Source organism: Corvus hawaiiensis, chromosome 2 (genome assembly GCF_020740725.1).
Source record: "Corvus hawaiiensis isolate bCorHaw1 chromosome 2, bCorHaw1.pri.cur, whole genome shotgun sequence".
NCBI classification, from domain to species: Eukaryota; Metazoa; Chordata; class Aves; order Passeriformes; family Corvidae; genus Corvus; species Corvus hawaiiensis.
Window position 1 is genome coordinate 61052615 of NC_063214.1, and position 144179 is coordinate 61196793.

The window sequence follows — 144179 nt, forward strand, 5'->3', positions numbered from 1 at the left end:
TCAGAATCTCATAAAAGGTTTCATTTGGAAGTGGAATTTATGCAAGTGTGTATTAATGATTTGGCATCTTAAAGGAGCTATTTTGAGTGCTATCTTTAACTTCATTACCATTAAATTATTACTGAAATTATTCCAAAGAGATTGTGGCCTAATGCTTTGAACCAATTTAAAAATTCATTTGGAGAGTTTGTGATAGTCCACAGTCAAGAGTACATTTAAACAGTGGAAATCAGTTAAGCAGCTTTTGGGAGATCAAGAGATGTTTACCTCAGCTGCTCAATGTTGACACTTTTTTATATTTTTTCTGCATAGAGTGATTTTGCAATCAAAACTTGAACAGGTGGAAAGCCATCACAAATACCGAAATCATTTGGTAAAACACAATCCCCACAGCCCTTACTTTGCAAGTAATTATTGACACATGCATGCAGTAAAGCTGAAAATCTTCCGGAAATCAAGTTCCATTTGAACAGTCAATCCCAGATGGTTTCCACTCCTAAAGAAGAACATAATAGAAAACAGCATCTTGAGAGAAACATTCATCTCCAATAATTTGGCTGTGCCCTGTAAGGTCAGCATGCAGACAGCCCAAATTTCAGGATTGTAATCCATTTCCCTTATAGATGTAATACAAAAGGACAAAATCAAGGAATAACAGGCTATCTTAATCCTTTATGTGATCCTAGGACTGGCCATAGGAACTACTGGTGCTAGGAGTTTTTAAGCATGGAAAGTGTGAGGAATGTAGCCATTCCATATAAACTGTTCTGATGAATGTTGTTTATCCTTAGCCAATGATGCACTGAATCACTTCAAGGGAAAAGGAAATACAGACAGCTGAATGTACGCTTCGATTCATCCTTAGGTTAATGTGGTCAGAGCAAACTCTTTTAGCTACTGACAAAGAGATCAATGACTTATTATGATCAATGGCCACTGAGAATATATCTGAAATGTCTTTTCAAGGTGAAATCCTTGCCTCATGAGGTGTTTTCTTAATTAGAAGAAATGTTGGCTGTGTGAACATGACTTTTGGGGGTTAAGGGAAAATGTAAGGGACAATTCTGTTACTTACATGAACAATTTATTTACCTGTCATGCATTTCCACACCTCCTGAGGTTTTGCTAAGTACTTTAAAGTTACTGTGGGATAGGGGACAATTGGTATTACCACTATAAAATCTTCCCCTCAGTCCACCACAGCATGAATCAGAAGTATAAATTGCTGTGCCTAAGTGGGTGAAGTAAGAAATAGACTGTTCCCACTGGAAAGATAAGTGACTGGAAATGAGCCCAAAAATTTGTGCTTAGGAGTCTCAAAGCTGGAATACTGCTAGAGTGGATTACCAGGGAAACCAGCAATGAGTAGGAACCAGAGCCTAAACATCTGATTCTGTTTTCCTGGCATACATTTTGGAGAGATGCAATGTGCATAAAGAACTTGGATATACAGTGCCTATCTCAATAAAGAGACATCTTTTACTAAATTGCTGTAGAAAATAATTTCTCACTGGTTTAACCTTTGATTTCTTAGTGTTCTCCTCTCTACACCAAATGACTCTGGATTACAGCAAACAGCTGTAATTCTTTTTGCCTACCTAAAGGCACTGGTATGGTGAAAGAAGAGGGATGAATCTGTGCAAGTTAACTCCTACTGCTTATTGTCAGTGGCGCAGGACCCTACATGTTCTCCTTTGCCCAGAGATGGAGGTGGAATGCCCACCCACCCTACATTTCCTCTTTTGATCAACACTGCCAGCATCTTTCCAGGAGACAATTATAGCAACAGTCCCCCCTTGCCATGTTCCCATCTCCATCTTTCCACTTTCTGAAAAAAGAAAGCGTCTTGTTGCTTTTATGTATTTTCCAAATCACTGGTATATCTTCTAAGTTTTGCATTTTTAGCTGGCCTTCAATCCCACCTTCAAGGTTTTTTTCCCTACACTTGGAAGAACTGGAAATATATTCCAGAAAAGTGTCTTAAAAAACACTAATGATGCTGAGATGACCAAGGTCAAACCTGTATATATGTATAAACATGCACACATACACCTTCTCTGCAAGGTCTACTATGAATGCAGAATTTGCCCTAATTCTGAGAAACTCACTTCTAACCCTCCTCCACATTCACACATAGTCTAATGCACTCCTTCTTGTACAAATCCACTCTCTCCCACACTGACATATATTCTCTCTCTCTCCTTCACCACTCTCTTTGCCTCTGAGCTAAATTACTCTACTGTGGAAATTGCTATCAGCAATTTTCACCCCTTGCTGCTCTTTCAAGGAGTTTATGCAGTGGTGCAGTCATGATGCTCAGTTAGTTACTTGATATCTTTTGAGATATTTCCCAACTATTTGCATGCATGTGTTACAGAACAGCAACGTTTCTCTTATCATCTCCATACACTTAGGGCATGGGCTGAGCTGGATGAGGTTGAATCTTTGTGTTGATGTCTTAATCAGAAACAAATGGGTGTTTTTGGGATAACGTTGCTCACATTACAAGATCTCTGGCCAGCTACAATGCACCTGCATATTAACTGTATTTTATGGGAAGGAGGTTAGTTCAGAAGGCTGAGGCAGTGTCCTAGGAATTGGAGTTAGCTGTCAGACCCTGGTGCTATCACTAAAGGGATTGATGTCCTGGTCTTTTTGCTCAAGTGTGTAGCACCACCCAGCTGCTTGTTCCCATCCTCGCAGCTTGTGGTGAAGACTGTGATGAACAGACTGAACATTCTGAGGCTGTTTCAGTGTACAGTCAGACAGGTTGTCTTAGATCCAGATGTACCCCATGAGGACACTGCTTTATTCCCAGATCAGGGATGTGAGAACAGCTCTGAACCATTTTTCTTACATGCAAGCTTGAAAGGAAGTGAGAAGGTCCCAGCTGAATTCATGGCTTGAGCTCTTGACCCCTTTTGACTTTCCCAGGTGGCCATGAGAAGAGTCTTCTAACTTTTCTGCACTTCAGTTTCTCAGTTATAACAAAACAGCACTTTCTACCTCATGGGGAGGTTTTGAGGACAAAACCATAAAAGACTGGGCACTATCATGCTAGAGTAACAAAGGATACAAGTGCCCAAGAAAATTTTTGCTTTTCATATGTGAGAACAAAAAAAGCAAATAAACCAGGTTAAAATGCTTACATTTAGGATGGATGGGGGAGTGTTATAAGGCTTGCTTATTACTCGTCTACAGAGCTCTACGATGCTGTAGAACCAGTTGGTGTTAGCATTATACCATCATCTACAGTTTGATGAGCTGAACAAACCATGGCAGATGATTTTTTTTTCAGCCAGTCCTTTAGATTTATCCTTTGTGAATCACAAAATATAATCAAATGCATGTATATGAGTGGCTTAAGGGAGAGTAAGTGGAAGGACAAAGTAGATTAATCTTTATCTCGCATTAAAAAGGTGAGCCCTTAATATTGATTATTCCCAGGCAATAACCTTGGTGGTTATATCTAAAAAGCTGGGCTGAAGCACTCAGTTGCTGAAGGAAGAATAGTAGAAACTCATTTGTCACCCAAGGGCTTGTCAAAGAAGTGGGAATTACAGGAAACTACAGCTTCTTGAAAATCTAGATTAATATCTAGTGATCTCCTTGGAAAATTTTTCACTGACAGTACCTGTTTCTCCCTGCCTCCGTGAAAATCTCATGCTTCCAAGAATAGCTTTTTGTTCAAGAGAAATGCTGATTTTGTGGGAAGTGAACGGAACCTTTGCTCAGCTATTCTGATCTTTTAAGTAAATATTTATTTATTTTCTGCATGAAGTTATAAAGTTTCTTGGGAATACAGATAATATAGCAGGAGGAAAAGTAATTACTGTAATTTTGCCTGTGCTTTCAGAAAATAATCCATCTGATAAGCACCCCATTTACATTTTGTGAATTGCACAGTTCAGCACAGAGGCATCTCAACTAGATGCATGCAGTCCATGTTTATCAAATACTATGATGCTCCTGCTAACAGAAGTACTTGTCTTGGCCTTTTTGCTTTTTGAAGACCAGATGATTAAGATGTCATTGACATTAAGCGTGCCTTGCATCCATTTCTCGAGGAATGATGTGGTCAGAGGTGGTCCCTGAGGGTTAGAAATCCTTTGAAACGAGAGAGGAGAACAACAGCTCATGAGGATAGTCAGCACCAAATGGCTGCCCCTTCTTTTCACAGACCCAAAGTAGGTCCAAGCCCCCTCTGCATGTCTGGGAAAGGGATGCTACAAACATCCAACCAGCTCCTTTCTGTCATCTTCCTGGAGGTTTACTTTCGAGCAGAGAAAAACATCTGTCCCTCTGATTTTCTGTGGATAAATGAGAAGCGTCTGAAAGAAAACCTCATTAATTCCCTGTGCTGCAGATGACATCAAATAAGACATTCTTTAGGAAGTGAAGTGACAGGCTGAGGGGGAGAGGGGAATGAGAACTGACCTAGCAGCCATGCCTGCCAGGTAGCGTGAGGACAGTTGGTTCCTATCAATGTGAATGAGGACTGAAGGCACTCAGCACCTTGCATGATTAAGCCCAAACCGAAAGCAGCCTTTCTCATCAAAATTGCACTGCCTTCCTCCTTCCCAAAAGGCATGCTAATTTTTAAGAATTTTCTATCCTTGGCAGTTGTTTCCAACTGAGCTCTTTTGACCTCCCTTCCCATCATTCAAAGAGAGAGTGAGATGTGTTCACAACAGCTGAGAGATTCAGGGCACTTCAAAGGCAGCCCAGGTCTGCTTCCATTGGCCACACCACACTTTCTTTCCTATCATCTCGCCTCATTTCAACCTCAGCTGCATCTCCTTTTTCCAATCAAAGCCTGGGAAAGGGACAGGCAGGTGCATGTCCATCACCACTTGCTGCATCATTCAAGTGTGGGCTCAGGGTTTGCAGAGATACCTGTGGGACACCCATGTCACACGCTGTCCAAGCATGCGAATGAGAAAGGCAGGATGCCACCTGCTTGGAAGAGTCTGAGGGTTCCTCTCTTTCTCCCCTTCTCCTGACCCTTTTTTATCAAGCCTCAACCCAAGTGGAAGCTGAGCTGTGTCTTCTTATGTAGGTTGCCAGCAGGAGAGGTGTTTATTACGTTTTATTATTTTTTGTGCAGGAATTTGTAGCTCTCAAACACCGTTCATGTGACATACAGTAATACATTTTTTCCACAGAATACCTTCCCCTGTGTTTTTACACTTTCTATCCTCTGCAGAGGAACACACAAAATATTTCTAAGGCATCGGGCTTGTTACACAGATTTTTCCTCACTGCCTATGTGCCAAAGCATTTCACAGTAAAACTTATGAGGCTGCGTACAGTGAAATGCAAGGAAAGCTGTTGCAGAATGACGCCACACAGTGTGAGTGGGAGAGGGAAGGAGGAGTCAGTCATGAGACCAACAGCTGAAGGAGAGATAAATTAAGAGTCATAAAACAAACTGCCATTCAAAACTCCCTTTCCACAGCAAGGCCATTGCTGAGGTTTCTGTTGGCTTCACAAAATGAGAATAATTGGGGAATGGTCCTGAATATACATTTCAGTTCTTGTCCTGTGTGCCACAGTCACCGTCTTTCATTGTCTAGCTGCAAAAATAGAGGAAAATACACTCAGCTCAGCAGGTCTACCTTTTAACGTCTACCTCCTTCAAAGTGCATGGAGAAACAGTGGTCAGAAAAATGGTATCATGTTAACATCTGTCCAGGGCTTTCCTCCCAGAGAGCTCCCCCCTTCCTACTACCTGAAATACAGCACAATATAACCATGCAAAAAACACTTTGTGTGATTTTGTGTTTTTGTCTTGATTGCACTTGCCTGTAAAGAAACACACAACCCAAGTAGTGATTGCTTTGCGTGAAGAAAGGGTCGGTGCAAAATATAAAACAGAAAAAACCTGTCACTGGACATATTTGCCATTAAGTCATTTCCAAACAAAAGGAGCTTGCATTTGTTTAGTGGTCTTTAACCTTAGTCTTAGAAGAGTTCTTGAGAAACTGAGCAAACAAAATCAAGATCACTTCTTCTGCTAGATTTCACAATGAATCTCTGCTCTGCTATGCTCAGCAAAAAGAAAAACACCAAAAGAAAAACACTGTAACAAAGGATAGATAATCTTCTTCCTCCTTTAGGAAAAGTGTCTTCTCTCTAGCTTCACCCTGCTTACTTTTAACACACGCACCCACACACCCCTCCTTGCTTCCCATGCATCCTCCCGACCTGTGTCTGGTTTTGTGGATTCACCATCCTCTTTGGCTTATGAACAGCAACATGCTCTGGTCCAAAAGCACTGTAGATGCCAGCAGTGCTGTGAAAACAATACCCTGTTTAATGCCTTATCAGTACCTACACCAGATACAACCTGAGTTCAAAAATTATGTGGATATTGGAGGTGAATATACAAACTGCACATTGTCAAGATGAGGGAGGAAAACCTAGATCACTGAATCCAGTGCTACTTTTGAATATATTATCTGTCCCTCTGTCTGTGCCACATAGCAGAAATGTTTTAGGAATGTCTTTCCATCTCCATATGTCCATAACTGTAAGATATTCCTCAGTATTCAAGATCCTTATGCATCGTCTGACAGAGTACCCAGACTTTTATCCATTTCTTTGATACATTAAAATATAAAACCACTTGGATCTTGAAGTAGATAAGACACAAAATCAGATGCTGTATCCAACCAGCTTTCATGCCACTGCTGAAGCTGTCAGAAAGACGGTAATTTACTTGATTTTGAGTGTGCAAAATGTTAAAAGCTGTTTGTGCTTGCATTGGTGTCAAAGCAGACGGGGCCTCCTGCTTCCTATGAATTTTATTTAGCCCACCTCATTGCATACACACCAATGTATTGCATGGACTACGAGGTCCTTCCTATCCATCTGACTTATCTGGGAGGGAAGAGCTCTCCTCTTGAGTGCGATATAACCTGACCTTTCCCAACAACTATTGATTATGTTTTTCTCCTCCTTCAAACATTTGTATGTCTACTGATGCCTGTGTTCTGTCAATTAAGTAACAACAGGCTGTGTTGTTAGTTTGGTGATCTGAGAATACTAAAATACTTATTGGCAATGAGAAAATTGCAATATTTTGCCACCAAGAGTTTTATGATACATATTTCCAGAGAGTAACTAGATCTCCCACAGTCTTTACCAACACCTGTTTTTTATATGCATAAAGCTGTCTTAACATGTACTCACAGCTTCACTATCTTTGCAAGATAGTGTATCTAGAAGTCATGCCACACAAGGTAATTAGAAGTTTACAACAGGAATTTCAGCTTGTTTCTAATCCAAGACTGTCTATAGTACTACAGTCTCTAAGCAGAAAACATCCTTTTTTACCTTCGTCTTTAGCTTGTTAAGTAGAGCAAACATTTGAATTCAGAAAGCCTCTGCCTTTCCCCCTCACATCCTGCTTCTCTGGATTCCTAAACCTCGCAAATAAAAAGCTACAGTTTTCTTCTTCGTCTGAACAGTTCCATAGAAAAGGATAAGGATGTTAAAATTCACAAGATAACCATTTCATATTTGAGGCCTTGAAAAAAATGTAACATGGGTTCTGGAGAGCAGGGAAAAGAAGGCCCTGGAGAATGATATTTCCTAAAGATTCATCTTAGCAGTTGCAATTAACTTCCTCAATACCTTTTGGATAAAAGTTATCAGATAAGAGATCAAGAGAGAGAACATGATTTAGCTCTAGCAAGTCTCGATTTACAATCTGTCTTCCCTGATCTGAGCTCATTTTGTGCAACTCCTGTGTCACACTCCTCTCTTGCAGAGATGGAAGAAAGAGTTTAAGTCAAAATAGATAAGTGTAGAGCCCCCAGAAGCAAAAATGAAATGTCTCTTAATGGCATTTTTATGGCACTTCCAGGATATCACTGTATCTTACAGGGCTATTACAAGGGGAATTTCATCTCCTTTACTCGAGAAAGCTTTGGTGACATTCTGAAAAAATGCATAATTCAGCAATTTAAAATAGCTAAAATATTTGGTTCAAATTTCCTGGATTTCAACCCTGCCTGAGGAAAAAGTGTGCAGGAAGGGAGGTGCAGAAGGGAAAGGAGAGAAATAGAAATAACCCTCTCTCCCTCTCTCCCTCCCTGCTTTTGCTGTCTTCTCCCACCTCTCCCTGGCTGATTCGAAATCAACCTGCGGATCGAGGGGGAGGATGCTGTTGCTGAAGAGTGTTCTCTGCCAGGCTTCTTTTTGGAGAGGTCTGACTTTCATGAGCATGAACAGGAGACCTCTACCTGATCATGTTTCCAGGACTGGATTATTAATGGTTGAATTTCCATCCCTTTATTTGCTTCCTCTTCCGGTGATGTCTTTTTTAGTCTTACTGCAGCTAATACACACCTGGTACATATTAAGTAATGAAAATGCACAGTCAAGGCACACATGCCTTGCAACTGCTGTTTATACTCAAGGATTTAAAACTAGTAACAAGGGAGGTTAATGTTATTCTTGGGAGATAACACTCGTTGCTATGGTGAAGATGTCTTCTGTCACTCACTGTTGGGAAGATGGCACCTGAGCTATGAATGTTTGATGGCATTTTTGCTTTTGAGGTGAGCACTATTAATTACTCCAAAGCAGATACTAACCCCTCTGATTCTGTGCAGACATCTTATGTAGGTGCTTTGTGTTTGAACAGGCTCCTCTCTGCCTTCTTGGTGGGCTCAGCGTGTTGGCATTGATTGGGTTTTTCAACACCTGAAGAAACAATTGAAATAGCAAGAGCTGGTGTCAGAACATAAAAATAGTCTCACAAAAAAAATCCCAAAACTACCAGGAGACTTATTTTTTTGTTGTTTAATGGGTGTTACAGTTTGCGTCATATTCTGAGGATCCTTCAGCTTTTTAAAATATATAAAATTTCATTAGGCTTGATCTGCTGATCACAACTTCATGATCTGCACTTCCTACTAAAATTTATTCAGGCAATAATCCACAAGAAATTGGTTGTTTTCAACAGTTTATGACTTGTTATTTAACATTTAACAGAATGGCAATTTATTTTGGTAACAACCAATACTGAGAGGTTTATTGCCATTGTAAACCATAATCAACTGTTTGTAACATTACTAGTTTTTCAAGATATAAAAATGGCCAGCTGCATTGGAAAATTGCTTAGCAGCTATAAAAATTTGCACTGAAGATTATGTATGGGGTTATTTCACCTTAAAGGTCAAAAGTCTTTAGAGAAACCACTCACTTCAGTGGACATTTTCGGCAGATTGGTAAAACCCAACCCCAGAAGGACAATACTGAAGCAATTCCCAGTAAGTTTTTTCAATTATGAATATGAAAAAGGAGTGTGTAGGAGATGGACAATACAGAAGATTGCACTTTCTTTATCACAGCATCAGGCCAGAAACTAAATCTTACTGTTTTTATAGATGTTGCAACTGTTTTGCTGAACTGTATTGTACTCATAAAATAGTTTAATCATCAACGCTTCCCACTGATCTCTTAGTATCAGGCAACTGGACACAGATTTCAGAAGTGACACACTTAGAAAAATCCAAAATACTTGCATTTTGATTGAAATAAGTTACAAATGAGAGTATACATTTTACAATGGTGTATCAGTTCTTCTTAAACCATTATAGTGGGCCAAATCTCAGTGAGTAATTCACAGTGAATAATTCAAGTGCACAAATTACTTTCTATTTCCGCTCTCAAAAGTATATTTACAAACAGTCTGCAATTTCCTTTTTTTTTCTCCCTACTTATTTCACTAATATTTCTTTTTACTCCATAGCTGCTGTAGGAGTTACTGCAGAATATTTGAGCTGAGTTTAATCACAAGACCTCTTCTATTTCCACTGTGTCAGTGGCTATGCACATTTGCACAGTTCATGCAAAATGTTCACTTTGGAATAAAACCAATTCTTTCCTCTTAACACTTGAGCCTAGCTCAAAAGTTCATTCTTCTAATCTATTTGTGCTACTAAAACTTTCACTAAGCAAAGCCACTCACAGAGAATAAAAATGGATGAAAAACATCCATTTAAACCTTTGAGCAGGTAAGAGCAGGTTTGGTTTGGGTTTTTTTTAAATTTATGTTTATTAGTATTCATTCAACTCTTCAATGCTGATTGGAATTTCTGGTAGAAAGCTTTAACTCATTTTTTCATCCAGTTTTCAAACATCATGAAGCAAGTTAATCCCTACTATAACTCCAGGGAATTTGAGGACATTATGGCAGAGATTACTTTGGCTGGCACTGCATTTCTTGTTTAAAGTGCTTACCTACTCATACACACTTTTTAAACATCAAGAGTGATGGCTGCTGGATTTCATTATTCACATTCAAATGATGTGAAATATAGGAAATGCCATGGCTTTAATGCTCTGATAATTTTTTGGGTTCCACTTTTTGTAACTTGGAGTGGGTTATTAGGATTGGCAGACACATGCAGCTGTTGCTACTCCACTTTACTGGAAACAGAAGTTTTCTGAATGTCCACAAAGGTGTCCAACAGGCTGCTAAAGAAAAGAAAACTGAACAGGTATCCTCCTTGGAAGCACAGTCCTCCATGTCAATCACCTAAGAAGAAAGAAGATAATTCCTCTTTAAAAGAAAAATCAAAATAACAACAAACACTTATTTTGTACTTATTCACAAACCTAGAAATAATAAACGACATGAAAGAAACTGAAACAAAATCCTCAGGAAGAAAACCCCCAAACTCATATCCACTGCCTTGTCATATTCAGCCTGTCTTTCATGCTGTTAAAAATTCTCTTCAGCCCTGGGCAGTGGTAGCACAACTGCAGCAATGAGGATCAGGCAATCTTGCCTGCCAGTCAGAGGCATTAGCAATTTGCTGGTTGCAGAAAAACTAAAAATAAAAGGGGAGTATTTCATAAAGCAACAAAAGCAAGGCAGCCTCATTTCTACCAGGCTGCCTTGGTATAGCTATAGGCTACCAAGTATCAGATATGAAGAGCATTTAGACCTGTTCCATGCTTTTCCACAAGCGCAAGCAGGGATACAAAAGCAGGCACAAAGGTCGCTGGAAAAAAAACCCTGCATTCTTCAGTTTACCTTTACTGACTGAAATAACTTGCTATCAGAATCATTAGCAACTTCTGCTGGATGGACACAGCAGAGGAAAATGTGAATCAGAGGGTGGCTTTTCCAGGCATGGATGAGTTATTTAATTAAACAGTGCCTTTGTCTTTTATGAAATCATTTTCCCCTCCAAATTTTAATGAAACACTGAGTCATTCATAAATTTGAAAGCATTTATGTTCATTCTTTTTGCTGCATTTTGGAAAATGGTATCATGTCCCCTAACCCCTCACCTCCAGCCCTCTGTAAGGTGTAAGCCATCACTTGCTATGGCTTTTCTTCTTTGGTCTGGAATAACACAGTGTAGCCATTGGTATAATATTAATAGCTTTAGAGTTGTCATGTTTTCAGTTTTTAAATTGGGTTGTAAAAGACTATGCTTGCATACTCATTAAAGGCTGTTGGTAGCATAAGCTTGTAGGAATTGACTCACTTTCAGGGCTGTAATGTCATCTGCTTATGAGTTCAGCATCTGTACCCAGGGACATCCCAAACCACAAGCTCACCAGCCAGCAAGGACATGTCAGCACTCTGCTTTTTCTTGTCATCCATGGACAGGCTTTTGAAAGAGGACTTTTCAGAATACAGAACCAACTTATAAGTGCTCCCCACATCCACTCTCCACAATCCAACAAAACCTGGGTGCTTTTTCAACTAAGCTTCAAGCCAACCTGAGTAAACAGGTCAACTTTCCCATGCACTAGTTGCTCAGCAGCTAATGCTGAAGCAGCACAAGTTGATTTATATTCTGTAGGGTCACTTAAACTCTCAAGTGTTAAGCTGAAGTGTCAGACAGGTGGCCATGGGGCGAATCTCTGCTGCTCTTGGAGCACTGTTTCTTAGGAGGAGAGTTTCATCCCTCATTAGAATTCATTTTATATTATGGATTTCTTCCTTCCTTCCTCACAGAATTGGAAGGACTAATTAGAAATAGTTATCACTGCGGATATTCAAAGCATTATTAGAATGGCAACCCACTGAAAAAAAAGAAAATTCATTCTATTGTAGGAGATCCTGATAATTCAGGTGTTTTTAGACTCCAATAGGGTCACTTTCAAAGCTTTCCTCAGCTTCAGGTCCAGCAACCTGGCTTTCACAGTAAATCAGTGAGACTGGAGTACAACTGATGCCTTCTGAACCTCTGGGTTGGTTGCTTTTTGAGTTTGTTTTGGGTTTTTTGGGGGGGAGGGGAAGGAGGAGGGGGAAGCTGTTTAAATGAGTAGAAAAAGCCCAGGCAAGCTTCAGAACCTAAGCCCTCACCTGCTGCTGCATTAACGTCTGCAAAAGATTTTCATTTGCTTTGGTCATATGGATTGTGTAACGTGCTATCTCTAGTTTTGTCACAGAATTTCAGCTGAACATCTATAGGCATAAATAAATCCATTCCTCTGGTGAGGAGAGGAGACAAGGGGAGAAGTGTTGGACTCATTGATCCTTGTGGGTCCCTCCCAACTCAGGATAGTCTATGGTTCCCTTCTATGATTCTGTAGGCCAGCCAAACCTGAAGTACATGGAGGATGCTTGTGTGTGCCTGGCATAAACAGATCTAAGATGTGTCACTGCCAAAGGCAGCTCCTCTCCAGCCCCTCTGTGCACCTATACATTCACATCAGGGCAAGGCAGAGACTGCGCAGTACAGCAGATATCACTTCAATTCATTGAAGTTACAGCCCCATCACAAGCACTACTGCAAGAGGGAATCACGTGCAAGCCACAGGGCCTTCCGTAGCTACATGCTGTTAAGTTGGTATAAGCAGGTCACACTGCTGCTGCCTACACCCACAAAAAATCTGATAGAGACTCACAGTCATTTAGGAAGATGTGTGACATTTTCATTCTGTCTTGAGACTTTGATAGAGCCAAAATAGTCTAGCTTCACACTTTTTAAACCATATCCCTTTGGGGCGTGGGAGGATATATGTTGCTGAGGGGAAGAAGAAAACCCTTTCATATGTATTTAATTCTCAGCAGCTGGTAATCTATTCAGCTTGCTAAACAACTTTACATATGTAACTTCAGTGCTTAGCAAAAGAGAGAATTACAAGTTTGAGGAAGGGGAAAAAGCCCCCAACCCTAAGTCACATTTAGAGATTCCAGGCAGATTCCAGTATCAAAACGGAAACAAGAATAAAGTGTCCAGATGTTTAGGAGAGAAAAAAATTCCTCTGCATGTCGCTGAAAAAGATTTGTAATGTCTACAGAAGTCTTCACTGCAGTGTAATCCTTCCTTCCATCCCCCCAGTTTTCAGTTATCTTCTCTGTTCATGATTGCCTTTATATTGTCATTGACATTGTGTTGCATTAAGACAGTCTCTAATATTAGATGCAATTATGATACGTGACATTGAAATCACGCTTAAAGTAAGATTCCACTTGAAGGAGTCATCTTAGATCTATGTCTTTGTAAGGCTGTTTATTGCTTTTGTGATTATGCTATCAAGTATTCTTTGTATACAAGTACCAAGGTGCTAACAGCGAGATCCAAAACAGATAAAAGGAGCCAAACATTTGAGTAACTTGAATTACGATGTCTGCAGTCAGACTTGTCATCTAGAAACACCTCCCCAGCTGTTTCTTCACCTCAGTTTTGGAAAGTATTGCAGTTATATTTTTTCTTGATTTGACCTCTGGGTCCCCAGGACTATGTCGTGCCCCTGCACAGTGCTAGAATTAAGTCTATTAGTGCTAATAGCCCCTATGCCCAGACATGGAGAAACTGGGAAATTAGATGACCCATGGATGCTGTTGGAGCCAAAGTGACTCTTGATCCCCCACTGGACATACTGACACACTGTCGGGCCTAGTGGAAATTAGGAGTTTAAAACATTTTGTGGATTTACCTCCTATTCTCAGTTACAATTTTTTTACCCCAGACTTAGAAAACTGGACCACAACCTGATCTTTTTATCTCAAACATCATATTCCAAAAGTTTCTGTGTCATATTGTGCCATGGGTCACACTGACCTGTGCCTTCTGTCTTGTAAGAATGCCTGTAACAGCGGCTCATCAGTGGCACACGTAAGTGTAACTCACAGGCAATTAACTCCACTAGGAGTAGGATCCAGCTACTTCATGGTTAAAATCATGACAGCAAGAGTTAACAGCAGAAAACAAATTTAGAAGGAGAAGAAAAAAAATCAACAAAAATAAGATGTGACAAGTGCTTATTTACATAGTCATTTTTCAGGAGCTGAGCTGCACTTTAATACATAAATGCATTGTACCTTTAGTAAAACCTTCCTCCTGAATAGCTAATAAGTTATATTTAAGTGCTTTCACCAATGAACTGACTTACTTTAGTTACTGTGAAATCATTTTTATTATCCTTCTCTTCAAAAAAGTTGGAGGTAGCTAAAATCATTTTGGTGCACCTCCTGCAAGGTCATGAATTATTGAAGACTAAAGCTAGAGTGGTTGCACGAAGAAAAAGATAGTGAGGGCATTTTCACAGTTACTGAGATGATGGCTGGAAGGGAAGGCAGGAGCCCTGGAAACATCTGCAGGATTGTATCTTAATGATGGGAGTGGTGGAAAAGAACGAAGCTGACTCGCCAAACATTAAAATATTTAATTGTGTAACAACAATGTATGGAGACTCGAAGTGAGCATGTAAGGAAGTTGTAGATGCTGCTTTGTGGCACATCCCAGATTGCTCTGCCAGGTATATAGGGCCCCTGCTGAAAAGGTACCTATGTGCTGTTGAGAGTGATGTGGACTGGTGGTTAAATAATACATTAGGATCAGAAGAAACATAACAAATCAGAGCTTGCAAAGGACTTTTTTTTATCTTGAATGGGAATCACACTACTTCTTCCCCAGCTGCAAGTAAAATAAACCTAACTGGGAATCTGGCAGTCCTCAATTCAAGAAACCTGATCTGCTATCAGTAACCTCAGCACTCAGATCTTTAAGCCTCTCTTAGCTGATCTGCTTGTCTTCTGCAGCAGTTCCTTCCACAGAAATTCCCACTGATGCCAGTGCAGGAAGCACTAAACAATTACGGGCTGGCCCACTGTTGAACACGGTAACTGGGCGCTCATGATTTGGGGAGGTATTTCTGTCTGTTCAGGCCACTGGCAGTTTTACAAGGCAGAATGTCCTTGTTCTTGGCCCAGGTGAGACTAGAAGGCTTCCCACCACACAGCATTAAGAACAAAGGACTGACTGGACCAGCAGCACCAAGACTGGACCCAGAGTCCCTTGAAGCGTTGGCTCCAGGACACCAACACAGAGTGGTATAAAAATACTGATATTTTGTGTTGTGCAGCTCTCAATACTATTTTAAATATGATTCTAAGTTCAGCTGTACTTCAGACTTTATAAAAAGCAAGCAAACAAAAGCCAAGCACAGAACTATTGCAGGATACTTCCCTGATGTGACTCCTTTGTTATTACACCTTGGCCATCTGTCCTCCCCACTGGGTCTCATTGCATAGGACTATTCAGGTTGGGAGGGACTTCAGGAGGTCCTTGGTCTTACCTGCTGCTCACAGCAAGGCCACATGCAGGGTCAGGCAGTGGATCTTGAAAAACTCCCAAGGAAGGAGAATGCACAACCTCTGGGCAATCTGTGTCACTGCTGGATTGTGGGATGAAACAGTATTATTTATGTCCAACCTGCACCTCCCTTTCAACTTGTGCTCCTTTGTTCTCAACCACCCACCACGCATGACGTGGAGAGCCTGGACCCATGTTCTTTATGACCTTATGATGCTGAGGGGCTGCTGTGACAACCTCCAGCAGCCCTCTCTTCTTCAGAGTGAACGAGGTCTACCCCTACAGATCCTCCTCACAGGGCAAAGTGCTCCAGCCCCCAAACACTGGGGTGGCCTTTACTGGATCTGCTGTGGTTGCCCAACGTCTTTGCTGTTCAGAGGTCCCCAGACTGGATTCTGCAGCTCGGTGTGGTTGGCTGAGAAGAGCAGAGCTGTTTCTGTCGATCTGGTGACCATGCTCCTGCTCACACAGCTGGGAGGCTGCTGTCCCTCTCTGCTGCCGGCTCTTATTCTTGCTGTGGCCCAGGCCCCTTTCAGCAGAACCACTCCCCAGCCTGGCATTCCCCAGCCCCTGGGACTTCAAGGGGCACTTCCTTCCCAGGCACCAGGCTCTGCACCCATCCTTGTGGAATTTCACGAAGGGTTCCCGTCACCCCATTTCTGCAGCCTCTCCAGGTCCCCCTGAATGTCAGCTCTTCCCTCCACTGTAAAGAGTGGTTCACATCATTTAGCATCATTGGTAAACTTGATGAGGGCTCAGTCTCCTTCTCCAGGTCACTGACGAGTTTGTCGAACAGGAAAAGACCCAGGACACACCAGCTTTCTAGAAAGTAAGCCCCTTAACCACTTCCATCTGCTCCCAGTCATGCCAACAACATCTATTGAGCTCTTCACTAGAATTTTGTTTACACTTCTTTCATTATATTATAGAATCACAGAATGGTTTGCGTTGGAAGGGACATTAAAGATCCTCTAGTCCAACCCCTGTGCCATGGGCAAGGACACCTTCTACTGGACAAGGTTGCTCAGGGCCCCATCCAACCTGGCCTGGAACACTGCCACGGATGGGGCATCCACAGCTTCTCTCAACCTGTACTAGTGTCTCACTACCCCATAGTGAAGAACTTCTTCCTAACATTGTATTAGTCAAATTGTACTCACTGGAGCGTTTAGGACCTCTATTACTCTTTGCAGCACAAACTGTTCACTCACCTGCCAGATGTAAGGAACACCCAAGTTGCCCAGATCAAATCCAACAGTCAGGAGAAATTACTGCATACAGAACCATGTTTGATGCTACATTTACATCATACAATAATTTTGGAGAACTTTGCCACTATTTAAAACTAAAGTTTATTAGATACAATATTTGCTATTAAAAAAAAAATCCACCTTATTAACCTCTCCTTGTATAAGCCAGTATATAAATCAGGAAATTGCAATAGCACAGTAGACGTGTTTTAATACATGAAGCTGTAGAGCAATTACTCTGTGTTCCATAACTACCTCTTGAAAAATCTTAAGAATATTAATCTGATGATGTTACCATTGTCAAAATGATATTTCTTATTCTAGGTATAGTTCTGTGATTTCCTAATAATAAAGGAAGTAGGTGTATTGCTAACTAGGCTGACAATTCAAGTATTCATGAGTATCCATGGTTCATTGACCATTAACAATCAGTAAGACATCAAATAATGATTTAGAAATCCCTCCCTCCTACTCAATGCCTCCAGAGTAAAATACAAAAGCGTATTTTAAATGTAGCTTAAATTTTAATCATTCGCAAAAAGAATATTTTTTTGGGCAACATCCCACAAAGCTGTTATTTTTTATTTTTGCCTCCTTTAAAAAAAAGTTGGGTACATGGATCTTCTACAAACACAGTATGATGATGACAGAAGAACACTCTTTCCTTAGAAGACTCATAATTACATTGTATGTATCCATATCAGAGAAAAACTGAGAATAAACTCAATAAAAAGCAAAAATTGGAGACACTTGGGCGGTGTGTGTTGTTTGATTTTTAATAGGCTTCCTATTTATGCACATAATTAAATTAACACATCTAATTTACTTTGGCATTATTTTTGCTGTCTTGATCTGATTTGGAAAACTTAGTTTATAAAAAAAATCAAGAAAAGTTTTATTTTTTGGAAGTGTGCCCCAGTACAGATGCAAAATTCCACACAGGATCCTGAAAAGCTCTGTGTATGTGTATAAACACGGGCATGCTTATACATACATGTACATACAACCTGTTGCTTGAGAGTAATCGCTGAAATGACAAAGTTCAAAAGTCCCAAGATTGTGCTGGTGATGATCCAAATTCACTAACATGGCTTTGCAACCTACACACAAAACCCTGCTGGTTATGACCCAAGGAAAACATTCGTATTGTCACAATTCAACTAAAAAGTTCTGGAAAGTTTAGCCGGCCATTTAGTGCCAGTCTATCATGCTGCTTGCCAAAGTCAGACTAGCATAGAGAAGCTCAGAGAAGAGTCTGAGTTAAAGACCAACACCTAAAGACCAACCTGTGGGAAGTGAGGCTCCTAAGGAAGTCAGTAATACCTCAGCTGGTGAATTTCCTTAAGTTGTTTAGACATGGTTTCACAGTTTGAAGCTGACCTGAGCTCAGTACTCAGGCCCAGGAATCTTGCAGGCTTTATGAGTCTTACACTCTGCAGCAGGGCACAAGCTGCAGCAGGAAGCAGAGCAAGTGCTGTCACCTCCTCAGCCCAGCTTCATCACCAGTCTCACCTGAGCAGCAGGTCAGATACTGTGATTTGCACAGCCAGGCTGATGAGGCACCCCACAACCACAGATACCAGATCAGGCTTTTCAGGGAACTGAAGACACCAGGCACACAATTTGTTGATTTAAGGATGAGAAAAGTGTAGAACTGAGCAAAGACCTCGTAAGAAGAAAGTCGTTTTACACCTATACAGAAGCAAAAATCCAAGCACACAGGAGAGCAAATTTTGACCTTTAAAACTACCTAGAAGATCAGGCAATGGTTTTGTGAACTGTGCCCTTGTTTTTTTATGTCTCGATTCTATCCCTGTCCCATCCTAAGCCAGCAAAAGTTTTCCAAGTTGCACTCATGCATAGGCAGATAAGCAGATTCCACTGGGTCTTTTTGTAGATCTAGTATGTAAGTTTGCCTAACTCTGCTGTATCAAGGGTAAAGAAGGAAATATCAGGTAAAACTCCCAAGGACTAAGAGTGAAAACCAGGCAGATGAGCAAGCTCTGCTTCATTAAATAAACTGGGAATCACCCACAGCAATGCCATATAAATGCACTCAGTCCTGCCTGACCTCTAAAGCTATAGAGGATATCTGGGACTGGTTGTCATCCAAGTAGAAAAATACCTGGGAATTCTCAAGCGAAGAAGTTACAAATGAGTATTTTCTGAACATTAAAGCAACACATGAAAAATGAGCCTGCTTGTACTACAGATGGACAGAAATTGCACCAGAATAAATCAACTTCTACACACTTTTCCTACACAAAAAACATTTATGCATTTGACAAGCAAAGAAAATAGTCTCAGGAGGCTGAATATTTTTAAGATTAAATTACCAGGCTATGCTTTTAAAAATAGTAGCATCCTGTTCTTCCTAGCCCAGTTGAGCATCAATCCAGTTCTGCAAGGCAGTCTCCAAAGACACTCCTCAGCCTGCCATGGTGACTATCAGCAACAACAAACTGAGCAGCATTTCCATTATTTGCCTTTCCCTGTCCTATATTCATCCTTCTAAACATCATTTAGTAGGTAAAGCAAGGTGTGCAAGTAAACAGACAAGAAAAAATATGCTTTTGTATAAGTGATGCTTTTACAACTGCTCCTCATTAGCTTCATTTATTTTCCAGCATTTTCCAGCGATAGGATGAGCCAGTTAATCTCTCTAATTTTTTAATTTGTTAATTTATCAGATTTGTTAACTGGTCAGTAGTCGGCTTTGAAAAAAAAAATGGAGAAACCAGAACTGGAACTTGGTTTTATTTCTTTTTGTTAAGAAGGACAATCTCTCTCATAACTTAAAGGCAGAAAAAAGTGTTTTGTCCGAAATAATCAGATATAAATAATTAGATCAGGGAGGAAATTATGAGCGACAGAATCTCACAAAAAAAAACCCCCAAACCCTGTACTTCTTACAAAGACATGGGAAGTTCATTTTTAAGAACAGAGCCAAGTAGCCATCTTTAATGCATTTGTTTTAACTGATACTTTAGAACAGCTCTCTGCAACTCATTTTACTCAGGGAAAAAAAGGTAGCTATATGAAAACAACAGCTAGTCAGTTCAAAATCATTAAGCAGAATGTTTCTGCTACCTACAATTCACATCAATTTTGGTTTTGCACAAAGATTCAGAGCCTTACAGATTCCACTTCAGAAACTTAGGAACGCCACCATTTCACTTCTCCCAAAATGAGAACTGTCATGATTCTGTTTTTTGCCAATACAGACTGATATACCAGTGAAAGGAATGACTAATCCTAAATGAGCATTAATTGATGGCTATTCCTTTAACAAGAACCAATTAAAGCTACTGCATAGGAATAAACTGTTCTCATTAAAGTCTCTTGTATAAGAGCATTAGTTATATGACGCAACTATAGTACTTGTATAGCGGATGCTATTCCCAGGCAGGTTTCTCCCAGCAGTCTTTTTTGCTTTATCCAGTGAAATTGTGCCGTATGTCTTGCCACTCTAATTGCAATGAAGTCTCTAAAGTACTTAGAATTACTATTTTCTTTCAGGGTCAACTTAAAATTTTTCATCTCCCTTTAATGAAAGAAAGGGAATTGTAACAAAGTGTGAGGAACCTGATAAAAAAAAATTCATATTTTTTCTTCCTTTCAAGGAAAAATCCACATAATCTGAACATCCACCACTGGATGAATTACAAATGCATGTTCTGGTGAATAAATAATTAAAGCATCCAACCTCATATTAACTGCTCTTAGCCATCTTACCTCTGGCTAAATAACCTAAAAAATGGAGTGTCTAAACTTTATATTTGTAGCACTTCAGCAAGCTGTTTATTGTAACTCTAATGATAGAGTTTAAATGGACACTCCAAGTTTTTTGGTCTTGCACTGAATGCACTAGACTGTCTATGCTTAGGAGATTTAATTCATCTGCAGACAACTTACTGGTAGAAATCTGCAAAAGTCAAGTGCTCTAAATAGCATCTACTCTCTCACCTGTCAATTAAAACTTTTTCTCTTCAAAGTCTGAGATCCATGACTTCAGGATTCCCCAAAGCCAGCACTAGGTTGCTAGGATGCTACGTAAGGAGGGAGGTATATATGGTCTGGGATATGAAGCATAATGCAGAAATATGAGCATTCCTGGAGAACTAGCCCGGGAAACGCTCCTGGAGCCATGGGCAAAGCAGGTACGCTCCTGTTTGCTCCCTGCTGTACCAGTCCTACACCAGGCTCATGTGACCGGGCTGACTCAGACAACAGCAGTCTGGAATACCCATCTAAACCATGCCACATAGACCTACTTTCTTCAATCCCACTGCCATGAAAACCCTTGCAGAAAACCCCATGTTCACCCCAACTGCTAGAGATTAAACATACGCTGTGTCTTGAAGTAAAAGCATGTCTAAATAATTACTTGACTATTTCAGAGATCCTTTAATATGCAAAAGAAGTAACCAAACCCAAGAATCCTCCTTCATAGCTCCAAGCCCCATATACACACCTAGTGGAAGCTGCAGTCTGTAGTTCCATCACTCATTTTGTCCTGAGTTGCAGCTCTCAAACTGCACCCATGAACAAACCCTACTACTTCACAAATGAACAGATTCAAGTGTAGGGTGGTGCTGAAAACTTGCCAAATGGGGTCTGCTGTATTTCCTGTGACTCAATACTCTGTCACAGATTTTAGGGTGACCCTAAAAGATAGGGTTGTTTCTTTACTAATGAAGAAACAAGCCTATATTTAAGACTGTTTTTAGAATTTTAATTCAGAAGATCCAAAATTTAATGAAAGAAACAAGTACTTCCAAAAAAAGCACAGACAGTTAAGAGAACTTTGTCAAAGCTTGTAAGGGATCATAATTTTGTAAAAATACACAAAAAATGAGACAGAATCATAGAACATCTCAAGTTAGAAGGATCATTCCAACTCCTTGCTCCTTGCAGGGAAATAACTGTACATAACTTTACGTAACTGTAAAATATTTGTTTGCTTTTAAATAATCTTAACATTTTAATTATGACAATAGGTATGAACAATCAATGTTAAGAAACTGTGCAGAGCAAGCAGACATGAAGTTATTGCACAATGTATCTGCTGAATCTCCTATGATCCAAGGCTTCGGATTTCAGTTTTTGGCACTGGATTCCAACAAGTCTTTTGCTTCATTTATTTTTGTTGCTAAGTAAGGTGATCCACCTGAGAAGTGAAAGGGGAAAGTAATACTGTTTACACATTAGTATTAGTACCAAAATATCTCACTTGCAGCATCTCTTTATTACTCACTTTTATTAGCTCTTTCCTACACAGATCCTTTTGATACAAATGACATTGATAAGAAGTGAACTAATTGATAAGGAAACATGAGAAATGTAATCAAAACTGAAATCACTGTAGAATAATGCGGAACAATTTGTCTCAGAGAGAAGACTGAAATCTGAAATCACTTTACATCCTGTGATTTAGATCTGCAGTGGGATGCTACCGCAAATGTATGCAAGGTCAGCTGTCCTGAACATTCACTCAAACCTAACAGCCATTACTTCCACTCATCCTAAAAACTGAGAGGTAAATTTTAAAATAATTTTGACAAAGAATTATTGTGCAAGCAACTTGTATGCGAGATGCCCAGAGTTACCAGCCAGAAACCATCACAATAAAGATATTTAAACATGGTACACCTTCTAACTTCTAGTGCTGAACACTGTCACTGCTCTATGCTCCATCTAACAATCTGATTACAGTTCAGCAGTCTTTTTGTGTTTGGGTTTTTTTCACTCTCCCCTTGAGTGCCAACCATCTGGCCACAGTCACCAAAAACAACACTAAAAGGTCTATAGCAGTAACTTACCACTCACTGTAATACACCTATATTTTAATGTGAAAATGTGATTCCAGCAGTACTGTGTACTGCATAGCCTTTTCCAAGGCATTTGTTCAGCCATTTTTTTCATTCACCATTTCATTCATTCTATTAACCAGAAAACACAATGATAGAAGAAACATGCAGAGCTAGTTGCAGACATATACAAATAAAAACAAAAAGGTGAGGCTTGCTTAAAGATTTCTTTAGGACATTGCTGCAGGAATCCAAACCAGTATAAAGTCATTTCATGGTGTAGTAAAACAACTCGGAAAAAAGAATGAAGTTCTTTCCCATGGTTTGGTCTTGTTTGAGTGTGGTTCTAATAGGTAAGCCACACTGGAAGAAAGTGAGGCAGGGCAAGGGATGGGTAATGAAACAGCTATTGAAAAAGTAATTTTTTTTTTCTTTTTTTAAATCGAGTAGCTTTGTAGCAAGGAATAGGATTTACCACACTGACTATTGCTTCTTTCACACAGTAGATAAGAGGATCAAACAAATAGTAAAGACTAAAACCTGCAATAAACAATGTATTCCAAGTAATTTTTAAATGTGCATTGATTTTCTACATGTCTGGAATACAGGATCTTAAAGTAAATTAAAATCTGTTGGAAGTGTTTTCACTACATTTACATCCTTAAGTGCCATATTAATTTTGTAGCCCTCCAATGAGAGGAAATTCAATCTCATGATTGCCTAAGTGTTTGTTTGTAATTAAGGCAAGTCCAAAAGGTTTCTCTCTTCCTTTTTTTCTGTGAGGCAATGTTCTTTCATAGAATTGGTAACTGATAAATTAACACACAATATATCAATATAGAAACTCTTTAAAACTGAACGGTAAAGGTTAATAAGCAACCATTTCAGTAGCACTCTCTGCGGATGTTATTATGCAGATTTCTATATATTGCTTATTTATTTCTAATAATTCTCTCTCCAACAGTTTGGACCTCAGAACATATGTAACTTAAAATCTGAAATTACTGCCGTTTCTTCTAACAACTCCAGGTGGCAAAATATTATTTTAAAATTACACTATACCATTGAATATTATTTTTAAAAGAACATCTGTGCTACCCACAGCCAGAAGTGATCTATACACAAGCAAACAAGCCTCTCTGTCATGTCACGTGTTCAAGATTACTCCAGGCCCTCACTCTGCAGCTGAAGATATTACACAAGGTTTTTTCTACAGCCATGCTGGAAGAGTTTCAGGGGCACCAGAGAGGCACAAATCCCTTCAACTGGTGTTCCTACTGAGAAAATACTGCTGAGAAATCCTACTCTGTGTCTCACTGTCACGCAGGAGGGCTCACTACTTCCATCCAAACCTACACTGTGCCCAGCTGCAGGGGCATTAAAACTCTAAGAGTGCGGCATTAAAATCTTTGTTAGGGTCGTTGGGATCTTCCTAACAGGAACCACCTCTTCAGATCTCCTCAATATCCATCCACATGGAGATTCACAGTTCTCTCTGGTTCACGTCTCCATGTACTGCTACAACAAACTTAGAAGTTTGTTCTTAAAAAAATCTTGACCTAATAGGTGCTCTGGTGGTGAAGAGACTTTTGACCACTATAATATATTAGAAATGAAGAAGAGAATTTCTTATCTATGTCTGTGCAGCTTATCCATTATAGACAGAACAAAAAATGAAAGTTTGAAATCAAACAAGTAGGACAACTTTGAAACTGAACTGAGGGGTGAAGAGAGAAAAGAAAAGCATCAACTAAGCACTTCCTAGGGCCAGTGGTCACACTTACTTTTTCATTTTCTTAAAATGGGGTGCTGGTAGGGAGCTTGTAATTCTGTCAAAAAGATATAAAAACCCTCTGATTTCCCCTTTTGACTTCTGAAGTACAGTGCAACTCTTCACCATCTGTTATTTTAAAGTAGAAACAGCAATGAACATATGGGCTTTCTTTCTCAACCAGCTGTAGTGTAGTTAAAGTTATAATAATAGCCTTTCTCTAAGATAAATTTACATTAAAAACCCGGCCAGTAAAGCAACAGTGCCCAGCTTTACATTCTTTCCAACTGAATCCTATAAAGTCTGAAATTCATCAATGATTAACTTATTAACTGCAAAACATTTCCTCACAGAAAGTTACTTTTGTGCATGCAATTGGTCCATCACAGTTCAAAACCAGGAATTTTAGTTTAACGTAAAATTTTTATAGCTTACTTTTCCTTATTTTTTAAGAAGTTTTTGCAAAGAGTGGAAAACCACACTTCAACCTGAGCTCACAGTTCTAACTGAAGCAGCACAAGTACAGGAAAAAACTTTAAAGAAAAATGAGTAAAACAGGTTCATAAAGCTCAGTTTATCTGAGAGAAGCTCAAGTCAATAAATAAACAACAAATGTTTGCACTCAATGTGGTTATTTACACAGTCAGAAAACTTTAAGGATCTCATTTAAGCCTCTTCCTTTCCAGCCCTGCTTAGGAAAAATAATAATCATTTACCTTTATCAGGATGATTCAAAATCATGATTTTCCTATGCGCTGTTCTGATTTTGTCCTTGCCAGCAGATGGACTGCAAAAACAAATTGAAGTGCTTATGAGAAATGCCAGAGCACGCAGGCTAAAAATTAACAGTTTATACTGGCTTCAAAAATAATTAAAACTTGAGATTTTCACCATCTTGTGGACAAAACATAAAACTGCATCTCTGAGGAAGCAACAACAACAAAGGCATGTAAGACACAGAGAATGACATTTTTCAAAAGCCTGTGTATTTTACACATACAAATATCTTTCAGGTTTTTGTAAAATGCAATACATCCACTCATTAAAAAAAAAAAAAATTGATGGGGAAAGAAATAGGAAAGCCCCAGCAGTTCTAGGATATATCTGGTTGGTTATTCTAGCACTAAAGCAGAAAACACAATTTTTCCTCCAAGAAAAAAAATATTTTTATGACCAGTGACAAAACAACAAGCATTTAATATTATCCCATTTTGTTCTACTGTAAATATTTTTATAGCAGCTATAAATACTTCTTCTTTCTGCTGGGGCCTGAAAAAAATCCCTGTATGCGTTATTTTTGCAAAGCTGTTCAACGTGTTACATTCAGGGACACGCTGATTTACAGGTGCTACCTACATAATGCTGTTTACTTCAATGAAAAACATAGAATATGTATTTGGCCTAAAATAAACACAAAATATGTACCTTACCAGACAAATAACCACTTATGGATGCAGTATGCCAATACAGTAGGGCTGTATGCAAAAGGACAGTTTGAATGGTTCAGTTTTTTATGATATGTTAGCATGCAGAAATGAATCAGTGTTTTCCACTTCAGGTGACTTCTTAATCAGTGATGATTCAATTAATTAATCTTTCTGTAGATACAGCTTGAATGCAAGGTATCAGCCCAACTAAATTCCCTAGGTAAACAACCTCTCTAATTATTATTCTGTCACAGTGAAATTAGGGTATGTTGCAAAAATAGTTCACAGAACTGCATAAGAAAAGAATACTTCAATTAAAAAGAAAGTAACCTAGAAAGTAAGAATCAAACAGAGGGTCAAAGGTCTTGGATTATATAAATACAAAACCAAAATGATTTATCACACAATTATAAATAACAATCATCTATATTTTGATTTGTAAAGCTGTTTTTAATACTAAAAAGGAAAGCTGTTATATCACATTTAGAACCTCGGATGGCCAAAAGCATAACTGGGAAAAGTGGCAATTGCATGTTACAGAAGCTCATGCGGGTCTGCTCAAAGAAGCAACTGTGAAAACAGGGGTTTACTTCGAATTTGCTTAGTTCATGAGATACTGCTTATCTCACAATGGGCTCTAAAGATTCTTAATCACTATGAAACAAATATGTAATGTCAAAATCACATTTTCCTTGACTCACAATCTGAGTCACACCAATGTCATGCTGCCTTCTAACATTACCAACTGGCCAAGAAGTCTATCACTCTGGAGGAAACAGCGGATATGCTGGAGGGCAGGGCTGATGTTCAGGGGCACCTCGAGAGGCTGCAGGAATGGGGTGATGGGAACCCTTTGTGAAATTCCACAAGGATCGGCGCAGAGCCTGGTACTTGGGATGCAAGTGTCCCTTGCAATGCTAGAGGCTGGGAAATGCATGGCTGGGGAGTGGCTCTGTTGAAAAGGAGATGGGGCACAGCAAAAACAATTCTCCACTGCAGTATGTTACCATGCCTTCAATCCAAACAAAAGTCACATGTTTTATGAGCATTTTATTGTTTGCCTCTTAGTTTAAGCAGAATATTAGTGTAATTTATAAGCCATTAGAAGTCTTTTACAAAAAAAGTTATGGCTTTGGCCAGAGTATTGCACATTCTTGCAACATGCATCTGCTTCATTCAATACTTGCTAAACTAAAACATATTGATGCAACACACCTACCTTACACCTAAAATAAGACTTGCTTCTCGCCTACTCATTTTCTGTTCAAATCCTCCTTTATAGTATGATGAAAGACTCTAAAAAGAAGAAAGGAAAAAAAAGCAATAATTAGTTCATGCACAAGGTGCCAGGAACTAAACTGTATTTATATGACCTCATTCAGAGCATTACATTCATCTCTAATTTATTTCAAAGGCATGGAATGACTGCAAACCAGATAATATGAAAGGACTTCTGAGTGATAACACATGCAAAAACCAACTTAAAAATAACTATCTGTGTTTTCACAATCTTCTACTGCTAATAAGAGATATTAATAGCTACAACCATTAAAATCCTGACTATGGGCAAAAAAGTCCAGAATCAAAGTGCATACTAGCATAGGGTGGTATAGTGCCTGTGTTGGGGAGGGCATGGGAGGGAAAGCAGGATAATTGTTAAGAACAGCATTGATACCATCACAATGGAAAATGTCTGAAGTGGCAATACTTCGGCATTCACAGCTATTATGGACAATCACTCCAGATATTTCTACAAAGAAAGTAGGTAAAATACTCCAATAGAGATAAGAACAGATTTCCATGTGAAGGAATGTTACTTCAAAAAAGTGTATCATAAGTTCTTTGAAGGAACCCTGAAAATAAACAAAAAGACACAAGAAAAAAAAAACAAAAAGGCTTAGCATAAAGCCACAACCTCTATTTCAGGAAATCACTGAGCTGGAGAACACTGGAAAATAGTGAAGTATATGGGGAAATCCTAAGCCTTTACATCCTTCGTTTAGAACCAATGACTGACAACTATTAGATATAGGATCTGGAGTTAATTTTTTTTAAACTCACTGTCATGGGAAACTTTATCCACTGTTTTAAGAAGGGAAGAAAAAACAGTGGGAAAAGAACATTAAAAAGGAGATGGAGATGAGAGTAAATCATTACAATTAATCGTCATAGAGAACGGGTTGAAAGTATATTTGTCAACCATAAATATATTTTAAATTATGAAGAAAAACCCATACTGAACCACCACTGATGGTTAGCAGTGATCTCAATGCGAATGTTTCTGTAAGTCCCAGAGGTAGCAGATGTAGCTCCAAGCCTTGGGGAACTGGCACACAGAAACCACTCAACAAGACTGAAGTTTTTTCCTCAGTGTGAAACCTATCAACTGGAGGAAAATAAGCTTCTTTTGTTGCTATCAAAGGGAAGTCTGGCCCAAGAGCTGAGACTATTTTTAAGTATTCCCTTTACCCTCAAGTAAGATGTGCCTGGCCCGTAATAAAACACTCTTCTCACTAAATATAGCCATTCATATTCAATGAGAATTTTGCCTTATGCCTACACAAACTCTCTTATATAATTTCAAGCATTATAGCATTTAAAGGGCTCTGTCTATGATATCTAAGCAAAGCCTTTAACTAAGCTTAGGAGTGATACTCACCCAAATGCATGGTTCAGAAATACTTCACCTATTGCTACCATAAAGTCACATGCAACCACAGAAGAGATTTTTTAGTGCGCTGTTATGATCCAAAACTTATTTTATCTTCCTTCTTCCCACCCCAAACCATGAATGAAATAACCACTACTGTAACACTACAGGTATCAAAGCTGAAGCACCTGTGGACATGCCATGCCTACAAGGAGAATCTGCGGAGGAGCCATGTCTATAACTACAGGATAACACAAGAAGCCAAGTCTGTAATAGTGCACATGCACATGACAGGTTAGAGTGTGCAACACTAAGGGAACACGCAGGCTTCTCTGGTTCTCCAAAGGGAAATGATGTCAATAATTTAGTGGTCAACGGGTAACACCCTTGAAGAGCAGAACTGCACAGAAATTTGCAACAATGCCCAACAATTACTGCAAGCAAAAGAGAAAAGCACACTTTAATATTCTCGGAAAGGTTTTCCAGAAACATTTGCTCCCAAAGCAGTCTAGGTGCAGATGGTTTCCCGAATCCTTCTCTCTCCTTCAACGCTGACATACAATTCTAACTCAGGTTTGCTATTCATGTAGAGAAAAGCAATATTTGAATTTTCTTTAACACAGCTTGTCTCTGTTCTTGGTAGATTTCATCTAAAATACTATTTAAAATGAGAGACTAGGGAGGAATGGCTGTAGGCTTACATTCAGAAATATTTTTTCATGTTTTTAAAGCCTGCTTCCTTGACACTGTTCTAACCTTAGGAAGCCTTTGTTTACCTCCAAGAGGAATGAAAAAAGAAATTCTTTCGCCTGTGTCCTTTCACACACAAACAAAAACTGTTGAACTGGTCTTCAAGAAAAAAAATATTTTCTTCTCATAAGTGGAGGATGTAGCAACAATAATCAATTCTTCAATTAAGATGTCCATCCTTAGCAGAATTTAAAGTACAAGGAAATTACACATAAAAGTATTTTTTTTCTGTTGGCTAGAAAAAAAGAGGAAGAAACACTGAGAATTCATTTTAGGGAACACCTTGGCAAATTTCTAGTTCCCTAATGAAAGCCCTTTTGCACGCTACTCAAACTAAAACATTTTTTCCCTAGTTGTAAATTCTAAGTAATGGCTAGAAAGATATTTTTCTGTTATGAGAACTCCTTGATGAGCAGGCAATTCTAGACACTTGATTATTTATTAGCTCCAGCAATTGCAAAGAAAATTTTGTACTGCAAAAATCATTGAAATGAGCTCTTCATTTCTTTGTACTATTTGGGGGAAGGGGAGGAGGTATAATTTAATTTACTTAATTTCCTTGCACATTATTACTGCTCAGCAATTTATGTAAGTAAGTCCTCCTTTCTGAAAAAATGCTATTAATAGGTTTGGGGCATAGGGAGGGACAGAAAATGGCTGCACTTGCTTTGCAAATGTCTGCTCAGTCCTGCAAATTTTCGAAAAAGCAACCAGACAAGAAAATCCAGTGCACAGGGACCCTGACATCTTCAAGATACTTCTTCTTTCATAGCACAGGGAAAGCATAATCACCGTTTGTTTCCATGCCAGTTAAGACACTGAAAGCACCAAAACTGAGATCATGCATTACATTACATGGAGTAGTGAATTTTTCTGAAAACTCTACACGTTGCTGTTCCAGCACCAATACAGTCCCCTCCACCAAAAAGGTATCGAACACTAGAGGAAACAAAAACAAAAACAAAAACCAAACTACAACCACAAAATATTTAGAAGATGTGATATAATATAATGCACAATTTTGCTAATATCAACTTTAACTTCCTTAACTTTAGTAAGAAAAGAAACCTTATAAAATGGACTGCATTGTTCTCTGGAAACTTTATTTTCAATTAAGGACAAGAGAGATGGTTGCTATCCTTATCTCTCAATTCAGAACTCTCTGAGTCTGAGCAGAATCAGATCCAATAAGGGAAATACAGTGTGAAAGCCTAATGCTGTGCTACAGAAGACATCCTTTTCTTATGGAACACAGAATTTCATGACTGTTGGATTTGAGTATTTTGACAGTTCATTTGGCCTACAATTGCTGTTTCTGTCTTCAGTATCTTCTATGTATGTCTGTCTGTCTGTATATATGTATATAGGTATCTATTTTTCAACCCTCAGTATCACTGATTCCACAAAAAAGGTAATGAATGCTACTGAAATACTTGCTCTTTTATTTCACACTTTAAGGCAATATTAACATTCTAATTAATGGCATTAATTCTGAGGAAGGAAAGCCAAATGACTACTTAGAGCTATGCACCTTCTACTGCCAACAGACTCTTTTTACAACACAGAGAAACAAAAAAGTGTCACTGGCATTTGTGACACCAGCGACAAAACTAGGCTCAAACTAAAAAACATTTCTGTGGGAGCAAGCATTATGACTTGTCACAGAGTGGAAATGACAATGTTTCCCCTAGTGTCTTTCTGCACTGACAGAAAGATGGTAGAAAACTTCAAGACTAAATTACAGCAGCATCTACAAATATACATTCTTAAATATGAAGTAACTGTCTTAAAGTTAAATGAGAGGTAAAAATTCAGAATAAAGCATAACACTTTTACTTGCTTCTACTTAGTATTTTTGACTAAAAGATGAGCGCAGTTGTTGACTGTACACGTTATTTATTTACGTAAGTAAATAGGAAGTGTAAAATCCTCAAGATACAGCAAGCAGCATTTTAAATGATCATTTCATAATTGCTCAACTTGACCTTTCCCAAGTCATTTATTAGTGAGCAGGCAGAAAGAATAAACAGCACCTGTATTACCATGTGTGACTGGGAGCGACCAACATCAACTGTGACTTCTACTACAAACAGAGGAGGGGACTAATTGTAAATGGGGAGGAAGAGTGGGGGCTTACAGAGGAAGGCAGCTAGCTTTTGAATAGGCAGCTGTTTCACAGACTCTCAAGAAAAAGGAGACCATGAGGACAAGATTTGATTCTAGAAAGCGAGAATAAGCACGGACAATTATAGTGACCAAGTCAGGTGCCTTCAAACACCACAGAAATCCAGCAAAGTAACACTAAGCCCAGACACTAAAGGTCACGAGACGCCTTTTCCAGTAAGTACGGACAGAAGTACCAACTGCTTGATATTGTTTGTCAGTACAGTGTAAAGGGCAATAAGCTGTCAAGAAACATGATGAAAGTGCTAATTCACAGATATACTCAGCAGCTTCAAATTCCACAAAGTCATGTAAAACTACTAAAATAAGAAGTTTGGAGAATAACCACTTACACAGGACCTTTGCATTTAATGTTTTCTCTATTGTTTCAAAGAAAATAATTTCTTGTTAAGGGGAGAAGAAAAAAAATATTAAAAAATACAAACCAAGAAAGTAGTAGCTGTAGAGTAGTAAAAGTCAAATAATCTTGGCTAAGAATTATAAAAGGATCTTCAATTTGGACTATGGTTGTAGAAGAAAAATATTATCACTATCCTCATAAATATAAAGCCAATAAATATATACAGTAAATGGCAAACAGGAATAGAGTTTTTACTGTCTCCACTAGATCTCATCTTACACTGAAAACCTGTATTTTCAAGTTCAGAAATAGAATAGCAGAAAAGACACCCTACTGGAAATTAGCACACAATTCTGGGCAGAAAGGCAGGATGTGAAGGCAGACAGAGGATACTGCTCCAGGGACTAGGAACACTTAGAATGCAGAAGCTCCTGGTTTGCTCTTTATGGTTGTTCATGAATTCTGCAGGACTCAAAGTCACTGTGGTAAAAATGAGATAGGTCTGCAATGAACTTGGCTCAGTCAGTATTGAGGGGTACAGTTTCCAAGGAACAGACACCTCTCAGTGCAGTAGCATGCCACATTTCAGTGTGTTATAAAGAGTCACTGCCTGCTCTCTTATGTGAACATATCTGAATTTAGATTCTCTAGCCTATATCTACAAATGGCTAGAAAAAGAATTGCTGGAGTAAAACTGCTAGGGAGGGAAGGAGGAAGGGTGAAGACTGAAGCACTCCATACTCTGAAGCCACATGTACTGCTTGCTACATCTAGCAAGCCTGCAAGTCAGCCTGTATCATGTGAAAGCAATTTATTTCACAGTACCTCAAGTCCCCTCTGATGTTTTGGCAGGCAACATGGGAATCTCTCAAAAATTACTCTGAAATAGGAAAAAAAACCTGACATTGGTCTCACAACAGCAATGCAATAAGAGGGACAAAGAGCAAAAAAAGTGATCAAGGAGCACCGTTTCTGGCTGAAACACATGGCAAGTAAAAACCAATGTGGACCAGCCCCAGGAGGACAGTTGAACCTTCTACTCCCCAGGAAGCTTGCCTTGATCAAGCTTGCACCTTCAGGACATGAACACCAAGCACAGATGCGAATTGAATTTGGACCACAGTGTCTGTCTAGACAGGCTCAGTGTTGCAACTGGCCTTACCTTTAGCATATTTTGCAGGAAATAATAATCTGTAACAACTACTCCCTGAACACGCTCACCCATCAGCATCAAGAAGGGAATAGCATTCTTTTGCTGTGGATAAGTGTATGCAGACTATGAACTCTGAAGGAACACACTGCCACAAGCAGACATCTACCTCACTGGGAATTACTTCAATCAAACAGGAATGGAACATATGTATTTATTTACCAGAGGAAAGCATAGCCACTGAACCAGTAAGTAAATGCTCTCAAATATTCCCTGCATATGCCCCCCTCACAATGCTCTACTTCTTGATTTTTTACCTCCTCATTGTATTTTTTAACAAGGAGGGCAAACCGAAAGAACAAAAAGCTGGTTAAAAGTTCAAATCAGCCGGGGAAGAAGAAAAAGACAACTCGTATGTTAACCAGAACACAAGCTCTCCCATCTCCATGGCAACCCTTCCTAGAAGTTCATCAATTTGTCTCCTTGATATTTAACACTATATCTAAAAGACCAAATTCTTTCACTTTTAGCTGCTTGAAATGAAACTGCATGTCATCACTTTGCAATCTTTAGGAATTAGTGACTTTCTCATAGCACACTTGAACAATTTATCATTACACTTACTGGTAAAGGGTTCCGAAACAAGGAACATCAACAGAAAAAACTACAACTGTTTATCAATTTTGATACAGCTTTATCCATAGGGATTTAAAATATAGAAAACATCATGCCAGAACTTACACAGTAGGGAGCAGCCCCACCCTGGGAAAGGAATTATCTATGTGACACTTAACTGTATTTAACACAAAATATCTCCTTTCTGAATACTTGAAATACAAAATCATAAATTTATCATAAAGTAATATCTAAACTTACGGAAGTTGAAATCCTCTTTGCTGCCTCTGTAATTGCCTGCTCCAATGGTTTCCAAAGGTGGAAAGCATAACGACCTGAAAAAGATGGAGCTTAAATGAAATATTCAGTAAAATGTAAAAATACTCCACAAACAAGCTCCAACTTATGCTTGTCAGCTTACAGCAGAAAGAATTTTGGTTTAAAAACCCCAAACTATTGGGAGAGGGAGAAGAATTTTAGTATACTGCATCTAAAAACCTAGTCATGGACTGTAAAGATCCATTGTGTTTACTCACTATTAACTCACTAAATGAACAGATTTAAATACATTTCAATATGATAAATGAAGGTATCTGCCTCGTGAACTTTAAGAAAAAGGGCAGTTTGAAACATTAGCTTTGGATATACATTATTTATTAAATACTGTTCAAAGGTTATGTCTTCAAAAAAAGAAATCCATGCACTACTACACATTTCTTGCTGTGGTGCTGTATGCTTAATCACACACCTTGTAAATACTGCATTTTTAATTTTGTTACAAAGAGACGATCTTCTGGGATTCAGAGCCATTCAACTCCCCACTAGTACTGAATGTCTATAGCTAGGAAAGACTAGAGAGATCCCTGTAAGACTGTGTTCTCAGAAGTACAAAGCAGGTCCATCAACTTCAGAATCAAGATTTATGCCATGTTACTGGAGGATTTTCCATGTAAATCCTCTCTCTCCAGTTGTTTTAACTATTCATTAGCAATGTAACTTACTATTACACACAGTGGAAAAACTATTTATAAAATGTGGCTCTGCTTCATTCAAATAGCATCTTGCATTAACTCTTAAAACACATAACGTGTCCGTGTTCTAGTGATCTAAGCCTGTGCCTATGTTAACACAGAAGTTAAAACCACATTTAGAGTATCTCTGCTGAAATGCTGTGAAATCATTACCTCACTTAATGCTTTCTGTTAACCATTATTTCACTAGTTGACATTAATTCTTCAGCTCAACCAGCAGAAGAAATTCTAGGAGCATTCCTCTCCTGCTTCTATACAAACACATAGATAAGCCAACTGCTTAATGGGTGTATATCACCAAAGATTGTCTTTCCTTCCCCTAATCACAAAAACAACACAACTGTACCCACCAAACACCTGCTGACAGACTGTGCAAGTTGTTCATCTATTAAATCTACTCTTGGTGCATGCACTTGTACATAGCTGACCATGGTTGGTTTTGTATACCGAAAATAACAGAAATCGATTTGTGTATTTCAAAACAAGAACAGACCACAGTTATCTAGACCAAGTAACCCAGGGTATAAATCATGTTAAACTCATGCCCTGTGTTCAAACTAGAACCTATTTTTCAGAGTAACAAACAGTCCAGATGCAAAGGGTTCAGGTAATAAACAATGCAGTATGGAAACAGTATGATAAATCACTAGTCACTAAAACCTTTTATTTTCCTCTATTTGAATTCGTCGAGCATCACCTTCACATCACAGGATCTTGTTGCACTCTTCTGTACTAAAAAACCTCCACATTGCAATATGTTATTAAGTAAATAAGCTTTTCACCTTTCATTTTGCAGACAAAAAGCAGATGGATCCTTTTAGCTGCTGTCCATAAAATTACATTCTCCAGCTTTCTCCACCTTTTTCAAAAAGAATTTTGGAATTTATGACTTTGAAGGGACAGGAACTATAGGTGGACACAATTTTCCATAGTACTCTCAAGCAACCTTTCCACTATTTATATTCATAAAAATTTCATTAACCCTTTTGGAAACTGCAGCTCACAAGTAAGAGTTCCACTGATAATTTACCTTACCTGCAAATGCAACAGTTGCAACACCAAGTCCAAGTCCTATCATAGTCCTGGCCTAAAGCAGAGAAACAGGAATCAGAATAACATGCAAATTCTAACTTGATATATATACAACTTTAACAATGTGTATTTCTGACGTCTGATGTGGACATTTCACATATAACTTACGAGAATGATGAAAGTAAGTTCTGTATTCCACAGACTACATTAGATTTTATAGTTCAGTCCCATTAACCCATGCCAACGCATCAGGTTTAACTTGAACTACCCACTAGCAAATCAGAGAACACACACTGAAATCAGCTAACAGTATGCATTGATAAAAACACAAGGCACACAACCATACAGGATTACTTGAAATTACCTGCACAGACTAGTTCAACACAGCACATAACAGAAAGTATTCATTTATTACAAAAACATGAAGAACTAACTCAAAACTCCCATATCAGGTGTATGTATTTTCCTACACAGTGCTTGAAAAAAAATCAGGCACTTCAGGAAGGATAATAAGAAGTATCCCCGTGTTGATCAAGAAGCTGATAAAAGGTGTCAGGTAAACCTTGAAGAAAGGACTGACTTCTCACATGTTTGCAGAACTCAGGAAGGGTAACAAGCTCTTCACTTCTGAAAAGCCTCCATGTAATCTTTGAAACAAAGGAAATAGTCATCTGTGGCATTACCTGTCTTATCATATGACAGTTCAATAATGCCTTGAATTTTCCCCATGGAAACCTGAGAAATCAGATTAGGCTTGTTTATCTCTAATTCAAAACATAATGACAGTGAAAATGCTTTTATCACCAGACTGTCTCTTCTATATATGACTTACTTCCTCAATTATCCCATAACTGGTTTATACATTTTGTACAAGCAACTCTGACAGAAGGACTTAAAGCTCCAACTTCAATGTGAATGCCCTATTAACTGGATCTGGAGCCAAATGCCTTTGCCACTAAGATTTCTGGGGCTAAAATACTCTTTGATTGTACCCAATCTCATTTCCAGACAGTGGGAGTACAGTAAGAGTTCAGAAATACTGTTTTCAAAGCCTTCCTAGAGCTGGCTTAGTAGGGCCTAGATCATGGGTTGGCAACTTGCCCAGCAAACAGGTAGCTGTACAAGATGTAGGGCTGCGATCATGCCTAGTGGCTACTACAGCTTTGGCTTTGAAGGCAAGTGGCTGTGACTGCTGCCTGTAGGCACTGAGCTCAGGACAGAAGTAGTCACAGCCTCCTCTGAGGTCACCGAGAAGCAGCTCTGGATCTAGCTTCTGGATCCTGCAGATTTTAACCAAGTACCTACCTCCCACCTACCAGAGGGGGAATTTTTGCCTTAGAAATCTGCCTGTATATCCCATTTTAGTTATCTAACTCTTCCATTTCAGTGTAGTCTTCAGTCTCAATATTAGCATTCACTTCTGAATGCAAAAATAATGTAGTAGTTTTACGTCTGTTGTTCCTTTCAGTTCCACAAAATTTCCCCTCATCTTTTCCCCATGAAAAAGTTTAAACATGTTATCTTAAATGGTAGATGATGTGAAATTGCAAAGCATACAGTTCATCTCCTCACTAAACTAAAACTCTTTCCATTTCTTCTCACAAATCAGTTTTCCCAGGCTCTCAATATTCAAACATTCAAAAAAATTCCACCAATTTCTCCATTTAGACACAAACCACAAACAGCCACACTTCTGAAAATATCATAACCTTATAGCAATTCTGTATTATTCAGTCCCGTGGTTTGTAACCATGGAATAATATTCAAGAGTTTCCTGGACTTATTCAGACTGACAGCAAGGATCTTTTACTAAGTGGTTACAGTCAATTAAGAACTCAACAATGTGTGAAATAGATCACACTGGCAAAAAAAAAAAAAAAAAGTTATTAGCCTGTGATTGTCCAAATTAAGTTATACTTGCTTTGCCACCAAAAAGGTGGTGTAAGCAGTTTACAAGTCATGCAGGTTCCAACAAGGCATTAGCAGCAGACACCTCATCACAGGCAAGACCAAGCACAGAGACCAGACTAATAAATAATACCAGGATTCTGTTAGTTCAGTGCAGAAGGAGCTTAAGTGTTTTTGCTCAGTAATCTGGGAGCACAATGCAGAGACCCCTGAGGGCCTTTGACAGTCAGCCATGTCCGCTGGAATGCATTAGTCCAATCAGTGGAAAGCACTAGCAGGAAAGCTACTGCTGCCACGAATACACCAGGTAAAAAACACGGCAGTAGCTCTTGAATAGAAGCAGGATGCAGGATCAAGGGGAAAATGAAGACAAGACACAAAACTTGGTAAAAGTGGTACAAAGCTCAAGACAGGGAGGCAGAAAAGACTGTCCACACATTTAAGTGAGGTACTGGCATCAGAAAATCTGAGAAATACTGGTTTATGGTAACTCACCTCATTTGCATTATGAGCACATTAGAGAAGAGTCACTCGCTGCATATTAGCAAAGAAGTGACAACTTGACATATCAAAGCATCGTGAATGTCTGTTATGGCGTGAATGTATCCTAACTATACAAATGCCATAAAAATGGAATTTTAATCAGTGTGAGATTGCAGGTTTGGCTTTTAGTTGACATGGACTCATAAAAACAGGGGCAACTTCAAGTACTAACCAGTAAGTCCTTTTAGTCCAACTTGACTCAGTTTCCTTTTCCATGCTCACTCAACTCAGTTGAATATTTAAAAGAATCAGTCAAGGTTAGCCTGGTGCTTTGAAATGTAAAGTCCAGAGCTTTAATTAAATGCACTCCTTTCACGTCAGTATTAAATGAAAGCAACTCACTCTCTCTGTGGAAGGCAGCAGTTCATTTACAGCATGCTAATACAACTACCACCACGATCATTTTTGTCTCCTATTGCTTGAAATTGCATTTCATAAGGGATAAATAAATAAATACATACAGACTGACTTTCAATTATGACAGAATTGACCTTCCCCCCCTCCAAAAATGCTGTTAATAAACTTCCAAGATGTGGATTTTAAATGAAATCATTATGTTAAGATCCAAGAGGGAAAAATAAAGAAATAAAAGATTAAAAACTAACATCTGTCCCTTTCTTTATTTAATGAATCAGCTCCCAAAGGTTAGTCATCAACCCCATGCTATTCTGCTGATCTCAGGATTTTAATTTTACTATGTAGTTCAGTTTTCAGTAACAAAACTTGTTAAAGAAAACTAATGAAAAAGTTGTGCTAAATCTGCAAAACTTGAATTTTTTAAAATCTTTTCAGAAATGTGTTTAAGAAAACACAAGCATTAGAAAGGTAACTGCAAGACCTGATTTACCTAAGCATTTGGCAAAGAAAAGAGCACAAAGTGTATTAATTAACACACAGTATGTGGAGAGGTATACATCATATACTGTTAGAAAACAGAGACTTTCTGCTAATTCCCTTAATATTTAATTCTCCAGTAGCCTTAATTTTTTAGCAGAAGAAACAGGAAAGGAGGAGATATTATTTTAGCAAATTCCCAATCCATGGTTCTCTGCTAACTTAAATATACTCAAAAAATACAATGATATCTGTAGTTCTTAGCATTAGAGCTTTTTCTTCTATGAAGTAGAAAAAACTTAAATTTACAAACAAAAGGAGAATTTCAAATGCATCATTTTAAAACTTCAGCACAACACTCTTACATAAGACAATGGGCTGCAAGAGCCACCTTCCCAAATGTTAAAACCCATCTGCCTGCATAAGATTCGGATTTTATACTGGTTCTTCTACCACAACCAGTGGAACACCCTTCTCAGTCAAATGAAAAATATTTTGCTCCCCTCACAACTAAGTTTGTCACACACAGCAAGAGCCCTACAGTCTTTTGCCTCAGAAACCTACAGTGAGCAGAACAGAATAAAAAGCACGGAGAAAATAATAATATGTTCTCATGGGCTGAATGACATTTTGCAATTAATCCGTGCTTAATCACGGACCAGCAAAATAGGAAATACGTAGCTATATTCAAATAAATACACAAGTGTAAATTGCTTAACTAAACATTTTTAAGGTTTGTTTGTTTGCTGTGGGGTTTCCTTAGTTCTGTATGCTGCTAAGAAGTAGGATACACAAGTATATGAACTTAGTGTACAAAAATATTTCTGAAAATAGATTTCCCCTTAAATAAAAATTCTTGACGTGAAATATGAATAATTGTTTGGTTTGGAAGATAGTATAAGGCTTCTTTCTATTCCTCAGAAGAGTGGCTACAGTTTATTGGAATACTGCTCCAGAGCAAACCTTACTAACACTATATGGAGCCAGAACCATTTTGAAGTGGGATTATATTATAAACTATATGCAACCAATTTGATTTCATAAACTAGTGCTTTCCCTCCAGTCTTACCTTCCTATGAAATTTAATTTATTTTCCAACAATGAATTAAAAGTAATTTCAGCTAGATGCTGTTCTCCATACTGACACAATTCTCACGTTATTTTGTGTTCTTTAATTTACAGTAACCTCTTTGGTTTGTATACAAAGCTACAACTACAGTTCTGGATAGTTTTTCATAGGAAATTGAACCAGAAAAAGATTCACTAATAGAACAATTACCATAAAGTATTCAAATCAATCTTCTTTAGTATGTATTAATTAACAAAGGCTCTTGTGGGTGATCTTTGAGAACAGACTCCTCATGCTTCCACTGCTGCTCCTCCATTGCTCCAAATGCTTTTGTAAAACAACTACGAGTGTAAACGTAACCATGATCAAGTGACTTTCAGCTAATACCCTTGACCAAAGAACAAATTTCAATAGAAAACTGTAGACATCCAGATTTTAGTTCTCTAAAGACCTACCTCCATCTCCAGACCTCAGCAAAAACATGACAATACTCACAATAACAAAGCAAGCCATGCTAACCCCAAATGCAACTTTTATCCCAGATGGGTAAGAAGGCCCAAAGACTCAACAAAATTCACTAGGAATTCTCTGCTAGCATTCTCCAGGGAGAATGGCCGTGACAATAATGGGTTTCAGAGCCAGCTTCTTAAGGTTACACACTTCCTGTTAAATACACAGGAAGACTCTTCTGTGGGGAGAAAAAAAAAAGTCCTAGACTGTAGTAACAATGAATAAATAATGTAGAGAAGTGTGATTTTTAAAACCGTGTTTTAAAAAAAGTAGAAATATTGTAGAGACAACTTCACAGACACAATTAGGTTAGGCAAGTAAGACTTCTAAGCCATTTAAAAAATGTGGAAACTTCACCATCTGGGGCTTTAAGCCATGTGTTTTTCCCAATTGTCTCTTCCAATGGGAACTCACTGTTCCCTGAACACGCTTAAGAGACAGGAATGAAGAAGTGGGATAAAGTCCCAGCACCCTTCCTCTAGAGCACGATACAGCATAGGAAACTTTGGAGACACTCTGTCTCCACCCAGCCTGTCCCACATTACAAAGTACCAGATGAGAATTACTTTTCTGAAACAGAGCTCTACAAAACCTTCAACATTCAAACCTCCCAGTGGTAATACCATTTGCCCAGTGGGTGAAAATACATCAAGTATCACCTCTTCATGGAGGAACAACATTTTCAGCCTTGTTTGCAAATGCTGGGGCCAAAGTGTTCCCATGTACCCTGCTGTGGAATCCCCGAAGAGAAGGGGCTAATGTGTATGTTCCAAACACCCACTGGCTGTGGAGCCAACCAAGGACTCTTGGTAGTGGCAGACAAGAACTGCTGGTAATAACCGAGGATTGTTGGTATTAACACGCCATGGGAAAGATCAAGATGTAGCTGGAGAAGGGGGCCATGGGGAGGTAGGGCAGCAGTTTTCCTCATTCTAGTTCCTGAAGGTAAACACAACAGAGTACAGTGCAAGGATGAAGTCAAGAAGTGGGCATGGACTGGCGGGGGGGGGGGCTTGGGGGGGGGAACCAGACCACCAAAGCCCTCCAGCCCATTTCCAGATTTGCATAGAAAGCGAGAAACCTATCTTCTGGGCGGGAAAAACCGATCCATAAAAAAGTATTCCCAGGCGCCCCCAGAACATTTTATCAGCTGGACTGAGACTGGAGGCAGGACTGGTGATCTCGTTGACTCTCTCTTTTTCTCTCACTTTTCCTCTCTTTCTTTTTCTTTCTCTATTCCTCTTTAATTCATACATTCCTCTCTCTCTTCCTTTTCACCCTATCCCTTTATCCAAAACCCACTGCCGTGTGCTTACATAGTAGGTCAGGGGCCAACATTTCCACGCCAACCGTGTAATGCACTAATAAAACTTCCTCATTGATTGCGGACCCTCTCACTCCCGCTGTTCCTTTGGACCACGAGCATTTACGAACTTTGGGTGTGCCCTTCCCCTCACGGGTGGGGCGCCACGCCCGCTGCCCGCGCTGCAGCTCCACCCGCGGCACCGGGGCAAGGACCCTCCGCCCCCAAGCGCCCTGCCCAGCCCGGAGGGGAGCGGAGAATGCCTGTCCCCGCAGCCCCGGCCCGCGCCCCGCTGACACAAGTCACCCTTCACGCGTGTGAAGGCCCGGGGTGAGAAGGCGGCAGTAGCCGCCTTACGGCCCCGGGGGCGGGGGTCCCGCCATGCGCTCACCAGCCCCCGGTCCAGCTCGGCTTGGCCCTTGCCGGCGCCCGTAGGGGCCCGGGTGTACTCGGCGTAGCGCAGGCCCTCGGCAGAGGCCGCGGCACCCTCCATGACGGCGCGAGGAGGAGCGAACACTACGGGTCGGCCGGAGGGACAAACGGGGCGGCAGGACGGACCGCGAAGCGCCCTTCCCCCGCGGGGCCGAAGCAGGCGCGCCGCAACCCGGGAGTGAAGCGGGAAGGGGGAAATGGAGGGATAAGGGATAACTGGTGAGTGCATCGACAAGTAGGGTCAGGAGGGGGAAGAACACTTAGGCCACACGGAAATTATTCGTGCCTATCTCCAGAATACAGGATTTTAGAAAGGTAGGGAGGGACATACGTAAAGGAAAGAATAAAGCCTAATTAATCTGGGGAAAAAACCTACTAAAATGCATTTTAAAATTTCCATGCTTGCACCAGTTGATGTCTGTATATATTTTACTGTATTTACACTTTGATTCCTTGCAAATGCTGACACTTTGGATCACAGTTCACCCTTCTGGAAGTGCTCCTCAGCTGATGCCTCCCTGTGCAGAAGTTTTCCATCGCCTTTCGTCCAGTACCACAATCAGTAAAATTCTCCTTGCGTACAGCAGTGAAGTAGCTCTTCCCTAGTGCTGGTTTTCCTTCCCTCCTAGCTGGTAGTGCTGGCGATGGAATTGGATCATCTGCAGGTTGCTAAGCGGTGTGACTGGGCAAAAAGAATTAATCTTCTTACCTCCTATTTCAAATGACGATTGCTCTTCTGAGCATCTCTTAAGTATCTTTTTAAAGTACCATAGAGGTGAGCTGACCACATACAGCATTTCATTGACCTTACAGAGACATATAAATTTAACTTTATACTGCACAGAAGTAATTGGAAGTTGTATGATGATCCATTTTTCAAGAAATGCATTCAGTTTTACTTCTTCATTGGACATATAACATATGATCATGTGTGATTAATTTTCTTAAACCTTCAGTGGAATTGGATTTCTTAGAAACTTCAAACTTATTTTCGAATCAATAAAAATGTCCCCAACTAATACTTTTTTTATTCACTTATTTGCATAGAAGTGATGAAAAATAGCATGTCACTTAGTAGTTTCTTGATTAGTAAACCCAGCTTAAAAGATAATAAATTGATAGTTTTGGAATTTAGGGTCTATTCCTTAGTTTTCCAAGCTGATCTCTGAGACCCCTTAACAGGTCAGATTCTGTTCTCATTAATCCAAAACAGTTTTTCTGCTATTTTGCCCTAATACTACTGTCTCATGGTCACAGCAGCCAAGTTCTTCCTCATTTGTAAGTATCAGATCCAGAAGAGCATCTGCCCTTGACAGGTGCTTGATCACCTTTGGAAGGAAATTATAATCTATGAACTCAGGAAACATTTTATATCATTGTAAAGGTAGCAAAATTAGGCCCTTAAAGACACTGGGTCCTACTATGGTCCATACAAATACGTCCAGGCACGCTCGGAGATCGAGAACTGTGCTCGAAACGTCTTTTTCATATCACCAGCCACTTTCCACTGCTGCTTTCTGGACAGAGAGCCACAGGAAGCATAACGATTACACAGAGGAAAACAGATAATCAACACAAGGAAAATGTGTCTTCTGCCAGGAGTGAAACACTGTAGTTTGTTTCCCTTGGAAGCAAGGAGGGGAGGAATTAAAACAGCTGGGTCTTTGGTTATGGTTCTCTCCTGAAGCTCCTCTCAGTGTGACACAGCTGTGTGCTACGTTATGCACAGGATGGTGCTGGTAGAGACAATCTGTCCATTACTATTTAATTCAATCCTAAACACTGGTATATTCCAGGATATTGTCACTATTAATGTGTAGCAATGTTGTCCAGATTTGTTATGCCATTGAAGTTAATTGTCTGCATACTTTTCCTATAAATTATTTTCCTAAACAGCCTGTGCTACAGTATTCCATGTTGCAGTCAGGATCAATGCTGGCAAGAGTCTCTGTCAGGAGTGAAGGAGAATCTAGAAACAGATACCAAGTAAAATCTTGTGAAATTGATAACAAGGAGTGTGTGTGTTTGTGTGGGTGTGCGGGTGTGGGATTTTTACCACTGAGAATTTCCAAAGTACTTGTAAATGTAGCACCTGATCAGTGAAATTAGAATGGCAGGGACCAAAGTTTCATCCTAAAGATTAAAGTTTCTGAGGTCAGGCAGAGAAGAGAGTATAACTGAAAGTTATCAAGGAAATCATGAGGCATATCATATAAAACTGGTAAAGTCAGTACTTGAGCCTTGCTGAATTGTCATGTGCATACAAATGAGTGAAGAATAAATCTTCCCAGCCAAGATTAGAAGTTGGAAGAGTTAATTCTCCTACAAGTATTTATATACTCAGTTACTACAGTATACTGTATAAATTATATAATTACCACTATATATATGTGTGTGTGTGTATATATATATGTGTATATATATATATATATATATATATATATGTGTAAAAAGAGGCACGAGCTGTGGACTTCTACTAATTTCTTTAGGTAATGTATTTGGAAACATAACACAATAAAGAATGTAATGTTCTTTCTAGATACTGTAATTGTCTGTATGACACCTTTGGTTGACTAGGTACCACAAGGTGTATTATATGAAATCCTAAGCTGGAACTAATCATGGCCTTTAGGAATTCAAAGAGTATAATTATTCCTTGAAGAAGATGGTATATATGCCAAAAAGCTCACGTGTCTTTTGTGAATAAGTAAATCTGTACTTTAAAAATTGTTAAGAAAAAGATCTATTCAGGAATATTGCAAATACTATTTTAATACTGCCGGACTTCTCAAGGACTTTTTCCTTCTGGACACACAGCTGGAGCAAGGGCTGTTAGAGATCTTTGTTTCTGGTAGCATTTGTGCACTTTACCAGTTAATTTTGCCTTTTCCAATAGTTTTGTTGCAGGCATTTTTAGTGGTATAAAACATGCATTTGTAGTCCTGATTGTTTTTATAACATCAGACCTTTAAAATAGCCCTACTTTATTATTTAGTGTTTATTTATGTAGCAATATAGGTATGGATAGCACTCTCCAGGCAGAAGAATACTCCTAAAATGTAGCAAAAATCTTCAGGCACTGCTTGTGGACCCCAATACAGCAAATTCTGGACATCAGGTTAATTATATTTTCAATCTCCACTTCCGTTTGCTGAAGCAGTATTAGCTAAAGGAGAGGTGGACCTGCTGTAATGCTGAAGGATACTGTAGAGAAAGCAAGAGTCAATTTTCTTTTAGAGGGTGGAAGATGATAGGTTTTGACAGGTACTGTCCATTTCAGCTTTTTGCAATAAAATGGGAAGTGTGTGCAGCATTTTACATCTCCTAAATAGATTACCCAGCACATCCACACACACGCACTTGTCAAAGCTAATGGCGTTCTTTCTGCTGAACCTGACAAATTCCAGTTCTAAATCTAAACAAGTATAAATCTTAGCCAAATCTTGACATTTTACCCTCCTTCTGGAGCTTGTCTCCAGGAAGCAGAGAAATTTCTCTTCTCCAGCATCCTCAGCTGTAACAAGTAGTGCTATCAACCCTGCAGAAAGCTATCAACCTAATTGTACAGCAAGGTAGAGTACTCATCCAGAAAAACATTGGTAAAGTAAAAATTCTCTAAAAATTCAAATTTTTTTATGCCATCATGGTATAAAAACTCTATAAGCATTGCTAATTATAGGCCTGTAGGGATATTTGCCATCCTTTGTCATTGCCCTAAAATACAAGGATATGTTCCCAATGATCAATTGCTCTATAGTATATTCAGCTGTGTGTCTTACCTACTTAGCCAAAATATCCAGGGAAAAAATTTTGTATGTGAACCCTTCAGCATCCTATCCAGCTATTGGACCAAGTGTTTTACTGCTGATGACAAAGGAAAAATCATTTCTCCAGCAATCATACCATTTCCTGGCTTCTGGGAAAAATAGAGAGTCAGCTGTATGAAAGCTTGCCTGTCCTGACTATCCATTTAAGAGTCTCCTGCAGTTTGATGCTTTTCTTCAGGCTTTAGGCTTTTAGTATCCTTGAATCAAATAAAAATCTTAGCTTTTAATGAAACGCGTCTGTGGCTGTGGAAAAAGAACCCTTAAAAATGCAAAACCTTAAAATGCCATAAACCAACAGTGAAATAATGAAGAACAGTTGTCTTCAGGGAAGGAAAGATAGGGAACATTACATTGGTTTAATTTTATCAGGGTTTTAATACTATTTCTTTCATAGAAGAGAGTTTTATCCTATCTAACATTCCCAAAGAAATGATGACATGGCTGACCCAGATCCTTTATAGTGAGAAAAGGTCTCCAATACTCTCATTTTTGGTGTAGTTCATGGTGCTGCAGAGTTGGAAATAAAGGTTCAGTACAAAACGTTCCTCCACAGAAGTTATTTTGGTTTATTATTGCAATTTCATGAGAAACAGAGGTGAGGGAGGGAATATGATGATTCTTAATATTTCACATGTCCACTGAAGAATTTTCTCAGAGCAAAAGAAAGATCATTTTCTATCTTTCTGTGTCCCACAAAATAAAAGAAAAAAAATGGCTGTTAATAGCTGGAGGCAACAGAGCTTTACAGACAAAAAAGCTTTATTTTGACAATTGATTTTTCTCATGCCTTTTCCTGTTTTCTCCCCTGTCCTGCTGGTGGGGAGGGAGGGAGCCACCAGCTGTGTGAGTGCTCACTTGATAGCAAGGGCCAGTGCATCGCAACCTCAGATCCAGTTAGGGATGTGAGACAACTATAATTATAGCCCCTCAGATAGAATTGGCAGCCTGTGTTTGGTGGGTCTACAAATACATAAGTACTGAATTAAAATCCTAATGGAGGACTTGGGCAGGGTTGAGATTTGGTGGTGTTTGCATGTTTCGGGAGACTGAATACATTGGCATTCTGACATTTTAGCATCTATCTAACATCTATAACACTAAATTAAGCAGGGCTGGAGGCTGATCCTTTTTCCTAAGTACAGCTAGTACAGACTGACATATATACTGCCCAAGACTAGCCTCCATTAGGCTAGAAGTAGCTAAGTGGCTGGGTTGATCCTAGTGGAGGCAATATGCATGTCCTTACTAAACTCCAAGTGTCCTGAGAGCCTTAGGTGGTACTGCCATGATGCTAGAACTTGATTATTATTTTGGGGCTATTTCAGCTCAGTGCATCTGAAGCAATGTGAGGGATGGGTTGCAGCCTGTGAAATGTGTTTAATAGCATGAAGCTGAAGGGCTGATGAATGATACACTGGAGTATCACACAGAGGCTGTGGGATGAGTTTCAGATGCAGAGATGCTGGGATAGTGATGAAGAAATGTTTAGGGTGGACAAAGTAAATCTGGTACACTTGTTAATCCTGACTTTTTAGGGGTCATGTCTGGCATGAGCCATCCATAGAGCCAGACCTGCGTGTAGTCCTGGACAGAGTTATTTCAGATTGTCCACAACAGAGCTATGAAATAAATGAGCATGGAAGCAATAAAAGGGATCGAGATTCTGGTGCTTGGGTTCATTTCACATCCCTCTTTTTTGAGCAATGCAGATGTAAATATTTAGATTCTACTGTTACTGTTTTCAGCCAAAAGTTTCTAAATTTCAACAGGAAAACAACACTACATCTGAATTTTACATAACATTGTAGGATTGAAGATACAGCAGCAGTGGCCGCATTAATTATAATCAATTTATGTAATTAAATATGGGTTATTAAGACATCAATCTGCATGGATAAGAACACTCCAGATGTCAAAGCTGGATTTTTACCAGATAGGGTGTCTGTAGACACAGCTGTTATTCCACAAATCTTTGCAGTCCTCAGACATGACTTTGCTATCATTTCTGTGCTGCTTCTAGTGCTTCTGCATCTCCTGTATTGACCCTGCAGTCCTATGGAAGGGAGTAAGCTTGATGCTTGCTTTCATTTACCAGCACCTTGTACATTAAAAATATATATATATTTGTGAAGAGAAGTGATGCAAGGGACTATGCACCAGTTCACCCCTTACAACACACTTGCACTCCAGAGTCTCTGCAGAGTGATTTGTGTACCAATGAAGATCATCTCTGCTGCAGAATATGTTAGGAGGGACAGTGGGAGGGAGAGACCATTGGTACTGCCTTCTTGGGGGAGCCCTAGGAGATGTGTCCTGGTGGATATGGAAGCTCTGGGAGGTGAGCTGCTGGTGATGGGGTCCCAAGGAGCATTACAAGCACCAGGCAGCCTGTGGCTTTCCATGTGGCATTTTACTTTGCTCCTTCCCCTGCATGTGTGGAGAGAGCTGTAAGACATAGATTGTCTAGGCAGTCAGGAAACCTCGCCAGCAGTGTGCTTTTAGTGTAGCTTGATCAGCTGAAGACAAAGAGTGACAAGATGTGTGTGTGTGGAGCTGGATTTCCCTAGCTCTGCTGCATTAACCTGGAGTAGCATTACTAGTTCTTTTTCACTTGGGTTAGAAGTTGCCAAACATCTTTTTTGTACTAATGATACTAAGAAGGTTGCTGGTTATCCCCATCCCTGCAGATCGCATAGATACACTACCACTGGTTAGAAGTGATCACTCAAGGGATCTCCATTTTCAGTAAGTGGATCGTGTATTTGTCATCTATTCAGGTAGAATTAGGAAAGTCAAAGTAAAGAAGTTTTCTGATTGAGCAGAATTTAAAGGCCAGATATGGAATTTTTCAGGACTATTGCCTTAAGATTTATCTGAAGGTTAGTTTTTAGTTCCACTTTCATCTTTCTTTGCACACTCATGCAAAATAGAAACCGGTAAACCCCTTGTGAGAAACTGGACTATGACTCAAAACAACTGCCCATTTTTGGGAGCACCAGTGGGCTTTGCTGAGACCAGGTTTGCAGCCACAGAGAAAGAGATGAGTTTTTGGGTGTGTAATGGCAAACCTCTGGTCTGTGTAAGACAGAGGGGGTGAACTTGTAACTGCCAGAGTCTACAAGCTGGGCTTTGAAGCTGATAAGAGGCAAACATTGTAGAGACAGGATGGTGCTTTTTCCCATGCCAAATTGCCCTCTCTTATACACACACCCCCAATGATGGATCAGGACTTTCAGTCACCACTTTGACCAACAGCAACACTCAAGTCTCATCGTAAATCCAGGGGTGGTAGTTACGTATCTTCCTACTCTTACCCTTTCTTTCTCTTTCTTCCTTTCTTTTTCCTTAACATTTTAAGTGATATCTTTATGCTTTCATATTGCCATATGTTGTGGTTTAGCATAGCTTGGTTTTTAGTTAAGGAGCTAGATACTATACTATTACTATAGATAATAATAACCAAAATGACTATATATCTGTTTTCCATTGCAAAAAAGTTGTTCTAAAATTATATATATATATATATATATATATATATATATAAATAAAATTTGCAAACAACAATCATTCAGTGTTGTTTCACTCTGATCTGCCCCAAGGGATCTATTAACAAGAACCTGGGTTACCCTCACCTTCAGGGGTGGGTCATAACACCCCCAAGAGTTACTCTCTCTGTCCTAGGTAAATGTGAAGTGCTGGGTTAAAAATAGTCAGAAATATATCAGAAATAGATCAGAAATATATGTCAGAAATATATGTCAGAAATATATGTCAGAAATATATGTCAGAAATATGTCAGAAATATATCAGAAAAATGTCAGACCTCTCCATGCTTCTGCACAAACAGTTGTCATCCAGTTTATTAGTACAGATGAGCTTTGCTGTCACCCTGTGACTCCTGCCTGCCTGGGTGCTGTGACTGAGATGATCAAACTTGAGCTTCATCCAGAGGATGCCTCAGAAACCAGTACATGTATTGGCATGCCTACCAGTCAAAAGTTCAGGAAGGGGTGGAGCTTACCAGGAATTGAAACTGATATGTGGTAACTCCAAGGTTACCACGTCTTTCCCTAGCTGTAGAAGCAATACTGGTTTCTGTCAAGGCAAGGTACTTGCAAAACCATGTCTGGGGTTGGAGGATGGAAGGAAGGCAGCAGGTACAGGACAGCAACTGCCTCCAGTACTCCCTTTTCCTCTCAGGGTAACCCCTGGGGTGGCAACAATGAAACAGAGAAGGGTAAAAACACCCAGAAGCTGACAACATCTGAAGAGAAACAAAGAGACCAAGCATCAGCCCACCAGCAAGAGCAGTGGTAAGTAACAAGGAGCCGGACTAAGATGATTTACCTGTATTGGGTGCCCGTTCTCCAGCTTACTCAAGCTGCACACCTTTAAAGGTGCACATACTTTATAGAGAGCCTGTGGATATGGCTGAGCACGCAAGCAGCATGTTGTCATCTTCTTGAGGCTTCCTACGTGGGACCCAAGTTGTTCTGGCAGGCTTCTTGATAGCATGGCTCACACCCTGTGCCATAGCAGTGACCCGTTCTGTACTGTGGATACTGGCATATGTGGTGTCTGTTTCTTGGCATCCCTTTTCAAAGTGAAATTTCAAATCTGGTTCTAGCTCCCCGTTTTCTGTGTCTCCTAATATTTCATCTTGGAAAGTCTAAAAATACTTACTTTGGCTTAAGAGGTGGATATAGGCTGCATTCCAGCACTGCTCTGAATGCAGTCAAGGACACAGAACAGCTTCCAGGAGCTCATGCTGACAAAACTAAAACCAAAGCTTCAGCTCTCAATTTCATTTTGTGCTTTATTGGAATCTATGCTTAGTCTGTCTCTGGCTTTCCAGTGACAATCCTGAGATAGCTTGCATGAGCCGTATCTTGCAGATACAATACAGAATAGAAACTGAAATCTCTGTGTGTGTGTATTTTATGCACACGTGTTTAATATAAATATGCTTAGATGACCATAGCTAATTGTTTAGTCTTTTTCCCCAAATGTGTTTTTTCTGAGTTCTCAGTAACAGTGCATATAATGCTAAGATTATTATTATTGTTATGTGCTGATTTTGCTTCGCTTGCTTTTTTTTCTCCCGGCTTCCAAAGGGCAGCTGGCGAAACTGCAAACTGTTTCAGTTTCTTTTCCCTTCTTTCTGGTTGAAGAAGGTGGAGCCATGTGGGGAGGAGGTGTTAGGCAGCTGATGCTGAGCAGAGATCAGCAGCTTTCCATTGAAACCCATGAATGCTTGCCTATTAGGTAGTAGTAATGATACAGGGACTATTAAGAGCTGAGTCCCTTTAAAATCCATCAGCGCTTTAATGACTGACTTTCAGGAGAGCAAACAACAATTCCTCAGTTACAGTCTGTTTATTTTCTGACACTTCCAAATATGAAAAACTCTCTGTCTTGCCAGCTCTCACAGTGCCATATATCCACAGTAGAACGAGGACAGCCCCAGTCCGTTTATGTAGCTGTGCTGTATGCATACTGTTGCTGTTTGGGTTTTTTGGGGGGGGAGGAGGCGGCATCAGGGATAGTGGGAGTTTTCCCATTGCCATGACTGTCTTTGCCCAGTTTTTGTCTGGGATACAAACCCCCTGGTATAGGTTAGGTGAATAATTAATTAATTGGTTTGCCAGAGCTCCCTGCAGAATTTAAGGCCAGGGCACATATAATCACACAAATCCCTGTTCCCTCTTTGATCTTACATGATTCTTGCAGACATAAATCTGTTGTGCATCCACTGAAAAGACTGAGTAGTATTTTTTGCTATGTGAAAAGATTCTCTCTGCATCTTCATGAAGTTCTAACAAAGAATTAGTTCCTAAATCCTGGATGTACAAATTAAAGCCTTCATTAGTATGCAGTTAGTGAAAAGAAGGGATGAGGAAAAGGCAGGTTGAAACAGAAACCATGTAATATAAGCGGGAAACAAATAGTCGAAAAAGGAAGTGGACAAGACTGGTGTTTTCATCCTTCCCTTGAGAAGGGGGATGCTACCTGGCAGTTTGAATGGGATGAAGCCACTTAAATGGCAATGTCCTTAACTAACCCAGATTAATTGGAAGATAGTATCTGAAATACTGAAACAGAACAGAGGAGATATTTATTTTTAATAAAAACCCAATTGTTCCATTCATTATTACTTTGTTCTGTTTTCTCAAGTTAATTTCAAGAAAGATTTCAGATTAAAATATAATTTTAGCCGTGATAAAGCTGATTCAGCTTTTTAGCCACCAACCTATTTTAGTATGATCTTTAAAACTAAAATACTGGGACACCCTCAGAACGGTCCAGGTTTTTGGGCTCTGGAATAACCAGAGCAGTTGGAGAGCTGAAGTCACAGGGTGACAGAAGAAGAAAAAAAGCACAGACTAGCATTACTAAAGGCTTTCTGGAATATGCATAGCAGAGGGAACATGAGGGGCCCAAGTAGGATACCTCTGTGCCAAGTAGTGTCTCTATTCCAGCTTCTGCTTGCTATTTTTTGGAAACAGACAGGGATATGGTTTTGCTGCCAGCAAAGCAGGAGTTGGAGTCTCTTTTGAAGGCTCTGTGTGAATTGTTTCCATGCAAACTCTCAGTCTCAGGCTGCGAGAGAAGTTGGGAATGGGAAAACATCTCAGTAGCATCTTAGGGTAGGATCAGGAGACCTTTTGTTTAGACTGGACACATGAAATATGTGTGGGATGTAGCATGTTGCAGTCTCGTTCAGTACTCAATATTCAAACTGGACTTTAAAAAAGGACAAGGTGGGCAGATGATATTAGAGGATAGTTTTGCTTTGGAAAAGCCCTTATATGATATGTCAAGGGTGAGAAGTGACAATAAAGTGGTCCTAATTAGGAAAAATACTTGTTCAAATGCAAAATTGAAGTCACACTTTGTACATCCACATCCAGTTATACATAGAATGTGGTCTCAGGCCATGGAGAAAAAAGTCACCAGGATGACAAGAGCTTGAAACTGCTTATAATAATAAGCTTGCATTTAAGTGGCTTCACTTTGTCTGCTAAGTGCCATGAAATTAACTTGTAGAAAGCGGATTCCCAAATTGCCCCTGTTCATACCTATTCAGAAACAAAAGTCTGTACAGAAGAAAAGGTGTAGGAAAGTGGGGAAATTAGACGGTGAACTATAGCTAGTGCCTGAAAAAGAAACTGCTGCCCCCATTCAGCAGTCTGTCTTTAGCGCCTTTAAAGCTGCCAAAAATCATATTGGTTCTGGTAAAATCCATTAAAAAATGAAATTCGAAATAATAAAACCTGAAGATATATTGCTGCACAGCTGGTAACAGTCCCTCATCATTTTGTGTGAAAGGAGAGCGAAGTTGCTAGAATGTTTGATTCGAGAAACTGTATTCTTTGACTGCTGGAGCCAAATCCATCAGAGCTTTCTTGCCTTCCTTTTCCAATCTTAATCCTGAACTAAAAAAAAAAAAAATGGTGTTATAAGACACCCCATCCTTTTGCTGATAGACTATACTTAGCAGTTCTGATTTTTTTTTCATGAGCTGAAGTTTCTTTAAAATAAAAAAAAAGTTAGTCTACGAAACTGTAGGCAGGTTTTTAGCCAAATGCTTGTTTTGCCCACTGCCCAGCCACTGGTGGGAGTGCTAGAAAGGTAATTTGAATTATGCACTGTCTGTTCAGGGTTTAGCTCTCCACTTGCTGCACAGGAGAATTCTCCCAACTCGCTGTCTTTCAGGCTGATGTACTAATATTTACAGCCCAGTGGAGTGACTCAGAGATGCCCAGCTTCACTGTGGTCAGTAGCCAGCCTGTCCTCCAGCCACCTGATTGGTGGCAGGGTCTATGTAAGACAATACCTGTACTGTTAGTCTGGTCTGTGGGGGTTGCTGTTCCATATAATGCATGGAGGAGGGGAAGAAGTCCTTCCAAATTCTGTATTAGAAGGCTTTTTTGGAAGAGCTTGTTTTTCACAAGCCCTGACATGTTCCCATGATGCACAGCTCGGTGAGGAGCTGTGGTGAGGTGATGAATAGGGAATGTATGGGAGGACGCTGTGTTTGGGCAGGGGCAATGAAAGGACAAATTCTCTGATGCAGACACAGCAGAGGAGGAAATACATTGTTGAAAAGAAAAGAAGGGGGGGAGCAGAGATGAACATGCCAATAGCTTAAATCTCAATGTTCATGTGATATGGCATCTGACCTGCTGAGCTCTCCAGGCATGCTGGCAAGCCTGACATGCAACACATGCATGCCTCTGCAGGGGATAGCTCGGCTCAGCACTTGGTGTTGCCAAGCCCAGCACCTGGCCTGCCCACGTATGGATGCTCCATGCTCCTCACGGCTAGTGATTACCAGGTGCTCCAGCTGGCTCTGGCATGCTCCCTAAATCCCTGACACTGTGCTGCACTGAGGGAACTGAGCTGCTCTAGGACGTGGGGACAGCATGAGCTGGGTCTGATGCTGATCCACAACACTGCCACAGTGAACTCTGCCCCTATGGTGTAGTAGTCTGACCACAAGTGCAGGCTGACTAATGGCACGTTAGTGTTTTCAGAGGAGAGAAAGTTGTGCTGTGAGCCAAGTTTGGGCGGAGAGCTACCCCTTGGCTCCCTGATTTGATCCTTCAGTGTGGCAATTTCCTTGGAGCTTTAGAAGTTGGTTGAGATTGTTTAAAACAGAGTAGTAGCTGAAGCATGTGACCTTCTTTCTGATGTGCTAGGACCACAACAAGCTGCTGAGTCTGAGCCTCATCTAAACTGTTGGAAATTCAATTCCAAGTTTCAGTTTTAGTCTTTGGACCAAATTTTAACTCAGGAATTTCTCTACAAGCATGTGAGTAACAGCAGAACCTCAGGTCTGTTTCTTTCCTGCACTCTTCTGACTCTTGCTTTCTCCTGGGCTCCTCTCTGCTGCTCTCTCGCTTCTCACTCTTCCCCCTTGCAAGTTCACTTCTTCAGGATTTAACTCTTTGCTTTAACCCAAAGCCTCACAATGGCAAAAAAGTTGTCTGTTCCTAATGGAAGTTTTAGTTAACCAAAGGGACCAGATACAGAAGTGAGTTCCCCTGGTGTAATAATCTTCCAGCCATCATTTGAACTGTGGTAATGAAGTACATTCCTGGCCTGTGGCAAACACAGGACAAAATCCATGGAGGTAGGTATTTGGTGATAAACATTTCCGGCTAATGTAGTTCATTTTCTGCCTCCCGTGTTAAGAGCACACATGCAGTGAGGATGAATCAGACAGTGTAATGCTAAGCCTCAGTAAATCACTTTTGTCTCTGAGCTGCAAACTGGTGAGATGATGCCGCTGATAAAGATGGAAAGCCAGAGCCCCAAGCCTGCATGCAAGGTTTGTACACCCTCCTAGAGCTCCACTTATGGCTCTGCTGGGACACAGAGCATATTGCTCAGCTGAGGTCTAGAACTGTGGCTGTCGATTATCATTAGCATCTGGCTGTGTGTGCATTGCAAAATAGGGATACCTACAGGACAGTAGTCTGCTTGCTGGGATTTGGCATCTTGTAGCCCGTTAATTTGGCAGCTTCTGCACTGCTCAGCAGCATATGGCTGTTCCATCAGGCATGGGAGCCTTGGTGAAAACAATACTTTGTGGTGGTGTGGACTTGACAGCTCTTAAAACAATTCCTGATAAATGAATGCAAAGTTCAGCTCAGTGTTATCTTTGAAGGAAATTCAAGAGTTGACTTTGGCAATTTGGTCTCTGTTCTCTTTTTAGTTCAGTCTTAACATAGTATCTAATGCAGTATCTCACCCACATCTTTCCCTAGGTTCCTCCTCAGACTGAATCTGCCCTGGTCTTCTTCCCAAGCTTTAGTCATTTGTGTTGCTCTCCAACAGTGTTCTCCTTAATTTTTGTCATACAGAGCACTTTGCCCAGCAGAGCAAGATATTTGGCTTTCAGCTCTGTGATGTTCATGTACCAATGCACCCACAGTATAAAATACTGTGGGACTGGAAATAGTTTATAACAGCCATTCCTTTTGTAACTCTTTAAACTATTTCACACTTCATTTGAAAATCTCTCCTGTGGTAGATGGCTGGAGTGGACTTGAGAAAAAACTGAAGAGCAAAGCTCTGCAAAAAATGTTACTGGTGAACAGCAGTCCTCAAGTGGTTTTTCCATTTCAGAAATAAACTATTTTATACAAACCTGAAAGAAAGTAGAACAAAAGTTGCTATGGTCAATGCTTTGAAAGCACTGAAAAAGTGTCCTTGAGCTAGTTAGAAGAGTAGACTTACATATATGGTTCAGAATTTAAATTTTCAGACCTGGTGTTCCTTATGTAACTGATCATTCAAAGTGTAAAATATCATTGCAGATTATCTATGACTGTATTGTATGTTTCTCCGGACTGAAATGTTTTATATATCTCTCTGTATGTACCAGTTTTGGCTGGATAGAACTTATTTTCTTCATAGTAGCTGCTGTGGGGCTATGGTTTGGATTTGTGATCAAAACAGTGTTGATAACTCAGGGATGTGTTTGTTACAGCTGAGCAGTGCTGACACTGAGGCAGGACCTTTTCTGCCTCCCACCCCAGCAGAGAGTGGGCTGGGGGTGCACAGGAAGTTGTGAGAGGGCACAGCGGAGACAGCTGACCCCAGCTGACCAAAGGAGTATCCTAGACCATATGGCATCATGCTCAGCTTATATAGCTGGGGGAAGGAGAGAGGGAGGGACATTTGGACTGATGGTGTTTGTCTACCCAAGTCACCATCACACATGATAGAGCCCTGCTTTCCTGGGGATGGCTGAACACCTGCCTGACCATGGGAAGTGGCGAATGCATTCCATGTCCTGCTTCTCTTGTGTGTGCAGCTTTTGCTTTACCTGTTAAACTGTCTTTATCTCTACCCATGAGTTTTCTCACTTTAAACCTTCTAATTCTCCCTCCCATCTCACGAGGGGCAGAGTGAGTGAGCAGCCATGTGGTACCTAGTTACTGGCTGGGGCTAAACCACAATGATATATTGGTATATAGGAATTTATAATCCCATGACTGCAGTATATTATGTGTATCTGCTTGAAAAATCATAGGAGGTTCCTTTTTTTTTAATTTTAATATAGATACATTCTCTTATTGGGTTATAACTTTCCTACTCTCATTAATATCTGTTCAGTCTGTGTAATGAGTCAATACATTCCCATTTTCTACGGAGAAAATAAAACAAAAAATACTCATCAAGAATAATATGATCCATAAAGGCAGAAGATGATTTTTCTTTTTGAAGAGCTATAACTGGGGTAAGATGTTCTTTCTCCCCTTTCCAGTGACTTCTGTATTTGTATTTATAAAACAACCCTACCTCAAAGATAGGCTTAATTCTTATAACAATTAGAATCATTATTAGTGAAACTATAAAGTTACATTCTTTATAATCTTTTCTGTCTGTGGATTTTGAAGCACTTCATATATTGATATAAAGCACAAAATTCTGCACACCACTGATAGCTTCAAATCTTCACTTTTCCTTAATTGCTCCCCAGGTAAGAAGGATAATTTGCTCCAGACTTATGGCTACTGTGGCAACCCAGAAACTGACTGGAATATTAAATTGACAGGCTGTAGCAGGTTTTATAGGCTTAACTGGATCAGAGGTTTTGCCTGAACAAAGAAATGACATACAATATCCTGCAAACTGGATAAAAACACGAAGTGAAAGCTGGTGGTGGGTTTTTGCATTAACTTTCTCTCCTTAGAAAAAAGAATCTCAAGAAAATGACAGATATTAGGTGTGGATTTTAGAACTGGTAGGGCAGGTGGAGTTTCTCAGGCAACAGCTCATCTGGCTCCTCTCCTGTAGGGTAAAAAGGCAAGGAACCAGTTTGTACCCTGACTTTTACCCCTCCCACAAGAAGTTTACCATGTACTTACTCTTCCTTCCCCCTGATCAGAGAATCATAGAATGGTTCTTTAAGAGACCTTAAAGGTCATCTAGTTCCAACCCCCCTGCCATGGGCAGGAATTCTTCCACTAGACCAAATTCAGAGCCCCATCCAACCTGGTCTTAAACACCTCCAGGGATGGGGAATCCACAGTATCTGTGGGCAACTTGTGCCAGTGCCTTACCACCCTCACAGTAAAGAACTTCTTCCTAGTATGTAATGCAAACCTGCCCTCCTTCAGCTTAAGGCCATTTTTGATCCCAGCACCCAAATCTACATTCTAAAATATCTTTCTAGAGACCAAGATGAGTACTATAAAGTTAGATAAACTCAATAAACTCAACTGCCCCCCCCCCTTTTTTTTTGTCTTTTAATTTCTAATAATAACTAAAACAAAGCATTAGATAAAAGACAGACAAAAGTTGGTGTCCTGTTCTCCCATTCCCTCCCACACTGGAGACTTGGCATCCTCATTTTCTTCGGCTTTATTTCAATAAAATGGAAACCAATTTGAGTTTTAAATAAGCACTGTTTTGAACACAATGACTCTTAATCTGCTCTTTGGAAAACAGCTGGTAAATGTACTGTCACCTCTATGTCTTTCGTAAACTCATTGATCTTTGCTATATTTCATGTACAGTCCTGAATTTCTGAAGATGAGGCTATGGTCAGGTATCTGAAGAGTGGGCCCCACCTGGCCTCCTGGGGTCTAAGCCTTCCAGCCAAAAAGCAGAAGCAGATAAAGGAAATGATTCGTGGCAAAAGGGATGCATCTGATACCGTGATTTCTCATACATGTTCAGACAAGAAGAGGTCCCTTCTTTTTTGAAAAATTTGATTATAACTTAAAAGAAATCAACCAGACAAACACTGTTTGAAGTCATCAAAGTACATGGTATAAAAGCTCTTCTGCCCTCTAGTGCTGTGAAGCAGCGTGGTATCTTAGATGCACTGATTGATTTTTTGGTGGGGGGAAAGATATGTAGCATTGCAACCCACAATTTCAGCCACTTTTATCACTGCCAAAGAGAAGGGAGGGGAGTTTAAAAGGTACTCAATAATTTTTGTTTATGAACTTGGGAGAAATATGATCTTAATATCTGAAACAACAACAAAAAATCTTGAAACAGATAAATTGTGCAGCAGCTTGTTAAAGGCACTTTGGGATAAATTGGAAATGCTACTACTCAATCAAATAGAGAAAAATCTGGAACAACTTTACTGATGGGGAGTGTTATGCCATAAGCGAGATGTGTTGTCAAAGCTTCTTTTAAGTAATGTTTGCAGTTGTGTGGTGAATGCCAGTGGGGTATTGCTGCTCTCTTCACTCCTGCCTTTAAGGGTCTGGGATTCGGTGGAGACGTGCAGAACAGTCTCACCGTCTCAGGGGCACCAGAGTGTGCTGGCAGAAAGGGAAAGGATCGTATTAAATGGCACCATTAAAGCTCACGGCTCTATCTTTACTAGTTTAATCTCATAAATTAATCCACATCCTCCTAGAATAAGTCTTCAAAGAGAAAGAGGTAATTGGATATAAATACTCTTACCAAACCCTGAATTACAGTGATACGGCAGCAGGCAGCTTTGGGCACTTTGATCTCTTTGCATGATTTTCATTCCCCTTTTAAGCCTAAGTATTGGGCCTTATTGTTTCATTACTTTTCCACTGCCAGCCGCTCTCTCTGCTTACTAGCTTGTCCTCTAGCCACTCCATATGACCCTTCCTTAAGAGGCTCAGCCTTCACCCCTAATTATTCTTTGCTGGCTGTTCTTCTCCTCGTGTTTTCACACGTGTGAAATTTTTGTGCCCACATGTGCATATAAAACCCTGCCAAGACTCTGATGTGTGGGGGCAACTTCTCCTTAGTGCATTTCTGGTAAACCTGCACTGCCGTGGCACGGCCTCTGCTGAGCAGGAGCCGTGTAAACTCCTACCCACACTATACACCATGAAGATAAAACCCTTTGTCTTCTCCAAGTGGAACTGATGTGTTTTCATCACTCTTTTGATCACCTCAAGTCTGTTAATACACTCTGAACCCAGTCTTGCCTCTTTGCTGTCACGTTAGATTGATAGCTCCTTGAGACAGCAACTGCATTTTGAATTAAGTCTGGCAAAACAGGGCCCTTGTCCTGATTCAGTGAGTTGCACCTTCTGCATGACAGCAAGATGAATATGAATATGCCCAAGGAGCTCCTGGTGCCTGAAAATGAAAGACTGACAAGGAAACTGAGGCTCAGTCTGAGACTAAGTCTCCTGAGTCCATCACAAACAGTGTGACTTTGCACACTCCTTGAACAACTTTTGAGCAGGCTGCTTGAGTTCACAAAGTGCTTGGTGCCTACAAGGTAAGGGGTGGGACTGCGAGCACCAGTGCTCTTCCCAGTAGATAGTGGTCTTCCACATGGACCACTTTGATTCAAGGAAGTGATTTGATTTGGAAAGCATAAGATTTGAGGTCAGGAGTCTAGAGCAAAACTTGAATAAGAACAGCAAAGGCTATGCTAAAAGTTTCTGAAAATATTATGCTTGCTATCTGCTGCCAATTCCAAATATAACAAGTATTTCTAGAGTACTTACCAAAAATTTCTGAGGAGCTGAATCAGAATAAATACTAGTTTTTATATGAAGCTGTTTGCTACAACAGCAGAAAACTGACTTTGCAGATGAAGGAACTCATTGTAGTCCTGATTTTGTGTAAACAGGAAAAATAAGAGTGTATTCTTTCATTTTAGTGTTGGCCCATATGTCCTGGTAACTCCAAATGAAACCAGAAGAAAACAGTTGCAGCAAAGTAAGTCGAATTGTCTAATATAATAATACATTATTTCTACTTGAATAACTTTAGGGCTTCATGCATTTTATTGCTCTTGCAACTTTTATCCTCATTTTTACAATGCTTTTATATGTACAGCTATGACAGTGAAGCCAGTGCTGTGAGCATTCTCCATCCTCATGTAGCTTTTCTGAAGATTGACTCATCATCTGACTTCACTTCATGCAGAATAAATCTTGTTCAGAAGGGTTTTGGTAATTTCAGTGCTGGAGCTGTTCAAGATGGCTTCTACAAGACTTTGCTGGAATTAGCTCTATCCAACTTTTACAGGATTGAATTAATATCAGAGAACTTTGAACAGTCTCTGGGTTAGGAGGAGGAAGAACAAAAATATAAATAAGAAATATTTTTGAAAATACTCCCATGTGGAAACAAAAGCAACTGCAGCTGCTGTTGGTTCTTGAATATGCATTTAAGGATTGTAGGTGGGTCTTTTCTCAAGCTGGTAAAAGTCATTTTAGATTGAAAGTATTCACTTTTGCTTGGCTTTGAGTCTTGCTGGTGAAAGTAGCTAAGCAGGAACACCCTGAACCTCTACCAGAAAGACCAGGCATATGTTGAAATCTTTTATTGGCAAAGTTACAGCAAGAGTCAGTTGTGAAATAAATTCTGTATACAGAGGTGACTGAGCACAGCAGTCCTACACTCCTGGGCATTGATTTATGCAAGATATGAAAGCTGAAGGAGTGTGAGTCAGCACTTCTCATGTCTTGAGTCCTTGAGGAAACAGTGCAATTAAATCCTTTCTTCTCAAACAGTGTGAGTTTGGCTGAAATGCTTCACCAGGAGGCTGGTATGGGTTGGGTTTCCTTGGGTTGCAAGAAAAAAAATGGACTTATCATGAACCAAACTAAAATCTTATGGAGGGATGAATAGCAGCAGATCATCTTAGACCTGACTGTGATGTTAACAACAAAGGTGCTGCTGCTGTAATAAATGTCTGTTTTCACTTTGTGGCACCAGTGTGAAAGGTCTGAAGCATGTCAAGTATTTCTGTCTTGGATGCTGGCAGAAATAGGACCTCACTGAATGGAGTCTCTACTTAAATGCTTGTTTAAAAGGTGAAATAAAAAGCTGTGTCTTTTGGGTCTGTTTAGAAGCTTACACAAATACTGGCTTTATGCTGTTAGAGGAGGGCTGGTGTCGGCCTCCGATAGCTATAGCCAGCCATTAGGAAATACAGTTAGTAGGAGTGCAATGAGCTCCTAGAGCAAGCAAAGTGCTAGTGTAAAACACAGCTCCTCTTTCCATAGGCTTTGTTGGCCTTGCTATTGAAAGGAATTGTTGTGGTTTTTTCCTCTGTCAGTCAATAAAGAGAGAAGTTAAATCAGCCAGCCATCCTAGAGCATATGGCTGCACCCCGGCTGTATTGACTTCCACTGACTACACTGGGAGCTTGCTGCCCATCTCACATGTGGGTGCCTATGCTGAAGTGCCTTAATTTGAAGCTGATTCATGCATTCCTCCTGTTTCTATTTAGGGAGCATGTGGCTGGGAGGGAAAATTACTTTTCATTTCCCTGCTGGGGAGCATTACACCACAAGGATTTCCCTCTATGCAGCAATAACATCTTAATTGTAACTTCTGCTTTACCTGCAGGAATAAATACTGGGGCACTTACCTACGGATTCCCAGGGGTCAAAAAGCAGTCTATTAGCAGTCTCTTAGCTGGTTTTGGCTTTACTTTTGGAGTTGAGTTCTAGGGTTGCTCACCATTACAGTCTCGAATTAGGGAAACTGCCTTTTTAGCTGATCATTGCAGTGACTGAGTAACCTCTTGTGGGGGTGTCTGCATCCCTTGAGAACAAGTTTGTTCCTGGATGGTCTTCAGGATTACATGCAATTAGCAATAATGGCTGCTTTTTAGTATTCCCTCTAACTTCCATATATTTATTTCTTTTTATGCCTGCTCAGTTGCTAAGAAAGAGCTCAATGACCTGGAGCAATGGAAGAAAGAACACAGGCCAGGGCCAATTACGTTGAGTCCACAGAGACTGGGTAAGACATGTAAATCAGCAAATGTGAATTGCAAAATTTTATTTTGCAGGACATGAGATATTTTTCACTTTTTCTTGCATGCTGCTTATTAAAGAGACTCAGTGTCAATAAGGGCTGACATGAGCCTATTGTATGTGCTCTGTGCTTCCTGATGATCATGGCAAGGAAGATGTTTCTGAAACAAAACAGCACAGATTGTCACTCAAGAAATCTGTCAAGATCACAGTAGAAAATCTGTACTAACATTTGGGGAAAACAGATGGATTAACCCTCCTGCTGTTTACACTCTCTGTGGTTGATGTCTCTGAGGGAGCACACACTTGTCAGTAGTGTTCAGATGGACAGCATGTTGGAGACCCTCCAGTTACCCATAAGAAAACTCCTCTGTCTTACTATGTGTGTTTCGTGGCTGCTGGCTGGCCAAAGTGATCCCTGCAGCTTCAGCATGTGCAGACTAAATGTGTGTGAAGCTCTGTGTTACCAATTTTATAAAGATAAAAACAGACAAGTAAATGAAAAACAGGGTAAAAAGCTGCAAGAACGTAAGACGCCCTGAACATAACTGATGTGTTTGCTAAGATAACCAAGATGTTTTCTAGATGAGTGAGAGAAAGTATAGGAGATATCTTGAATTGCAACCACTATAAAGTATTGAATTTAGTGATATTTCAGAATTAGTTTAAAAAAGTTTTAGAAAAGAAGAGCTGCCCTTCCTTACCTTGGCTGTCATAGGAGAATTTGGGGTGCGCAGTGCAGGATGTTGCCTGCCTTCACCTGCAAATTAAGTTCTTTCTCTGCCAGACTATGCAAGATTAGTTTGCAGTGGTGTACAGTGTATAAAAATAGTCAGTAGGTGGGAGACAAAGGAATTTGAACTGACTCCAACCCAGAGCTGGTTTTTAGCTCAAGGTGATCCTGGTCCCACATGTTCTGCCCTGCAGCTGAGTCGCAGTTGTTTGCAGTGGTGGCAATGCCCTGTATTCCCACAATCACATGCAGTCATGTGGCCAGACAGTCTTTGTGAGTTCATGTGTAACATCTCCTTCTTGCTTGTGAGTAGTCCCTAGAAGACAACATACTCCTGTCATAAGAAGACCATAGAGCTTTTTGCTGAAGAAAGTGAAATCTGGAAACAGAAATTTGGTGTGTGATGTCTGTGCAGAATGTGTGCGGGCTGGCTGCATGACTGAGGGTGTGCTGTCAAAGCTGCAGTGACTGAGTGTCAGGAGTCTTAACTTCCTCTGGCCCTACTGCATTTAAAAACTTCCTTGGGAAAGAAGCAACCAAAGAGGAAAAAAAAAAAAAAAGAAAGAAAGAAAATATGATGTCTTCAGTCACTGTCTAGCTTCCACTTAGACTCCTGGAGACTGAGACACAGGCACTGTGTTCAGTGCCTCTGAAAAGAGCTAAGGTGCGAAGATTATTAGAACATATCATTTCCACTGGAACAAATTTAGAACTGAAGTGGCATCTCTAATGTCACCACTGTAGGTACTCATTAAGAGAAAAAAGTATAATGTGTTATTTTCTCAGAGTGATTTTAAGGGACTACACATGTAGTCCAAATCACTAAACAAAATCTCTAAATAAAGTTGAAGTTTCTTAAAGTTGAAGTTTTTTTAACACTTGTGCTTTCCATAGGGAAATAAGTATTCTGGCTTTAAACTGTAATATTTGACTGGCAAACTTTCAGGCATCACGGAGAGATGAGAGCAATGAAGGATGCAAGTTCCACTCTCCTCTATAAGCAATGAGTGGAGCAACAAATCATGCCTGATAAATGCAACGGTCTCTTTTCTGGTATTATTATATATGATCACAACACACTCTGACTTCAGTGAAGCATCTGACATGTTACAGCCAAGCCAACCTGAATGAATTAAACCTTTCTGAAAGGCTTTAGGCAATTTCTAGTAATGATCAGAAAAATATTTGTTCCAAGACGATGTCCATCAGTACATGCAAAAAAATACAGTGCACACAAGAAATTTTGGCAGTAAAAGGCTAAAAAAAGAGAAAGATTAAGCATCCAAGAGGTTTCAAAACTGGTTTAAGCAGAAGTTTGATTTTCTAGACCTGGGGAAGAGACATTCTACAATGCCAGCTGTATGCTTATTGCTACTCTAAGGTTATTACTTGTATACTGTATGGCCAGTCTCTCTTGAGAACTTATCTTAGGGATTTATTTTTGTCCATAGAAATGTTGCCACACTTAAGGAATTGATCTCCCATTCACTAAATGTCACAAAAGCACCTAAAATTAGTTATCTTCCATTAGTAAATGGAGAAAGCTACCTTTAGACAAGAGTGATTCCTCCTGAAAGGTCTAGTATAGTTGTCTTACATTTCTTAGAATGATTTGGGTCTGAAGAAAACTTAAATATTATTTCATTTTAACTGCCCTGCCATGGGCAGAGACACCTTCCACTAGACCAGGTTGCTCAAAGCCCCATCCAGCCTGGCCTTGAACACTTCCGGGGTGGGGCATCCACAACTTCTCTGGGCAATTTGTGCCAGTGCCTCAGCACCTCATAGTGAAAAATTTCTTTATTATATTCAATCTAAATCTCTCCTCTTTCAGTTTAAAGCCATTCCCCCTTGTCCTATCACTATATGCCCTTGCAAAAATTCCCTCTCCAGCTCTTTTGTAGTCACCTTTAGGTACTGAAAGGCTGCTAGGAGGTCTCCCTGGAGCCTTCTCCTCTCCAGGGTGAACAAACCCAACTCTCTCAGCCTGTCTTCACAGGAGAGGTGCTCCAGCCCTCTGATCATCTTTGAGGCCCTCCTATGGAGTCAATCCAGCAGGTCCATGTCCTTCTTATACTGGGAGACCCAGAGCTGTGTGCAGCACTCCAGGGGGGTCTCACCAGAGGAGAATCCTCTCCCCTGACTGGCTGCCCATGCTGCTTTTGATACAGCCCAGGATATCAGGCACCTTAAGTAGTACAGAGTGGTTTAGCTGCTTCTATTGAATTAGGAGTCACACAGAGGGGAACTTCCCATGAAAATACAGGCAAAATACAGCCCCCATCCTCAGAATGGAGTGAGGGCTGCTGTTAGTTTTTGCAACAACTGAGGGAATAAATTATATCCTTTCCTAAAGCAAGAAAATACTTTGGAAAATAGAGCAGAGTAATAGAATCAAAGTCACTCCCTCCATCCCTAGTATCGCTTTCTTTGTGTGGGTGGTTTATTTGTTTGTGGCGTTTTTGTTTCTTTTTATTGAAGGCTGAACATTATGGCCAGAGCTTTAGATGTTCACAAAAGCAAGTCCGTGCCTTTGGAAAAGGACAGCTTCTACTGCCTCGATATGAGTGTGAGGTCTGTGGGAAAAGGCTTTTACTTCCATTTCAGAAAGGGGATTCTTCCTCAAGCCCCAAGACATTAGTTAGAAAATATTAAAATGATAGCATCCCATTAGTGCTGGCAGAGTCCAAGATCCTAAATTTGATAAAAGAGAAACTTTTTAGCAATAGAATTTCTGACTGTATGTGTGTGACAAACTGAGCAAAGGTAGGGGTAGTTGGATCAGAAAATGAAAACTCACCTGCAAAGCATGACTGATTTTCTGAAAATGGAATAGTTCCTCAGTAAACTGATCATATATTGTAGGGACATATTTGTTGGTAGAGTGGATGATACAGTGGGTGCTCTGTAAATAATAGGCAAGTGCTTTTGATGGATGAATAAAATGATCGAAAAGGTCTCCTATCTATTCTCTTTAATGTCAGACAGCTACTGTAATTATGAAAAATTTCCTGTATATGCATACATCCAAGCTGTTATATTGCTGTATTCTGAAATGACTGGCATTTGCAGTTAAAATGCTTATACAAAATGCCATTTATATTTTTGGGTTTTTTTAAGGTGGAAACGAATCAGAAGCTAAAGTAAGACAAAACCAGCAAATGATTCTCATGCAATCTAAATACCAGAAAAAGGTCAGTAAGAAAAAAATGTTTCTTTTTAGGAAGAAAGCTTTTCATGAAGTGTTTCATATGACTATAAAATGAACTCACAGCTGCTTGACAGGAGAAAGTCATGAAACCTGAAGGAAACAGCAGAAAATCAGAAACTAATGTTCTGAACCAAAGAAAATGAGAAATCTGTCCATAAATATGTACCAATCTGTATCACAGACGGTATCTCAAATAACAACCAGTACAGTTGTAAAGCCACTTAAATGCCGTGCTGTCTCTTCCGGCATGCTGCTCATGCTTGGACTAATTGATCAATGTACCCCTCTATCCCGTGCTTATGTGGAAATGTTGTGCCTGTTGCTAGAGGTATAAATGCTTGTAAGTTATCAATCAGCTGTGTGAGTCCTTGCATGGAGGCCCATTTATCAGTCCTAGATTTCCCAGCCTTCTTAAAGCCAATATTGGAGTAGCTGTTGCATAGCTTGCATTACTCAGTGTCTCATTTTAAGGGAAAAAATTACAGAAAGTTTCCCCAAACACACTTTAGATTTGAAAGATGTGCACCATAGGAGTCAAGTTGCCTTATGTACTCCTTGTATACATAAATATGTAAAATAACTTCCTATGTTTATGTCATGCAGCACAAGAGAGAAGAATATGTAAAAGCAAAAAAGGCAGCTGAAGAAGCTGAAATCCTGAAAAAGAAAGCAATTCAGAGAGAAAAGGTAAATCTAGTTACTGCAGACTTGAAGCCATATAACAGTTCATGTCTTGATGATTGATTTTGCTGAACCACATGGAACTGGCTAATTAAATTAAGTGGTAACCGTGCATGGTATCGAGGAATTAGGAAATGCAGTCCTCCTCCTTTGTAGATGACTGAGGGATGCCTGACCTGGTGTTTTTGGGGGCTTGGGTGCTCCTTTGGCTCACCAGAAACTCCAACCTTTCAGTTGCATCCACCTGGACGAGTTAGCAGAAGGGGAGAACATGAAGGTCAGGAGTAACATTGTGTGTGCAGGTTATATGGTTCACTTTGGCATGAGCTCCCTCTATAAGATTGGATTGTAGCAGGTGGCGCAAAGACCTTATAGAAATCCATAATTGCCTGTGCACATGGGAAGAATACTAGAAAATCCAGCCTTTCATGATGGAAAAGATATCAAAATCATGAAAAGGTCAGTGTAGTCTGCCTGCATTGTGCTGAGAGCACCCTGAAATTCGACTGCCTCTCCAGCCCTTCTGCAGCTTGCCCACTCAAGTGTCCTGCTAATCAAGTCAGATCGCTCTTCCTTCTAATATACTCCACATATTGACACCAATGATAGCTCACTTTCAAATTTTCTTTCACTATTTTGAATTTGTTTGCTTTCTCTAGTTATTCTCACAAAGCATCTTCTCATCCTTTGTGCTGCGCAACCCTTTGTAAAAGTTCATTTCTGTCTCCTTGGTGGCAACCAAGTAGTTCTTGCTTGAGAATGCAGTGTGGAATTTAAATGAAAAAAGAAAGGAGAGGGAGCATGGTACTTATGTGTGCATTAACAAGGAGAGAAAGGGAGATTTCAGGTTTGCAAGTTTTGTCTCCACAACAGTAAAAATGATTTTCTGTGCAGAAACTGAATGTTGAGAGTTAATTAAAAAGTCATCGATACGGGTTGGCGTACAAGGGCATGCATAAACAAAAATAACTGTAATTGCCTCTAGGTAAGGATTAATCTGTTCCCAGTCTTTCAGTGGTTAGCATTATACTTTGGGCATAAGCCCATACATGATAGCTCACAGGAACAATAAATATTATCACCTGAAAATATCATTAGCTGTTACCATCTCATATATAGCTCCACAAGCAGTGATGATAGCAGTGAAAGAGAGTGGATTAATTATTTAATATATGTTGTTTGCCCATGGGCATTGGACAAGAAAAATGTTACAACACTGCTGTAATTTCTAGTTACACCTGGAAAATATATTGATGTATCAGGTTCGTTTTCATGCTCTTTAATTTCCTTACCTTCACTCCCACAGATTATAAAATCTTTATAGATGTTGTAGATAGTAAAACTGTAAGTATCCATTTTTTCTGAAGGAGTATGCAACATTGCAGCAAACATCTTTGCCAAACACACTGTCTAATTTGACTAAATAAACATGTGCCCACAAAACAATCAAACAAAACAGAGGTGCTTCAAAGGGAACTCCTAATTTGAATTTGTTTATTCAGATTGTCTTCCACAATAGTGATTGAGCCGATGAAGATTTCTTCTTGGACGATGATTAGGTATTAAAAATTCAACCCTGTGTTTAAGAAGAGCATGCTGAAAAGCAGCTAGAAGGTGTCAATTTGGCTATCTCACCCTGCCTAAAGATGAAAGGTTCCCAAGACCTGAGAATGACAGGGATCCTACTGGTGCTATACAACCATCGTTGGGCTCTGTTTACCAAAGGAAAGGAGCTTTTTATTTGAAGTGATAGATTTGTATTCAACTGCACCTGTAGGGCACTGGCTGGGAGCATGTCTTTCTGCAAGTTCACAGGCCGTCTTTTCTTGCTGGCCAGCCCTTCTTTTGCTCAAGGTTGTTATTCATTCAATAAAAACCAAATTGTGTGGCAGTCTGAGAGGAGATAATAGCTAGCCAGCTTTATCAGCAGGAGCCCTGGAACTTTCACAGCTGGAAAGCTTCTTTGCCAGCAAACATGAATCGTGAAGCCCTACAGACTAATGTGCAATGACTAGAACGGGTGCTGGTACTCAGCTCAGTTCTTCCTTGATTGTAAGGATGATGTACTGTGAGCCAGTGCTGCTTGTGAACTTAGGATCTGTTTATGTTACTGTTTCAATGCTGGTTTTACAGAGAAAAGCAGCATCCACTTACCCATTATCTTTGTGAACAAGAGAAAACTGTGCGTCTGCCAAAACAGTACCCAAATATGGAAGGTCTGCCTTACCATCTGTACGAGTCCACCTGCCTGTCTCTGTCATTCTTTAATTAACCATGGGGTTATTAGGTGCTGGAATACCAGTGCTCTTGGCATCTACCTTGTCTCTCTCCAGCTCCCAGAGAAAGGAAAGATTTTTCATTCTGTTCTCAAGTGTCCCATGCACTTCATGACAGGCAGCTTGTCTTGGGACTTCTGTGGTTTGTTCATGGCATAACCGTGGGCTGCATGAGTTTGGGTATTCGAAGCTGATCATCTCTGAGTGCTCACAAGCAGCTGATACGTGGCTTCTTGTTTTTTAAACTTTTTTCATTTGTGCCGTAGGTAAAATTGGATGACTTCACTGCACTGGATATTTCTGTTTCCTGTCACTGAATTTCTATTGCTGTTACCCTGCCTTTAGCCTTGCCTTGTATAGTTTAGGTCTTGACTGAATATTAGAAGATTCAAACAATTTGAAGTGAAAAGGCTCAGAGTAATTCTACTGCATGCAACTTTTTTTTCTCTTACATTATATAGTAAACAGTCCTGCCATCTTCAGAAACCGTCTTATTGAGGATAAGCTGTAATTTCATTTTATTCTTTATCAGATCATGTGCTCTTTAATTTGACTGTGTTAATCAGCATGAATGGCCTTTTTTTCAGGAATTTATTAAAAGCGGGCACTTTGCAGACCTTCTGCTAACATTTTTCAATGTGTTTACCTTCAATATCACAGCTGTTCCTCTCCTGGCTTTTTGAACATGGTGCCAAATGTGGAGTGCTTGGCAATGTCTATTGAAAGACTGTCATTAGTTAGAGAATGTCCCCATCTTTTCACCTGTCACTTGTATGCATCCAAGGGTAAACTTCAGAGTGAAAACTAGTTACACCAGCCACAAGTGAGTCATTTCAAGATGCTGGAGTTTTCTTCAGGTACCATTCTAGTGGTAGAATAGCTGTAGGATATTCCCTTATTTTTTCGGGTAGTGGGAGACAGGGTTGCTACTGAGGATTTGTATTTATCAAAGTTAATATCACTGTTCCCTAGCTAGGAGCTAGACAACAAGTCCTGTGAGCTTTGGATTTTTTGGGAACTTTTTGAATTTTTTTTTTTTTTTTTAACTTTTGGGAGCCTTGCAATGTGATGGTGGATCCCACATCCACTGCTTTTTCAGAGGTGAAGGCATCAGCTTGCGGTATTGGACAGTGTTGGGGAAAAACCTAGGCGCTATGGCTGGTGTCTTGAGGGTATCAGCATCACCTTTGACAATAACAGAAGCCATAAGATTTCATTTCCTTTGCCTCTTTCCTTTCTTTCCTTGTAAATTGTAAAGCTGCACAAATGAATGGGAGTTTTTTTAGCCTAAAACATCATCTGTGTCTAGGTTAGGAGCAAATGGTATATCCCCTGAACACTCTAAATTCACCCATACTGTGTAGGGGTGCTCCTTACTACAGTTTGGTTAAATTTTTAAATTGCATCAGTATGTCATACATACATACATACATTCTGTCACTGTCTCTGCATGTCAAATGACTGAACAACAGGACATCTTATTCAGAGATTCGCCTTCTTCCTTTTGTTTACTTCCCACTGCCTTTTTCCAAATAACAGCTTCTAAGTCTTTTGCCTTCCAGCAGTTTATATCATCACACAACATAGTGACTCTTTTCCTATCTGCAGACATCTGAAAGGATTTTTTTCTTAATCCAGTGCATGTGAAGGAGGGATTTGCACTTGTTTTGCAAATCTCTTTCAGACAGTCATTCTTTATCCAATTAAAAAATACGCATCCTGAAATAGCTAAAAGCAAAGTAATTGAGTAACTGCCAGTGGAATTGTAATTTTTCTGAAATGTTTTTGATAGCAGGACAGGAAGAAGATTATGAAGCTGGGGTTTCAGCCCTCTTCTTGACACCCCTTACCCCCTTACACATTTCCCCCTCCTCGTTCTCCCTGTCCTCTGATCAGTTCTCTCCCTGATTTGGGGCTCTGGCCAAAGGGGCCATTTTCACCTACACTTCCTTTCTCATCTCTGCAAGGTTTTGTCTGAAATTTCCAGGGCACTTCGTTCAGAGCAATGTCTGGTTGCTGGGTTACCGAGCAATTACCTTTTTTCATTTTGAGGATGGGCAATGAGCAGAGTGACAGTCCGAGGCTGTATTGTGCTCCGCATGCGACTTGTTGTGATCACTGCCTGGGAGCTCTTACTGGAGCATCCCCCCACCACCTGCAGTGTGGGAGCTCAAAATATAGTAGGCTGAAATCTCAGGTTGGAACTTCTAATTTGTGCTTTTCATACACTGAACTGCCTTTTAACTGCTCTTCCCACTGGACCTAACTGCAACCTGTGAGCCAAAAAAAAAATCTGGCTGGCCTCGTTTTCACTGGAATTTAGCTTGAACTGCATATTGCTGTTGCAGCAATTTGTCTAGTTTTTGCTTTATTTCAATGTTTTATTCTATTTGAATTTAGGGTTTGGTCAGGTTAGATGATACTTCCATTGGAAATTATGTGCAATTTTATATTAAAGGACTTAATCATTTGTGCGGTATCCAGATTTACAGAGGAATTTTATGTGTCAAGGGTTTGGTTGACTCTTGCACCAGATATGGTGTCTGAGGCAGAAAAATGCTGGTTAAATAGAAATGTCTCCCACTTTTCATCCTCCTTAGAATGTATTCAACTGACCAGTACCTAATGCTCCTGCAGGTCAGATCTGTGAGCTACGTGTACTCACATCACTGCACTGTCAGTGCCACAGGACTATCATCTGCTTTGGTGCAGTGGCTTGGGTCTTCTACCTTCTTGCAAGGACCAAGGTTGCATCAGTTGCACCCCAAGATGCAGGACTGTGACATGACAGCTGTGAAGACTCACAAGGCCTTTTGGGTAGATGGGTACTAGGACCACTATGCCATTTTCTATTTTGAACAGGTCTCTTGACTAGGAGATGTTTGTTCATGAGTGAATACCTTTAAATTTGAGATTGGGTCACTTCTGTACCCAACTGCTATAGATCTTTTAAAAATCAAAATATTGAAATATTGGAATTGAAATAGTTGATGTTTGTTTCTGGTTTATTGGAAACCTCAAGTATGTTTTCCTGTTTTTAATGCTGTAGGCAGAGAGACTTGAAGCTAAAAAAAGACAAGAAGAAATGCGAAGAAGAAAAATGTTTCTTGAAGATCAAAAGTAGTAAGTAAAATTTGAAACTTACTACCTAAAATTCCATATCTACTTGTCCTTCTGTTTTGTTTGTTTGGGTTTTTAATTGTTATTTAATATAATTTATTTGTTTGCATTTTTTTCCCTGGTTTGGGGCTCAGGAAGGATTTGGCTTCTGTTGCTATTTTTTTCAATTTTTTGACTTGAAACTTTTGACTTCAGGACAATGGGCAAAACTGAACCACAGGAGATTCCTACTGAACATCAAGAAACACTTTTTTACTCTGAGAGTGGCTGAACATGAGTACAGGTTACCCAGGCAGGTTGTGGATTCTCCATCCTTGGAGATATTCAAAAGTTCTGGGCAGCTGTCTTAAGGTCACCCTGCTTGAGCAGAGGGTAAGACAAGATGACATCCAGATTTCATGGATGATTTTATGATTCTGTGAAATATTCAAGCCTCTTCCACACCTTATTCTGTGAGAAATTTTGTTCTGTAGACCCCTCTTAGCCTACTAAAACATACACTTTGAAATGAAAGTTGTGAATTATAAAATGACTTTGTGCTTTCGTTCTCTAACTGAATCAATATGTAATCATTCAGTCCAAGACTAATTATCAAAACAGAATCTAAATTACACCTCCACCCATTTATTTTGTTGATTAGTAAAGAAGTCTAACCCACAAATAAATGATGAGGACTTTCTCTATTTAGCATAGTCCTACTTAAATGTGAAGATCTGTTGTAAAGACCTATTTCCCAAGAATACCTCCTTAATATCAGATTTAGATACGGCCTAAGTCCTGATATAATTAATTTCATTGGCAGTGAAGTTCCTGCCTTGCCCATTCACTCTACCCTATTTATTTTTTTTTTAACTGATCCAAACTGATTCTATCACATAATTAACACACAATGCTACTTAGTCACCTTTACCTTTTTTATCTTTGGCTTCTGAAATTACTCACCTGTATTCTTAGCCTGATTGATTGCTTTTTCCTCCTCTGTGACCTTTAAAGGAGTCACTTTTGTCCCATGCTAGTGGCTCCAGTTCCTTCATCATGTGCCCAGACTCTGTTCTCTAATGTACAGACATTTTAGAGCTTTCTCACTGATTTCAGCTTTTCTTGTATTTTTCCTTTTGTTTCTTTCCATTTGGCTTTAGGCACAGCTCTTTCCCTTAATATGTTGCCAGTATTTGTCTCTAGATATTGGTGTTTGGCTTGCTGTTTATCCTGGTGTGGATGTCTATACACACACACATATCTTGATTCCTTGGGAATTCTGAAAACTGCACAACTTTAGATCTCTGCCTGTTTCTGACAGACTAGACACTTTGATTCTCTTTGAGTCCAAATCAACAAGAGACACATCAGATCTTTGCAGTGCAAGGTCCTCAGTTATGGGCCTTGCTTTTCCTCGGGGGATTGTCAGGGTTCTTGTCTTCCCATTTAATCTGATTTTTATCTTAAGGCATATTCAGTTATGAACAGACACATACCTCTTCCTTTCTGTCACCTTCCCTGTCTGTACCTTTTTTTTGATTAGGGTGAAATGAATTCTGCTGTCAGTGCTCTTTTCCATTAAAAGTAAGTTTGGTTTTGTCAAAAGCAGGCCCAAACCCTCTGAAACACAGGAAAAGAGGAAATGGCCACAAGTGAAAAATTTCTTCACCCAAAGGGTGTCCAAGCATCAGAACAGGCAGCCCAGGGAAGTAAGTGGTTGAGTCACCATCCCTGGTGGTATTTAAAAACATGTAGATAGGATGCTTAAGGAAATGGTTTAGTGCTGGACTTGGCAGTGCTGGGTTAATGGTTGGGCTTGATGATCACAGAGGTCCTTTCCAACACAATTGATTCTATGTGGGCAGCCAGGTAGTCCCCAGGTGGTGCAGAAGCTCTGGCTGCCTGGGCACTGGCTGACAGCTGTTCTGTTCACAGGTTAAAAAAAGCCTTGTGAGCATTCAGCTGGTGTCATCTCTGATGCAACTGAAAGTGAAGATGAGGTGATCACTGGAGTAGCTCAAGGTCCATTGCTTGAGTTTATGTTTAACTACCAGAACATTATTTGTATGTACTATGTACTGAACATACACCAGGGAGGCCCTGTAGATACTACACTACACCTGGAGGAAGTGAGCCGGAAACCTACCTCCAGTGAATGCAATTTTGGTTAAGCAAAGCCCTGGCATGCTGCAGTGTTAAGGAAACTTGACCATCCAGGAGCCACTCTGTCAGTCACTCTCACACCACCTGAGCTGGGGCTGAGGCCCCTTCACAGTCACACCCACCACACTCATGCAGTCACACCAGGTTCAACCCCAGGTTTCCCACTGAAGAGTCTCAGATGTCCAGATACTTAAAATAGTTTAATCATGGTGCAATAACTAAATAACAAAATAGCAGCTTGAGCTGGTGCTTCCAAGGAGGGACCCTGAACAAAGGAACCCCTGGGATTCTATCCTCTCACAGTCTAAGCAGAGGGAAGTCTGGGGGTCATTGGCTCCTGTCGTGTCTCCCAATGTCCATTCCCCTGGCCAGGTCACAGGTCCCCGGGCCCTTTGTTATGCAAAAATGGTCTGCAGTTCATGGTCCTTTGCCTGGGGCTCAAGCTCCAGCCCCCCAGCGCTCAACCTGCAGCTGGACACCGAGCTACCTGTGCAGAATGTATTCCTCAACAGACACAGTGACACTACTGCCTTCCCTGCTCTGATGGAATTCTCTGGTGGGCACAGGAAGAGGAGGGTGTACCACTGGATGTTGTTGAGGATGCATTGCTAAGACACGTTGGCATTAAGGAGCACAGCATCCAAGAGTAACAAAAAGCTTCTGAGTGACATTTCAGATTTTGTGAAGTAACTCCACTGAACTACTGCTGGTTATTAGCAGCACGTTCACATAGAAGTGCTTGGTATTTAAAGATGTGCTTTTGCCTACCATGCAAAAATGAGTGACTCATTACTTCCCTTCTCTAAGACCCTTCGTCTAGAGGCAAAGAGAACAAATATGAGGTTGTGCCCCTTTCCTCACTCTCTCTGCTGGAGTATTTTGATCTCCTCTGCTTGCTGGGAACGGGGGAAAGAAAGGTCATGAGCTGCATATAAAGCAGTGACCTCTGCAAAGTCATGGCCTATAGAGCCATTTCAAAAGATAAGCTCCCTTGTTAGTCTGTCCTCTGTAAGATCTGTAGCTGCACCATCACAATTTTCCTGAGGAGATCAATGCCTACCAGCAGTCTCATTAACTGGGAAACCTTTTAAAATTGATCACCACCTCCAGCTGTATCAGCCTCCAAGGGGTACAGCCCAATGAGTATGTCTCCTTCATGAAGTGCCGCTTCTATTTGATAAGGAAAAGCACTTAAGATTCTCATGTCATTAACATGCTCTGACAATAAAGTATGATGCTGCCCAGAATTTCGTTTTTCTGATTAAATTCCTGTCACTATTAAAAACAAGAACTTCTCACTCAAATCCCTTGTCAAAGGGTCTAACATGAAGTGAGTGCTAAAAAGAAAGATTGCCTGTAACCTTTTGTGCTGTCTACAGAATATAGTTACTTCCTATCTCTTGAAAGCCTTGTTAGCTTCTTTGTGTACAACAGGTCCTTGAAAGTCAGCTATATCTGTTGCCACAGTTGCTTGAATATGTGTTTGTGTCATGTGAGAATGTAGTCTAGACAGGCATGCAGAGTGCAATGAAAAAGTCTGCAAACCTCACAATTTTGGCATCAGCCCCTCCTCTGACCCCAGTGGATTCAGGCTTTGTTCAGTGACTAAAATAGAAAAAACTCACAGGGTGTCTCCTGAAGTAGCTGTGTATTAAAAGTCTTAAGAACACACAGGAGCAGATTTTGGGGTGGAGAAGTTACTGCTTAGCAGGAATTGCTATAGTTTGTGGTAACAGAGGAGGAGCGCATGAGGCATTTGTTGGTGACAGAGTTGATGTGGTTCTGTCCCTGCTGATGCCAGATTTAGAAAATGGGGAGTATGTGTTGACTTTTTACAAGAAACTACTTACACATGAAATGGAGTCCTTCCTTCTGAGTCATGGTATCCTGGATGCATTTTGCATAATTGCCCTGGTTGTGTTTCTGTCAGAGTGCATTAAAAGGTATTGGAGGCTCGTGTAGTCCGTATTTTGCAATTGCTAATCCATGTGAAGGAAGAACTGAGAGCCCATCTTTCCAAAAGGAAACAAAGAACAGGACTTTTCAGGACATCCCTCTTTATTTAGTACACCACGGTTGTCATTTAAACAGTAAGGAGGATGGCTATATCATGACTGGCTGTTTTCAGTGGCTTGCTGTACAGGCTGTGTGAATCTGTGTCTGAGCTGTAGGGTGTCTTACCATACAGTTTTAGCCCAGATCTCTAGTTAGACGCTTTTACTAAATTTGGATTTGTAAACTGTAATGTTGGATGTGGTCCACTGTTTTTCTAATAGCCATCTACCTGTTTATGTAATGGAAAAAGCAGACTAAAAAACCAGGTTACTTTCTAATAGTACATGATGACTGTTGTATCACTTCATCCTTCCCTTTGCTACATATTCATGCCTCTGTTTTTGTGAAGGTTGTATTCCTGTAAAAATTCCTGGCACTGCTGTACTCGGGTACATGTGCACATTCAATATATTCTGCTCAGAATTTGGAGCTGGAAACAGAATTTGCCAGAGTGTCTCTGAGTGCATATTCCAAACACAATGCAGGAGGTTCACCAAACCAAGCTGATATACACTTGCCTGCCAAGGCAGTTTTCTCAAAAGTCATAAAATGCAGGAGAATAAAACCTGAATCAAAACAGAATTTTTATTTATTTATCAATTTTTACAGGATAAATGCTAGTGTCCTTGCCAGTTTTCAGTCCCTTATGATGTGTGGTTCAAACAGCAGGCTGGCAACAAATTTTCCCCACAGAAGTGCAAATGTAAACCTGACCAGACTTTTAATACAGGTTGCTGAAGAGAATGAAAGAGGGCTCGCACAAAAAGCATTTGCAGCCTTGAGAATCCTTTGTTTGCTTCTTTTCACCACAACTGTCTTCGTTTTGTTCATTTGCTCCTGATTATTTTAAGCGTTGTCAATTATTTAGCTAACAGGCAGAAAACTAGGCTTTTATAGACATCCAAAGGGACTCTCTTGAGTGTAATAATGAAGGCATTTTATTGAACGCCTGTGAGGTTGCTTTCTAATTGTGCGCATTAATCTGCCCATGCAAGCTGGCTGAAAATATAGAAGCAGATTGCCCATGCAGATGGAGCACACAGAATGGAATGCAATAGACTTATACAAAACTGCGTTTTCCTTAAAACTGGATTTATGCTTATTACTTCAGACAATAAATGAAACTTACATCTAAAATAGCATCCAGGAATACTGGATGACTTGGTGGGAGGAACGAATAGCCTGGCTGTGTTATTTCATCCAGTCAGGGAAACGAAAAAAGCAGGTGGGTTGACAGGATAGATTAGTTTTGGGTGTGGGTAGCAAATGATGAAAATAATTCTGCTGAGAAAGTTGGGTTTTTTTTTTAAGCAACCTATTTTATAATTTCTTGAAGCCTAATACCTAAGATGAAATAGTGCCTCATTTTTTGCTCTTATCCCCAAATTCAGGAACAGATGCTCAAGAAATTGCAAACAAGAAATCCTACTAGCCAAAGATAGCAGTGTTTGATAACTATCATTAGGTTTGTCCAAGTCATCTGTACTATGATCTTGCATTACTGCCAGTGAAGTCTGTGAATACTGTATTAAGCTTGGTATGTGGCTACTGGGAGGATTTCTGTTGGAAAGCAGTGGACTAAATATCCAGAGGATGGCCTTTCTTCCTAGTAAAGGGCAGAGGAGCCATCAACATAATACATGAATTTGATGTGTTAATAATTTCATGTAATTTTTTACCATATAGCTTCCAACGAAAGATGACTCACCCACCTACACACACCCCAGAAATGAACATTAGTTCACTCTGGCAGTTTTGCACAGGGCTGATGTTTATTATTTATTCTTACCCGAAAAGTGGACTCTGTCCTGCAGCTCAGGGTAAGAATTGAGGTACAAGAGAACCGGGATCCATGTGGAGTTGAAAGCGTGTTTGTTGCTAGCAGAGATGTTTTCACTACCTTGTTCCTTGTCATGGTCCAGCTGTGGGAAACAGGGCAGTTGCTTGTAGCCTTCTGATCTTATTTATACCATGTAAACTTCTGGCTGTGGTACATCTCTGCAAAGAGGAAGGGATGTGAGAGGAAATGTGTAACTGTGAACTAGCAAAAGCTGTGGATCTTTGGTGGGATTATTTTCACAAATGGTATCATTGGACCCCCAGCTTCATTCTCACTTTTATTAGTTATTTTCAGTAGTGAAAGTCCCAACTACACCTCCCTTTGGAGTCTCTTTCTCCATCTTCCAACAAAGAAAGTGTTGGAAACCTTCTTCTATTTTAACATTTGGATTTGTTAGGCCATATGTCGGAGGAGCAGCAGTGGTCCCAGTACCAGCCAGCCTATCTTGTGGGTCACAGCAAATGTCTGACCAAGATGCACATGGCAATGCACAAGGCAGAGCCCTCACTGAGGAAGGAACAAGGCATCAGTGAGAACACACCCACCATGGACTTTACTGAGATGAAGGGCAGCATTTTTTCGGGGTAGGCTTTGGTAGTGTTATGCAACTGATCTTAATTTCTGCAAAAATTGAGGAAGTTGTTATGCTTAGCCAGTTGAATATGTAGAAGTGGGAAGAAATTGTAGACATGCTTGCTGGTGCTGCAAAAAGATGTCTTTTTGAATGAAATTCGGGGTTGGGTTTTTTGTTGTTGGATTGTTTTTCTTTTTTGAGAGGGCGAGTCCTACTATTTTTAAAAAATATCATGAATCTTCTGGGTAGATGTGTGAAACTAACATTAGATATGCATTATGCATGGTTCTCAGTTTTTCAGCTGAATTGGAAGAAAATGGTGAAATGTCACTTTAGCATTGCTTACAGGCAATTAATTTGGAAGCTGATGTGTCCATGTCATTCAGCACCAAAAGCTTCTTCTGTGGTCTTAGTGATCATTCAAGTTGTCTCCTCTTTGCAATAACTGTAATGATTTACCTGCCTTGAAGTTCTTTATTTTGATTTTTTTATTCCTGTTTTTGAATGACTCTTAGCATAGTTGTGGATGTTCATTAGAGCAGAATTGTAATGGTGGAGATCCTGCAGCTTGAGAAAACAAGAAGTTCAGGAGCTGTGTTGTTTTTAGTAGTAGTAAGAATTGGCCATTATATTTTACAAATTGTCATGAGAAATAAATAGATTTATGATATATACAAAAGTATTGTGCTACCTTTTTTTTTTTCCCCCCAAATGTACTGGTATAAAAGCCAGTATATTTTCAGTATACTGGCATTTCAATATCCATCAATTAAAGCAAAAGAATTAACTGCCACTGGTTCCATTGGGAAGAACTAATGAAGATTACAAGAAGCCCTTTTAATTAATGCATTTTTAATGTTAAGTCTGTAAAACAGACTTAAAGCCAAGAACTTCATGTGTAGGCAGAAAAATTATTTTCTCTATGTCTTCATTCTGAAAGGAATCCAGTCACAAATGAAAAGCGTAGCAAGTGGTGCTGTGTGACTCCTGGACGGAGGAAGATGCTGGGTCCTGAGTCCATATCCTCCTTCAAGTCCCTAAGGATGAATCCTTTTAAGGACTTTTTTTTCCGTGTAGATGTGACAGTAGTTAAAACCAAATGACACACAATATTGAAGAGCTTACTCTGCAGAGGATTTTAGAGCTTGGATCTTGCAATGAGAATGTTGTAGGTCTTCAGATCTTTAGCAGCTGCATTCTGGAGTCAACTGTGGAGCTTCTGCTCTCAGCTGTCAGGGCTGGAGATCCTGTTGGAGCATGTGAACTCCTACACAGGCCAGAGGAACCTAGGTTCACTCTGGCTTTTATAACCATCCCCTTGTCTCACTCTGGTGGGAATGTGGGCAGCATTTAGTCCCAAACAGTAAGAAATGCTTGTGGGTTTACAAGTAGCTTGTGAGTGCAGGGTGCCCAAATGACACCATTCTCAATGGAACAGCTAGCAAATTCATGTTCCTGCACTTTAGATATACTTGTTGAGCTTCAAATAAATGGTTTTGCATGGCAGCTTTTAATAAAGGGCTCTGCCTGAAGAGTAGTTGTGGCATGTAAAGCCGTATATCCAAGGACCCACAGAAAACACCTGCAACATGGACTGATTTCCACTGTCATGCACCACCCCTCCTAGCACATTACTCAATGATCCTGGCAGCAGAGCTAGTATTTTCCTATGACAGCTCTTAAGAGTTATTCAGAGCCCAAATCCAGTATTGTGCTTCAGTCCCCCGCCTCTGCATCTGTACTGATAAATTAAACACTGTCAGTCACTGTCACTTCTGAGGCCAACAGGCCTAAGAGTGCCCGCTTCCATTGCTAGAAAGCTTTTTAACCTCCCAGAATGGGGTGGTAGCATCTAAAATGCCTGTTGGGAGTTGTGGCTGATATTCATTCCTGGACAGAAGCCAGGAGTTATTTGGGAAAGTGCTGTTTGGGAGAAGTCAAAACTGTTCCAGGAGTAGTAACTGCACTGATGGCTGAGTTCCCATGCTTAGAGTAGTGCTTGGTGCTATTAAACATACCAGTATGGGAGAAGGCTGTTTTTAATTAGCAGAGCAAAAGGTTTTTCTCAATGGTGTAATGGGAAACAGGCCTACCAAGACAAAATACCCTCATGAGATCACTCCACTTTAACCAGAGCATCAATGGCTCTCTTGTCTTCAGACTGATGCTTAGGGTAGTCAGAATTCAGGTTAGCAGCCTGTTAGGAGGGTGCCTTCTTCTTGGTTAGTCAAAATCTCTTATCTCCTTTTGCCTAGCTATATTTGAAGGGTATCAGAATTCTTCTGTATTCAAATACATTTTTTCATCTCATGCTCTTCTTTCCTTAATGTTACTTAGTTTAGAGGAGCACATTTTATTAGCATTTTTGATTAGCCCTTGAAGTTTTAGCAAGTGAATGAGATGTTGTTCCAACTATCTGACTGTGTATTGATATGCTGATTTCCTTCTGGAGATAGTACTTTCCTTTCCAGAGCATTAACTGAACTGTCATCTCACTGAATTCTCCCTTTCCATGCAGCCTGCTTTAAGCTGTGCTCTGCATTGTTATGACTGAAGGTTTAGTATTACGAAAAATACCATTCAGACATTCAGTCTGGCAACCCTAGGTGCACTGCTGGGTTACCATAGAGATGATATACAACAGATTAACATATATAAGATCTGACTTAACTTTCATCAGAAAACTCAGAAACCTGAGTCCCTTTCTTGCAATAGGAACACTTCACTAATGTATTACTTAATTTGGTGAACTCAGGTGTTTCTCTATTCAAAGGCAGTGTGCAGTCTTGCTGATGAACTTTATTTGCTTCCACTCTCGTAATCGTCTTTTCTGATACTAAAACTGAGTAAGCTTTTCACCTATCAGTGTGCTGATCTGGGAAATTCAGTGGCCTCCACCACATTTTTATGCAAATAATGAGAAGTTCCACATACTCCATGTCATTCTCTTGCCATCCATAAGGAATTAGGGCATGTAGGCACAGCCCCAAGTTGCCACATATTTTTTCGCAGAGCTTCAACCTTCTCAAGTATACTCCAGATTTTCTGTAAGAGTTCTTAGTCTTTCTGGTGTAGAAATAAATTGTTATTTGATCAGTTTTAGCATAGGTAGAGAAACACAAAATCTTCAATTTAAATCTTTGCGTTCCCAAAATTATTCTGTGCAACCTTACCACTTAATAACTCATCTTTCATGGAAAAAATTCGAGTGCTTAACACTTGTATAAGAAGACTATTAATTTGTTCAACCTTTATATACAGGTACTTTGCAGATCAGGGAGAACAGTGTTTAATTTGGTTCTTTCTTTATTGTGCATTGGCTGAGGTCTGTTAACTGCCCAGGTAATGGAGGAAAGGGAGTGAACTGGGAACGGTGAGACTTTAAAAGCCTGACTTGCTAGAATTTGAGCAAGTATTTTGTACCTGAAGTGATAACATGGTTTTGTATTGTGTAGAGTAGCAGAGAAGAACTTGTGGGTTCTTGTTCTTTTTCCCAGCTTCTCCTCAATATACCACTCCTCACTGACCAGCAGGACATTTTTCCAATGAAGTATTTACTCACAGTTTTAGATCATGGAGTGAAATATAAAAACACACTTGGTAGTCTGTTCAGCTATTAATCATAATCACTCTTCAGCAGCCAAGGCTTTCTCTCCAAGTTTAAGTCTTTGGTAGTGGCATCTTCTCCCACACAGAGCTAACTGGTTGCCCTGTTAGAAGAGTAAATCTTTGTGTTCAATATCACTTGAAGCACTCTTTCTGCTCTCACTTCAGTGCCTTCATGTTTTCCAAAGCTGTACACAGGAATAAAATTGCCTCTTTCCTCTAACTCTGTTTCTTTGAGTGAGAAAATACTTCAATATATGTGCTTGGGACTGCAGGTTAAGAAACTGATTCCTCATCACAGCACACAAACTCCCATTCTCTCTTTTTGTTTGTGACCTAGTTTAATTGTACTTGGTTGAAACTGTAAGCAAAGTAATGCTACTTCGAAATTCTGGGTTTATTAGGGATGCAGTTGGAAAAAGAAAATTGCCCTTACCAGAATAAGAAATGAAAATGTTGTGCATTAACTAAAGACAAGCAATTTTTTCAACGGTACAAAATGCTTGAAAGCCTTTCTGCTTGATAAAGTAATCTGTTGTAAGGCTGCATTGTATTAACTGTGAAGGAAAATTCCTGAAAATAATCTTTTAAAGTACTTAGCTGAGATTTATAGATCTCATAGAAGGACTTGCAACAATTCACTGAAGCAGTTGCATCCTCATGAAGTCCAGTGGTATGTGAGTCTGTATTATAGGAGCTTTACCATGAGGAAAGCATAGCAACTCTACACCCCAAATATGCAAATGACCTTAATTGTTTGCTTAAAAAATCATCCCAGCAAATGTCTTATCTACAGTATAGGTTCTGTATCCTCTGTCCCATTTGTCTGTTTCCATAACCTTTTTTTTCTACCTGTGATGTTTTTCAGCAGACACGTGATAAAATGTCTAGGCTAGATTCCAAGGGTGGAATAAAAAGCTGTGTTTATTTTTATGGAAGCACTAACAATTCTATTTGGATTGAATTTCTTCATAGCAAAACCAATGAATTATTGAGCAGATTGGACATGGGCTTGCCAAAGAGTGATTCCTGTCAGACTGCTAGTCCTGGCCCAGAATCTACAGCATGGGTAAGCAAAACCATGGCATGTGCTGTATTGTCTATCAGCTTTCCAGGTGCTGTCAATAGTGTAATGTTAGAATATCCTAATTGAGCTTAATTGCTAAGACATAACTCAGTGAGTACCAAGGAGCCTTTCTGGGTGAATGAGACTGCCTACATTGTCTCCTACACAGTGGCAGGGTATTCTGCATAGTAGAGGACTGCTCACAGATCTCTTTCTGATAAATGAGAACTAGATTTATATTCTAAGGTCAGATGAAAATCTTAAGTATGCCCTGTACCCATCCACTGGTGGTAAGCTTTCATGAAAGCTCAATTAGTTTATGTCAGCAGATGCTTTACTGCATTAAAAATCCAATCAAAAGAGAAGCTTGTTTCTCACTGCATCCTAAAAGTGATTCCATACACTGCTTGGGGTCTTTGTCCCAGTTAGAATGAGTCTGGTAAGTATCAGTGTAATTAGGAAATAGATAAAGTATTGCTTCAATGTCATTATTCTAATTGGCTCTAAGAGGCTTTTTCACATACAATTAGTCTCTTCATGTCTAAACCAAGCTTTCCAACTAATGTAAAAACTTTCAGTGAGGAATATTAACCCTGAGAGAGAAGTATTTCCCCTGCAGGGAGGTTTGTAATTGGGGAAGGACAGAGAACAGGGAGCCAAGTGGACAGAAATTAACATTGAAGCAACTCAGCAGAAGTTTGCAATTTCTGATCTGGGCAGCCCTCCGTTGTATACAGCCTTGAGCACCAACTGTTGGGTAACAGGAAGGGAAGATTTGCCTCCATATTTCCTCAGATGCCTTAGAAATAAATGGGCAAGAATCCTCCCTTTATAGAAATTGCTGCCAACAGGATATATGTATTGCCTCTAGGATCTCTTCCTGGTTTTCATTGCGTGAAAAGGGAAGGTGATATTGAAAATAGGTTCTGTTCCCCTTTAATTCTTCAGAATATCTTGTGTCTCTGAAAATCCTAAAGACATTTTAGCAAATGTGGGCAGATATATAGCTAGAAAGTGCCAATTTCTGCCCAGCACTGCTGGACAGAAGGTCAATTGCAGGAGAGTGGCTTTCAGACTGTATTTTGTAGTTCCGGATGAACAACCAAGATGAAGGACTATGGAAAGGGAGAAAAGATGTCTTGAAACCACTTCTACCTCCCTCTTGAAGCATCCAACACTCCAAACAGTAGGGAGCTTGCTTTGGTCAGGAAGGCCTAGCTCTGCAGCCTTCATACGATGTGAGCGTTGAACTGTGAAGACAAGTGAGCTCATGTCCCCACAACTGACTTGGATTTCAGCATTCTGGTGTGCTGTCTTCATATCCATACAGAAGTGGGTGGATGGCTGAAGGAACACCGAACTCTTTCAGTTGTACAGGTCCTACTTTTAGCCTTGGCCTACTTCTCCTGCCTATGTGTGGCTTTCTCATTCCATGTTTTGACAGGTTTCTCAATAGGTTATGCTGAATTACATCCCATAGTTCATCTTTCACTTTGCTAGTGTCCAAGCGGATAAAATACATCATTTATCTGTACTGTTCTTTAATACTAGCTGACATTATACCTGTCTTTTGTGTGCCTGCATTTCTGTAGCTTTGTGAATCAAATAATTACTTGTTTATAATGCATCAACGCAGCTAGCAAAGTCTTCCCAGCTTGGATGAGGTCCAGTCTATAGGCATGGACACAGCCTGTCCTCTGTGCGAGGAATCTGAAGCACATAACCAGTGAGTTCTTACCTAGATAAACTTGGCATAGCACCAAAATGCTAAACCAGTGGGAAAACTAGGACTCTAATTTGGATGTTACCTTGAACGTGTCCTTTGTCTGGAGTAATTAAAAGATTCAGGAACAATGTATTTGAAATAGTGAAGTGTGGTAAGGTTAGGACATGCCTGATATGAATGCTAAAAGGGGGAATATACATACATGTATGTGATTTTTGTAAATTTTAAATTCTTGTTCTCAAAACAGTTTGGGACAATGTGATGCAGATCAAAGTTTTTTCCCTCACATCATTTCTTGGATGGTGATACTAATTTAGCACACCTAGCTCAACTATCCTTGCCAAATGTTACTTCACATCCGTGAACAAATTTGACTTCTTTTGAGTGACTCCGTCATTGATGACTTTTTTGGCCTTCTTATTTAATCAAGCTCATAATTAATTTTAATCCTGTCTTTCAAAGTGTGACCAATCCTGTGTAGATTTTTATTGTCTTCCAAGTTGATTAACATACTCTCCACACAGTTCTCCAAGCCATTACAGAGAGTAATGAATAATATCGGACCCAGAATGAGTCTCCCTGGGCACATGTAAGAACTTCTCCCAGCTCAAAACTGAGCTATTAATAATTGCTTTCTCTATTCAGTCTTTTTAGCAAATTATGTGCCTGTTGTTTTAATGGTGTCATTCTGCACGCATATATCAAGGTTTGGGAATATTCTGTAGACCTGTAACAAATTCCTCATTGAAGTCAAATCTGCACAATTCTTGTAGCAAATTGTACTGGCTCATTTTCTACTGTGCTACACTATGCCCCTGCTCAAAGACTTTACAGTAGAAGTTCCAGTGTAGAATAGCCTAAGGATCCTCAAAGACCCTAATTGTAGGTTGGCTTTTTGCAAACAATTACAACTTGTGAAAGACCAGGGCTAGTTATTGTAATGAAAACCAATTGCACAGTTATTACATTATTCATGATGTGCAGTTCAGATTTTCAGTTGTCTTGATGCCTCACAAATAGCAGCAGTTTTGAACTCTCCTGTTGCCCTACCTCCACAAATAATCCTGTGTTCCCCTTCATTACAAGGCCTCCATTCTGCTTTTTTATCTTGGTAATATTTTCATTATTTTTCTTTCCTCCCAGAATACCCCATCTCACTATCATATATCCCGACTGTGTTTTCTGACTGCTCAGGATATCTTCATGGTTGTCACTGGGACACAGAATAGCACTTGCTGTGACTACCTGGGTGTGATGTGCAGGTGGACATTCAACCAAACTGAATGACTGAGAGGATTTAGGCCTCTTCTCACTTAAATTCTAGTCTTGAGGCTAATCTGTTTCTTCAGTAACTGGAATCATTCGACCATTTGTGTTTGTTAATTACCCATATAGCAATTTGAGAATAAGGTTTGGGAGTTTGGCCCCCCTCTCACCACACCAGTATGCTTTTATTTTCTGCTGAACAATAGAAAAGAAGCCATGCTTATAAGCAAGCTCTTCGAGAGGATGAAAACAGAAGATTAGAGGAAATGAAGCAAGAACAACAGAGGAAGGTAATTATACATTAACAGTTTGCATATTGTGTCATTTTTGCATGCTGTGAAACCAATTAAATACATTGATTACTTGTAGCCTATGCACAGAGCTTCTCTTTAGCAAAAGTGATTCAGTCACTGTTTTCAAATACTGTGAGAGAGATGAATCAAGCTGTAAAATTTGAACAGGGACAGGACAATTATCTTTGGAGTTCAAGGCTGTTTGCATCTGGAAAATGAGCTCCTTTTCACCTCTCCATTTGAATAATTGTGTAGAAGGTTTCTTGACCATGGCAACTGATTTCATAGGCTAAGAAAACCAGTTCACTCTCTTGCAGGCGGAAGTCATCTTGCTGAGAAATTAAGGGTGATCTCTCTGAATTGTCTCTTTCTAAAGAATTGAGGGCCATGGGCTCTGCATTTTCAAATGGGATGTGGAAATGTTCAGATTTGCTGTTAATTACAGTATACTTCTCTGTGCCCTTGTTCACTAGCTAGCTAAAGAATTTTGAATTGTCTAAAAAGTAGGCATGCTGGAACTGCAACTTTGAACTCCACATTCTGCATATGCATCATGCATTGCCTGAAATGTGTAGTCCCTCTGGTGTAGATTTGGGTACCATATCCACATAAAGTTCATCTACCAAAGGTGATGGCACGGTGCGAAGTTACCTGTCTTGGCTCCAGGTTTGACTGTGAAAGCACAGGGAGGGCAGCACTTGAAAATCTAGCAAATCATGTGAAAACATATGAGCAAGTGCTGAGCCACTTGCTGTGCCTCTGCTGTCAGTAACATCCAAATTAATGTTAAGCTACTTCCCCAGTAGAGAATTTTAGCACAACAAATTCCATCCACTGAGATTCTTCTAGAGCTGGAGAAGTTACTCATCCCTTCTCATGGATATTTTTCTTTACATGTTGGTGATGTGTCCTCATTTCATAGTATTTTAACAACTATGACACTGGGAAAAAAAGGTGGAGGCTCTTAACTGCTATCCCATCAGGTGTAGGCTTATTCCCAGAACCTATACAGAGGAAAAGTTTTTGAAAGACAGTCTGGATGGGCATAAGGGTGGTACCTGTTGTAGTCTGTACATGGATCCTTCCAAAGAAAAAATAACTACAGATGTAAATTAGCATGCCCCTAATTCATGGGTTTGGTTTAAAGGACTTGTGTGGAGCTGTAGACTCTTTAGTGATTTCCATGGGATGCTAAGGAGGTGTTGGCTGCTTCAAAGGCTGCTCTTCTTTTCTATGTGGTTCCAAGTTCTACTTGCCTTCACAGTTGCTGCTACCTATTGTGCAGAGTAATGCACTACTTACAAACCTACTGTAAATAATGTGTATTTTAAGGGCTCCAATAATTGTCCCTCAGATATATGTTGGCTCATTTCTACTTCAAACTAATATTTATTAAAGTAATTGTGAATTCTGTCTTGTGTGTACCTCCTAGCACAGTGTAGCTATAAAATGTGTAGGTATTGTCAGTTCCCTTTTTTCTTCAGAACAGGTTTTAGTATGTACTACTTGATTTAGAAATTTTCAGTTCACTTTGAACACTGCATCATATACACACAATATATTTCAGAACATTACTCCAAGAGAGGAGTCGGCATATTGGAAAGTCAGATACTGAGTTTTAATTTTCAGGTTGAATAGTTATTTAAAATAGTGAAAATTGAGGTTGGCTTTTTTATTTCTTAATCCTGTTTCTTCTTTTAGGGCTAGGCAAATATTGATACACAACACATTCTCAGTTATTGATTTTCTCCATACATTTATTGCATAGTTTTTACTTAATGTTCCACTTAAATTGATTTAAAAAAAAAAAAGTCTTGTGGTTCCATTCAGTTATTGAAGCTTTTATCTAACCACATCATTTTATTTTAGTTTCTATTCCTACTGCTGTGCAGTTGCTATGGAAAATATGAAAGATGGGTCTGTTCCTATCCCTTCTTCCTTGCCCTGCAAGCCTAATTTCCTTTGCAGAAGGATCTACAACTTCAGTTCTTGGGTGTGTTGCAGACAGCAAGAGCTAGACAAGCACACATACAGATCAGAGTCATACAAATTGTGTTTCCTTCACAGTTCTGGCTAAAATTGCATGAGCAAACTCTCCTCTGAAAAGAATTCCCTTTGACACTGTTTATATACCTTAATACTACGTAAGGGTGGTACTCTGCTGCAATGCTAGGAGCTTGTATATGTTTCCACCACACCAACAAGTACCATTTGCCCTCCTCACCCTGATGGGAGCCCCAGGGAGCTGGAGGTGACACACCATACCACATGCCCCGGATCTCATCTTCTCCTTGCACTCCATAGAGGCAGGAGGAGAAGGACATGTCTCCTTCTTACCCTGTGGGCATGACAGCTGTGTCTGCTCCTGACTTTGGCTGTTTTCCCCCTTGGACCCACCAGGAAATTCAAACCTGTGTGTTGGGACAAGGGGAAGCAGACTGGTGTCTGGCATACCCCCTTAAATGTAGGACTTCAAATGTCTGAATCCTGTAACTTCCCTTTTTTAAGGCACAAACAAAAATCATCCACATGCTGAACAGAAAAACAGCTCAGTTTTTAACATAGTGCTGTCACATAAATAAAATGCTGCTGAGAGAAGTTCTGGCTCTAACTGAGGCTAAAATCATGTGGAATTAATAGGGTTGCAGCATAAGTATGTTAATTAAAAGTAAGTTTGTTTGTTTGTTTATTTATTTGGTTTTCACTTCTATCATTGCCAGGCTGAATTAATGGATTTTAAACAAAAGCAGGAAGAGGAAATCAGAACAAGAGCACATCAAAAGGAACAGAGGAGGTATGATGCAAAAAATGCAGAATACACTCAAATTGAATTCCCACCTGGAAAGGATCTCAAAATTGCAGGCACTCATGCTTTAGAAGACTATTGCAATGAGGATCCCTGACCTCATCTCTGGTTTAGTTTTGCTTTCAAATGAGCCACTAATATCCATCATTACAACTGCTCACTGTAATGCAGTATGACCCAGAGTGCCTTTCTCACTTTATTTATCCTATCAGCATAGGATACAGCATAAACTATTAATAGTTTCATGGATGACTACTAGTGCAGTAGCTTCAGCTGGGACACAGTTTATCTGTGTATCTGTATATGAATCTACATATCTACATATGTATTTATGTGTCCATCTATGTATCTATTTCATTTTTATTTATTTTAGAATGGTCCACTTTGTCCATGCCATATCTTGTGGTTGACTGTCTCTGAGGTTAGCAGAGAGGTTAGCAGACAGAGCTAAACGTGGGATTTGATATCGATTCAGATGGAACCTGCAGTGCAGCAAGGCCTTCTGCAGCTGCATTTCTTTGCACCCCAGGCTGTGCCCTACTGCTGTGACCTCTCTGTGCTCAACGGATCTCATCTTCCACTTCTGCCACTTTAACTGACTTTTCATTATCCTGAAGCACTGCTTTATTCTCAGCTTTGTTTTCTCTTGGTAAAAAAAACAATGCTCAGGCTCAAAAGTAAAAACACCATTTGTTTCTTTTTTTTTTATATCATTATGGAAATACAAAAAAAAAAAACCACTGTAGGGAACCACTCTTCAGACTGCTTTCTTTTCTTTTTTTTTCTCTCGCAAGGACATTGAAATAATTACCCATGGAAGTCAATGAAGGATTTTTCATTCAGTCCATCTCATATCCCTAGACAGAAATAACCCAGTGTTTTGCTTTTTTTCTCATTCTTACCAACACCATGTAAAACATTAAAACCACAGTCATGTCTAAGCATGTGCCTCAGTCCTAAGCAGTAATTGAGGGGGAAAAGAAACAGTTTTCCAAAGAATCATAGAATTATAGAATTATTTGGATTGGAAAGGACCTTAAAGATCATCTAGTTCCAACCTCCCTGACAGGGGCAGGGACACCTCCCACTAGACCAGGTTGCTCAGGGCCCCATCCAACCTGGCCTGGAACACTGCCAGGGATGGGGCATCCACAACTTCTCTGGGTAACTTGTGCCAGTGCTTCAGCACCCTCATAGTGAGGAATTTCTTCCTAATATCCAATCTAAATCTACCCTCTTTTAGTCTAAAGCCATTCCCTGTTGCCCCTTCTCACTACATGCCCTTTTAAAAAGTCCCTCTCCGTCTCTCCTTAGGCCCACTTTAGGTGCTGCTGTAAGGTCACCCCAGAGACTTCTCTTCTCCAGGCTGAACAATCCCAATTTGAAAGTATTTAAAACAGATTGAGGAAAACTGTGTCTGTATTGGTTCATGCTTTCCAGATTGATAGAGCAGTGCAAGAAAACGACAGAATTTCAGAGCTGGATGGTAGAGAAAGTTGTCTGCTGCATAAATTGTCTCTATTAGTAACAAGCTTAAGTGGGTTTTTCCATTTTTATTAGGAAATCATTACTTCTAGAAACTTTCCTTGTGCACTGAGGGCTGAAAGATTGTCTGAAGTGAATTGTCAAAATAGATAACCTCCCTAAAATGGTGGGTAGTGGTACACAGGTCATCTTTCTATGGAGAATTTTGGTGCATTATACACAGTAGCCGAGGTGCACATTTTAATCACAACAGGCTGAGCACAGGATAAGGATGCATCTGGTGAATTGAAAATTAAATCCACCTGATCTCATGCCCATCCATGGTTATGCAGCAGAGGCTTGAAAAATGTAGGAAGATGGGCACTGAACAGAGGGGAAAGGAAAGTCACTCACAGAATGTTAAATTTCAATAGTTTATGAACTTCAGTCATTGTTCATTTTTTATTGTACTTAAAGGGTAAATAATGCTTTCCTGGACCGACTCCAGAACAAAACACAACCTAATGACATCTACCAACCTGGATATACTGGACTACCTCAATAATGGCACCTTGGTAAGTTTTTTGGGTACAGAATGTAGAAGCAACGAGATTGTTTAAGCGTTGAATTTTTCTCCAGACACTGTTGTGTGTCTCTATGTGTTTAGCCTGCCTGACAGAACTTGCAGCCCTGGCTGGCTGTCCTCAATACCTTTCAAGAAGAAATCCTGTCTAAAATATAAGCAGTTCAAATGGGAGGAGGGAGAAACAGCTGCTCTTGCAACAGCACTCAGTGGCCTTGCATGCAAGGTACTCACTACAAGGAGCCATATCCAAGGTACTTCCTTAAGTTCAGAACAAGGATAGTGAAATCATTAGGGATTTTTTGAAGTCATTAAATGAAAGATGCTTGGATATGCTGTAAATATTTTAATATGATATTGAAGTTGGAGGGGAAAAATCCCATATCTGTATCTATATCTATATCTATATCTATATCTGTATCTATATCTATATCTGTGTCTATCTATGTATCTTCCCATGTATAGCAGTTCATTTTTCATCTATAGAAAATTATGACAAAGAAGACCCAACTACATCTGATTTAAAATCATTATTTTTAAGAATTCTTTGAAGAAAAGATATCTTGATCGTAGTCTATTAAACATCCATTCATTTTTTCAAATGTCCTAATGAGACATTAATGTGGCTGTTGTTTAGAATTGCACTTTTCAGTGTAAAGAAAAATAAAATTATATGTATTCCCCCATCATGGAAATTTTCCATTAGGTTGAAATTCTATTGATGAAAGGACCTTAGTACAGAAATGGAAGAGTTAAGAAGACTAAGAAGCAAAATGATGAGAGTCTAAGAGAATTTAGTGTGTGTGACAGTGTAGAGAAAGATGTTTATTTGATGAGCTATAAAAGTTTGAATTGGATTAGTTGGTAAGGATGTGTAGGTTGGAAAGTGAATACCAGGAAGAGTTCGGTTCAAGCATCTCCAAAGTCAAGGCATAGTTAAAAACCAGATATTCTTGTTACTGGAATTTTCCATGTGCTGGAAGTGGGAAAAGGGTGTCTTCATCACTACAAGCTTTGGGCAAGCCCTGGGCTCAGGAACCTTGTACTGGTTCTTGGTCTTGGTGAGAGGAGACAGGGCATGCCAGCTTGACCTCCCATAAGGTCTGTGAGCAGATGTTAGCAGCTTTACTGATCTGAAACACGTGTCAGGCAGTCCAGAAGTGGATGGAGGCCAAGTTACAGATGTCCAGGCTAGTTAAAGAGTGTGAGTAAGAAAGCACAGGCCTGAGCCATCTCCTGAAGGACAGCATGTCTGCAGATAGCAGAATTAGAGACTGCAGGCAGGAGAGAGCTACCTGGTACCCAGTGAAAGCACAAAAGGTAAAGTCTGCTGGATGGTACCTTGTTAACAAAGGCAACAAGGGCACTTTGTGTCTTTTATCCCCATTTGTGTACTGTTCCCTGATAAACTCCAAAGGAAATGTGTGACACAGCCAAGATCCCCAATATCTGACTTGAGCATCTCCATCAGAGCACCTGCCTTCACCACTGGAAACCTTGCCATTGTCTGCAGAGGTGGCAGGGATTTGCCTTTTGCCAGCTGCACATGCCCTTTTTCACAGGGCAAGTATTGGTACCACCAAATGAGTGTGCCAGCCCAGGCACAGTATTAAGAACAGGTGTGATGTATGCAGCCAATCCATGTGAGGGGTTTTTTTAATATATATTCAAAGAATGCATCAACTCAAATGCAATAAAACCCCATGCATAGAAGTGATAAATCTCCTGCTCTGTTATTTACTTAATGACTCCCAAGCAGCCTGCCTTCTGTTGTGTAATGCTAGATCTACTTTTCCTTTATGTTATAATGTGAGATTTGAAGACTAAACAGAGCAGGAAAAGATTAAACTATGAAAGAATATGTCATAATGGATAGGAATTAAAAAATGAGTATTGGTAACATGTACAAGAAAGAAAAATAATGTCTCAAAAGATAGGCTGGAGGCAGCAATCTCAGTGTCTTTGATTATATCAAGATTCTTCTCCTTTCCCTTGGGATTTTAAACAAAAAGATCTGAACTCCAGGCAGGGCTTACAAGTCATGTAGACTGCAGCCTGGCATTTTGCATTACAAGGGAGCTAACTGAAACAGGTCAGACGATATACTAAGATTAAAACAAGTTAAAAAGGTTCCCAAAGTAAAGACCTGAAGGTAATTTTTGAGCCTGTTCCATCTGTGCAGTGGCACCAAAGAGGAAATATTTGTTCTCTTTCCCTCTTGGGTTTTTTTTTTCCTGTTTGAACTCTTTACAGTCACAATGGCTTCACACTTAACAGAAACTGAACGTTGTGCTCTGTTGTTGATGTACCTACTCTCTTTTTCACTGTTAGTTCTATTAGCCTGGTTTCCTAAAGAAATGAAGTTTGTACGATCACGCTCTCTGTCTGCATGTAATAAGGTTTTCCAGCTGCTGGCCAATCTTAGCTGAATTTGAAAGGGATTATAAGCCTCCAAGATAATTAAATTTCTGTGTGTTTTGTGAAAAGCAGTGCCTAGCATAGGAGACAGTCTAAAACAGTGCTCACTCTGAGGGGTGGTGCATTCTCTGTGTTGTTTGACTGCAGCCCTCTGGCAGATCAGCGTGGGCACAGCTCCAGAGCAGCTGCAGCTCTGCCCTGATTTCCTTGGGGCAAGGGGATTCAGAAAGGGACATGGATATCACAGAAGACATGGAGAAAAGGGGAGGAAGCTGAATATATTGTGTGTGTCTGGGCAGAGGACAGGAGAGCTGTTACACTGTCCAATTGTCCCCTAAGCAATAGAAAATGAGTCTTCATTAATTCAAATGCCCTCCAGACATTTTGTGTTTTATTAGGAATATTTATAAGCTGTTATATCAAGAAGGATCTTCATGAATATAATTTTTTCTGCCATTTTGGTTATAAATTTCAGGGCACTCTCTGGGTGGCTATGTAGTTTCCTTTCTTAATGGGAAAACAACATAATGAAGTTCCACTTCTGTCTGTGAGCTACTGCACCCTTGAGAAAGCCCCAAGTCTTGCTGTATGCTATCAAGAAAGTTTTAATGCCCTTTGCACTGCCTTTGTCTCTGACATAAGGATAAACCTTTTAGGGTAGGAGGATAAGAAAATAACCCTTGTCCTTTCAATACTGAAGTTAAAAAAATAAGATCATATCATGGAATCATAGAATTACTTGGGTTGGAAGCGACCTTAAAGATCATCAAGTTCCAACCCCCCTGCCATGGGCAGGGACACCTTCCACTAGACCAGGTTGCTCAAAGCTTCACCCAGCCTGGCCTTGAACACTTCCAGGGATGGGGCATCCACGACTTCTCTGGGCAACCTGTGACAGTGCCTCACCACCCTCACAATAAAGAATTTCTTCCTAATTTAATCATTACTCAGCTGGGACTTAGAACTGAGACAGAATTTGTTCACTGTTACGGCACAAAGGATCAGTAAAACAATTCTGTTATTACAAAAGAATAATTGTAAAACAGTTGCACATTTTTATATTTACTCCCTCATGAGATTTGCCCATATCCAAGTATGTAGGGATTTGCAGAGGCCAAAACGTAAGGCATGGCAAGCCTGTAACAAGAGACCTGGTTAATTTTTTGCATGGAAATGGGGCACTGTCAAGTACCCTTTTGTTTATTCTGTTAATGGGGAGAGGTCACATTGTGAACATATGAAATTTATGGGTCTGCTCTTCTTTAATGAAATACTAGCTGTCTTGATGAAACTCTCAGAGCCATAGCAAACCCAGAATCTAGAATGCAAGGTGACATATTACATCTTCCTGTTTCATGTCTCCATTACATCCGGTGTGATACATAAGAATGAGAAATGCTCCCTCAGATGCTGACTCTGCTCTTTCAATGGATGCATAATTCTAGATATTTGCTGTAGAAAGCAACTATGCCCTGAATACACAGGTGCAGTGGGACAGGAAACCCCATTCTCTTCCTTTCCCATGTGCAGAACAGGAACTCAATAAGATGCTGGATAAATTTGTTTTGCGGAAACATGATTTACGGATAAAACTATTTTAAATAAACATGGTTTGTGGGTTTGCACTTTGTTTAGTTCTTGCAGCATGACCCATGGGAAAGTTTCTTTGGAGTCTCAACCAGCACTTGATTTATGCTATTTGTGACCAGTTGAAGAGGGAACAAGTAATGAAGTTTACTGTTGCACAGGAAGAAGGGCCACAGCTCAAAGGCCCCTGAAGTCACAAGGCCAGCATGAATGCCACAGGTTTCTGTAAACAATCAGTCTAATAAACTTCCTGAAAGATCGAGTTGCACTAAAAATGCTGGTTTCCCAGCACAAAGAAAAAGCTTTTACTTAGTATGGGAATATTGAGAAAAGAATATTTGTATAAGAAGGTTCCAGAATGCTATCCACAATGGCTTCATTTGTTTTAATGAGTAATGTGATTTTTAACTTGGTTAGTCTATGTACAATCTGAGTTGAAAAGATTATTAATTTATTTCCTAAAACTGGTTGTTTTCTCGTTGTTTTTTTTCTTTTTATTGAAAGTAATATGTTTGTCTTTCCTGGCAGAAAATACAGAAACTACTTAGCAGAAGTATCAGCATCAATAAAGGGATCTCAGATGAGTAGGTCCAGGCAGGCTATATCTCAGTTTAATCATTTACAAGACTGTCAAACATCATATGCAGATGTGTTTCACCTGCCTTGATTTTGAGCAATCATTCTTTCCTTTGAAAATCTCATCCTAAAAGAGAATAGTGGCAGTCTGGGCAGGAACAGAAGAAACTTCTCACTCTTTCAAATTGTGTGAGGTTAAAAAAGGATTGATGTATCTGAAGATATTTGAAACACTTCTAGATTTATTTTTTTCCCAGCAAAAGCAAGATATGTTTATCTCTTGAGTCAATATACCCTGCTATTCATATTGAGCTCAAATCAAAGATGTTTCTTGCTAGAACTGAAATCTTGCAGAAGGGTTTGCTTGTTATTTTATGAGGAGTTTCAAAAGGGCTTCAAATAATCAAGAAAGCTCCACACAACTAGATAACCATAATTCCTTGCATAAATATGTGGTTGTGCTGCTCATTGTACATCGTACTGTATTAATGCATCTTTTTTGTTTTATCCAGGAGTCAAAGTACTTGGAATGAAGGAGAAGAAAGGTAAGAATAATGAATTTGTTTGTTCTTTTTAGGGCCAAGGTCAGAATTAATTTAGCTTCGAATTTGACACTTCATTATGACAGCTTATGTAGTTTAATTTTGAAACAATATGAGAAGGGATCTTAAAATAAATGCATTCTATAAACTATAAACTCTGTGTTTGGGGCCACACAATGGCACATACCTAATCTGAAACATGTTTTTGTAAAGAATCACAGAACATGTATTGCAGGCCAGAAGAATTGATGACAGCATTGAAGGCATCTTCTAGGAGTGCCTTGATATTTAGTCTAGAACTTCAATACAGCCACATTCTCTGCATCATAGACTGTTCCTGGATAAACCTGAACACCTGAGGAATGTGGCTGGAAGTGCAGGAGCTGACTCAGTAAACTTTCAGTGGTCTTAAGCGAAAGAGGATACTGCAGTGGGCTGTGATCTTCCAGCTATTTTTCATCAACAAAAAGGGAGACTATTCGTATCAGTGGAGGCTGTCAGTAAAACACTGCTAAACCACTGCTTTTGAAACACAGAAATCAGGCCCTCTGTTTTCAAATGTCCTTTCCATAAGGCTCACTGCACCTGTGTCCTTTTCTGAAAGGGGTTTCCTACTCTAACTCTCGGTTCTGATATAAAGATTTCTGCAGAGACTTTACTTCTAGGCTCAGAGACTTTTGAAGCAAGTTTAGGTAGTGACAAAGATTATTCATTCCTTAGGAGATGGCTTTGACTCTTTTTTTTTTCTTTTTTTGAGAGCTGGTATTTTATAAAAAGGAATTTAAAATAATCAGATGTTCAAAAGCCCCTTGCTTCCAACCCTTTTCCACAAATCTAGATTTTCTTATGTGATTTTCTTCATCATTTACTACTCCAAATATTATTTTAATATTTTTGCAGCAGGGCTTTATTCTGAAGACAGTATCTAAATAAATTGTTGGCTTCCCATGAGTTGTCTTCTCAGTTTTATGAGGAGAAAAATTGTTATTAAAAATTTACTCAAATTCACTAAAGAAATGACAAGGTGTAGATAAAGGCAATTCCCTGGAGGGGTAGAAATGGCTAGTTTTTGCAGTCCACAGTCCTATTAGGTTTTATAACCTGTGGACAGCTGAAGGAATTCAAAGCGTTGGATCCTTTGTTGTTTTTCGCAATATCTACAATACCAATAATGCATTTGCATATGAACTGTACAAGAAATATGGATGGATGTACTTTTTAAGCCTTGTTTGACTGTTTTTCTGAAAACACATTTCAGCCTGCTACATTAATATATTGTTCAAAGAGTTATTAATATGTCTGCAGATAATTAGGACATTTTGTGAACTAAATTTACAAAAAGATAGAAATCCCTTCGTGAAGGCTTTACATAATTAAAAGCTAAAACCTGTTGGAAGAAAAAGAAGACTTTATTTTCCAGTGGATTTAATCCTTGAGAAATTGACTTTGAATTTTGTTTTTGCTGTAAAAGATAATTTTTAATTCCTTTTTTCTCCCTCTTGTTACAGGGTACTGCAGAAATATTCACTTTTATCTGGCCTAGGTGAAACGACCTCATAAAAGCTCCAAGAAACCGCTCCTTTATTGTGATTTTTTCCTTACCCTGACTTCAGCTGCACACCCACTTCCTGAGCAATCTGCAGTGGCTGGTTTCTAGCTGTCATTATTCATGCATACATATTTGAAACAGCTGATTATGAAAGTCGTATTTAATTTTTAATAAGAATATGTGTCTTTTTCATAAATTGTTTTGCCTCTTGGAGAATGTAATTATCCCAGTCTTCATGATCTCAGGAAAAGAAGCACATTAGTGACTGCAGAAACTGCAGTAATATCTGTGTTTACTTGCTGCTCTATGCCCAGAAAAAAACAGTCCAGAGGCAATCTAAAGAAGCAGGTAGAGAGTTTTCTTTTGGGAAGGAAAGGAGAAATGTTGCTAGGGTTTTGTTTGTTTGTTTTCTGTTTGTTTTGGTGGAAGTTTTGTGAAATTACTTTACCGTTGTACTCAGCGGCAGACGCTCAAGAAGAAAAATGTGCATTGTAGACAGTATCTTTTAAATAAGTTCTTAGAAAAATACAACACATGGAGGAAATAAAACTTGAAATAACACTGAGCTCTCCACATCTTTTGTCATATGATGTACCATCTTTTCTCTTTGCCTGTTTTACCATGGTAATTTCCGTTACAGGAGTGGGGAACGCTACTCCAACATTAGCTTCAGTTTCCTGCTTCTCTTTGTCCCTCTAGTCCAGTGGAATTTAATTTGTGTCTCCCTGTCTCTGAGACAGATGACAACATTTTAATGCTTTCTAAAAGTCAGATGCATGACCAAGGTATTTCTAATGTGAAATAAGAGTTCACAGTACATGTTACATAAACCGCGCAGAGAAGAAAAAGTATCTGTGGCATTTACAAGTATGTCTTAGGCCGAGTCAAAGGTTTCCTGAGCAGTTTTGTTTAGCATGCAAGCATACCGTGTTATTTTTCCATCACCCTTGCAATATGGAAACTTCATACTGGGTCACCTGAAGTTTTATTTTTGAACCATGGGTGTTGCAATATTTGCTTTCCCCTGTGGGACACTTTGTAGTTGTCCTTGGCTCAAAGAATTACTCAAATCTCTCATACTACTAGCTAGCTGATGCTCATAGGAAATGCTGGAAATCTTGGGAATATTTTCTGGTTTAGCCTTTTTTTAGGCTAAAAATTCCTGGGAAAATTCCTTCAGAAGACTTTTGCATACCTACATAGTGGTACTGTATTGCAAGTGGTATTTGGCTGTGCCATTGGACTTTGGCTTTGGAAATTAAATTTACATCTCACTCCAAGCAATCCCTCACCCAGCCTCCTTTGGTAGATATTAGGGCTGGGGCTAAACATCTGAAGAGTGGGTGATATACAAATGCATACACATATATTTTAAAGGAAATGTCTTTGTTGTAGTCAGACCCTGGTATTGTACTCTAATGGGACTAACACTTGTAAGTGGTCTTTTTGAAGCAGTGAACCCAAAGGCTGAGTGGGAGGGGAAGTCACCATTGTCACCAACAAGCTGAAATTCAGTCTAACTGTGTTGCTATGTTTCTGTATCCAAAGAAAAAGAACTTTTTATTAACCTGCTACTTTCCCACTCAGGAGCAGTGATGGCAGGTCACCTTGAGTAACCTCTTCCATTAAGATTTTCTGCTTTCTTTTGGCTGTCTGCAAAGATGAAACTTAATCACAGCCTTGAAAGTGTTTCCCCTTATCCAGCATTTCAATCTCTTATTTGAAATGCTGTCTACAAACTATTTCAGACATTAACTATTCCAGCCCTTTTAATGGAGGAATATCTGAATTTTTCCTCCTCTATCTTTCTGAACAGAACAAACCTATATGAACAGTGGCCTAGGAAGTGTCTTTGACAGCCATGCCCTGCAATGGAGATGATAAGAAGTTACATCCATTCACAAATTGATGTTAGCAGGATGTCTGGAAAAGGCAGCTCTTATCCTGTTGGAAAGCTTCCAGTATCTCAGAATTACCACTTCCATACACACATACCCTGCCCAAACAGTAAGTTAGAGAGCAAAGGGATTATAATGAAATTAACTGGTGGTAGACTGGGAAAATGGCTTCAGGTTTGTCAAGAGTTAGGAACTGATAGTTGGGCATGTTTTCTATCAAACGGTTAGAGTAAACCTTTGGTAAAGGTTTTCACACTCAAATAGTTCCTCTAGTTACAATTTACACCAACCAAACTAATTATCTTTATACTGTGGCATAAAACCAGATTTTATTCCTGCATAACAGTAAATGGAGGGTTTGGGGTTTTTAGTTCATTTTGGTTTTAAATTGTTGTCACAATATAATTTGCACTGATGATCTCCTTGTTACTTCAGAAAAAACCTTCCAGCAGGGAGTTGTATAGGTCTGGAAGTTGCAAGAGGGAACCCCCTTGCTTTTTCATCGCTGAGTCAAATTCATTTTAACAAACTGACTGAACCATTATGATCAGCTCTTCTGAATTCCAATACAACTTGACAGCAAGAGTCCTATGTTTAGATTTTATGGTCTGCCTCAATCAGAACCTACCTTCCTATGAAGAAATGTAATATTTATTTAAGGACTTACAAGACTGATTCTCTGTTATGTACCCAAAAGTTGCTCCAATGGAACAACTGCTTCCTATCCCTACTTTTAAAAATATCTTCCTGACTCCTAGTACAAGCTTACCAAGTTTCATAAAACTCCTAATGAACTTTCTCAAGCATCTACTTGGTAAATTACACAGCTTTCTGCTCCTGAGACTCTTCTTTTTCTTAATGTGCATATTTGGACTGCTTCATTCAATTTATATGCTTTTGTTCAGCTTTTATTTAAAAAAACCCCCCAGATTTACAGAAAGCCTTTGATGCGATAGGATTTGGTGTAACTGTATCTTCTTTTGGTATGTGCCCCACTACTCAGACGCTAAGGCAGAATATTATTAGCTACTGGAAAGGGAGCTAATCCATAGATTACATTTTATGGTACTCATCCGTGTTCAGTTCACGCCTCTGCATCAAGAAATCCAAATCCCTGTCTCCTGTCTTGGAGAACATTTTAACCACCGGGTTCTTTAGAGTAGCTCTCAGCACACAGGCTGTGTTGGCTCTTCTGCTTTATGAAAAGAATAGAAATTCATGTGAAATGAGAAGGCAACATGGCTTTATCTGTTCCATGAGCTGGATGCTACTGCTGTGGCCCATGCCATGACTCTGCTTGCCATCATAGTCTTGGGAGCTCTGAGCAACCTGGTCTAATGGATGGGGTCCCTGCCCATTGCAGATGTTTGGAACTGATGATCTTTTGGGTGCCTTTCAACCCAAACCAATCTATGATTTTATGATTCTAATGGCTCCCTCACGTCGACTCCTTCACACTTCCACATATTTGTTTTCTCTACTTTTGCTCCTGGAGTACAAACTGTCTGGCAGAAATCCCTTCCACTCCCTCTGTAAGTATTCCTCCTCATTGTCTTCAGTCATTCCCCTTTTCTTGCAATCCATGGGTTGTTCCTTAGGACTCTGGACTGCTTCGACAGACTCTTTTTCTGCTTTATCCTCTGGAATTAAAAATGGAAACAATACTATTGCTATTTGCTGTTTCAATGTAACACTTATTCTTTTGCAATCATTTCTCTTTCCTTTCTGAGAGACCAATATGTTTTCCTGACTCCTCTCTATGTCCGTATTTATCCCATCCTTTTCCATCTGTGCATGGGGATGGATTAGGAAGAGCACTGCCAGTGGGTCAAAGGATGTGATGCTTCCCTTCGAGTCAGCAAAGTGAGATGCATCAGGAGTGCTGTGTCCAGTGCTGGGCTCTCCAGTACAAGAAAGACATGGACACACTGAAATGAGTCCAGCAAAGGGCCTTGAACTTGGTGAAGGGACTGGAGCATCTTTGATATGAGAACAGACTAGGAGAGCTGGGACTGCTTGGCCTGCATAATGTAAGGCTCAGAGGGATCTCATACATGTGAGTAAATACTGGAAAGCGGGGGAGTAAAGGACATGAATTCAGGTGCCCAACAGCAGGACAATGGGCACAAGTTAAAATACAGAAAATTCTATTTAAACACACAAGCCTCTCAGTAGAGGTGGGAGCTTTCACTGTGACTGTCATTGGGTAGAAATCCAAGCTTGAAATGAGAAAATTCACCTGAGCTTCTTCAGTCTCTCATTAAAGACTTCCCAAATTTCAAACCATTCTAGGGATTTCATCTGAACTCTCTCTGATCTGCTCTCATTAAAAAGAGTGGGTTTATTTCTTGCCAACATTAATTCATTTTTTTTATATCACTTTGAGCCCCCATTGCCTGTTCCTAGCTGTTTGATCTTTGCACTTAGCTCTTTAATTAAAAGAAGGCAAGCCAGCTTTTTCTGCTGCCTGGACCTCTCTCTAGGAGCTATCTTTATCTCTCATTCAGTTAGTGCCAACCAAAGTCTTTACCACCAATTTCTCTTGCCTTCCCTCCCAATCCATGAACTCCGTTGAACTACATTTGGGTAAGAAAACCCTAACAGAAACGTTATTTTTGAAAGATGATTCCCATTTAGTATTTTCTTTTAATATCTCTCTAGCAAATTCTCAATTTTCTTGTCTAGACTTTGAAGTTTGAGTTGTTCTTATTTTTAAGTGAGGAAGTCATATGGCCTTGTATAACTCTGCTCTTTTAACAAATGTACATTTTTTCAGACTAGAAGTCTCACCACAAATGCAACTTTTACATATTAAACCCTGTTGTCTGGTATTAATTATGCTGTTCACCCTTAATTCTTTATTGATCATATCCTCTTTTGCCTTCCTAAGATTTTTCCCTGGGTCAGCATTAAATTGACAGACCTATAGTTAGATTTTCAGCACATTATCCTTTGGAAACATTGAAAAATTTATTTCCTGTCTTCTCTGTTCAATCTTTTGGACAGTCACCATATCTCAGGGGATTTGTCCAGTATCCTGCTTTGAAAACAGCATTTTTACAAGCTCATCAGTCGATACATTTACAGTCAGTGCTCCAACTTTTCTGCTGTGTTGATATTTAGTAACTCACTGCTTTACTAAAGGAATAAAAAATATATATTTCCCTATTTCCTTCTGAAATAGTCTGTTTCCCAGAAATAAATAAGTATGTATGCTACTTCCATAAGTGAGGTTTTTGCATTTTTGCCTCCTCTCTGGCACAGTGTTGGTTATGGAGCTAATCTCTTGGGGTGGCAGAGTTCCTGTGCTGGTTTTGTTTTCCTTTGGTCTCTGCCTGGCATGGGGTGTTCTCACAAGCTGTGGTACGTGACTGGTGGCCACTGGAGAGGCAGGGTATCTCACTATTGTAAAATTTCATCCTCACAGTAGATAAACTTTTAGTAGCCACCTTCCATATTTATTCCCCCAAGGAAAAGGTTAAGTCTTGGACTACAAAGGCAAAAAAAGAGTTATGAAAAGAAGAAAGTTAACAAATGCAGTCTTGGCACAGCTCCAATACCAGTCATCCAACTGACTTCAAAGGTGTGAGTAATACCACAGCTCAGCAGCCAAGAGCAGAACAGCCAGGCTGAATCTTTACAACCAGTTTCTTAGCTGGTTAGCTCAAGTGAATATGATCAATAAAAACCTAGGAAAAAAAAAGCATTTCTCACATTAAGAATCTACAATTTCCTCCTAAATGTAAGCTATCCTATACTATTTCAGTCTTGCTCTGCTTTTGTGGAGAGACTCCACAGCTATTGACACTCTCTCTCTCTCTTCCCTTTTCTTTTTTTTTTATAAAGGTGCAGAAAACTTGTTGGCATGCTTGATTTGTATTTGGTTTGTTAATCTACACAACTGAAATGCTTCCTCCATCTTCATGGAGAGCCTGGTAAACAGATGTTGTGCTGTTTTAGCACATCTTGAAGGTCAACAATTGCTAGCATGGCAGAAACCGGAGCCTTCAATCCTAGAAATTGGCCTGCTCGTCCTTATTCACATACCTGATCCAACCACATTTAAATAAATCAAAGACACTTGTTACAATGAACTAATCTGGACCTTTTACTGGAGGTTAAGGTAAGTGCAAATTTCACAAAGGTAAAACCTGTAATACACAAGGAAGTTTCTTAGGTAGATTTCATCCAGCCCAATTTCTTTTTAACCTGAATAAAATGGAAAACAAATAAACAGAAAAAAAAATCAGAAAAGAAGCCCAAAACCCTATACCACAAAACCAAATCAATAAAAAAATCCCAACCAAAGGTTTTTTTTTTTAATTCCTTCCAGAGACAAGAAATGGTTTCGTTTGACAGGCTCACTTTTTTTTTTGGATTAACCTTTATTTTACATGGCTTTTCAGAAGTTCTGCTGTACCTTGTCACTCTGGATCAATTCTGATGAATTTTCTGTTCTCTTGAACTTTTTTTCCTATATGTGAGATCAAAACTCAAAGTGCCAATTACTTAACTCTTTAAATCAATGTGTCTCTTGGCTCTCCTTCTAAAAAAAAAAAAAAGACTGTTTGAAGCAGTGATTCATTCCACTTTCTCTGTTTAATCTGGGAAAATGGATTGCTTGCTCTTTGCACAATGATAATTGTCTCCAGCAGAAGGCAATAGAAATTATTTTAACTGAAATAGGTTAAACTGATAAGAAAGAAGCACAGTCATAAAGATAAAATAATTTAATATAAAGATTCAGTGTGATTACTGTCTTACAAGTTTCAGCTCCTTTTGGCTTCAGGTACGATGGCCAGCACTTGGGTCTCCTGCAGGTTATAACAAAATGGACCTGCAAAAAGGACAACTTTTAAGACTTGAGAGTGGGTCTGTGGGCTCATCAACAAGTACTGAAAACAAATGCTACTGTGTTACATTTTGCAAAATCTATGATTCATAGAGGATATCTCTCTTACTGGTTCTATTTTAATCCTAACACAGGTAGCAGTGATCTTTACAGCAGTCTTCTAATGGTGTGAGACAGAATAAAGTGCAAAGGAATGCGGAATACAGATACGGAGGTGATACAAGTAGACCACATATAGGTTCGTAGTTAGCATGTGGAGAGGAGAAGTGAACACCAATTGTTACTGAAAGAGAAGTTTGTTTTCTTCCAAGGAGTGTTTTTACTGAGGAAAGAATTCAGTTTTTTGAACTGTCTGGAGAGCAGATCTGTGGAGCCATCTGTTAGGGGATCTTTGACACCTAAGATGAATCAGCCTCTGAGAATGTCTGTCTGTCTTTGCTTTCTATGGAGAGAATACAAATGAACACAACAGACTATGTTCCTAATTTTTTTGATTATGTGAATCCCAACTAGAACAGCTAAGAAAAGTTACTTACTGCAGTATATTCCCACAGTTGAAACTGTATGTGTAGTCCAGAGACGTTTCTAAAAAAATTGCTTTCACCAATAAACACAAGGGTTTTCCAGGAGGTTACAGCACTCCACACTTCAATCTGTCTGTTATCACAAATAGGTCATTCAGGCAAATAAAGGGTTCAGAGTTAAAAACTGAGGCCTTGGCACTAATTGATATTTATTAGCTGAAATCATATGTTGATATTAGCAGTAGTTTAAGCTTAAGGGCCATCTGAGATTAAAAACCTACTGTGCGAGCACACAGCACTGTGCATGGCTGTTTGCTGAGAGCCCTGGACCCAACAAGGCTGTGTTTAAACAGGCGAGGCTGAGGGTATGGGAATGGAAAATGGAATACAATGTATGAACAGTGACACCTGCTCACATATATATACATATGTGCATTAAATTAATTCTGTGATCCCACATCTGTGCTAGAGTTGGCACCACTCTATAGCCTTGGAGTGGGATTGTGAGGAGGAAGTTCTGACTATGACTAGCTGGCATCTAGCTAGCCTGTTTCTTCCCTTTCTACACCCTGCAGATGCGCCTCTGCTATTGATGGGCTTTCATTGACATCCCAACTAGAAAATATCTAGGCAGGGCCAGGCCTTCAGAAGATGATGCATTGTGATTTTATGGTTGCTAAAAAACTTTTTCATCCCTGAGCCACCTTGTTTCGCTCAGCTGCTGTTTGCCAGGCATCCATTTGAAGGGGACAGCACCACCCATAAATACCTAGTACCAGTACTGAAGTTTGTGTCACTTCATCCTAAAGGCAATATAGGTCACACAGGCATATAAGACACCTTGAACCTGACAGCATTTTAAATAAATACATATGGTCAGATCATAAAGAGGGATAAATCAGTATAGCCTTGCTGAAATTGGGTCCCTTAATCTGCACCAGTTACATATCTCAGTGCAAGTAACTCTGAGCAGCTGAGTCTCATGCATGTAAGGAGCCACACACCTGCCTCCAGGCACACTGTGGGGATTTGCAGACACCCCCTATGCCGGACTGGGCTGGCAACAGACTTAATTCTGGAAATCCTGTCAGCAAGTTACAGCCTATTTCTACCACACGTGCTCACCCCCCCTAAACACATCAACTGTGCATGCACTGTGGGTGCCAAAGCGGTGGGGTCATGCAAAACAGTAAAGGAGACACTGGTGATGCCCATGAGGGTCACTGATATGCCAAGCCATGGCCTGATCTCTGTTACAGCTAAAGCCCACAGATGATGGCAGAACCAGCCCATGTGTTTAACTGCAAAAAGACATCAACCGCAGAGCTGTGAGGCCAAGGATTTGGCTATTATGTTCAACCCGTCCACATGTCAGAGGAAAAGGCCAGCAGTATTACATGCTAATAGCTCCCAGTAGTGAGGAGTTAGTCTTTTCTGTGAACACTTCTTTGCTAATGGATCTACGAAGTGTTTTCCTACTATAATAAGGTACAGTTAGCCTGTCAGAGGTGGTCCTCTGTGCCAAAGCCTACTCATGCAGGTTCTACAAATAATTTGTTCCATTTGCCCAAGCTCCCAGCAAATAGTTTATCATTCATTCAACAAAGGTTGCATTTATCAAGCGTTAAAGGGCCAGTAAAAGTCTACCATAAACTTCTGCTATGAGCTTCTGCATCCAGCAGTGTCACTTCCTCTATTATCTGGCCCTGTGTATGTATCGATCGGATACAGCTGGTTCTGGAGTGACCATGTCTGTTGCTGGGAATAGATCATGCTGGAATTTATTAACCCGCTTTGCTGAGCTCTGCCACCCCAGTCAGCACTGCAGCATAAGTTGTGTTCACTCAGGACTTCCACTTCTTACTGAATAAGGATTACATGTGAGCAGCAGGGACTGGTGAGTCGTCAAAGGGTATAAATTCCAGGCTCTGTTTAAATGTAAAAAGGTGGTAAATGCATGATATATGAACAGTTATAGTCTTCCACAGCTGGGAAAGCAGTGTGCTATAAACACGATTTATTTTCAATATATTAAAAATTTCTTGAGAATTCTGCTGATAAATATCACAAGGGGCTTCATTCTTATTGTGCTGTAATTAAAACGAATGTTTCAAAAATGCCTGCCCCAAGGCTGACAGTAATGACAGTGGAAACTGGTGAAGAAAATAAAAGTTAATGAAACTGGACCAGAGTTAAGAGATGTCACAAAACTGACTTTGTTCCATATGTGCAAGTTCCATTTAGAAATATTTAATAGTAAGCATATAACTATTATTACACTTATAAATTAACCTTTGCTGACAGCAAATAGTTCATTATTGGTTACTCAGAGTCAGAGTTTAACGCTGAGCACATAGCTTGCCAAAACCCTTCAGCTTAGGGACAACAAAAGATGACAGTGACAAATAGGCCACACTTTAATCTTTTGGACCCTGCTCTGCGATCTTCTGAGGGGCACCTCAAGACAGCTTTTTGTTGAAAGTGCTGACCTGGGTACCCCACAGGGCTCCCCCCATAGAAGAGGGGAGTCTGTGCATTCAAGTGTGCCTATGGCATTGGCACTAAGTCTGTTCCTAGCCCACTTTGCCATCGGGGTGGCTGGAAGGTATCCATATGTTAGGGAACTGAGCAAGTCAGGGAGCACCATATGTTCCTCCCTGCACTTTAAAAAAAAACAACCAAAATCACCATCACCAACAACAAAAACGTGTTGACTCACTCTTTGGGCATGGATTAGCCTTTAGTATTAATTCCTAGTTTGATCATTAACACAAGAAAAGGGATGAGATATCTTTGCTGTAGAACTCTGCAAAAAATGCAAGAATGCAGCAGAATGCAGAATACAGAATACTTCAGCTAAGCTGGCACAAGGAGCAATTCTGTCTTAAAACTGTGAAGGAGAGTCACTGGATGCATGGCCAAAGAAACCTGTTTCAAAACCATAGTTTTCTTGGAATAAAATGCCAGCTTGGAACAATACCAGGTGAGATATGAAAAATGATTTTTAAAAACTCTTAACCAAACATAAAAAATCATTTGCTTAATCACAGTAATCAGAATGTAAAAGCACTTGAAATAATGAAATAAGATTCCTATGTTCTATGGTCTAAATAAAATGCGTGTAAGAAAGAAATGTACTTCTAACCTGATAATATCATAAGAAGAAGGACAGGAAGAAATATATTGAATTTAGGAAGTCCCGAAAGGAAACAAAGGACTGAAAGTCATAAGAAATAAAGGAAAGAGAAAGGAGCCAAGAGGAACAACTAGATGAAGATGGAAATTAAGTGCCCATCTAGCCTTTAATAGCAAGATGTATGAGCAGGATTTAGATGCAATGCACTGCTTGGAGCTATTACAAGTCTTTCTTCCACATGCCCAGGAGATAAAACTTCATTCTGAGGCTCATCTTCAGAAGAAGTCTTGTAAAAACAATTGTACTAAAAAGAAGTTGGTCAAAAAGCCTATATACTTTTTTTCACAAGGCTTTTATCCATCTTGTTTTAGTGATCCATAGCACCAACAAGCAAAAGTGCAGTTGTTTGCTAAGGCAGTGATACGGTTTTAAAATGCTATAGGCAGCTTTACAAACTCTAATGATTTCTATATGACTTACAGGAGGACAAAAGCCAAAGAATCAAGGAAGAAGGAAATATGTGGAAGAGAGAGACCTAGAATTTATACTTGTTGCAAAGGACTGATACATAAGTACAGTATGGAAAGCATATCACTAAGCTGGGACAATAAAGCAGAGGGATGTTTCTCTATGGAGAAAACGTAAGTGTTCTCATCTAGTTTCGGTAGTGTGTCAATTCATATACCAACTGTATTGCAGAATAGTAGGGAGCAAGCAACAGGACTTAGCAATTTTAATGAATTGTGATGACATCGACAAATCCCAGCCGGCTGACATGAATTATCTTCATTTTTTACTCCATAATGGAAATAAATGAATAAAAGGAAGGGGATGGAGGTACTTTCCTGTTGCCATGTAAAGCAGCAGTGTAGGCAAAATTAAGAACTATAAGGTGTGAAACAGATGATATACCACCATGAAAACAAATGACAATGCCTTATCCTCACCATGAAAGGGAAAAATGTAACATAATTCACTGATATGATATGACATGACCCCAGGAAGGTGAAACTTACCTTAAGACAATGATGCTAAGCAGCAGAGCTGGATATATTTTTTTTGCAAAAAGCCTGGAGAGTGGAGCTCTTAACTGACAATTGCTTACCGTATGCATATTATTCTGACTGTGGGCAATACTTTCATCTCAGTTAAATTCTTCCATGTAAGAGCAAACTCTGCCCTGTCCTCTCACTTGAGGAAATTTTCATAATTGTGGGCATTTTTATTTTGTTATGCTGAGATTTATAATAGCTTCACTAGAAAATGTGAATTTCAATTTTCTACTTATTCAAAATCTTTATTTTCCATCTCCTTCTAAGCAGTTCACAGATAGGATTCATCTGCATCTAAGACCAAAATACATAGATCCAACGTAGTTATCTTTGGGTCCTTTTGGTGTCATAAAAAACGTATCTCTCTTGGGGGACAAATCCTATCCTGAGTTTCTAATGTATGTCATTTAAAACACGTTTTGGATTTTGGCTACAGAAGGAGCCTCCTGGGAATAGCTCAGCTTTAGATGTCTACTGCTAGATAATGAAAGCAGGCTGATTTGGATCCCTTGAAAATAATGAGACCTTCATATTCCTCTGTGGGTTGTGTGTCAATGGAGCATGATGAAACTGCTTCAGAAATCAGTGAGCAACATCTAGGAGTCCGGATTTTCCAAGTTCTATCAGGTCCTCTGCTTTGTTCTTAGAGAGCCCAAGATGATGACTCTTAATTGATATCTGTGTAAAGGTCAGATCAGAGTGCAGGGAACCTGCCTTTGTGAAAACTAAGAATCCTGCCTGGGGCGGGCAACAGAATTGATGGAAAAAAAAGTTTATATAGTAAGCAATTATAATGAAAGCTAGTAAGGATGTTGCTTGAGAAATTGTGTGCATCCAAAATGTGTGCTTTTGTTAGGTTGGCTGGAGTACACCAGCTATGTCATATTGTAAAGGGGTTGTTCAATAGGATCAGGTTTTTAGAGCAAAACTGTTGTTGTTGATGAACCCAGACCCACACTATCCTTATTTTTTGTGGTTTGACTATGGACTAACTCTAGATTTAAGGCTCATTAGTGACTGGACCATGTTGGAAGCACCACAGGAGTCTTTCCAATACTTTAGCTTTGTCAGTGAAGAACATGATCCAAGACTATTCTGAAATAAGAGTCCAAGTGGGGGACTGGCACATCAAGGACACTTGCTTCAAGTGTATACTGTTGATCTGAATTGAAATACTGATGCAGACACACAAAAAATTTCAGTTCCATTGCAAATCTCAAGACTTTGAAGTAAACGTTCATGCAGTCCCAATGAACCAAATGAGCCAAACCATTTCCTTCCTTTTCCCCTTTCTAAAGTATTTTATTTCAGAAACACTGGGAAAAATTTTTTCTTCTTATAATGATATATGAGCTCCCTGTATCCATGAGAGTATAAAAGCAAGGCTTGTCTACCTACAATGCACAGAGGACTCCTTGGTATGAGAACTCTTAAGGCAGCTTGCCTGGGAATGTAGTCAAGATGTCAGACAAGTCTCAGGTGTAAGTTTCATCATGTGCAATATGTGTGTCCCCATCATGTGCCTCTGAGTTTATTGAATCAGCATTTTTTGTGTGTGTGCACTGAAAGGTCTCAAATTGTTTATTTAAATGAGGCCAAATATAAAGTCATCCCTCTAGAAATAAAGAACATGGCCCAAATGGACCAGATGATTGTTCTGCAAAGTGTGACTCTGAGAAGACTTTGGATATCTTATTAGATAAACAAGAAATCTTTATTTCTTAGCAGTTACTCCCAACTCCTGTGGGGCTGTCTGCTTGTGGGGACACTGATACATTTCTTACATATAGTTGTAGGAAGCCTCCCATTTCTCTAGCATTGGGAAAAATGTCATGGACATCTGCTCTACTCTTGTTGTCACTGTTTTTGAAAAAAATGACATTAAAAAAAAAAAGTCAGAGTTCAGAGAAAACCTCGATAGATATGAAGCCTGGAAAATGCACTTCAGCATAACAGGCTGAAGGTGAGCCATCTTTGGTGTTTGTTGAGAAGCTTGTAGACTTTCCCAAATTCAGTGAGCTATATTGCAAGGAGAAAGTATAGAAGAGCCATCTAGTTAAGTGTAGAAAGGAACCAAGGACTGAATGTTAAGTATGTGGGATAAGAGCACATTGGAGGCTAACTGTCAGGGCCAAGAAAGGGATATCCATCTGGAAAAATGACAAAGAGACACCAAATTTTAAGAAGTTTTACGCTATTTCCAAGATAAGACCTCCAAGGAGACACGTGTTCTAAGGGAAGTGGTTTCTCTGTGTACTCTTCCTCCAAGATTTTAGGCATTGTGCCCCTAAATCCCTGTCTCAGAGTGATGTCTATTGGAATAATGCTGAAGAAGCAAATGACCACACAAATCAGTTACTTCTCCATCATTCCAAATCATTAAGCAAATCTAGATGACTTTCTGAAAATGCATTTCTATTCCCATGAGGAAGGCAAGTTTGATTTAACAGTTAAAAAAAGATTACAGGACAAATGTTAACAATTTCCTGTTCTCATTGTGAACTACTTGAAATTATGACACCACAGGTTAAAAAATGTAGCCCTAGTTCAACCACAAATGTGCAATGCTGATGTGAGAGCGTGTTATTCAATGTAATTCTATGATCTTTGTTGGTATATAGGAACTGACATAATCAGTCCTGGGTCCCTTAAAATTAGCAATTATTCTGTAAATAATTATTCTGTAAACTGTATGGAGAATGGAGCCATGTTTGCCATGTTTCTGAATGAGTGTTAATGTGAACATGATTCTCATATGAATTGGAAAAGAGGTGAACTAAACCATAGCTACTGTTGCATCTGTGATTTTCATCTTCCAAATCTCTGCCTTCCTCTTCCATAACCACGGAATGGAAAAGCTGAGGTGACCCCAAATTCAGGTTATTTTAATGTGTTCCTGAATATTGGCTTAAGGACTGGGGATACCTCCCCTTTTCTTCTGAAGTTCGCATGGGCATATGCACCATGAACAGTGGAATAGAAATAATAAACAACATTAATAAGCTCTGAAGACAGTCAGATATTCTACTGTTTTCAGTCTTAAAAGAGGTGGCATTCCTGCAGTGGTACTGTGCAACTAAGTAACATTAATGTGTGTAATCTGTATCTAAAAATTAATTAGGTCTCAGGTTTAAACTCTCACATTCACATACCAATACAAGACGGAAAGACTTGGCAATGTAATTTTCTTTCTAAGCTTTTTTCTTTTAAATTGAATGCATTTCTCTTCCTTGCTTAGTGTGTGCACAGATCAATCCCACCTGCTCTACTCGTGTCTGTAAATCTATTGACACAATGAGACCACTTTTGAGAGAGAGCATTGCCTGCCCTGGGATTCCTGGTGCACAGCAAAGCAAATTGACATAATTTCTAGAATTTTGTGGCATTACAGCTGCTTTCCTCCATGCTGCTTTTGTGTCCCCACAAGCTCATGTCTCTTTTTCTCGATTATCCTTGCTGGAGAGCTGACTGCCATCTAGCGATCCCTGAACCTCCTTGTTCCCTATTGTCACTTTACAATATGTGTGTCTTACAGCTCCAATCTCTTAGTTTATAGCCTGCCCTCTTTGTCTTTTCCCCTAGTGTTATGAGCAATATCAATTATAAAGCTTTGAAACACAGCCCACCAATCCGAGCAAAGGACAGACTAAATGGGATATGAAGTCATAATTTTAGTCCACGTAATTTTTTTCTCCATCTGTATTTTATAGAAGGGATATTGGATTTCTGTGTTTCACTATAACCTTGCTGTCAAATAAAATCCTTCAGCAAGGAGGTGGGTTGTTTAACCCACCAGAAGTGAACCATTGAATGTGGCTGAATGTATTTACCACGTTAATATGCCCATCTACCCTGGTACCTGCTGTCTGTGCATTTTGGCTGTTCCTCTAAGTGACTTGGTGCAGCTGCCTGTGTGTTGAGGGACAGACAGAGTTCAACTGTTCCCAGCACCATGGCAAGAAAGCCCGCTCAGAGCAAGCCCTAATAACTCCATGCTGCAAAAGCAAGTACCCTCACTGCACAAGTCCTTAAACCTCAGCCATTCCCCAGCAGGTACTTCTCCCAGCAGTGACAAAATGAGGCACTATATATAGAAACACAGTCCTATTCTTGTTTAGTCACCTAATCCAAATTAGATACAAACTGTCCTTAATTCATTAACATCTGAGCAACACTCGGAGGAGGTAAAGCTGTCTCTACGTGCTGATAATTAATTTCCAAATCTAATCCAATTAAAATGAACTTCAAAGGGATTTTAAGCAGGAAATCCAAAATGTAAGGTATTTGAAATAGTACCCTCTTTTCCCATACAGTCCTACATATTTCCACTTTAGCAAGTGAAGGTCTTCCTGCCTATTTGTCTGTGTGTCCATTTCGAAATGGATGAAGGAGGAGAAGGAGGATAGCAAATTAAATATTTCACAGTGACAGGCAAACAGCGTACTCTCCAGATTGACATGTAGCCAGTCTGATTTAAAAGAAAAAAAACAACCAACAACCGTGAGACTAATGTTGAGCTGGCAGATTTTTCCATGCTTTAGAATAGCAATCATATTAAAAAGACAGGTGCACAAAAACACTAGAGAAATCAGTGTGATTTATTCAGTATGTTCAGGGAATCCCAGACACATGTTGATCCTGGGAGAAGAACTAAAAGCTTCATTATTCAGCAAACAGAGAAGGAAAGGGCAATTTGTCTGAAGACCACGAGGACCCTAGAAAATGCGATATATCAAAGCATTATGAATGCAGTTGCTACAGGCAGGAGCACCACTTACGTCCTACGACAAACCAGCCAAAGCTGAAGTGCAATATACCTGGGGTAGCCACATTGATCACTGAGCTTTGCAGGTCTAGAGATGATGTAAACAACATAACTAGCTTTGAAAATGATTCAGGTGAGATCTGTAATTTCTTTTCTCTTAGATCAAATTACTTTCCAGAAGAATTGAAGAAGAAAGCATTCACAGATACTAGGGAAAAGTACTTGCAGGAGGGATTTTGCAAATGACCTGGGTCTGTTTTCAGCCTCTACCGCTGCTTTGTTGATGAAAAAAAGTAATTGCTACTGTGTCCCTGCTTCAGTCTTCCCATCTGGAAAAGGTGGTGATTGTGGCAGTCTTTGTCAAGCATCTCACAATCTATAGAGGTAAAACACTATTCAAAAACAGTTTCCTGCAACAGAGCATACAGCAGGTATGTCTATATAACAATATCAGTGCCGGCACTGCTGGTCGTGGTCATGTCTCCGGCTTCAGTTTCAAAGTGCTTTCAAAACTCCTTCCTGAAAGCTTGGCAAATGAGGTGAGCTGTACACCTCCTATCCTGCTAGCAGCACCTGGGCTGATAGTTTGAGGCCAGTTTATCTACAAAAGCTCAAATCATGGGATATGCTATGGAGAAGGCACCCTTTTGTGCCAGGCATTTGCATTGCTGGCTGAAAGCCTTCACACCTAGCAGTCGGCTGCTAAACTTAGCAGCAAACAGTGGGGATGTTCCATTCCGGCTGTGGTGGCAGGTGGCTTAGCAATAATTAGTCACATTCTTCTCTCCTCGCAGGCATCAATTCATTTCCACGTTATGTCTCTGTGTCTGTCTTATTGATTAGTGATACACGGCGCAACACAGGGAAGCCATTCCTGGTCAAACAAAACTCTCAACTAACATGCTGGAAAATATGCATGAAAATTGACTACCCAAGCAAAGAACTCAATAAAAACAGAAAACAAAGCCCCCAGGAGACATCCTGTCTTGTCTGTGACCCTGTCCACTCAGGCTGTAGCCAAACTGCAAAGCTAAGTGCCGCAGGTATCTTCCCAAGGAAAGCATTTGTAGAGAGGTACAAGATCCAGAAACCCAAAGGGTTATGTTCCCATGAGCTGGGATCTCTGGCTTGTGAGGCTCAGGGCTCACTGAAGTGAGATCTTGTCCCAAGGCAGCCTGAGAGGTTGGTGTGTCTTTGCAAAAAAGAAGCTGTCCTTGAGAGATGAAACCTGGCTCAGCAGATGTCATTAGCAGCATTGACTTCAGCACGAGCAATGCTTCCCCCAGCAGCAAACAGTGTCACGGACGACCATCCACCTTGCAGGTTGGACTAATTAAAGGGCAGATACTCTGCCAGCTGGACAATCAATGCCTTTTGTACTGTGATTACAGAAAGTAATCATTTGCTGGATACCTTTATGAAGCAAAATAGCTCTCAAGGCCCTCTGATTAAAAAGAGGACAAACACCGCCACCTTTGATGGATGCAGAGAATATTTTCTGTTTTCCTGGGTTAGTACAGCATCACAATTTCAGAAGTCTTGAAAATGCTGGTTTCCACACTCTCAAACAAAGGAATGCCTTCCTTCCAAACAATACCAAATATTTCACTGGACTGCTGAGAAAGCACCAGGAATTGAATTGTAACATTGGTTATTTCATGTTGCTTCCAGTGATAATGAAGCACTTTTTCCTATTATAAAAGAACATTTTGTAACCCACTTCTGTTATTTGGTCTGTAAAAGATTTGCTTTGAGATGTTTATTATTTATTCAATACTTAATTGCCACGCTAGAATGCATTCACAGAACAGCACCTACTGATTTTTATTATCAATTGGGTGGTTCTGTTTTTCCTTAAGAAGCAAACAAACAAAATATTTCCTGTTGTATTTCAGTTATCCATTGATCCTTAGGCAAAACCAGCAAAAATTCAGAATAATACGGCTGTGATATAATACACATACATTTTTATTGTAGAATTGGCTTTGTCCATTTATGTTTCTGATTGGCTGCTTGGGCACATGGAAATTAAGGCATAAATAATAAGTTGCTGTACATGATATTTCAATTTTGGAGGAATGGCAACAGAAATGAGAATGCTGAGGGCCCACATCCATTGATCTCTCTTGGTATCCAGAAGTAAAATGAGATGTCACATAGAGCTGCCCTAGCTCTTCATAGGTTTTTTCACTGTAGCATTTCAGTAAAAAACAGCATTAAAAGGAAGACCAAACCCTCAGCCAGTGTCACTGTAAACAGCTTGAATGTGACTCTGTTTTTACTACACAGATGACAACTCCCTACTTTATCTCTCCAGCCATTCCTTTTAAGTCTGTCTGACTATTGTAACTTTTCACCCAGCACCAAATGAGCAGCAGTGTGGACGTACTTGTTTTGCTTAAAAACAGGTCTGTAAGGTTCCCCTCAGCCAGGGTGCATTTGAATAGTCTTTGTATGCCTTTGAGCAGGTGGATAACTAACCACAGCATGACCGTGCTGTGAGAAATCAAATCTATTCTCTGATCAGCATTTCTGCTTTCTTTTACCTAATTTTCCTTTTCTTTGTTTTGGTACCTGAACAACCAGTTAGCAAAAGAAAGTAAAAGGAAAATAAGTCACTTTAAATACCCCATCACATTTAAAAAGCAGTTTGATAAGTAGATCATTCATTCTTTTGCAGACACCTTTGCTTTTTTCTACAGTGAAAGAGAACATTTTCTTTTCATGGCCACTGGGATGCCAGCAGGGGGTTGACTTCAATGAAAGGTATGCTTAGCCATAAATTTAGATACGGTGTCAAACTGTCATGATTAAGGAATTACGTTACGTTAGGTCATGAAAGGTGAACAGAAATATTATAAAGAAAAAATGGCATCGCACTACGTATCAAGGCAAAATGTCCTCATATGTATTGTTAGCAGACACTTCAATCATTTTGTCTTAAGTATAAATGTTTCTCACGTAATGGGTTCATTGTACAGCTGGTCCATTGCTGGTCTCCTGCATGGGGCCAGCCCAGACGCTCCTGTAGTCCCCAGGACTCCATCGCTTCTGATAAACAGGTTCTGGACAGGACTGGCCATGAGCTCTCCCATGGTTCCCAAGCCAGGCAATCAGCAGAAATGGTGACCACTGAAGAGCAAAACCTGCTCATAGAAGCAGGGGAAGACTTTTTTTCCCCCTGATGTTCATAAAAACAATTTTAAAGGACCTTTTCTTTTTTTCTGGAGAACACAGATATGTATAGAGAAAAACACATTTAATAAAAATTTTTTTTTAAAAAAAATAAACAAACAATAATCCCCTGTCAAATTTCTCAAGTTTTTGTTAACATAGACTTAAAAATGATCTGAATTTTAATGTAGAAAGCTATTGGCTGTCAGAGATACAGACTGGATGGCTCAGCAGTAGTATATTAACCCATAAAATATATGGCTTAATCCTTTAATTGTTTATGGTATGTTATATTGTATCTACTATATATGTATAGTACATGTGGATTAGATTATTTTTATGTGCACAGTTTCAAATTTGTATATAAAATTTATGTATAAAAATGCTAATATATAATAACCTATGGTAATGTATAATAGAAATTAATATATGTATATAAAATATTTTCAAAGATTCCCCTGTGTTTGAATATACATACATAAATGTATCTATATATACTTGAAATGGTATGAAATATATATATATACATATATATATACATAAATAGATATATGTCTATATATATATATTACATATATAATATATATAATGTTTATTGAAATTTAAGGAATTGGATAGTGTTTGTCCTACCATGTGTCCTTCACTTTGACATGATTATTCTGAGTCCAGAATCTGTTTCTAATTATCCTTACTATTATCATCTCTGTTTCACATCTTTTTAATCCTAAAGTGAGATGTAGTGGGGCATTTACCATGGGCAGAAAAGCCTTAGGTTGGGGAATCTTACTTTAGGTAATTTCCTGCCAGTCAACACAAACATCCACAAACTTCTCTGGGTGTTAATGAAAAGAAGAGAAATACTAGATTTTTAAACTGTACAGAAACATCTCTTTCCCCTCTTCCCACCACATTGTCACCTACAGCTACAGTCCCCCTAAATGTTCTTGTCCCAGCACGGGTTGCTCACGGCTGCAATCCCTCAGGGGTGTCCCTGCCTCAGCACTGATCACCCACAGCCACATTCCTCATGGATGTCACCACCCTTTTTGGCATCAATTGTCTTCTCACAGAATTGCTAAGGTTGGAAATTGCCTCTATGATCATCAGGTCCAGTCGTTAACCCCAAGAGATGGCCGCTGCCGGTTTCTTTCTTAAATTTTTCTGAGCAAGGGCAGTGTGTTTTTCACTGCCTGGATAATGGTGGAGATTTGTCATGACATAGTTTCTCCATCATTGCTTTCATGCCCTAGGGGCAGTGTGCAGCTGATTTCAGCAGGCACACAATGGCCTCTCTGGCACAATTCCCTCGATAGGAGAGCCTGCAGCACGTGCCCCAGTCCATAAGGTATGACTCTGCAAAACTCCACCTATCGCCCCTTAAAAACAGATATTTAATGAACATCTTCTGAGTGTTACAAGTTCACCTGAACAAACTGAACAACAATCATTTCTCCAGTGCCCCCGGCCCAGGCCGTGTGCCGTGTGTGGAGGCTGAGGAACCCCAACATGTGCTTGGCTGTGAAGACACCTATGCACAGACTGGTTTGTGCAAAGCACAGGAAGTGAGACAGTGGCTGAATTTTTCCCACGGGATCAAAGTATTAACCTTAAATCTTCAATTATTCAGTAAACCATCAAGCAATTTCCTTTACCAGGCTGGCAGTGAATTTACTAAATTGGAAGGAGAGTAGGAGTCTATATAACCACTGCTGACCAGTACTCATGAGAAGTAGGAAGGGTGTTGGCTATGTCCGTGTAGAATAAATGTAGGAAACGTTGCCCCTGGGTCATAGTGTACTACTAGCTGTGAAGACTTAGGACAGAAGACCTTAGCAGGGCCTATTGCAAGCCAATGCAGCTCCTGACCTAACTACAAAACTGAAGGAAATCTGACAGCACAGCACTGGGGACAGGATGGAGACAACCTTTTCATCCACACTGCACACCACATAGAGATATCTTGAGTGAAAGATGACTCAGTCCTGTGAATAGTATACAGTGTGCTCCAGCAGATTTTTGTTTCCATGGGCACTAACCCAGAACTTCATGTAGGCTAAGCTCCTATATTGTTTACCTTGCCAGATTCTTATTAAAGGTTCCAGTGACTTTGCTCCTTGCCGTAATAACAATTCTGCTTGTGAAACGAATTTTCTTTCCTGCAAATGCCAGACTCCTGAACTACTTGCTCAGGGTGAAGCAGGTATCATAGAATGGTTAAGGTTGGAAGGGACCTCAAGGGTCATCTAGATCCAAACCCCTGCCATGTGCAGGGACATCTTTCAATAGCCCAGGCTGCTCAAAGCCCCATCCAACCTGGCCTGTAACACCTAGAGTGTTGGGGCATCCACAACTAGGGATAGGAAATTCACAACTATGCACAGCTCCTTAAGAAAGGGAAATGGCAAAATAATGTGCTGAGCTGATATTTTCTGAGGTTTCTAGGTTTTCTGATGACACAGGGCAGGAACCTACACTGTGTTCAAGCCAGGGTTTCCCTGCAGTTGCCCACCAGAGTAGAAGACAATGAACTGGACTCTTCGGGGCTTTAGCCATCAGGTTGTTTTTAAAGTTTTCAAATTGAAAATGCTCCTTTCTTATCATAGGTCCTATCTAAATATGCTCCCAACAGTCTATAAAAGTAAACAAGGCTTTCTCATTTGGGGTGTTAGTGGAGATAATATGTTGAGACTGCACTGTGCCTCCGACATTCCTTTCTGCTGTCTGTATACCCCTTTTGCTATTTCCTGCCCACTCACAACCAGTAATTCATGCCATACAGTTTTGTCTTGTTTCAGTGCCAGTCTATCTCAAGACAGCAGGAATAACTGCACTAAACAGCCTTCCTTGCAGATTCCCAGCCTATTCTTTACATGGCAATAATGTCTCCTGTCATTACACCTTTGAAAACTGGCCAGTCCCAGACAAGAATGGTTTCTCTGCCTTCATGCTGCTTCATGCTTCATTTGACCGCGTGGGTCCTGCCCTTGAGAGCCATTTGCAAGCAACATACACTTTGAGGAACTTTTTCCCATTTATGGCAAAAGTCGTGGGAAGCCTTCAGCCTGTGGCACACTCATGACACAGCTCTTCGAAGCACTTGGTAATGGCTTCTTCATCATTTTTTCCGGTGGCTGGTGATCAGAGTGTGCATCCATCTCATGCCTGGAGCTGTCATACTGGCATCATTCTTTCCCAAGGAGCAAAGCCATCAATCTCTTTTTTATCTTTTTTTCTGAGGAAATAATGTGCATGTGCCTCCTGGGCGTCTTTTGGCAAATGTGCTGATCAGTGGTTTTGCATCACTGATGTTTTGCAGTGGAGTTCCAGACTTCAGCTGTAGCTGATCCACAGAACTGTAACACTGAAGAAATGGTGTTGACTTGGAACTGCCTTTAATCTTACACAAGCTGCTCCTTCGGTCTTCCCCACTCATTATGTGGTGACTGTATTAATAGCTCTTGGCCTTCTGACACAATGTGTTCATCCATGGATGGCAAATCTTTTAGATATTGGCAGCAAATTTAGCTTAAAAAGCACCCCAACTCTCTCATTACTGATGGTGCCAAGACTAATCTCTGTCAATGTCAAATCTGGTAACAGGGCCAAGGACTTAGCATTGCTTCCCTAATTTGAATTTCAGATCTATTATCTTCCTTTCAATCCAATCTTGTCTATTTAGTCCTTTTCCCTTGGTGCTTAACCATATGCTGAGGAATCCAATTCTTTTTATGGCCTTGAATCAAGATGGGGAGACCTACTGTCTCTCTAAATCTTGATGCTAGGTTGGTTAAATTTCTTCTTTTCAAGCTGAACCTGATAATGTGAACTTCTCTGCTCTCTATCCCCTGCTGAGAGAAAACAGAGTGTGCATTAGCTTATGTGCTGCCAAGGATACGTGGTTTCTGCTGCTGTACAGTGGGTGGGTCCACATGCATATACTGGGAGTTATACAGATTTCCAGGAAAATGAGTCTATGGGTAATACACACTTGTGAACTCCTTTTATTGTAAACAAGTTATTTTCTTCTTTTTACTCTGTGCTACAGATTTTTTACTGTTATTTCCTGCCTATCTTGAAATAATTATGTGAAAATGAATCAGTAAATGTTTACAAAATACTCCAGACATAAAACTGCCAGATAAGTACTAAGTATTATTTTAATTAGAATTAATAGCAATAATAGAACTAGATTGAGAGCCTTTCCATGACTGTAATACTTGTTTTCAGAGAGAGACCTTAAACTGACCTGATTATTTAGCAAGTTACAGCTACATAGTGTAGATAATTAAAAATAATTTACTGTCAGGGTTCTAAAAGTAATTGAAAATCATGTTAATAAATTTAGATGGGAGAGAAAAAAGAGTCCAATGCAAAAAATAAACCAGCTCATCTAGCCATCCCAGGGGTTTCTGAACAAGTGGAAAGGATTGAAGCCTACAGGATATAGAGCAAACCTATAAATCTCTGGACACCACTGGCAATTATTACTGCTTTCCTAGAGACCTGAGCTCTTAAGAAGTGGAGCAGAATCAACGTGGCCAAGTGAGTCTAGCAGGGAGCTAGATGTAACCATCCCTTGAGGCAAAACAGAGAGCAGAATACGATGACAACGGTTTGCAGGTAGATCAGGTCATGCTCTGTTTGGATTAAGCGCTGTTGGAAGCTGAAAAGGGCCTTCGCTGTCTTTTTTATCACAGAATCAAAAGCACTCTGGTGGTTGATTGCATCAACTTCCCCATGTAATATGCACTTCCAGTGGATACCAACTCCAGACAGGACTTTCCATCTGGAAACTGCAGTATTTACCACTTAGGCTTAAAATAGACATAGCTGACAAAGTCACACTGAGGGGGGAGTAAAGAAGATGGAGCCAGGCTTTTTTTTTTTTTTTTTTTTGGAGCAATGGGACAGAGGCTGTCACAATGCAATACCTTTCCCAAGGCCTGCTCTACGCTCACTGTTAGGCAGAGGAGTGTAGCAGAAGTGCTGTCTCTGAAAAACTCAGATTCAGTCCACAATTTGCAAGTAAGAGGACAGCAAATTTTCAGGATGAGCATGATGTAGAATTTTGCAATTCAAAAGCCTACTGGTGCTACTGACTGCCCTTAGGGAAATCACTTAAAGTCAGCAGGAACCTTATCATTCAGGAAGAAGGAACACAGAACAATAAGAATTCAATCCTATGCACTGTCTTTGGATATTCAGTGGCTTTGTTGGGTGAAATTTCCCTGTTCACATGGTAGAATAGGAAGTAGGAAAGACTGAGTGATAACTCTCTTAACAGCTTAGGCAGCCTTTGATTTACAGAACCAAGCAGTCATTACACTGTCCCTGGTTAAGATCCCAAGAAGTGTCCAGATTTTGTTAAAAGAGAAGGTGGAAGAAAGAAAGTACTCTGTAATGAAAAAAAGAAGAGGTTGGAGACAAAACTTAGAGTCCCCCAAAAAACCAACAGTGTCCAAAAAAACCAAAAATAGAAGCCAACATGATAGGAAAGAAAGGCTGTTACTTTGGACTAGGTGCTGAGGGAGAAAAACAAAATCAAAGCATCACTTTCTGATGAGGCAGCGCTGCCTGTACCTCTGTAGATGTGCATCAGCCACTACAGGGATGAGAAAGCAAGAGTTGCAGCAGGAAGGAGTGAAAGGAGATGTTGCAGATAGTGGTACTCAAGAGATCAGTTACTCACTTACAAGGAATTTGTGACACCTATGTACATGTGCTGGCACCACTACTGCCATAGATTTTCTTCTTCTCTGATTTTAGTATCAGCAAATGGCCTCAGCAGTGCAAGAGTTAATATTAACAACAATGGTATGGTTGCACTTTATCTGCATATGCTTTGCTATCCAGCTCTTTTCTAATTCTGGCTAGGCTGCTCGCTCCCTAAGCTTGGCAGCCAAGAGCCACTGCACTAAACGTGAGTGAAATGAGAGTCTTGACTGTTCATGGTTTAATCAATAATAGATTTAGGAGATAAAGTTGCCCATGCTCTTCATTTTTGAATCTCAAGCCCCATCTGCTGCTCACTCACTGATTTGGTCTCATCCTGTGAATGCCTCTCTGATGATCTTGTTTACTACAAGTAAAATACTTGCCACTCAAGAGTTCAGTCAAGTACGTACTTTTGCGGTCTTACCAATTATAGAAAATACTGGTATTGTCAAAATACAGTCTCTTTTGCATCATAAATGCTGCCTGATACCACATGAATGTTTATTTTTGTGCATTTTTTCACCTGAAAAGATCTCTAGAAAAACTGCAAAATCAGACAGAGGAGATCTGGATGAAGACGCTTCCATTGTGAGTGAGGAGTCATCAGGAAGGGGTGGAGCTTCCCTAGCTGCTGAGTGACTGATTATAAGAGGCCTCTAGGGAGTGTGGCATGTCTCTGGGGTGTGGTCGTGGCAGTTCGCGCAGGCAGGGCGTTAGGTTTTCTTTCTGCTAGTAAGGGTTGCTGTGTGTTGTTCGAGGTCTGTCTGGCTGGTTTTGCGGTTTCTATTAGTAATGGTCTCAACACGGTAGAAAACTGTAGTTTGTACAAGTGTATGTGGCCAGGTGGAGCCCTTCAAAAAGGATGCATCTGTACAGACCCACTCCTGCCCGAAGTGTTTGAGCTTATTGGTGGTTTCAGGGGGTGTTGTGGAGGAGGCTTGCCTGTGGTGTGAACAGATGAACGACCTCCTTTCGCTGGTGGCAGAGCTTAGGGAGGAAGCTGAAAGATTAAGGAGTATCAGGGAAAGTGAAAGGGAAATAGACTGGTGGAGCTCAACCCTTTAAGAGAGGCACGCCAGGAGTCAGAGGGCCCATATGCCCTCCACTCTCAGGCAATAGACGAGCACCTGGAAGATGAAGGGGAGTGGAAATGGGTCCCTGCTCGGGGAGGTAGTAATAAAAATTCCTCCCATCCCCTAGTCAGGTGTCACTTCAGAATAGGTATGAGGCCCTGGATCTAGAGAGCCAGTCAGATGATTTAGATTTAGATGATTCAGAAGATTTAAAAGAAAATTATCTGCCCAGTGAGCCTCTCAATTATGATTCATTTGTTAGAAGGATCACCACCTCTAACATCAAGAAGAAAAGAAGGGTAATCGTAGTGGGTGACTCCCTTCTGAGAGGAACAGAGGGCCCTATATGTCGACTGGATCCATCCCACAGGGAGGTCTGCTGCCTCCCTGGAGCCTGGGTACAGGATATCACTGAGGGACTTCCTGGGCTGATTCAGCCTTCTGATTATTACCCACTGCTGATACTCCAAGCTGGCAGTGATGAGATCAAAAAGAGGAGTATTAAGGCAATAAAAAGGGACTTTAGGGCACTGGGTCAAGTAGTTGATAGAACAGGGGCACAGGTAGTGTTCTGCTCAGTCTCTTTGGTGGCGGAGAAAAATGACGGAAGAAATAGGAGAACTCACATCATTTACAAGTGGCTCAAGGGTTGGTGGCATCAGCAAAATTTTGGATTCTTTGATCATGGGGCAACTTTTACGGTACCTGCCCTGCTGGAACCAGATGGGATACATCTCTCTGTTAAGGGCAGAAGGTTTTTAGCTCATGAACTGGCCCTCATTGAGAGGGCTTTAAACTAGGTTTGAAGGGGGAAGGGGATGCAGCTGGGCGGTGAGCCTGAGTTAGGGGTGAGATCAGTAGCCCAGCTGAGGTGCATGTATACCAATGCATACAGCATAGGTAACAAACAAGAAGAGCTGGAGGTCATGGTGCAGCAGTGAAGCTATGATGTAGTCGCCATCACTGAAACGTGGTGGGATGACTCATAGCTGGAGCACTGCATTGGATGGTTACAAGCTCTTCAGAAGAGACAGGAAAGGAAGAAGAGGAGGAGGGGTGGCCCTTTATATTAAGGAGGCTTTTGATGCCATAGGTATTGAAACTGATGAAGTTGAATGTTTATGGATAAGAATTAAGGGGAAGGCCAACAAGGCTGACGTCCTACTGGGAGTCTGTTATCGTCCACCCAACCAGGATGAAGAGGTGGACAACTTATTTTATAAGCAACTAGATAATGTTTCAGGATCATCAGCCCTTGTTCTTGTAGGTGACTTCAACCTGCCAGACATCTGCTGGGAACTTAATACAGCAGATAAGAAGCAGTCCAGGAAATTTTTAGAATGTATGGACGACAACTTTTTGTCACAACTGGTGGGTGAGCTTACCAGGGGAAGGACTATGTTAGACTTGTTGTTCGCAAATAGAGAAGGGCTGGTGGGAGATGTGGTGGTTGGAGGCCGCTTGGGGCAGAGTGATCATGAAATAACAGAGTTCCCGATAATTGGTGACATCAACAGGAGCATCAATAAGACTCTTACAATGAACTTCCGGAGGGCAGACTTTGGCCTATTTCGGAGACTTATTCAGAGAGTTCCTTGGGAAGCAGCCCTTAAAAACAAAGGAGTTCAGGAAGGGTGGACATGCTTCAAAACAGAGATCTTGAGGGCACAGGAACAGACTGTCCCTGTGTGCCAAAAGATGAGTCGACATGGTAAACATCCAGCCTGAATGGGCAAGGAGGTTTTGGAGGAACTTAGGAATAAAAAAAGGATGTATCATCTTTGGAAAGAGGGTCAGGTCCCACAGGAAGTATTTAAGAGGGCTGCTAGAGCATGTAGGAAAATAATTAGGGAGGCCAAAGCTCAGCTTGAACTTAAGATGGCGACTTCTGTAAAGGATAATAAAAAATGTTTTTACAAATATATTAATGGTAAAAGGAAGGGTAAGACCAACCTTTGTTCTTTATTGGATGAGGGAGGGAACTTAGTATCTGCAGATGAGGAGAAGGCAGAAGTATTTAACATCTTCTTTGCCTCAGTCTTTAGCAGAAAGCTGGCTTGTCCTCAGGACTGTCCTCTTGGGTTGGTTAATAATGTCAGCAAACAGAATGGTCCCCCTGTTATCCAGGAGGAGGCAGTCAGAGAACTGCTGGGATACTTGGATATTCATAAATCTATGGGACCAGATGAGATCCATCCCAGGGTGATGAGGGAGCTGGCAGATGAGCTTGCAAAGCCACTCTGCATCATTTACCAACAGTCCTGGCTCACTGGTGAGGTTTCAGATGACTGGAAGCTGGCCAATGTGAGGCCCATTTACAAAAAGGGTAGGAAGAAGGAACCTGGTAACTATAGGCTGGTCAGCCTGACCTCATTACCTGGTAAGGTAATGGAACAGCTTGTACTGAGTGTCATCACACAGAATTTACAGGACGGCCAGGGTATCATACCCAGCCAGCATGGGTTTAGGAGGGGTAGGTCGTGTTTGACCAACCTGATCTCCTTTTATGACCAGGTGACCCAGCTGGTAGATGCAGGAAGGGCTGTGGATGTTGTTCAGCAAGGCCTTTGACACTGTCTCCCACAGCATACTCCTGGAAAAGCTGATAGCCCATGGCTTGGACAGGAGCATTCTTCGCTGGGTTAGGAACTGGCTGGATGGCCGGGCCCAGAGAGTGGTGGTGAATGGTGCTGCATCCAGCTGGCAGCCAGTCACCAGTGGTGTCCCTCAGGGGTCCGTCCTGGGGCCAGTTCTGTTCAATATTTTTATTGACAACATGGATGAGGGAATTGAGTACTTCATTAGTAAATTTGCAGGTGACACTAAGCTGGGAGCATGTGTCGATCTGATGGAAGGTAGGAGGGCTCTGCAGAGAGACTTGGAACGGTTGGATAGATGGGCAGAGTCCAACAAGATGAAGTTTAGTAAGTCCAAGTGCCGGGTACTGCATTTTGGCCACAATAATCCCCTGCAATGTTATAGGCTGGGGACGGTGTGGCTGGACAGTGCCCAGGCAGAAAGAGACCTGGGGGTACTGGTCAACAGCCGGCTGAACATGAGCCAGCAGTGTGCCCTGGTGGCCAAGAAGGCCAATGGCATCGTGGCCTGTATCAGGAATAGTGTGGCCAGCAGGAGCAGGGAGGTCATTCTTCCTCTGTACTCAGCACTGGTGAGGCCATACCTTGAGTACTGTGTCCAGTTCTGGGCCCCTCAGTTCAGGAAGGACACTGAGGCACTTGAGCGCCTTCAGAGAAGGGCAACGAGGCTGGTGAAGCACTTGGAACACAAGTCCTATGAGGAACGACCGAGGGAGCTGGGATTGTTTAGCCTGGAGAAAAGGAGACTCAGAGGTGACCTTATCACTCTCTACAGCTTCCTGAAAGGAGGTTGTAGTCAGGTGGGGGTTGACCTCTTTCACCAGGCGGCAACTGACAGAACGAGAGGGCGCAGTCTCGAGCTGTGTCAAGGGAAATACAGGTTGGATATTAGGAAAAAGTTTTTTACAGAAAGGGTGATAAAGTGCTGGAATGGACTGCCTGGGGAGGTGGTGGAATCACCATCCCTGGATGTGTTTAAAAAAAGACTGGATATGGCACTCGATGCCATGATCTAGTTGAGGTGCTAGGGCATGGGTTGGACTCGATGATCTTGAAGGTCTCTTCCAACCCAGACATTCTGTGAATTCAGTGAATTCCTCCATCTTGTGTTTAACTTTCTGCTGATGAATAAGATATAAGCTAATCTGTACTTCTAGAAAGCACATTTGCGTAATAGCGTTACAGGCCCACATACATTTTGTTCACTCTCTTTTGCTCCTTCAGTGCCACAGTTGCACATAGAGAGCAGGTACGAATATGTAAGGGAACTCTCATGGATTTTCTTAGGAACAGTTGGCTGCAGACTATTAATATGGATGCTCCAGTGCTGACAATTAGGAATAGGGAAGGACACACACCGGTTGCACTAAGCACCCCATCAGCAGAACATCTTCCTTCTGCCTCTCTCCAAAGCCAGCTATAACTGGCCCAGTTGCTCTCTGCTGACTGCTCCTCGTGTAAACAAGCCTCAAACCTTCCGCATGCAGAGTATTTCCACACGCACAACAATATTGTAGGAACTGTGCAAGTAAAAGTATGAGCACTCTGTTCCTAGGTACTACTTCCTATGTCCACTGACCTGTGGTTTCTGCTCAAGCCATGCATCCTGGCAGATCCAAACAACATAAACTGCTACAGGCAAGGCAGGAAGATTTGAGGGTTTTGGTCCCTGGAGTTTTACCACAACCTTCCAGTAATGTTTTGGAGTGTTATTATCTCCAGGACACAGCAGATAGAATCTGCAAAATCTGTTGTGTAGCTGAATCAATAAATTGTCTCTCCCCCGAAAATCAGACCAGTAAACAAAGAAAATACCCTACCAGACTTGAATTCAGGAAATAATTTTGGTTCAGCTATAATGTAATTGGGTGCAAATCCCTCAAAGTGTGTGAAATTTCACCCTTTTACGCTAAGATGAAATGCTTCTTAGAACAGCCAACTCTTTTCTACAAGGCCACTCACACAGAAATAATGAAAGTCTCCATGGGAAGTGGGGGTGGGTCACCTGCCCTCTACAGACTTAGCATGCATTGTCACTTCTATGTCATGCCAGCTGTGGGTGCATCACTGGATTTCTAATGGCATTCAGGTGAGATAACAGACTCCTAGCAGGTTGATTTGTGACTCAACAATAACCATAGAAAAGCACAGTATTTCAATCGTCAGAGAAAGACACAAACACAGTTCTGTGTGTAGCTATAGAGAATGTAGGTAATGGAGTAACTACAGTGATGTTTTAAAAGCAATTATACTGGTTCACCTTCTAATACGTAGGACAATCTCTTACCTCAAGAGCTGCTCATTTCAGCTATGTTCATTCTGGAGAGGGTTTGTTTTGCTTTAACAATATCAGTCCTGTTAAGAGAAAACAACATCTGCCTGTGTACTTGAAAATTTAACTTCGTATCCTAATTGAAATTGATGCACTCATGAGAAGACCTTCTTGTTGCACTTGTGAAGAGAAGTTTTCTGCAGAAGTGTCTGCAATTTTCCTCCCTCAGTACTGTCTGTGTATTGCAACTTAGTCATCTCTAATTGCAGCATATTGGCATGAATATTGGATGATGATTTGGAGATGCTTAGTACCTCAGGAAAAATAATTGCAGCATGACCTCAGGTTTAACCCATCACCTTATTCTTATGCATGGCAGCTACTTTACTCTGTATTTTTAATAGGCATAACTCCTAATTTCCTCCATCTTATGTATAGGAGACTGCTTTATGAATGAGATTTGGGCATTTTTTTTCCCCAAAGCTGAGGAGATTGCTGGTCCACCACTTTAAAAACTCATGTCCTCCTTTTAAAGCATTTTAAATTCTACCAAACTTTATTATCTGGGGAAAGTGTTAAGGAAGCCTTGCTCCTGTTAACAGGTTTAAGTTGCTCGTGACAAGACAGACAATGGCTTGACATTCCATTCTACTGCATCTGAATTTTTTGGTGCCTGCTGGTGTAAGAGAAGAGTTGGAGTCAGGCCCTTAGCTTTGCATTCCCCAGTCACCTCTTTTCTGCTTGCAGAATCATAGACACGGCAGCTGCTGGGTGTGTGCAGAATTACACACTATCACTCTTCTTTTGGTTTAGCTGTCTTGTCATACTGTCAGACACTCAACACAAGATGGCTTTTCAAAAGGCCAACAGAATTGCAAAACAGCACAGTACGGTAATGGCAAAGGAACAGGCAAGCACAGAGCATAAAAAACGTAAGCAGAGATTTGCCATTTGCTGGTACGTGCCCCCACCACAGAAAAGGTGAAGTAGAGGCATTTGAACTTAATCTGAGTATAATATAAACTTCTAGTATAATTTTCCATGAGAGGTCTGCCCTTATTTCTTTAATTCTTTCTTTTTAGTCCATTCTTAATTGAAAGCAAACACAATTTTATTTATGCATACCTGAAATAGAAGATGTGATTAGAATGAGACATATTTTATCATTTGCATCATTTATTCACTAGGGAAAAATATGATTTTCACTGACAATATTTGAATATTTGACAAAATGCACAAATATTTACAGATGAAAACAAATAGATTTTGAGTGTGTGTGTGTGTGTGTGTAATGAAATTTTTATATATTCTTTTTTAATACTGGAACAATCGAAATATTTCAAAATTTGGAAGCATGTAGTATTCTATATACAATATAGATAGTATTCTTCTAATGGTATTTCAAGACTAACTTTAGCTACATTATTTTTTTTAAAGCATGAGAGAAATACACAAAACTAAACAAAAATACCTCATTTGGGATTGAACTAAAAGAGTGTCTGTCACTTGAAATGCATTTTCTTCATCATATTTTTGTTTTAGTTGTAGATTAAATCTTACTCAATCCACAGCATTATTGGAATAGGCTGGGACATAGAGACAGGATGCTTTATAATACCTATTGTCAAAGACAAGTGAAACACTGGAGAAAGGAAAGCTGCCTTAGCACAGATATGCCACTGGGAACAAGGACTTTGTGTCACTCTTGAAAGCACCTCTTTCCTACTAGAAAGCAATGCATACACACTCTGTAACTCACCCTTCTGAAGAAAACTATCTGCCACTGCAATCAGCCAAGTTGATGAGAAGAAAAGGAGGCAGACAGAGGAGTCTAATAACAACCCCTGTGTTGGCACACAGGAGAGAGTCAGATTAAATACGTGGTGGGTCTCGGGACCACCAAGATACCTGCCAGTAATTTCACACAAAATGAGAATGGTCCCCAGATCCCTGAACTCTGTGTCTGATCCCTAGGAGATCTGGTGGAGGCTGAAGAAGATGGTAGCAGTGACAAAACAGAGAAATCTTAAAGATGCTATGGTAATTTTATTCTGCCATCTCCTTGGTGGGTATTAGACATGACAGTAGCAGATGTCTGTAGTAGAATATTGACCTCCTTCAGATTGCAAGTCCTTATTACAGCATTTCCAGGAAAATACTAGGATACCCTAATGACTGTTCTACACATGGATATCATTTTGTGACAGGCTACCAAGCAATGCCCACTGTTGCTGTTATGGTACAGGGAGAAGAAATGAAGGAAGTTATATAAGACCTCATTGTCAGATTTGGCCTGGGTACCAGAATCCAAAAGATTTACACTGCCAAAAGATGCCGAGACTAGGGTTTTTTTCATGATACTTCCACTTTATTTGCACAATATCCTTTTAGTGTTTTCAAGGAAATAGTTAACCTACAGAGATTACCTAAAGGATGTACAGCAGAGCAGGAGGGCACCACTGGGTGGATATGTGATTTCCAGACTAATCGGTTCACCTTTCTGTATGGTTGTCTTCCTTCTTATTTGTTGATGCTTTGGCCAGTGCAGATAATATATAGACTTTACAGTTCACTGAAGATGAGTGATATATCATTTAAAGTATTCCTTTGCTAGACAAGAACTACATACAGATTCTGTGCTGTCAGCCCTTAAATCTCCAAGACCACGGCAGTGGTCCCCTTGGATCTAGATGATGGCATACATATTTGTTTGAATGTTCTTCTCTAAATAGTGAAGATCATGCACTGTAGATTTGCAGTCTCTGGAGAATTTGATGCTGCTTCTCTGACAGTACAAGGCCCAGCACTGAGTTAACACCCATACTCCAGTTCTGCATAACCATGTGTGCTTTTTTTCTCTTATTTATTTTTTGCTTGCCTTTTTTTTTCCCTTTTTTTTTAACGGTTGTGGACCTCACTGATCTTAAAAGCCTTTTCAAATAAATTGGGAAATAAAGACCTACATTTCCTAAAGAAAAGCAGACAGCCATTTCTGAGTACTGCTTCCAATTATCTTCTCCATTTGCTACTGATCATTTCTCAGAGAGCCGATTTTGGCCAGGGTCTGAATGTCACCTGCTATTTCTCTCTCCTTCTTTCAACTTCATGCCTGACCTAACATGACATCCGTTTGTCCAAAAGGTGGCACTGCATCTATGAGCATTTTGTGGACTGAAATTGCTCTGTTGCAGAAGAGGTCTTCTGTATGAATAACTAGAGCTGCTCTGCAGATGTGCTAAATATTTTCCACTAGCTTTCCAACCATGGATCCCTCCTAAAGTGTGTCCTTAAAGTTTTTAATAATTTAAAGCTTAGATAAAAACTAAAGCTTGACCTTGAGTTTTCTGACATCTAATTTTAATGCTGTGGCTAAAAGCAAGCTTTCCAGCCAAGCACATCAGGGTAAGAGATAGCTCCTCTTTGTGAAGCTCTTTAGGGAAAGTCATGATTCCGAGCTTCCAGAAGAGCCCAACATCTTCCACCAGTAGAGGGAAATTGTTGCCCTTTTTGATCACTTGCTCTCTCCCTCCCAAATTTTGTGTCATGCACAAAATATAGTTTTAATATAAATGGTAAAAGCTCTTACTTAAGACACCTCTTTCTCCTCCAGTCAGCAGGCACAAGTCACAGTCATACCTTTTCAGACCCTGGATGGTCTTAGGAGCATACAGTTTGGTAAAAGAAATACAAAACTGTTCTTGCCACAACACTCCCCACAAAGCAACTGGACTCGCATCATGATGGTGTGTCCCAAATTAGCTCCTCTGCTGGGCTGCACTCTTTCTCACAGTTGTCTGGTGCCACCCAGATGTTAGGACCACTCTAACCCATCTCCCTGATTTTTGTCAGCTTTCCCACAAAGGCTTTTTTGACCCCTCCTTCCTTGCTTGCTTCTGGTGTTTCTGGGTCTTGCTGAGCCCTGATTCAATGCACCTGTTTTCTGATTCCCAAAGCTGCTGCAGAGATGCCAGACTCCTACTTACTGCCTTCTCCTGTCAAATCCATCTCTATTCCCTTTTTATCTTCCTTGTCTTTGGAAATCCAACTGCTTGTGCATTTTATACCTTCTGGTGAGTTCAACTTCCTTTTTCCTGAATTCCCACCCCCTCTCCTTCATTAACCTTCTTTGGGAGACCAGACTTCAGTTTTCCTGGCTCCAGTCTTTCCTTGAATTAAAATTCCTGGATTGCTGGCAGCTTTCAACTTTCCTGTTGATTGCTAGAGTTGCAATCACTACAGTTTCCACTCAGTCTTTACACACCCTTCAGTCACTTTCTGCTTTTCTTCCCTATAATCTAGTCTTTCCTGTGTTTTACAAGCCCTCTGATGAATTTCAGTCTCCTAGCACATCCTTTAACCTGTCTTTTCCTCTCCCAGACATCATTTCACCCTGATTCCCCTGATTCCTTTCCTGTGGTGTTTCTCATTGATTTACATCTGACTGTAATCAGCAGGCATCCTTCAATTTTTTTACTTCTCTTTTCCACTCTTGCTGCCGTAGTTGTGTTGCCCTGATTTACACTTAGAGCCCAGTAGAGTAAGGGACCCCATGCAGGGCCAGTTCAATTGCAGGAAGCTGTGCTCTGCAATTGGGAAGGAAAATAAACTCCTGAAAAGCCCAAAGAAGCTCTGTTTTGGTGTCTGAGGTTGATCAATGCCACAAAGCCTTAATGAGAATTTGCTGTCAAACTCTTACCTAACTTTTAAAAATCGCACTCCATTATATACTGCTGGTGTGTAAGATGTGCTTCAATAGCACTTATGAGCTATAGGACAGATGTTGTAGCTATCCATGGCTTTGTGAATGTTTTATAATGATCTCATGCTCCTCTCAGAGTGGTCAAATGAATAATGTAAAGTGCCATGATGATGAGAACTGCCTAACTACTTACATAGATGTGGGAGCTATGCATGGGGTAATTAGCAGGCATTACCAATAAAAGCTTAATTCTTAATAATCTGTTGTAGCTGAAAAGTCTTTTTTCTAATTTTTTTTTCTCATTAATCCAATCATCTTCATGTTTAATTCACATGTTCTCTAGTGAGATGTAACTGCATAAAAATATCTTTTGCAGTAAAATGCATCTTTAACAATTTGGACAGGGTACAAACTCAGATTCCCACCAGAAAAGATTTTTATCTCCAAGCATATTGCAGCCAGTTTCCTTCCTAATTAATACCATATCCACCCCCAAATTCCATTTCAGTTCCCCAATGAAAAGTGATGAGGCAATCAACTGCAAATAACCACAGTATACCACCGATAGTTCAATCAGCACCGTTTCCAGCATAGCCTGCTGCTAAAGCACAGCCAGCTTTTATGGTTTCATGTCCCTTGGACATTCCCTGTGTCTACCATGCTGCTAGGATAGCTCCAAGCTGTACTCACAGAGGAGTTTTTTAACAAGAAGTTGGATCAAAGAATCAGCTGTCTACATGTCAAAATGAAACAGGATGAGTAAAGCTCCTCTTTTCTGAGGAGCAGAGGCAGGGCCTGAGTGGCAGCATGCTTGAATGGGAGACAACAGAGTTTGGAGCAAAGTAGGGGTACATGGACCTCATAAGCGCTTCCTTAATCCACTGAACAGTTTGCAGTACCATTCCCAGGGCATGGTATGCAACTGCAAGGCAACAAAGCTGCAAGCAGCTCTGAAAAAGAGGTCTTAAAATGGCTTTTCCTAAGGTGAATTGTGTCCCTGCTCAGCTGCGATATGGATTTGTCTCACCCCAGTGCTACCAGTCAGTGCATTCAATGCTGATGCCATATACAATGAGTACAATGCCAGTATTTGTAACATTTCAGCTTCCTTGAGAATGAAACTATGGCTGGTTCTTGTTGGCCTCCTTGTCAGAATCTTGGGAACTGACATCAGGGAATGAAGTGAAAATTAATATGTTTAAATGTGATGGCTACCATCTTCCAAAGTATATACAAAGCTTAAATGTCTACAGTGCAATCATTTTCCTTCCTGAGCAAATCCTGTGTGAAATTCCATACTGCCTTCCAGGAGAGCAAATGTGTTTAGCAAAAGAACTCAGACCACCAAAGTCTTCGACTTCCAAATAAGAGGGCACTCCACATTCATACAAATGAGAAAGTTTCTGGTTTAGAGTAGCCCTGTGTTTGTTCACCTTGCCTCTGTACAGAAAATTATGGAGGAAATCCTGAAGAGTATGTTTTGCAGTTCAGAGGATATTTAGAAAAGAAATAACTTTATTTTGAAGTTCCAAAACACTGAGAAGAAAGTGGCAAAGCTAGGCATTGGCAATAGCCTTTTAAAGTAGCTGTGGACATGTTTTCTTCTGCTGGGGCTTATCCATGAAGCACAGCTGTTGGTTGTTAAAAAAAAAAGGAATCTTTTCATGTAGATAAAAATGCGCTAGCTCTAATGTTTCTAAATCTATTTGGCTAGGTCTAGTAAAGTTTATTTTAAAGGGCAGGTTTTTTCTTTAGGAATTTCTCAGTAAATAACGCATTATGCATATCTCAGTGAAGGTATTCTCAAAGCTGCTGCAAAAGCTACTTTGAGCTAATGCTCCAGAAATTGGAGGAGTCCCAGCCAGGGGAAGTACACAACAGAAGAACTGCCTTAAGCATTAATTCTAGCTGTAGCCAAACAGATTAATGAAATAACCAAACAGATTAATAAGAGCAGTAATAGGGACAATTAGTGTGGTGGAGCTAGAAGACCCCATACTCCCCACAGGCCTCCTTTTTCTACCCCCAAATGATAACAACTCCTTTGGAAAAGGGCAGCTGGTTAATTTGCTATAATAATTTGTTATTATAACTACTACTACAACTATGGCTGCTTCTATTACAATTACTGCTGCTATTGTTGCTACACCACAAATAAACGTGGTGCTTGTAATGGACACGACCTAAAACTCTCTTTACTTATGCTCGATGCACAGCACATGGCAGGTTTATCCTCCTCAGCAGCCTTAATCCTGACCCGGAGGAAAGACAGTACCAGCATCCTCCAGCACCTTCCAGCCCTTTGCACACCTTCAGGCTCGCCACAGAACAGGAAACTAATGCCAATAGTGAAATTTCTTTCTCATAATTAATATTACTATCAGAGGGCACTGCCCAGGGACACCAGCCAAGATAGGGTAATAATGTGCTGAACAAGCATGTAGTAACAGATATATTATCACCCTGAAGGAAAAAAACTCCAGAAATATGAATTAACTGTCTTTTTTGTAGGACTGGGAAGTTAGACTGACCGTCTTGCTCTAAAGAAAGCCTTGAGCCACATTCTTCCCAGATTCTTCCCTAAAATATAGCTGAAATTGAAATTCAGCTAACCATTTACAGCAGGTGGCCACTATACATGGAACAAAACCATCATCAGCTTCAGGAAGAGTGGGATTCAACCCATGAGTTGTGAAAGAGCAACCTCATTTCATTACATTTTCTCTTCATTTGCATTCAAATGGAAAACAACTTTCATAAAGTTTGCAAGGCTGCTCAGGCCATCTGCCTTTCATGTAATGATGTCTGGTCCTGTAGTGTTTCTACTCATTGACTATTCATCTTTTAGTGATCAAGTTTCCAGCTGACAAGAATTTACCCTATGGACTGTTTACATGTTTTAAAAAAAATAAAAGTTTTTTAAAAAATAAAAGATTACTTTGATAGGTATATCAACCACTACATAAAGACATTCTACTTGTATGTGTTACCTTTCAGTCAATTATATTTGCAGTCCCCCAGTTTTCTAGAAATCAACATTCATTCTTATCCCCGCATTTCCATTTTTATTCATTCTGGTTTACAGAAGCAAAATTTTGCCTGATGGAAAACCACTGTGTCTGTTTTCCAGATACTTAGGGGACATGCTCTATTTTCATGGAATGAAGGAATTTCCAGCTCCTCATACATTGTGAGTAGATGAGTCATGCCACAGCTACAGGTTCTCAGTGTATTTTCCCTGGGGAGCAAATGAACTGTTTAGACCACTACAGTTTCTGGAGTTAACCTCCTCTAGGCAGGCACAAGTCAAGTCTTGCCTTCAGCAGAAGTTAATTTCAGTTGGGCTTGAATGTATGGATCACAGAGTTAAACTGCAGAGTCCTGGAGGTCAGGAGACACAGTTCCCCACCTCCCCAGTTCATTGTATTCAGGCTCCACTAACACCTACACCTTTACGATTTATTTCACTGTGTATAAAAAATTAACAGCACTGACAAAATAAAACTTGTCTGTATGTTCTCCGTGCCTATAGAGCTTTTTGGCTGCTAAAAAAAATATAAATGTAGCTTGGGAAAGCTAAATCCTTCATGTTATTGCCGCCACGCTGTCTAGACTGCCTAAAAAGAAATTGTTCTGGAACGGCCTCATATTCTTTTTAACACTGACTATTTGTTTCAGGGATTACTTTGTTGGTAGATTTTGGCAGTGTTATACTTGTTTCAGATTTGGGGGCTTTCTTGAGGGATGAAAAAGAGTGAGGGTTTCCCTTCTGGAAGAATTGCTTTATAAATACTAGTCTTCTCAGTTCAGTAAAACCCAGAGTATGAAAAAGTTTTGAACGGTTTCTGCCTAAACAAAACAATATGATGCCAGCTCTAAGCAGCAACATCACGAATGACAAGTGATTATTTAATATTCAGGGCTTGACCTGGCTAGTCCTCCTTATACGCAAGTCGATGTGAATTCCATGCATGGAGGCTTTAAAGGATCAGGTCTGGAGTTTGTAGAGCACTAAAAAGCCAGTGCTCATTTTTTAAATGTCACTGCACATCTAGTCATCAACACAGTAATACAGCACTGCTTAGGCCATTGTGTTTCTCTTGATTTAGAGTGAAATGTCACATTTTTTCTGAAGAGCAACTACCCTCTGATGTGTGAGAAGTCTTGCCTTCATTCTGCAAGGAGCAAAGTGCTCTGAGCTTCTAAGCATCTGCTCAAGCCCCTATCCTCCTGCAGCAGTCTTCAGAAAAAGCATCCTTTTATTGCCACTTGTACCATATTAGAGAGGAAGGAGGAACCATGCAGGTCCACAGTGACCCGCATTTCCCCCTTGGAGTTTGCCTATACACTAGGTTTGTACATAAAGATTATGCATTTAACATCTATTTAGTACTAGATGAATCCAGGTAGTATCCTGTTCTATGAAAGGATTGCAGTCAGTGGTCAGGTGCTTGTTTTATTTGCCATGTAGATATGGCCCTCTAGCTGGTGATTACAGTTAGCTCCACTTTTTTTACTCTCTGCTGTCCTCATGTTCTTCTACTGAAGGCACTTGACAGAAGCACAGCAGCTTGAGCACAGCATATGCGGGTACCAGTCTTCACCACAATCTTCTCAACACTTCCTCAAATGCCCAAATAAACATGCTACACATTTTCCAAGGCACGTAAAATTTTATTTCTGCATGTGACCCGCACTTCTGTGATCTCTCCTAGCTCAGCACAACCATATTTATTTGAAACCATGGTCTGAAGAAGAGGAAAACACCCCTTCCATCCCATAGCAGTGGCAAGAGGAGTGGGACCTCCACAAAAGTCAGATGTGCAAGATGGATTTCTAGGGACAATTTTACCTTAACAGCTTCAGACTGTAACCTGGGAAAACATCCTAAGCCGTTCTGTGACAAAAACATTCTGCTCTCCATTGCTTGAAACAAGAATATTTGGGAAAAATAACATTCCACTAAGTCAGGCGGAGTGAGCGCAGAGTCAGAAAAACTGGTTTGGGAAGGACATTCAGAAGCGGCCTTAGTCTGTCCATGTAGCCTAAGGAAGTGTCATTTATACCTCCTGCTTGTCTAATTCCTACTGATCCTTCTTGATAGAGACTGCCATATCTCCATAGGCAATCTGTGCTGGTGCTTACCTACGCATAGATTTAGGAGAGTTTTCCTGTTATTCTTGTTTTTACTGTCCATTATGGGAAGAAGGAACAGATTTTTCTCTTCTCTCTAAAAATGTTTGTGGTCTGTTGTCATGTCCCAAATAAGTTTTTAAGTTAAACAATCTCAAGCCCTTTGATCTTTCCCAAGAGACCATACCCTCAATATCACTTTCTTCTATACTGCCTCCAGTTTCTCTTTCTGATACCCAGAACTAAACAGAGAGCTTCAGCTGAGCTCTTACAAAAAGTGGAACAAAATAGTATGCCTTGGAAGCCTTTCCTCTGCCTGTAAAACCTGATCTGATGGCTCCCATTTTTTAATGGAAACTGTGTTTCAGTTTATGATGCCCAGCAGTATATATGTACATTAGTATTTCACTCGTTACAAGAATACTTTTGAAGTGGTTGACTCTATCCCCCACATAACATGTTTTATTTTGTATTGCAGACCAGTCTTGAAGTGCATGACCTGCTTTCCTTTGGGATGAAACTAAACTAGAAGATGCTCCTAAAGAATGCAGTTATTGACCATTTTCTGCTAATGGACAGTCAAGTGTAGGATGGACAGTCATGTGTAGTTTTTTTTTAATGACAAGGTTATATGAGACAGTGTTCAGATAAATACATGTTTAATTAATTGCTTCAGCTCTTAACTGTAAGATCTTGGTATAGACAGAAGCTAAATGGGTATAATGCAATCTGGTTGTGATGAATCCCAGTGGACTATTATTTATCTTCTTGTTACCCTTCAGGTCCTTATACATAGTGCAGTCAACGATTTGTTCTGGATTTTTTCTAGGAACTGTTGTTGACTGATCTTTTCCCTGTTTAAGAAGAATAACTACAATTGTCTTTTTTTCGTGTCTTCTGGTACCGTATTTGACCTCTATGATTCTCAAATGCTTCATTTTGCACTACCAAATAAAACAGACTGAGGAACACACTTCTGGTCCTGAGGCCAAGTGGTGCAGCACAATTCATCTCCACATAGCAAACCTTTCCCCTTCGCTGGTCAGAAAGGCATGCACACATTCAAGCTGTCCCTCATCCAGGTTATTCCCCATCTCTGTCCAGAAAATGTCTGGAAAAATAGTAGAACAAAAAGACAAAAGTATGCCAAAGAACTTTTAGCAATAAACCCTTTGTGTGGGTCTAGGATAGCATGTTAGTCTATAACCTGTCTCTGCTCTATTTGTCATTACAGGGGTAGCCAGAACATGATCAATAAACCATTTGAGATGGCCTAGACCAGCTTCATTGTGATGATGACAATGATGCTCATCTCAGTGCTTATGACGCAAAGTCCTTTTATCCCCCTAAGAACTGCAGTAACAGTGTGGGGAATGGGAGAAGCCTTTTCAAACCTGCAGAGAGAGAAAATGGCCTTTTTGTGCCAATTTAGTTTATGAAACTAGCTTATTCCTTGCTCTGCACCCTCCCCATAATGAATGTTTCCTTTATTTTCATTATATCTAATTTTCTTTCCTTTAGTTGCTTACTTATTTGCCCTCATTTTCAAATGACCTTGTTATTATGATTCTGTAATATTCTCTGCTTCCCATTTCAACCCAGGGCTTCTTTTTAGTTGTCATATAGTTACATTATGCAAGAATCATTATTTGGTCCTGTCTTAAAGACAGAACCCCTAACTGCTACATAATGCATGTACAGATTCAATGCATTTCTAATGCTGAGAATTTCTCTTCTTTCCCATTGTTCATATAACCAGAAATATTCTGTAGAAAAACTAAAATAAATCTTCACCCAATAGAATATGGTTTGTAATGTCTCTTGATATGGGCATTATCTCAGATTTAGCTCAGCTCATTTTGTATGGGAGATGGAGTGAGATTCAGCTCTAATTTAATATCGCCGAGATTGATCTGAGCTGTTTGCAGTTTCAGTCACACGTAATAAGGTGAAGGTACAGTGTCTGACTGTCTGGCTGAACATTTATGCTGTGCTTATCACAGTAACATATCTAAGCTGCTTTGAAAAAAAAAACCAAAACTCCGAAAAGGCAGCAAAAATTAATAATGACCTTCCAATATCATTAACCTAACCTGATTCCATTGTGCTTGACACCATTCATTTTCATTCCTTTAATGGTGTACCTTTCCATTCTGCAGTCCTGAAAATGGCTGGAGTAAGCTCTTTTCCAAGGTTGAATGGGAAGCCATGTCAGATGCCCCTGAAAGAGTCATGCCTCCTAATGGAGGCTGGAGCTTGGAGGGGTTGTAAGGCTCATGTGGCTGCACTACAGGTTTTGGAACTGGAAGGAAAAACACCACAGGAGGCATTGCTGACAGAAGTAGGAGGGAGAGATGGATGAAACCTGCAACTGCAGTGCTAAATCTCTCCCTTGTGAGTTCTTATCAAAGATAATTCAAAATGAGTAACTTCTGAAATATCTAGGCTACACAATTCAGCGTAATGCTGTGGTCCCTGAATTAGCTCCAGAAGAGATATAATTACATTGCCCTGTCAGTCGGCCCAAGCTCCTTATTCTTCTTCAGAGGCAGATCTAATTACTCTGGGCACAGCAGCAGCCTAATGCAGCCACAGCTCTGCTGGGACTGAGCCAGGACATGTGCTGACAGTGTGCTGGACTAGATACTCTGACCAAGTGGTGGCTCCAGATTGTCCTCCCAAGCCCTCGTGATACATTTGAGGTGTGTTTTACAGCCAGTCTGTCGAAGTAGACCCCAAACACAGATGAACTGTGTGGCTGGGTTAAGGAAGCCATCATCAGGGAATATGTGGTTTCTCCTTCATATGCTTGCTGCAGAGCAAGAAACATCAGGTGTCAGACTAAACCTGTTGACCACGTGCAGTCATAGAGCCATAGAATTGTGTGGGTTGGAAGGCACCTTTGAAGGTGATCCTGTCCACTCCCTCTGCAATGAGCAGGGGCATCCTCAGCTGGACCCAGTTGCTCAGACCCTCACCCAAGCTGAGCCTGAGAGAGTTTCAGAGGAAAGAAAGCATCCCTAAGAGACTACAAAATATTTTCCTGCAGTATTAACAGAAGTATCCTAAGCTAGCTTTTACTTAAATACTGCTTTTTCTTGTTGCAAACCAGCATGAGATAAACACTGCAGGTGAGGCAAACAGAATTCCAGCTTCCTTTTTAGGATGTCTCCCAGAATAATCTTCTGTATTGGGAGAAGGAGTGTTGGGTTTTTTTCTATGTGTTATTTTGAAATTCAAGCTTGTTGCCTCTGCTTCTTTTCATTGTAACTTTATCAGTACATGAAAAACTGTTTGCCTTCCCAGATTCAGGTTATGGAATTTTATTTCTAATGACAACGGCCACTGAGCCTATCAGTACAGTTTGTGATTATAATCTGGTGTGACACTAGTGCTGCTTCATTTGAGTGAGGTACTGTGGACCACTTTCAGTATCCTCAGACCCTGCAGAGTTTAAAAAGACTAATGCAGTGAACACAGTAGACATTTTTCATTACTTCAAGCAGCCACTGGACCAGGCTGATAAATGACACAGAGTAACCTGAGTTATTGTAACTTTTTTTCTATCAGTGATATAAGAAGTTGGACCCTAGCAGTTGTGGGCTGGAGGCAGCCTGAGTTGCTCACCCTACTTTTGTTGTCCCACACAGTGTGAGACAGAATAAACATTAATTAAACTTTGCAGTATACCATGGTTGTACCAACAGCACTCTTTTGGAGAGTTGCCTACCCAGCCAGATCAGTCTGGATACCCTGGTATTGCTTGTATGCTCAACAGTACCAGCAATATCACCAGGGAAACTGCCTGCCTTTCATCCTGCATGATTTGGATCCATTATACCTTTATTTCACAGGGCGATCTCAAAGAAATCAAGAGGATCAAGACTGAAGAAAGCATTCTAGCATGAAAGCCTAAGAATCTAATCTATCCTGAACAAGTTCAAAAATCTAGATCAAATATCTCAACCCTTCCATAGATTCTGTTCAGGCACATTGTTTAAAGCATAGGAAAAATCTGAAGATAGCCTCGTGATGTCTTCAGGACAAGGTCTGTTTGTTCATTTCTGGTTTTGGCACAACAGGACTCTGACTCCAAGACTTTTGGGCACCTGGGAGTGCAGAAGACTGAGAGCAGTTAAGCGATGGAGTATCTGAAGCCAGGGCATAGTTAGCCACTGAAGCCAATCCACAGTTCTTCATTCTCCATCAGATTTGGTAAATCATGCTGAACTCAGTGGAAAGTCCTTTTGGGAAATCTTGACTCATTTGAGTGACTATGGCACTCTTGATCAAGCCGTGACGTATTTATGGGCTAAACGGACTTCACTGCAGCAGTCATGCTGCGTTTTCCATTCCATAAAATAGACTGTGCAATTTACTGTTCTCTCTTCTCCTTTCCAATTTTTGTAATCTGGAAGA

General features: G+C 40.2%; 2 protein-coding genes and 2 long non-coding RNA genes across 6 annotated transcripts; 2 read left to right on the plus strand and 2 right to left on the minus strand.

Annotated features, from left to right (window-relative positions):
- Window positions 1-281: 281 nt before the first annotated feature.
- On the minus strand, window positions 282-16553 carry LOC125337033. 2 transcript variants are annotated; one of them, XR_007207914.1, is made up of 5 exons: window positions 15562-16553; window positions 10255-10552; window positions 8604-8712; window positions 6208-6295; window positions 282-496 (listed from the first exon to the last, which is right to left on the minus strand). It is a non-coding gene; the product is annotated as an uncharacterized LOC125337033 (long non-coding RNA). The 2 variants fall into 2 exon arrangements; XR_007207915.1 differs by lacking the exon at window positions 282-496 and adding an exon at window positions 3747-5576.
- A 3016-nt stretch (window positions 16554-19569) lies between these two features.
- DNAJC15 (DnaJ heat shock protein family (Hsp40) member C15) lies at window positions 19570-42284 on the minus strand. The gene is made up of 6 exons (XM_048295365.1): window positions 42147-42284; window positions 35592-35643; window positions 33787-33860; window positions 27056-27132; window positions 25126-25196; window positions 19570-21998 (listed from the first exon to the last, which is right to left on the minus strand). The coding sequence occupies exons 1-6, from the start codon at window positions 42246-42248 to the stop codon at window positions 21928-21930; spliced, it is 447 nt and encodes a 148-aa protein (XP_048151322.1). The 5' UTR covers window positions 42249-42284; the 3' UTR covers window positions 19570-21927.
- LOC125321926 lies at window positions 42241-43206 on the plus strand. The gene is made up of 2 exons (XR_007201767.1): window positions 42241-42406; window positions 42669-43206. It is a non-coding gene; the product is annotated as an uncharacterized LOC125321926 (long non-coding RNA).
- Window positions 43207-50042: 6836 nt separating this feature from the next.
- Window positions 50043-99431, plus strand: EPSTI1 (epithelial stromal interaction 1). Of its 2 annotated transcripts, XM_048295366.1 has the most exons (12): window positions 50043-50327; window positions 60644-60702; window positions 62659-62742; window positions 66610-66683; window positions 67304-67387; window positions 72707-72780; window positions 83970-84063; window positions 87259-87342; window positions 90066-90139; window positions 92093-92190; window positions 97292-97324; window positions 98830-99431. In XM_048295366.1, exons 1-10 carry the CDS (start codon window positions 50137-50139, stop codon window positions 92178-92180), a joined length of 906 nt encoding a protein of 301 aa, XP_048151323.1. In that variant the 5' UTR covers window positions 50043-50136; the 3' UTR covers window positions 92181-92190; window positions 97292-97324; window positions 98830-99431. The 2 variants fall into 2 exon arrangements, with proteins under 2 accessions (XP_048151323.1, XP_048151324.1); XM_048295367.1 differs by lacking the exons at window positions 87259-87342; window positions 90066-90139; window positions 92093-92190; window positions 97292-97324; window positions 98830-99431 and adding an exon at window positions 86930-87249.
- The last annotated feature ends 44748 nt before the right edge of the window (window positions 99432-144179 follow it).

Bases quoted from the DNA above. Each gene is read 5' to 3' on its own strand.
- EPSTI1 (XM_048295366.1), top strand. From the start codon at position 50,137: ATGTCTGGGGTTGGAGGATGGAAGGAAGGCAGCAGGTACAGGACAGCA. The intron at 60,703-62,658 runs GTAAGTCGAATT...ATGCCTGCTCAG, and splicing joins AAGAAAACAGTTGCAGCAAA to TTGCTAAGAAAGAGCTCAAT. The intron at 87,343-90,065 runs GTAATTATACAT...TATCATTGCCAG, and splicing joins AGCAAGAACAACAGAGGAAG to GCTGAATTAATGGATTTTAA.
- DNAJC15 (XM_048295365.1), bottom strand. From the start codon at position 42,248: ATGGAGGGTGCCGCGGCCTCTGCCGAGGGCCTGCGCTACGCCGAGTAC. The intron at 25,197-27,055 runs GTAGGTGTGTTG...TTGTTTTTGCAG, and splicing joins AGTCTTATTTTAGGTGTAAG to TCCATCTGCTGGCAAGGACA. The intron at 21,999-25,125 runs GTAAATGATTAT...TTCACTTCTCAG, and splicing joins TTTGAATCATCCTGATAAAG to GTGGATCACCTTACTTAGCA.